The sequence below is a fragment of the Xiphophorus maculatus genome, chromosome 8 (assembly GCF_002775205.1).
Source record: "Xiphophorus maculatus strain JP 163 A chromosome 8, X_maculatus-5.0-male, whole genome shotgun sequence".
Lineage (NCBI taxonomy): Eukaryota > Metazoa > Chordata > Actinopteri > Cyprinodontiformes > Poeciliidae > Xiphophorus > Xiphophorus maculatus.
The window spans coordinates 2,378,933-2,518,510 of NC_036450.1; the positions used below are offsets into that span (position 1 = coordinate 2,378,933).

Here is a 139,578-nt window from a genome sequence, read left to right on the forward strand (position 1 = left end):
GGGTCTCGGTCTCAGGTGGAACGCAGAGGGTCTCGGTCTCGGGTGGAACGCAGAAGGTCAGGGTCTCGGGTGGAACGCAGAAGGTCAGGGTCTCGGGTGGAACGCAGAAGGTCAGGGTCTCGGGTGGAACGCTGGAGGTCAGGGTCTCGGGTGGAACGCTGGAGGTCAGGGTCTCGGGTGGAACGCTGGAGGTCAGGGTCTCAGGAGGAACGCAGAAGGTCAGGGTCTCAGGAGGAACGCAGAAGGTCAGGGTCTCAGGAGGAACGCAGAAGGTCAGGGTCTCGGTAGGAACACTGGGAGTCTCGGTAGGAACACTGGGAGTCTCGGAAGGAACACTGGGAGTCTCGGAAGGAACACAGGGAGTCTCGGAAGGAACACTGGGAGTCTCGGAAGGAACACTGGGAGTCTCGGAAGGTGCGCCGGCTGGAACGCCGGCTGATTCGGCCTCGGGTGTGCCGGCTGGAACGCCGGCTGATTCGGCCTCGGGTGCGCCGGCTGGAACGCCGGCTGATTCGGCCTCGGGTGCACCGGCTGGAACGCCGGCTGATTCGGCCTCGGGTGCGCCGGCTGGAACGCCGGCTGATTCGGCCTCGGGTGCGCCGGCTGGAGGTGAGCCGGAGCGGAGCCTCGGGGCCGGCTGTGGGGGCGAGCCGCAGCGAAGCCTTGGAACCGGCTGCGGGGGCGAGCCGCAGCGAAGCCTTGGAAACGGCTGCGGGGGCGAGCCGCAGCGAAGCCTTGGAAACGGCTGCGGGGGCGAGCCGGAGCGGAGCCTTGGAACCGGCTGCGGCTCCGGAAGGCGACGAGGGGCCGGGTGCACCGGCGGCTCACGTCGCTGTCTCCGAGCGGGCAGCGGAGGTGGTAGCTCCGGAAAGCGACGAGGGGCCGGGTCCACCGGCGGCTCACGTCGCTGTCTCCGAGCGGGCAGCGGAGGTAGCGGCTCTGGAAAGCGACGAGGGGCCGGGTCCACCGGCGGCTCACGTCGCTGTCTCCGAGCGGGCAGCGGAGGTAGCGGCTCTGGAAAGCGACGAGGGGCCGGGTGCACCGGCGGCTCACATCGCTGTCTCCGGGCAGACAGCGGAGGTGACGGATCCGGAAAGCGACGAGGGGCCGGCTCCACCGGCGGCTCACGTCGCTGGCTTCCCGGACGAAGGAATCGACGGGGGCCGTATCCGGGGGGTGCTAACACCAGCCTTGTTCCCCGGAAAAGCTCCCGCTGCAGGTCGGCGAGAACTTCAGCTAGCTCCCTGTCCTCCCTGCCGGACCTCCGCCTCCTTCCGCTCTGCTCTTTTGGGGGGAACCTCCGGAATGCAGCTGGGTCCATCATGAGCAGCCTCACCGTTCGGTCTGGTCGGGTCCTTCTGTCATGAAGTGCGGTGTAGATGGTGGTGAGGCAGACGCAGTGGACCCAGGTAAGATGAATGATGAATTTTAATTATAAATAAGTCCAGTAACAGGCAGCTCGCACAGAGACACACCGACGACGAACAGACTAGACATTGGCGAAACATTGACGAGGACCCGACGAGGAACAAGGAACACAGGTGGAGTTAAATACACGGGAGGGTAATCACAGAGACGAGACACACCTGGGAACAATCAAGGGGAGGACAGGACAACGAAGAGACGCAAGGACACAAAAAACTCTAAATGAACACAGAAAACACAGATCCTGACAATGAACAAGGAGAAAAACAGGGGAAACTCTTGGCAAATAAAACAACTGGAAGTGCAAAAAAGCATAACCTCTATTATTAATAGTAAAGGGGAAACTTTAATCAAAATAAATGAAGAGTTTAGAAAATACTATGAAAGGCTGTATGATTCTCAAGACACCTCTGATATACAGGAACACGACTTATTTCTAAATAAGTTAGTTAGTCCTCGATAGATGAAGGTTACTGGAAGCTGAAATTACAGAAGAAGAGCAGGGTAAGGCTATTGACTGCATGAAGGCAGGGAAGAAAGCTGGGCCTGATGGGTTCCCTAGAGACTTTTATAAAACATTTAAAAAACAATCAGTCCTATCTTAGAGATGTTTCAGGAGGCATATTGTAATGGTGGCCTACCAAAACCTATGACAAGTGCTTTCATCTTTGTGCTAACCAAGTCTGGGAAGCCCAGCAATAAATGTGAGAACATGAGGCCAATAAGTTTGCTTAACGCTGACCTAAAAATACTCTGGAAATTATTAGCAATACGCTTACAAGATTTACTTCCTTCAGTGATACACAGGAGTCAGAATGGCTTTGTTTTGGGATGGCAGGGTCTACACAATGTGAGGAGGCTTCTAAACATTATTCATGGCTTGGCTGTTAAATCAGGAACTGCATTTCTTTCTGTAGATGCCGAGAAGGCGTTCGACCGAGTCCAATGGCCCTATCTATTCAACATTTTAAAAATCATTTTGGTTATGGAAATAAATGTTAAAATTGGATACAACTACTATATTTAAATCCTACTGCAGAAATATTAACAAATAAAAATGCAACTAAACCAATTGTTGTTAAACGAGGATGTCATCAAGGATGTCCTCTTTGTTATTTACTTTAGCATTGGAGTCTCTTGCTATAGCTGTAAGATCCAATAAATCTATAGCAGGCATTACAATTAGACAAGTAGAACAAACTTTCATTATATGCAGATGATATAAACCTCTCCTTGGGCTGCCACCTTATCGTGGTGGAGGGGTTTCAGGGCCCCAATGATCCGAGGAGCTATGCTGTCTGGGGCTTCATGCCCCTGGTAGGGTCACCCAAGGCAGACAGGTCCTAGGTGAGGGACCAGACAATGATGAAAAAGACCTTAGGACTTTGTGTTCCCTCACCCGGACACGGGTCACCGGGGCCCCACTCTGGAGTCAGGCCTGGAGGGGGGGCATGATGGCGAGAGCCTGGTGGCCGGGCTTTTAACATGGAAGGAAACATGGGTCCCCCCTCCCATGGGCCCACCACCTATGAGAGGGGCCAAAGGGGTCGGGTGCATTGTGTGATGGGTGGCGACCGAGGGAGGGGGCCCTGGCGGTCCGATCCTTGGTTGCAGAAGCTGGCTCTTGGGATGTGGAATGTCACCTCTCTGGCGGGGAAGGAGCTGGAGCTAGTGTGTGAGGTTGAGAGGTTCAGGCTAGAAATAGTCGGTCTCACCTCGATGCATGGCTCTGGTTCTGGAACCAGTCTCCTTGAGAGGGGCTGGACATACTTCCACTCTAGCCCAAGGTGAGAGGTGTCGGGCAGGAGTGGGCATACTTGTTGCTCCCCATCTCGGCGCCTGTACGTTGGGGTTTACCCCGGTGAACTAGAGGGTAGCCTCCCTCCGCCTACGGGTGGGGGGACGGGTCCTGACTGTTTGTGCTTACGGGCCGAACGACAGTTCAGATTACCCACCCTTTTTGGAGTCCTTAGAGGGGGTACTGGAGAGTGCTCCTCCTGGGGACTCCCTTGTTCTACTGGGGGACTTCAACGTTCACGTGGGCAATGACAGTGAGACCTGGAGGGGCGTGGTTGGGAGGAACGGCCCCCCCGATCAGAACTCGAGCGGTGTTCTGTTGTTAAACTTCTGTGCTCGTCATGGAATGTCCCTAACGAACACCATGTTCAAGCATAAGGGGGTCCATATGTGCACTTGGCACCAGGACACCCTAGGCCGCAGTTCGATGATTGACTTTGTCATCGTTTCATCGGATCTGCGGCCGTATGTCTTGGACACCAGGGTGAAGAGAGGTGCGGAGCTGTCCACTGATCACTACCTGGTGGTGAGTTGGCTCCAGTGGTGGGGGAGTATGCCGGTCAGATCTGTCAGGCCCAAACGTGTTGTGAGGGGTCTCCAATCTCTGGGTACAAGGTCGCCGAGGTGGTTAAAAAGCTCCTCGGTGGCAGGGCCCCGGGGGTGAATGAGGTCTGCCCGGAGTTCCTTAAGGCTCTGGATGTTGTAGGATTGTGTTCGCTGACGCGACTCTTCAATATTGAATGGACATCGGGGGCAGTTCCTCTGGATTGGCAGACTGGGGTGGTGGTCCCCCTGTTCAAAAAGGGGGACCGGAGGGTGTGCTCCAATTATAGGGGAGTCACACTCTTAAACCTGCCTGGCAAGGTCTATTCAGGGGTCCTGGAGAGAAGGGTCCGTCGAAGGGAAGGGGAGAGAAGGGATAGTCGAACCTCGGATTCAGGAAGAGCAGTGTGGTTTTCGTCCTGGTCGTGGAACACTGGACCAGCTCTACACTCTCGGCAGGGTCCTGGAGGGTGCATGGGAGTTCGTCCAACCGGTCTACATGTGTTTTGTGGACTTGGAGAAGGTGTTCGAACGTGTCCTTCGGGGAGCCTTGTGGGGGGTCCTTCGGGAGTATGGGGTACCGGGCCCTTTGGTACAGGCTGTATGATCGGTGTCAGAGTCTGGTCCGCATTGCTGGCAGTAAGTTGAGCTCGTTTCCGGTGAGAGTTGGACTCCGTCAGGGCTGCCCTTTGTCACCGATTCTGTTCATTACTTTTATGGACGAATTTCTAGGTGCAGCCAAGGTGTTAAGGGGATCCGTTTTGGTGGACTTAGGATTGCATCTCTCCTTTTTGCAGACGATGTGGTCCTATTGGCTTTATCGTTCGTGATCTGCAGCTCTTGCTGGATCGGTTGGCAGCAGAGTGTGAAGCGGCCGGGATGAGGATCAGTGCCTCTAAATCCGAGGTCATGGTCTTGAGCCAGAAAAGGGTAGAGTGCCTTCTCCGGGTCAGGGGGGATGTCCTGCCCCAAGTGGAGAAGTTCAAGTATCTCGGGATCTTGTACACAAATGAGGAAGAAGGGAGCGGGAGATCGACAGGCGGATTGGCGTAGCGTCTGCCGTCAAGCGGGCACTGTACCGGTCCGTTGTGGTGAAGAGAGAGCTGAGCCAAAAAGCGAAGCTCTCGATTTACCAGTCAATCTACGTTCCCACCCTCATGAGCTTTGGGTCATGACTGAAAGAACGAGATCGCGGATACAAGCGGCCAAAACAGGTTTTCTCCGTAGGGTATCTGGGCTCTCCCTTAGAGATAGGGTGAGAAGCTCAGTCATCCGGGAGGGACTCAGAGTAGAGCCGCTGCTCCTTCACATCGAGAGGAGCCAGTTGAGGGGCATCTGGTCAGGATGCCTCCTGGACGCCTCCCTGGTGAAGTGTTCCGGGAATATCCCACGGGAGGAGGCCTCAGGGAAGACCCAGGACACGCTGGAGGGACTATGTCTCTCGGTCACCCTGGGAACGCCTCGGGATTCCCCCGGAAGAGCTGGAAGAAGTGGCTGGGGAGAGGGAAGTCTGGGCCTCCCTTCTGAAGCTGCTACCCCCATGACCCGACCCCGGATAAGCGGAAGAGAATGGATGGATGGATGGATGGATGGATGGATGGATGGATGGATGGATGGATGGATGGATTATATAATCCTGTTCATTTCAAATTTAGGAGTGTCTAATCCAGATTTGCTTAACTTAACTGAGGAATACGGTCATATTTCAGGGTATAATATAAATAAATCTAAATCTTCATTGTTATTATTGGATGAAAAAGAAATGTCCCCAGCAATAAGTTCAGAATTCAAGATTGTTAGAGAATTCACTTATTTAGGAATTCAAAATTTTCAAACTTAGATATGATTATCAACACAGAGAGCTCTGCCTCTGACCAGGATGATGACGAGCCAGAAGGGCCAGTTGCAGGAGATCCCACTGATCTCTTCCCAGCTGTGTCCAGCACTGCTTTTGCTCTTCCCAAAGGACCCAGTGGTAATTTCACTTTCAAAAAACCTGCTTTTTTGAAAAACCTGGTTTTTATAAGCAAAACCTGCTTATAACCTGACTAAATTGTGTTTACATGACAATTATGTTTGTATTCCAGATATTTCAAGGTCAAAAGAACAGGGACCTGATTAACCAAGTTCTACAAATTTCCCCAGAACTCAGCATGGATCATGGAAGAGATCATTTACCAGCTCCTGGTACAAAGACATTTCTGGGTTAGAATATTCTGTTATCAAAGACTCTTCCTACTGCTTCACCTATAGGGATTTTCCTGGCCTAATGCACCAGTCCGTGTCTTTACCTCAAATTCTGGCTTCTGCAAATAGGAAAAGGCATTGTCCAAGGAGTCTGGATTTAGTTTTTACTCAGAGTCAGAGCAACATATAAATGCAATGTATGCATGGACTCAATATAAAAGGGCTAATGAGGTAAATACAACCATGCTGAGTTCTGTAAAAACAATGGAAGATGTAAGAATACCAGTATAATGTTGAAATAATAGCAGATATGCTTCTTTTGACTGCATCCCAAAATATCACTCAAAGGGTCATCAAAAGTCTGAGGACTCTAAAAATAAGGGAAACATTTTTGCTGCCATATTAGATCATTTAATTGGAAAAAAGCTTAGAGCATGTGGCAATACAAAACACACAAGTCATCAAATCCAAAATGACATTCTTCAGGGCTTAGCAGAGATGATACAGACTGATTCATAAAGGAAGTAAAGAAATGTGAAGTATTCAGTGTTATTGCAGACAAAACAATAACATTCCTATTTTGTTATTCCAAACAAAATAGGAACAAATGTCCGTGGTTGTAAATATCATTACAATGGTGTCTTCCATGAAAGCTTCCTATGTTTCCAGGCAGCTGAAAGCCTTAATGCAGCAGGACTTAGTGCAATGGTCATTAACTGTCTTGAGGAACTTGGTCTGGACTACAGACGAACATGTAGTCTGGACTACAGAAATAACCTTGTGGGACGAGGTTATGATGATGTCATGAGTGGGAAGCTTTCCGGTGTTTCTCAGAATTCAAAGCAAAGCCAGACTGCCTTTTACGTTCATTGTAATGCATGTTGCTTGAATTTAGTTCTTGTTGATGCTACCAAAGCAGTCCTTGAGGTTGTTGACTTTTTTGCACAGCAGCTGCATAACTTTGTGTGGCTCTAATGTTCATCTGAGGTGGCTTGCTGTACAGAAAGAGTTGTATCCAGCAGAACAGCCCAGGGAGCTCCAGGCACTTACAGATACATGGTGGGCATGCAGGTACATGCTATACTCTGAGAGGCAGACTGAACAGAAAGTCTCTAGACCAGATTAAAATCTCCTGTTATTAACGATGGACAACATGGACTTAGATTATTATCACAGTATTTTCTGGTATTTACTGAATAATAAAAGTGATGATAGAAAGTTTAAACACAGCATTGATCAGGGAAATAGTCAAAGCAACACAAATAAAAACTTAGAAGTAACTGAAAAGGTCATTTCAGATTCATTCAGTAGTTCAGTTTTATCACTAAGCAGCTACAAATAGACAGCATTCAATTCAACATATTGACATTAATTTCTGCTAGAATGGAAACAATAGTTGGAAAGTCAGAGATGAAGAATCTCCAGATGATCAGATCATCTCCAGTTTCCTCTTTAAAACTCACAGTTTCAATCTGATCAATAAGTTTTTATTTCGACTTTGTGATCTTCATGCTGAGATCATCAGAGCTGCTGCTTGATCACTGAGATCGTCATCGGTACGATCTTTAATGTTTTATCAGTGTGGAAGAGTGGAAGCATCTTGTGAGTGAAGGTGTGTGTGAAGGTGTGTATGTGTGTGTTAGTATCCAGATGAGAGAAGGACAGCTTTCCTCTGTCCCAGTCCAGATTCACTCTGATCCTCTGGAGTTTCTTCTGGACTGAGAGACGAGTGAGAGGAGCTGATGGAGAATCTGCATAGTAATTACCTGAATAGAAATATATAACCAACAATCCAGACTTTATGCCTCCCTTCCTCTGAACAGACTCTTCTAAAACACCAAGTCTCCAGTATTTACTGTCTCCAACATCAACATCCCAGCTGTGGTTCCCTGAGTTAAAACCATCAGAACTCAGAACAGAACACCAGTTAATATCAAATCTCTCTGGATTATCAGGAAGTTGCTGTTTCTCTCCTTTCCTCCCATTGGTCAGATCTTCAGACAGATGGAGTTTTGGACCAGCCGTGTTTGGGTCCAGAACCAGAGGAGTGTAGGTCACCATGTTCTCCATGTTGCTCCAGATGTTGAAGGCCAGGTTGCCCAGATGTTTGGCCTGGTCTATCAGAGCTCCTGAGGGCAGCTGTGGATCCTCCAGCAGGGGGCAGCGCTGGACTCTTTCCACTGCAGCCTTATAGTTGTGCAGGAATGAGACGTCTTCAGCTCTCAGCTCCTCCTCTGTGGCTCTGACTGTGTCTGAAAGAGCTGCTATCTCTCTGCTCAGAGCCTCCATCTTCTCCTTCATCATCCCTCTCTTCTGCTCCTCTTCCTCCCTCAGTGCAGCCAGCCTGGCCTCCTCTTCCTCTGCTAGAAACTGATGAAGCTGCTTAAACTGCTCCATAATCTGCCTCTCTGTGTGTCGGGCCTGGACCTTCAGGTGTTCTGCTGTCTGATCAAACTCCTCCTGAACTTTCTTCCTGAGCTCCAGCTTCTTCTTTAAAGGCTCCAGAGTTTCCTGAAGGTTCTTCTTGTGTTGCTGAGCAGCTTCATCAATGGGTTTGAATTTATGGTTTTTGTGTAAATCTGAATGACTGCAGACGAGACAAACTGGCTGCTGATGGTCCAGACAGAAGAGTTTGAGTTTCTCAGAGTGCAGAGAGCAGAGATCCTCTGAAGCTCTCTGCTCTCTCTGCTGTAAGAAAGACTCACAGAGATTCTTCAGAGCCAGATTAAGAAGAGGTGGAATATCTTTAGAAGATCTCCTTTTACAAACTGGACACTCTCTTCCTGGTTTCTCTCTCCAATATTTCTGCAGACACTCCTTACAGAAGCTGTGGCTACATGACAGAAGAACCGGATCCTTAAATATTTCCAGACAGACCGGACAGCAGAGATCATCGTCTGATCTGGAAGCCATTTTGTCTCAGAGTGAAGCTGAAATCACAGCAGACAGAAAGTCAAACCAGGAAGTCAGTTTCTCTCCTGTAGAAACTTTCTGAACTTACTTTGACTTTGATTGTCTTGTTTTTCCTCCTGCAGCAGTCTGTGTTTCAGTGTCTAGTTGCTCAGTTCTCTCTCTGTTCTCCTTGTTCAGTGTTAGTTTGATTTCAGTCGGAGACGAAGGCAGGAGTCAGAGTTCATCCTCAGGGTGTTTAGTCTATGAGTTTTTCTCTCAGCTGTTTCCTTTTCATTTTTTCCAAAAGTTCCTGTTGGAATTTCAGTCTTGAGGCAGAGATGTGGCGCCCTCTAGAGGATTTACATCAAATCTTCAGTTTCAGTAAAACTACAGCACTGCAGGTGAAGGTAATGTTTGGTTTTGAGTAAAATTTTCCTTCTTTCAAAAAATTGTTTTTAGAATCTGAAATGTTTTTTCATACTGAGGCTTAAAATGTTCATTTTTAAATATTACACAAAATACTGTAAATGCAAACAATGAAATATATCTGAGAATATAAATTAAGTAAATAGAAATAAAATCTACTACAGTAGAAGAAACGCCCACTATTGATGAACTTCTGCCATTTATGCTGGCAAACAGCGACACAGACATTATTCATTATTAAAGCCGACTGAATTATTGATAGATGAAGATTTTAGTAAAAAAAATTGCTTCAGTTATTTCAAATGATCCAGGTGATTTCTATTTTGTTTCCATCGCTAAAGCTAACAGTTAGCCAACCACCAAGCCAGCCAATCATAAAACCAACCAGTCAAGTAATTACAATTAATCAAATGTATCCAATATATTACTGTTTCTTCCAGTGGCCCTATCCTTTTCCATTGGATGTGAGAAAATCCAGAAAACAGTTCAAAATCTGAATATTTCATGCAAAAATATTCATTTAATCTCCATTTTAAAGCCAGATTTGACTACATTCTTCTAATTATGAAGATGGTAATGATGGCAGCATGTCATACAAAAAACAATAAACCCTCATCATGATTTTTATTATTTGCTGCAGAAGCAGGTGATCAAAGCGGCCTCCAGAGATCAGAGGATGTCGGTTTCTCTGATGATCGATGACGTCAGCTCACGTTTTTCTTCCGTCGCCACGTTTGGATCATGTTTTATTCATTCAAACACAATCCTGCACAAACACACAGTACCAGAACCACAGCCGCCTACACGTGATCCGCTCAGCGTTTCTCCTCCGTCTGCTGCTGTCAAACTAATCGGGAAACATCAGGATTTTCAAAATAAGACGCACAGGGACGGATATTTCTGGAAGGACGAAGTAGAACCGCGATAAAACGCGCGGGATTTTATAGATTATTCATCTGAAAGTGTTACTATTTGAACATATATAAGAAAACAGTTTTCCAGCCGTTTTTCACGTGATGAAATTTTATTATGAAGACGTGAATGTTGCGCGTGAATTTGTTACATCACATCTCCTTTAACTCCAGACTCTTTGATGTTTAAATAGATTTAGGAGAGAAAATGTCTTTTTCTGACATGACGCCATATTGATTCTTCTCAACCTGATTCCGGACTTTAATTAGAAAAATCAACAATAGCAAAACATAAAAACAGAACCGAACCGGACCGGACCGTGTTGTCAAACTAAGCAGAAGAGCAGGAAAGAAAAGGGGTTTGATTTCAAAATAAAAGACCTGGACGTGTGCGTCATCTAGACTTCCAATAAAATCGGGGAAAATGTGAAAAATAATGAATTGTAGTTCCAGATTTGGTTAAGTATTTTAAAAAATCAATTGGAACATTGACAAAAATGTGGATATCATGGAAAAAATACCTCCATACACTGAAAAAAGCTGTTATAAATTGTACATTTTTAAAATCCATAACTTTGTAAGACACATTTTTTGTGTTTTAATTTTTGTACACAATTGGAAAATGCAGCAAGTATTCAGGTTAGTGTAATTATGTCATCTTATCAATAATTTACCAGTAAATAGTTTTTCAGAGCCACTTTTTTTTTAAAGTTAATGTCTGTCAAACATTTTTATTAAGTATATAAATTATGAAGGAAAACATGCTTAATTGTTTGTTTTATTCAACATTTTTGCATTATTAAAAACAAAAATCACTTTACTCTCAAATGGTGACATTAATTCTAAAATGTTGACATTTTTTCTCAGTTTTCTGATTATAACCTCAAAATTCTGCAAAGCTGCCACAGACCATCACATTACCATCATCACTAAGTTCCACTTTTATGAAGAAAAAAGTAAGAATTTTGGCATAAAAATAAAAAAGAAAAGAGAAAAAGTCAACATTCTGACTTTAATTTCAGAATTCTGTCCCTGTTCTAAGGTTGTTTTTTTTTAACTTCAATCTCAAAATTCTAACATACATCATTTTCATGAGTCTGGCTTCAGTCAGAGGCTTCTTGAAATTTGCTTTAATACAGACTGCTACAGGAGATCTTTCCTGCCAACCGCCATCTACATCTACAATAACTCTTTGAAGAAATTTAATTAATATTTAATTCCTTTTGGGTTCAACGAAGTATTTTTGAATTTGAATAACATTTAAAAAAAAAATTTAAATGTTAATTTATAAGATAAATCACAGGCTCTTATTTTTTGACGTGACCGGAAGTATTGCCATAGTTCTGCGGAACTTCACGGTGTCATTAATTGTGCGCATCACCAGTACTGCGGACGGACTGACTGACTGAGCTGGACGTCTTGTAGAGGAGAGGAGATAAACCAATAAATCTTCCAGATTCTGTTGGGGTTTATCTCATAATTAGCTCGGTTCGGCCTCTTGGGGGGCTAAAACACGAAGGAATCCTGGAAGCACCCGGAGAACCGCGGATATCCACGCGGCAAGGATGCTTCATGACCCGCGGCAGGTGTGAGGACATGGCGGCGGAGCCTCCCGCGGCCCCCGGCCGGGTGGTGCTGGTCAAGAAGATCATCATGAAGGACGGAGCGGTGGTGAGTGTCCGAGCCGCCATGTTTACCACGGGAAACCGAGCCGAACCGAGACGTTTAATGTTGTTTTTTATAGAGATTCTGGTTCTGTTTGTATGTACCTCAGTTGAACCGTTGTTTCTGTCTGGGGAAATAATTAAATAAACTGTCACGTTTATGACGTAACATGGAATTAACGGACGTTGACGTTTGAAATAAATAAAAAAAATCAAATTCATCCGTTAGAAATTTGATTTATTCGACGCCATTTTATTTATTTATAGAGCTAAATCACAGTTTAATTCAGTTATTATGAATTATGTGAAACAGACTTTAATTTTTAATTGTTGAGGCTGAAATTGAAAATAAATTAAATAAATAAAATAAGATCGTTCTGGTTCTGAACGGTCTGGTCCAAAATGGCCGTGTTCTGTTCTGGGAGGATAGTGAAGGTGGGAGGGAGGCTGTAATGGAGACACACACACACACACACACACACACACACAGGTTGGGCTTATAGCGGCGGTTCTGATGCGGTCGGGATGGATCCAGTAGGGTGTTACATAACAGCCCCCTGCCCGGGCCGGGACGATCCTGCCCGGGGCGGGCGGGCGGAGGAGCCGCTCGCTGCGGATCCAGCGCTCCGCCAGCGTCCATTTTAACACCAGAACAGACGCGTTCACCGCAGCTCACACAGAAAATGTCTGGAAAAATATATTTAAAAGACTCGATTTCATTTCATGATTTTCCCTTAACGTCACAGAAATAAAATATCTAAATATTTCACCAGAAAGGGCAAAAAAATAGCTATACCAAAATGTATTTACACACATTTTACCACTTTATACTTTGGTTTATTTTGAGAATTCTTCTAATAATTGTAAAAAATGGAAACTATCAAATGTTTTCAGAATATCCTACATAAAAAAAACATTTTCTAAATAAAAATTAAGAAGCTACATAATGATGGAGACGTCTGCAGATGTTCAAAAAGATTCACCTGCAGTGAAACATTCAGATATTTATTTGTTATATATATAACAATATAATATATATATATATATATATATATATATATATATATATATATATATATATATATATATATACATATATAATGAAATAAAAATGGACTACTATGTGCTTTTGTATCACATCAAATTATAGAAGTTGATTAAAAATATAAAACATGTAATTGTTTTGTCATTTTGAACATTTTCTGTAGATCTGAAGTGTTAGAAATGTTAATATCATTCATAAATTCATATTTTTCACGATTAAAGTACAAGATTATTAAGAGATAATAAAAATATCACATTTGCTCATGAAGGTGTGTAATAAGATTTTTTTTATTAAACATGGATGAAGCAGAATTTCCTCTATTTTTCTTTCAGGACAAAATAAATAATGAATATCTTCACACACTTCACCTAAAACTGCAGCTTTATTACAAATCCCATAATATGAATATGAATTTCTGGATTAAACTGTATGACGTTACAGAAATAACCCAGTAGAATGGAAATGGTTGGAAAATCTGAAGTTTTCTTTATTATCTCGACAAAGAAACTTCTGAGTGAATCTTTGCAGAAACCAGTTAATAATGTTGGTTTTGGTTCCGTTTCTCACTTTGTGGCTTTAATCTGCAGTTTCCTGCATTAGAGAAGGAGGCTCGCTTCAGACGACTTCCAACTGGATTTCACTCAAAAATTAATTCTTTATTTTCTCTCTTTTATTTTGAAAGTTGAGGCCAAAACAGGAAAACAACCTCAGAATAAAAACAAGAAAATGTAAGTCAATAAGCAGGAATCAATAAACCTGACCCTAAAAATAACAACAAGAAGTTACACTTAAAACAAACACATCCAGATTTAAACACATAAATAAATTAAACATATTTAAAGTACTATTTATTGATCATTTTAGCCTTTAGCAGCTCCAATCTCATTTAGATACACAATATAACTTGGTCACAATAAATCAATTAATCATATAAATGAAAACAAACTCAATAATTTCCATTTGTATAATTTATTGTTTTTCCATCAATAACTGGATGATAAAAGTTTTCAGTCTGGTGACCAGATCTTTTATTCTGAAGGACAGTTTTGTTTACAGAGACTTCATAATTCATTTCATTTATTGTTTCTGTTTATATATTTAAAATGTTTTCCAGTTCCAGTGTTTAATGTTCATTAGAATTTAAAGTTGGTTGATTTTCACAATGTATTCTTGTATTATTATTCCATTATTATTATATTACTGGAAAATGGTCTCAAAACAACAATATTATCATTTATCGTGATTACTTCTGGGACGATTTATTGTCCAGCAAAATTTATCATGATAGCTTTAAATGTAACATTTAACTAATCACTTTTTGCTTCAGTAGCTTTTAAAAATATCATTTTAATCTGCACTTTAATAAATATGTACTTACAACATAAATTTCAACATTACATTTTGACCAGAGTGTAAAGATTTGGAGAAACTGCAGATTAAACCAAAATGTGTGAAACGTTTCACACCAGCCGATCAAACAGCCGAGGATTCTGGGAAAACAGTAAAACAATGTCAGCTTGTTCTGGTCGAAGGTCATCATGTCTCCTTCGACCAGAAATGTGAAATAAGTTTTGAACGCTCAGATAGAAATGTAAGAAGTTTATCTTAAAGGAAACCAGACAGGAAACTCAATGAAGCTCCAGCTGCAGATTAATGCAGCTGATGGCTGCTAATGCTAGCTGGTTTAGTAGCATGAATGTTAGTTTTAGCGCATAAAAAGGTGAAGTTATAAAGAAAACTTTGAATCAGTTTGACTCTTGGAGCATCAGGTCTGTTACTGATGATGGTTCTGTGGTTCTGTCCAGACCTGATGTTCTTCTTCTGTCCTCCGTTTCTCTACATTCCTCCCAGTTTTAGAGGAAGTCCACATGAAGCCTAGCTCAGGATGTTTATCAATCAATCAATCAAATTTTATTTGTATAGCACATTTCAGCAGCAAGGCATTTCAAAGTGCTTTACAGGTACAGGTAAACTCTCAACCAGGACTGGATCTCTGAATGCTTCCCACTAATCTGCCTAGCAACAGTTTATTGTCTGGGTTCTTCATGGTTCCTTAGTGATTCAGGTTCTGGATCAGTTTCTGTTTCCAGACTGAGTTTAGTTTAAGAAGCTGAGGATGTGTTGGATTAAGCTGCTGGATTATCTTCACTTCCTCTGACTTTAACTGAATCTGCTGGATTATCTGGTGAAGCTCCTCCTGCTGGTTCTGACCCGGCTGGCTGCTTAGATGGGTTCTGTTTGGGTCAGAACTATTCTGGGTACTGCACTCTTTCCAGATGAAATCCACACTTTTCTCTCAAGCCCTGATTCTCCTGTATGTTTTTTCTTCCACTAAACTTTCCATCAGTATTTCCATTTCTGTGTATCTGTTTGGGATCATTGTGAAAAGCTGGACAGATTCTGTATTAAAAATCATTTTTATTGTAAATTAAATTTAAATATTCCAGTTTGAGATTCACCTGTAAAATTTCTTTTCTTGTTGGACCAATCAAATGAAAGCTTCTCGCTGTTCCCACGGTAACACAGAGTCCAGAACCTGCAGGAAGGAAGCAGCAACCAGAACCACATTAGCTAAGTTAGCTGTTAGCGGGTCGGACGGGCCCACGATACCAGCAGCTAAACATGGATCCAGATCCGGTTCTGGTTCCGGTTCTGCAGGTTCAGTCCAGCTGTGTGCCATCAGGCCGGTTCGGTTCTCTGCTCCACTTCTTCTCTCTGTCAGGAAACTCTGTGACAATAAAAGATGAAAATGAATAAATGAGAGTTTCTGTCAGCGTCAGCAGAACAGATCTTTGTGTTCTGGAACGTTTAAACCCGATATGAAGCTGGAACTGGACCTCCAGGTTCTGCTGGTGCTTGTGGACGGATCATAATGTCTCTATTTGTTCACAGGGAGGGAAGACTCGGTTCTGGTCCGGTTCTCACCTTTATCTGGGGCTTTTGTTGGTTTAATGGTGGCCTCAAGGCGCCCAGGCTCACATTATTCATGTTAACATGGCTGACAGGTAGGTGGAGAAACCACAGAAACTCTGGAGTTATTACACATTAATACAGATCAGTTCAGTCTGAAGAGCCGCCTTGTTCAGGTTTAAGAGTAGACTTTATTAAATTAAAACAAAATCAAAGTTCTTCCTGGTTGGATGGATGTACTGAGAGCTGATTGGTTCTCTGGAAGCAGGAAGTTGGGATGAAACGGAGCAGACCTGAGGAGTGTGTTTCCTGTGAAGGTTGAGTTTTGATTGTTTGTGTGTTTCAGCCGCAGCAGGGCATCGGCCGGCCCAGCGTCTACCACGCTGTGGTGGTGATCTTCCTGGAGTTCTTCGCCTGGGGTTTACTCACCACCCCGATGCTCACCGTAAGCAGAAACAACAACCTGCATGTTTCAGAAACATAAAGTCTGTTTCTGTAACGGGGTGTGTGTTTGTAGGTTCTGCATGAAACGTTTCCTCAGCACACGTTCCTGATGAACGGCCTGATCCAGGGAGTGAAGGTGAGCAGCGGCTGGTTCTGCTGAAAACCTCTCACTTTTCTTATTCATGTTAAAATAGGAGCTGGTTTTACGTTAATAATCCATTAATATTGGTGATGTTAGTTCTAGATCCATTAGCAGATTATTTAACTTGTAACATGGGAAAATGTCTTGTTTATTTATAGATTATATAATAAAATAATCTGTCACTGGAACTCAAACTTTTTATTGAGGAATTATTGACTTAAAACAAGCTGATATTTCCTGCTGGAAATAGTAACAGTTTATTTAAAGAGGAGAGCATAAGACTGTCATAAACATTCTAATGACAAGTTGACACTTTTAATTAGATGTTACTGAATCTTAGTTAGTTTAGTTTTACCTCAAGTGTCCTAAGATGTTAAGTTTATAAACTAGAGTAAAATTTCCCGGTAAGCTGCAGTGTTGCTGCTGCAGCGCCGTGCTGCAGCTGCAGCAGCAGCGGTCAGTCAGGACTGTTCCTCTAACGATGCTGCTTCCTGTCTGCAGGGTCTGCTGTCCTTCATGTCCGCCCCGCTGATCGGAGCGCTGTCAGACGTCTGGGGACGAAGGTCCTTCCTCCTCATCACCGTCTTCTTCACCTGCGCTCCCATCCCTCTGATGAGGCTCAGCCCCTGGTAGGAGCTTCATCCCACTGGTTGGATGGAAAAGTGAAACTTTGACTAGACGGCTCCTTTAGCTCAGATTAGCCACGTTTTGGTAAAATATGCCGAGTCAGGACGGTGTGTTTATGTCCAGAGTTTATAGTTGTAACAGAATCATCGACTGTTCTGTGAAACATTCTTTATAAGAACCAAGCGGTGGCCCGGCTCCAGTTCTGATCATTTTATCAGAGCGGAGGAAGTTTCTGCCAGACGATACGTCCAGACTGTTCCTGAGCCGACAGGTTGAGTTTCTGAACGTTTCTCAGGTTATTTTTAGTTCCTTCACATCTCTTACTGGTTACGTTTCCAGAAGCTTTGCTGGACCTACAGGCTGGTTTCACTACATTTTCAGGTTACTCTGTTAGTTTTACTGAACTTCAAGTTTCCAAAACTTTCACACAACTTTCAGGAAACGTTTTCAGAAGTTACTCAAGTTTGCATAAAACGTACCTGTGCTGAACTTACAGGCTGCTTCCAGAGATTCTGGTTACTTTGGTAAAGTATTTATAATTAAATTTCACCAGGTTTTTATGAAGGAAATGTGTTTATTTGTAACATTACCGTCATTTTTAAATTAGAAGCTTTCATTAAAATGTGCAGCCTGAGTTTTTCCATCTCAGGAGTCATAAATATCTCCGTCACTCCGACCGAACTGCTGACGCTGCTTTCTGACCTGCTGTGTGTCCAGGTGGTACTTCGCCATGATCTCCATGTCTGGAGCGTTCTCCGTCACCTTCTCCGTCATCTTCGCCTACGTTGCTGACGTGACGGATGAGAGGGAGAGGAGTACCGCCTACGGCCTGGTAAGAGCCGCCCATCGGGTCACCCCGGTCCAAACTCTGAGCGATGTAACATCCTGTAACGTCCTGCTGCGTTTCCTGTCCAGGTGTCGGCCACGTTCGCAGCCAGCCTGGTGACGAGCCCGGCCATCGGCGCCTACCTGTCGGCCTGGTACGGAGACAACCTGGTGGTTCTGCTCGCCACGCTCATCTCTCTGGCCGACATCTGCTTCATCCTGCTGGCCGTCCCCGAGTCGCTGCCGGACAAGATGAGGCTCAACACGTGGGGCACCCCCTTCTCCTGGGAGCAGGCCGACCCGTTTGCTGTCAGTAACCAGGAAGTGTGACCCTGTAGCGGTTAAAGAGGCGATGTGACAAACTGTCCTGGTCTCTGTCTGTCTCTGGTCCAGTCTCTGAGGAAGGTGGGTCAGGACTCCACCGTCCTGCTGATCTGCATCACCGTCTTCCTGTCTTACCTGCCGGAGGCCGGACAGTACTCCAGCTTCTTCCTCTACCTGAGACAGGTGAGTCCTCCAGCTTCCTGTCCACCAACATGGCCCAACATGGCCGACTGCTTTAGCATGAAAGGAAATTACTAATAACTGGGAGGAAATGGGAGAGGAGGAATCGTTTCTGAACTGGTTCCTCAGATTCAGCAGGATGGTAAAGGAACATTTCATCATTTTTTGGCATCAGAACAAACAAAGTTTGATTTCAAAACCTTCCAGCGCAGATAAAGATCAGATCAGAGGATCAGATCGGTTTCTCATGTATTGATCACTGATCTGCTGATTTATCGGTGCAGCCCAATAATCACTTTCCCGTCTGGATGAATTCCAGAAAGTTTGGAAACATTTGAATTTTTAACTTAAATAAACGTTGAGCTGTATGTTTCCCTCCAGGTCATCAACTTCTCCTCCACCACCATCGCTGTTTTCATCGGGGTCGTCGGGATTCTGTCCATCGTGGCTCAGGTACCGACCCGGTCCCACACGCTGCAAATCCTGAAACTGGAACCAGAACCAGAACCGCTCTGTGTCTCTCCTCAGACGCTCTTCCTCACGCTGCTGATGAGATACCTGGGCAACAAGAACACGGTTCTGCTGGGCCTGGGCTTCCAGATCCTGCAGCTGGCCTGGTACGGCTTCGGGTCAGAACCATGGTAAGACCGGCCGCCGAGTTCAGCAACCAGAACCAGACAGAGTTCAGCAACCAGAACCAGTCAGAGTTCAGCAACCAGAACCAGTCAGAGTTCAGCAACCAGAACCAGTCAGAGTTCAGCAACAGAACCAGACAGAGTTCAGCAACCAGAACCAGTCAGAGTTCAGCAACCAGAACCAGACAGAGTTCAGCAACAGAACCAGTCAGAGTTCAGCAACCAGAACCAGTCAGAATTCAGCAACCAGAACCAGACAGAGTGCTGCCTCATCATCAGCCGGTCCAGGATAAACAAACTGAACTCAAAACTCTGACATTTTCTAAAAGTTTCAGTATTTTTTCAAACTGGGGATCTGTTGGAAAGATATGAGCAGTAAATATCCTACCAGCTGCGTCTCATACAGACTGTTAGCATGACTAGCTCAGTTAGCATTTCTCCCTCTCTCCTTTGCACCACGGTTCTTTAACTGGATTTTATAATCAGAATAATTTGCTGTATTTCTGCTGTTTTTATTTCTGACTAAAGTTACGACTTAAACCTGGAAATGAAACTAAACTGAACCACGAATCAGATCAAACTGATACTGGGCCACCAAACCAACCATCATGTTCACTAGAGACACATCCTGCAGGTTTAATTATTCAACATCTTTGGATCGATTACAAACTGATTTTATTTTAGTTTCAGACATTTATCACCATTAAACCATCAAAATGTATTAATTTAGACTAAGGATGTCAAAATTAACTTGTTAAACCTGTTAATTAACATCAACTTCGTAATAAAAACATTTAGAACACATTAATTCAGTTAATTTTAAACAGTTAATTAATCTGATTAATCCACAACTACTCAGTCCTGGTTTAGAAACCCAGAACTGTCCCATCCATCCTTCAGAAACTCAGTCAGAACCGGTTCTGGAGAACCTGTAGCAGCAGAGAGCCTTAGTGTTGTTCTGCCAGCGGGGGGCGCTGTTCCTCTGACTGCCAGCGGGGGGCGCTGTTCCTCTGACTGCCAGCGGGGGGCGCTGTTCCTCTGACTGCCAGCGGGGGCGCTGTTCCTCTGACTGCCAGCGGGGGGCGCTGTTCCTCTGACTGCCAGCGGGGGCGCTGTTCCTCTGACTGCTGTGTGTGTGACAGGATGATGTGGGCGGCTGGAGCCGTGGCGGCCATGTCCTCCATCACCTTCCCTGCTGTTTCTGCTCTGGTGTCGCAGTCGGCTGACCCAGATAAACAAGGTGAGTCCGACCGGCGGTCCAGCCTCTGACCGGAACCAGAACCAGAACCAGAACCTGCTCTGACTGTCTGTCCACCTGCAGGAGTCGTCCAGGGTATGATCACGGGGATCCGGGGCCTCTGTAACGGCCTGGGCCCCGCCCTCTACGGCTTCATCTTCTTCCTGTTCAACGTGGAGCTGAGCACTCTGGACCCGATCCAGGAGGAGTACAGCATCGACCCGCTGCCCCTGCACGGACCCACAGAGGTACAGAACCCTTTAGAACCATTCAGAACCCTAAAGAACCATTCAGAACCCCACTAACTGGGCCTCATCAGGATTAGAGGGAAAACTAAAACAGAGGACGATACCGGAACGACAGCGTCTGGTTTCCAGTCTGCTGCTCGGTTCTGTACGTCTAATTTATAAATATAGCAGAACCGGACAATTAAACATAACAAGAACTGAAATGATCGTTTTTATTCTCCCGTTCATGAACAGAAAGAGATTCTAGTGAAATGTCAAAGTCAGGGTGTCCAAACTTTTTGTCTCATGGGCCAAGAAATAAAAACTGAAGAGGATTTTTCACATTTGTTGTATTAAATCAGATTCTTTTGGGCTCAACTGAACAAATTTATTCTCAGTTATAAGAAAAGGATTTCTCTGAAAACACTTTCTACGTTTAGCTAAGTTTAATAAATTAGATAAAAGCTGATTTGGTTCCTGCTTCTACTTATAAGAACTTCATATAAACTACATATAAAGTTATTTTACTTTTTTCAAGTAATTGCTGTAATTTATGTAAATTCCTTCTGATTTTATTCATCACTTCTGTTTGAGTTCTGTCATCTGATAAAAAAATTTTTAAAAGCATAAATTTTAATAATCAGTTTTATATCTTCCTGAACTGGAGTTGAGGGCCACAGTAAATGCGTTGTGGGTCCAGAAACGGCCCGTGTTCCTCAGGTTGAGCCCCTGCCTGGTTTGTCCTGTGTTGCAGCAAGCGCTCATCCCGGGGCCGCCCTTCCTGCTGGGCGCCTGCACCGTGGTCGTCGCCTTCCTCGTCGCCCTCTTCATCCCCGAGAAAACCTGCTGCTCCTCTTCCTCCTCCTCTTCCTCGGAGCTCTCCCTCAGCGACAAGCCCCTCCCAGACAGCAAGGAGGCGCTGTCCTCGCTGGCTGGCGTCCACATCAACACGCCGCTGCCGGGCAGCGACGAAGAGGCCCCGCCCTCCGCCAGCGCCGAGGACTCTGAGCCGCTGCTGCACGACAGCATCGTCTGAGGAGCCATGGGGGCGGAGCCTCTGATGCCGGTGGGCGGAGCCTCTGACGCTGTGTTTTACTGTGTTTCCGTTAGCAACGCGGCCGGACTGAGTGTACTTTTCTCGTCGGAAGTTTTTGCCTCTTTGCCGATCGGCGGGATGAACTTTTAGCTTCAGAGGCGCGCCGTCCTGACCAATCAGGATCCATCTTTGATCCATCTAATGAGCCAATCGGACGCAAGCATGGAGGTCTGCAGGGAAGAAGGGGAATCAATCAGACGGGTGGGAGGAGGCAGATCCTTAACGTTTTAATGGAGGATTTCACTTTTTTTTACTCTTTGGTCATTTTGTGTTTTAATTCAGAAGTAAACTTTAATGGCAGCCAAAACGTCCAGGTTTATTTATACGTTTGTTTTTTAAATCAGTCAGTGTGTTTCTGTGGGTGGAGATTGTATTAAATCCAGCTAAAACAAGAGAAATGAATCGTTTTTAATCTCACTGTGAGATTAAACCAAAGCAAACTACTGATTACTGACAATAATTAGAAGGAAACAGGAATGAATCCTTACATTCTGAGAAAAACAAACATTTTGGGTTTTATTGTTCCCTGTGTGTCCCTCTACCTCCACTTTTTGTTTCTCTCAGTGCTGCTGGCTGCTGCCAGAGGAAAACCCTCCTCCCGGCTCCCTGACGCCTCGGGTCGGTTTAATTCGCTCCAAACCAACTCGGTTTCACTCGAGGCTTTTTTCCTGGCAGCAGTGAAACTCCTGAAAACAAACTTTATACTTGAAGCATCCGACAGAGATTCCAAGAGCTTTAGAGAAGATTTGAAGCAGAGTTTTAACAGTATTTAACTGCCACACTGTGTACAGAGTTAGCCATGTCATGACTTTAAATGTAAATGCACTTTTGAATGAAACTCTGGTTTGTAAATACTGTGAGTGTGACGTGGGGTCGGCTAGTCTTCCATCTCCGGTCGAGTTTAGAGGACACATATCATCACATTTTCCTTTTTTACGTTTTTTCAGGTATTTCGCTCATGAAACACTCAGTAATTTTCTACATCTGAAACAGAAAAATGTTGCCAAAGAATGCCGGTGTTCAACTCAGACCTTAGCATCAACATTCAGCTGAAACATCAGTAGAAACTATAATCTGAGATCATAAACTGAATATTTATGGGATTTCTGCAGCAACCAGACCTAGCAAACCAGCACCACATTCAGGAAGTTAAAAGCACCCACTGGGGTAAATAGCTGCGTTTCCATTACAAATGTTGATATTCCACTAACATAAAAAAAACGCAATTTTGCAGTTGCTGTGTTTCCTTTAAATAAGAAATATAGTTAAAATCGCGTGAATAAGTTTTTCTATATATATAATTTGTATATTACTGTAAGTCACAGAATGAGCCAAACTATGAAAACTAAATCTGGTAATTTGAAACATAAACTGAGATGGTGTTGACGTAGATGTAGTTTCTGCTCCAGTTCTGACCAGCATTTTTACTCCTCACTGGTACATCCAACAGCAAGCCAGGCAGTAATTATTTAACTCAATTTTCTCCATATAATCTGTAATTTCTTTCTTTTACTTTGGGTCAAACAACAATAGCAATGTAGCGTATCGTTCTGTCACTTCACCCACTCTAAAAGCCTGACTCTTAAAAAGTCACTAGAAGCTAATGCTAAACATTAAGTTTCTCTCCTTCATGTGGCTCAGACAGAGAAGAAAAAGCTAATTATGACTAAACATGAAGAGTTTTGGTTCATTTTGACATCAATAACCCAAAACTTTCTTAGCTGATGAACTTTATGCTCACAAACAGCTGCAGTTAGCATCTGAACTTCCTGTCCAGATTATGAGATGAAAATCCCTGATGCAGATTCATTTCATTTTTTTAATGTTTTCTAGCCTGACTGATGATACGTATCCTGTAAATCAAAGGCTAGCTGTTTCTGCTCTTGGAATGCTTCTTCTGGCTTTTTAATTCCCACCTCCAGTCAGAACCGCAGAAGCCTTTTCAGACGGGAGGAGGAACTTCTCCAGAACCAGAACAGAACTGAAGTGCCGTTCTTACGAACCTGGGAAGGTGGGATCCGTTTTTCTCACGGATCGGTTCGGAAACATCTCCGTGTTTTCTGCTTTGTGGGCGAGTCCGGCCTCGGATGGGCAGCTAGATGTTTTTGTATCCAATCAGAGGCGAGCTCAGTATGCTAACAGTCAGACCAGCATCAGGGCTGGTTTGTTTTTAAACTGGAATTCAGCAGAGCTGGATTGAAACCACTTAAACACCTTTATTTTTTTAGCTCTTTTGCTAATCAGACGGTTTTCCGTTGGAAGTGTTCCCGCCTCTCCTCAGCGCTCCTGTAAATACTGATCCCAGCCGCGGCCCGGTGCGATCCGCTGTGAAACCGGGCCGGTTCTGTAAATACTGTACATGGATTGACTGGATGTCTGTTGATGTGAGCTGAACTGGGATGTCGTCTCGTCTGGAGCTGTATTGATATTAAAAACGTTTCCAACACGTTTCAGATCCGCTTCATGTCTCATTTCTGTTCACTGGAAAATATGATTAGTTTTGGTTTTTCTTCCAGATTTTGGTAAATATGGATAAATATTTGGTTCTACTGGAGATACAAACCAGTAAGATAAACTGGTGCGAACGACGATGAATGTTTGAACATTCATCCAATCATTGGTTCATCCATCCATCTTTTCCCAATCAATGAAATCTTGCTTATTGTCCATTTATTTACAATCCATTTTTCTATTAATACATCAGTTTAAAACATCCATTTATTCTTCTATCCATTTAAATATTGATTTGAACCTTAATTCCACCAACTCATTTATTCCATCTATTTTTCTTACAGTTCATTCATTTTCTAATTCTTCCATTAATCCTCCACGTTTCATCCATCCATCCATCGCCATTAGTTCTTCTCAAACATGATCACCGAACACCAGCGGCCTCTAGCGGGCAACTTCAGGCATAATTCAGGAACGCCAACTGCTCGGCCAATCAGCGCTTCGGTTTTCAGGTCACGTGGCCTCGCGGCCAACTGGATGACGGCCTGAACGGGCAACAACAAACATGGCAGCGGCTCCGGAGAGGAGCTGGACGGAGGAGAAGGAGAGGACGCTCATTGCGTTTTTCTCCAGTAAGTCCGACATGTTCGGTCCGGTTTTCCTCTCCATACGGACTCGGTTCCGGTTCGCTTTCCTCGGCACCGCGTTGCTAAAACAAGCAACAGTTTTGGGACGTTAGAGTGGGGGAGGAGGGGAAGGCAACCGTTGCTCGACGAAAGCAACGACTTTCAGCAACAATCGACGAGCAACCGGAATGAAGGTTACGGGTTATTTGTCCAAACTGCAACTAATTCAGACAAAGCTTTTCCTCCTGCGGTTTTATGGACGTTTCATTTGGATTTCTGTGTTTAAAAGATTTTAAACCAGATTAATTATCAAAGACGTTCATCACCGGAAGATTATGCAATTATTAAAATGATCATTTATGGTGTTTATTGCTGAAATATTCTCTTAACTGTCAAATATGAAAGGTTGGTTGATATTTAAAGTTAAAGCTTCACTAAACCAAAATGATAGTTATTTTACACGATGCCAGATTGGAAAGATATCAGCAATAATTCTCTCTAGGATCAATTAATGTCTTTTAAAGTATTGCTTGGGATTCTGGACCTTTTTAAAACTCATTTATTTTCCAGATTAATGGTTTTTAAATTTGTTTTCAAGCTGGTTTCCAGTATCAAGGTTTCAATATAATAATCTTCCATTAACACAGTTCTTCCCCAACCTGTGGTTGTGCACTGTCGGTCAGCTGGCTGATAAAAGCCAACTAAAAACAGTCATATATCAATAGTTATTGTAAATTGAAAAATCATTGCAATATTTCAAATTAACTTTATTCATTTAAACGTTTCCTGTTTAAATGAATGGAAACTAGATCATAATAAACATCTTTAGCATCTTTGGTTAATGCAATGATGACATTAAACTTAAATATTTTTGCTAACGGTTATATTACTGAGTATTAACACAGTATATTACTGTGTAATATAGAGTATTACAGTATATTACTGTGTAATATAGAGTATTACAGTATATTACTGTGTAATATAGAGTATTACATTATATTACTGTGAGTATTAAGCTCTAATTCAGTGACAGAAGAAACTAATTTTGTCAGGAATTAACAGGAAAAGATGCTTAATGATTAATCTTTCATTGTTGACGTTATCGTCCATAAAATCAGGAGTTTATTCCAGTTTGATAACTTTCTGAACATCTTTCAAATAGTTTTTGAGTAAAATGAACGTATTAAATTATTGTTAAGGCCTCGTCCACACAAAGCTGGATGTGTGGAAAATCTAATCCATGTTGTGTGTTTGGTCCTTTCATCCACATTAAAACTGTTTAACGTCATTAAAATGATTATTTAGGATCAGATTTGTGAAAACACTGCAGTTGTCTGTGTTTACATGGAAAAACAGATTTAGTCCCTCGTTTTAGAATCTCCAACAAATAATTCACCAATATATCTACATAATTTGAAATTATTCCCAAACAACATCGTCTTGTTTTAATTAATTTATATTCGAATAATCTGCTATTTAAAAGTAGCTCAAATGATTCCTAGCAGGAAGTGGTGTTTGTTTTGAAGCAATCTGATTGGCTGACAGGTTTTAGCTTAGCGCTACACTGCCCCCTATGGGTTTGGCATGTTTATAACAACACTAAGGAGTGGATTTATAGGATGAAAACTCTTCTGAAATTGATTCTGTCTGTACTTATATTAAATATATATTCTTACAATAATTTTTTAAACGATGTGGTGTCAATATTTGACTCGGCTTTGTGTGGAAAAGATAACGTCTATAAAAGAAGCTGTTTGCCCCAAACACAGGTGTATATGTGTGTGAAAGAAGCCAAACATGGTGAAGCTAATTGCTCAGACTGTGGCTAAGTGTCTCCTTGTTCTCTAGAGAACAGCTGTTTGTGGAACTACAAGTCAGAGAACTACAAGAACCGGGATCTACGATGGAAAACCCTGGAGCACCTCCGGATCCTGCTCTCCTTCCAGCCGCCTCCCGTTCCGTTCACAGGTACCGCTGTGGCTAACGCTGCACCGCTAACAGCTCTGACCAGAACCACTGCAGCTTTAAATGTTTGACCAAAGCTTTTAAATGTGAGAAGAAGTGCCGGATTGCTAGATCTGAAACCAACAGGAAGGTCTGGTGCTTGGATTTAAAAATGACGATCAGCCAGAATGATGAGATTGTTGGATTTCCAACCATCCATCCTGTTTTTCATATTTATTTCTAAACTGGCTGTAAATGAATATTTCTGGAAACGTCTGACCTTTGACCTCAGCATTCTGGTACCATCTCATCTTTTCTGTGTTCTTCTTCTTCCAGTGGAAGACATCAAGAACAAGTTTAAGAACCTGCGTACGACGTTCCAGCGCCAGTACAAGCTGGTCCGTCAGAGCGGCGAGGCCGGCCTGGTGCCGCAGTGGAAGCACTACCAGCAGCTGAGCTTCCTGCAGGGCTGCTGCGAGCCAGAGGAGGGCGCCGACGAGACGCCGCCCTCCCCGCCTGCAGAGGAGAGCTGGCTCCCGCCCACCTCCCCCGGACTCGGCATCTCCTTCCTCCACTCCTCTTCCTCAGGCGGCGCCGCTGGGAGGAGCTTATGGACGGAGGAGAGGGAGCGGGAGCTCATCGCGTTCTACGCAGGTGAATAAATGAAACCGCGGCTTCAGGGAGAGACGAGGCGTCGGTTTGCTCCTGACAGACATTTGTTTCTGCGTTGATGTGTGCAGAGCATGGCTGTCTGTGGAACAGGAAGTCTGAGAATCACAACAACCGGCAACTCAGACAGAAACTCCTGGAGTCCCTCAGGATCCGGCTCTCGGACCAGCTGGTTCTGTTTTCTGGTAAAAACGACTCAGAAACTCCTGATCCTCCTTCCTGTTCCGATCAAATTCATCACTAAACGACTTTTAAGGTTTTAAAAAGTCCAAAATGAAGAATTTTACTCTGGACTTCGGCCGCTTTTTTGTCTCTGTTTCAAATCTTTATAATTTACAGCATATTAAAAAAGCTAAGCTAAGCTTATGCTAGGCTAATGTACGTTAAGGTAGGCTGCAGAAACTTGGCTAAGATCTAATCTAAGATTAACTTTAGGTTAGTTAAGTTAAGGTTTCTTATGCTAAACAAAAATAAACTGTGCAAGACTTGAGACAGACGAAGGTAAGGTTAGCTAAGGTTAGCTAAGCTAATGGTACGTTGAGTAGACAAAATTAAATTAAGTTTAAAAGGCTAAGCTAAGGTTAAACAAGGCAGGCAAAATTCAACAATGCTAAATTAAGCTAAGCCAATTTTAAGGGCGACTAATGTAAAGTTAGCTAAGCTAAGATTAAACTACATAGGTAAAATTAAACTAAGCTAAATTTAAGGAAAATTAAACTGAACTATATTGAGCAAAGTCAAATAAATCCTTGGTAGTTTAAGCTAAGCTAAACTAAGAGAAAGCTAAGATAAAGTGAGAGGGAGCTGGATAAGTCAAACTTAGCTAAGGTTCACTATGCTAACATTAGATAAGCTAAGATAAACTTATAAGAGGCTAGCCTAAGGTGATGTTAGCTAGGTGAAGCTAAAGTAAGCTAAATAGGTTAATGAAGGCTAAGATTAATTAATTAAATTGAGGTATTATATGCTATGTTTTATTAAGCTAAACTAAAATAGGTTTCTGTAAGCTACAGTATTCTAAGCTAAGATACTGTTAGCATAAAGGAATCTACTAAACACAGGCAGCTTCCGCTAGTTTTCTGTTTTGAACTGGAAGTTTTTTAAAAATCTTTTCAGATCGTGTCAAAGCTGCGTCCAGCTCCAGTTTTTAGCTTGCAGCTGTTAGGGAAATGAAAAAGTAGCCAAAGTGCTAAAAACATAAAACATCATGACAAATCTATAGAGCTGTTGATCAGGTCCACCTTAAATCTGCAGTCAGAACCACATTCCTCCTTTTTTGGCTTCTTAACATTAAAATTTATGTCATTTTTTGCAGTGGAAGACGTAAAATCCAAGTTCAAGAACCTTCGGACGGTTTTTAACCGGGAATTCAAGGCGGTCCAGGCGAGCAGAACCTCGGACCAACCCTACGTGTCCAAGTGGAAACACTTCCACCAGATGCTCTTCCTCTGCGAGTCGTTTGAGGAAGACGAGTTTCCTGACGGCCCGCATGAAGGAAGCCGGACTTCCTGCTCCCAAAGCGGCGTCTCCGCCTCCTCCTTCGACGCCTGCAGCATAAAGACGGAGAGCAACACCATCAGCTGCTCCGCCTTCCAGGGTTTGTTCCCATCAGCTCCAGACCAGACCGAGCTAATGGATCCCAGAGCGCCGTCCGGATCGCCGCCGGACAGGAAGCCCGGTCGGGTTTTGGTTCCGGCTGACGACAGGGCGAGCGGCGAGTCGCGCTGCCTCTGGAGCGAAGCCAAAGTTCAGCAGCTGATCTCGTTTTACGCCGGTTAGTCCAAACCGGGTCCATTACACTGTAAAAACACAACTAGTGGTTTTAGTCCAGTTTCTACTGCTAATATATTAGTACACTTAAAATCAGACAAAACTAACCTAAACGTAACTTTTCAGCAACATATAGGAGCTTCATTTAAGTCAGTAATTCATATTGATGAATATTGATGATAAATATTGTATTTAGATCTGGTGCAATAAGCAATAAATCAATTAATCACATGATAAATTAAACTAAAAGTCACTAATTTCCATCTGATTAATTTATTGTTTTTGGATGATAAAAGTTTTCAGTTTGGTGTTTTGGTCTCAGCTTCTTTTCATGAAGAATGATTTTGTTTTCAGAGACTTTATGATTTATTTTATTTGTTTTGTTTATTTATTTTGGATATTTAAAATGTCTTCCAGTTCCGGTGTTAAATATTCATTAGAAATTAATTATGTCATTAATATAATATTACTTTAAAAACTAATTTTGCTTGACGAAGCTTTTCAGATAAACAATAATATTGTTGTTTTAAGTGTCTGTAAACAAAACTGTCCTTCATAAATAATTTCATCAAACTGAAACTTTTTTCATCCAGATTTTGGTAGAAAAACAATAAATCATAAAAATTATTGAGTTTATTTTAATTTATGATAATTGAAACGATAAACGATAAGATGAATGTCCAGCCGTAGTTCTACAGAGTACTGACCCGGCAGCAGGCGAACGCACATGAACACGCCGCACTTTTCAGCTTGTGTCTGTGTTTCAGAGCACAGCTGCCTGTGGAACCATCGGGTCGACAGCTTCCGGAACCGGCTGCTGCGGCAGAGCCTGCTGGAGACGCTGAGCGGCCTGCTGTCCGCCGGAGAGCCCGTCCCGTTCACAGGTAACCGGGCCGGCCCGGAACCAGAGCCGGAACCGGAACCAGAACCAGAACCCACCAGCCTCTGTTCTCCTCCCTGTTCCAGTGGAAGACATCAAGACGAAGTTCAGGAACCTGCGGACCATCTTCCAGCGGGAGCACAAGGCGGTGAGCGCCAACAGAACCTGCGGTTCCGAGGATTTCTACCTGCCCAAGTGGAGGCACTACCTGGACCTGCTGTTCCTCTGCGACTCCGACAGCGACGAGGCCTTCGCCCAGACCCGACCCGCCTCCACCCAGAACCCGGCCGTCCCGCCGGCCCCGACCCCGCCGCGCTCCTGGCTCTCCTGCTCTTCCTCCTCCTCCTCCTCATCATCGACCCGCAGCAGGAAGCGAGCGGGCCGGCCGGCGGCGGCGCCGAGGAGCGGGCGCCGCGGCGAGGCGCCGCACGCCGGCTTCCTGAAGTACGTGGAGGAATGTCTGAACGAGGCGCCGCCGCACAAAGTGAAGAGGATGAAGAAGAAAATCATCGAGACGATTCACAACCTGGAGGAGGACGGATGAAAAACACTTCAAAAAATACTGTAGAGTTTACAGCAAAGTACTGGGCCACTGAGAGAATATAGAAATAAAATATGAGAATAATGTCAAAATAATAACGACAATAAAGTCAAAAAGATTAAAAAATCAAATAAAATCATCAAATTATGATAATAAAATCTAAATAACATGAAAATAGTCATAAAATAGTCAAAATGATTCAAAATAGTCAGAAAATTACAAAAAAAGTTCTAAAATTTTAAGAATAAAGTCAAAATAATATGAAAATAAGATCCTAAAAATAAAAAAATAAAATTAAAATAGTAATAACATTGTAACAATAAAGTCCTAAAATTACAAGAAAAAAGTGAAATAATGAGGATAAAGTCATAACATTCCCACTTTATTCTCAAAATACTATTTTTTATACTATTTCAACTTTACTCAGAATTTTACAACTTTATTCTCATGTGATTGTTTTTCTTGTAGTATTTAATTTTATTGTCTAAATATTGTCTTCTCATAATTTATTTCATTTTTTTCTTATTGTGGCCCTAAAACATCATTCATGTTCATATTTAAATAGAAATATTTAATGCTGTATTTAAAGACTTTTTGTTTTTTTTTGCACTGTAATACCTCCTAATTCTGTTTTACAGTGTTTTAGTTGATACCACAGTGCCTTACCAAATTTAAACGTATCAATAAATATTTTCTTTTGGTTTAGTTTTCCTGTTATATTTCATTTTTTGTGCTTTTATTTTTATTTTTATTTATGAATGCACAAATTAATTCCTTTCTCATTGTTAATATTCTGAGTTTATTCATATTAAAGTTCTAGAGCTGAAGTTCAGACGTTAAAAATAAACAGGAATGAATCGTGAATCTGAACAGATCAGTCATTCATCCTTTTTAATAAAACATCATTCATTCTGAGGCGGCTGTGTTTTGTTTTTTGACCGCTAGGTGGCGGTGTCTGATAAACCCGCCTCTTTCTTTCTCTGCTGGTTTTTCTGCAGCCGTTTCTCTACAGTTAGAAACAATGTGCAGAATGTGAACTTTCCTGCTTCACGGGTTTCACCAGCAGGACTTTACAGACGTTTAACTTCCTTTAATCAGCTCCTGTTGTCTAAAAGACGCTCTGGATCCATTTGGTTTATAAATATAAAACATCAGTTTAAAGCATTATTTTAGCTCAGACTCCTCTCAGGGTTAGCTTAGCTTAGCATCCTGGATTCCATCTTAGTTTTCTCTGAGTTGGAGAAAAGTTCTGGTTAATACACAAGTTTACTGGTAACTAGTTTACCAGTTACCAGAACTGGTAAACCAACATGTAATAACAAACATGTAGGCTACATGTCTGTCTTAGCTAACAGCTACATTAGCTAAGCTAATTTGCTAGTTTTGCAATAAATGTTGCTGATATTTATCTTAATATCACAGCGGTGGGTAGAGTTCTCAAACGTTGTGACCGAGTAATAGATAGTTATAATGTACTGATTGATTATCCACCACATTCCTGGGAGGGTTACTATGGAAACGATTTTGTTCTCATTTCCGGTTCCCACCGGAAGTAACCGTAGTTCACCGGATAATTTATAGGTTTTTTTGCAAATCTATATTTATGGTAGACCTTACATCTCTTTTTGGTTATTGTACAATAGTTAGACAGGAACAAGGGGAGAACTAGTTGTAATCTTTTGGCTTGCTTATTGTTGTCATAGCAACTGCCTACCAACATGGCTGTCAGTAGCAAAGTTCACAGGTTCAGGGTAAACAGAGCCTCCTGCTACTCATCGCTTCTCATAGTTTAGGATGAGTTTTACGTGGTGAGGCCTCAGAGCAAAGCTAGAAGTAGCTGATGAGGCTGTAGCTCTTTGTTAGCTTGGGAAGCTAACCTCTTGCTTCCAGACTGGACAATAATGGTAAACAGAGTCAGGACTGGATGTTATCCCTCCGTCTGTCCAACGTCTCCCATTTATCGGACCTTCAGTCCCCATGTTTATCCGGTCATAGACGGAACCGCAGGTCCAGAAGGGATCTATAGTCCCACCAGTGAACTTCTGATCAAAAAAGATTTGAAACTAAAACATTTTTCAAAACTACTTCTCAGAGTCAGTGTTTATCTTCAGTTTCAAAACCTTTTCAGTTTTAAATCTTTTTGTTACAGTTTGAAACTTTTTTTCCAGTTAGATTATTTTTAGCAAACTTTATGACCCTACTTTAGCTCCGTAGCCTCTGAGAGGGGGCGTGTTTTTAAAAATTAAAACCCATTTTGTGGGCGGGGTCTAACTGAAAGCAGAAGATCCGCCTCCTGTGGTTCCAGGATCTTTTTTTGTAAAAGTTGTTTCTAATCAGATGATTTTAGTTCTGGTTGGATAATTAATCATGAAGGAAGTTTAATCTGGTTTTTAGCAGTAATCTGGTTCCAGTGTGAACGCAAACAGAGGATCAACAAACAGCCTTTCACTCCAACATCCTCCTTTTATTCTCAGCTTATCTGCATTTTTGTTCCACTTTTCTTCACTTTGTTTTTTTCTGGACCTTGTTTGGCCTTTTCTTTCTCTCCCTCTCATACCTCTCCCTCTCTCCACTTCACTCCTCCTCTTTCTGTGTCTTTTCTCTTTGCTCGGTGAGTCGCAGTAAATCCTATTGTGATGCTAAACTGATTTCGGGCAGAGAGAGAGAAAGAGAGAGAGAGAGAGAGAGAGAGAGAGAGAGAGAGAGAGAGAGAGAGAGAGAGAGAGAGAGAGAGAGAGAGAGAGAGAGAGAGAGAGAGAGAGAGAGACCTTCCGCTCTCCACAAACTTTCGGGAATCTTTCCAGGTTGAATCCGGGCGGCTTTTTTTCCCGGACTCGATCAGCCGCTCTCTGCGCTACAGGAATGCACTTTGCAGGAAAGGCGCAAAACTCCTCCTGCTGCCTTGTTTTCCCCGCAAACCGGGATTTATAAATGAGCGGCGATGCACCTGTGAGCGACCCGGAGTGTAGCAGCTCATTCTGGGCTCCAGCACCGCAGCCGGGCTGAGCGCCGTCCCCGCGGGCCGGGCATGGAGCGCCGCGGCCGGGCGGGGCTCCAGCCGGCGGGCGGAGGAGAGGGAGGCGGATGGGTGCTGGTGGAGGCCCGGCTGCAGGGAGGAGCGCCGTGGGGCTTCACCGTGCAGGGCGGCCTGGAGCACGGACAGCCGCTCATCATCTCCAAGGTCAGGAAAATCAGAGTTCAGGCTCGTTTTACACATTAAACCCGACAAGTGAAAAACTTTTCCATCAGCCGGCTCGAGTCATAAGCGAACCGAGCTGTTCCTAACAGGGTCAGCAGGGGGCATCAGGGCATATTTACAAAGTTAATTCAATGAATGAAAATATGCTAAAATAATCAGAAAAATACAAAACAAGCTAAACTAGAAATATGAACATGAATACATATGTATATATATATATATATATGTATTTATAAATACACAAATACACATCTAAAAAACATACTAACATGTAGGCCAATCACCACAAATCAATTACTTCATCATTTCCATTTACATGACTTACAGTTTTTCTCTTTTCTGTCTTTTTAATAAGTTGTTTGTCACTTAATGGCTAAGCTAACCCAGCTAATACTTTACCCAGTCTTTAGGAATGCTGCTAACTTCCTGGTCATGTTCTCACTCCATAAGGAAGGAAAGCAAATGCTAAAGACTACTGTACCCAGTTATTATAGTGAAAGGTTTAGTGGAAGGAAAAACATGGACAAGAAAGTGAACAATCAAATCTGGATAAGTTGACTTACTTCAGCTTAGCCTAGCATGATTTAGTTTAGCTTTTAGTTGGCTCACTTTAAGTTTATATTAGCTTAGCTTTGTGTAGCTTACGATTAGCCTAGCTAACCTAAACTTAGCTTAGAATAGCTTAAACTTATGTTTTCTAATGTTAGCTTATGTCATAGTAGCTTAGCATTAACCCGGGAAACTGCGACTCTTTTTCAGGATGACATAATTAATGAGCAACCAGATCTAATCATCGTTTTTAGGTTAATAAATTTTGTTTAATTTTATCAGTTCATATATGTTTGGCTAAGCTAAGCCAAGCTAACCAATAACTAGTTTTATAATGCAAACATTTTGTGTTAGCACCAGTTTGTGACTTAACCATTAGGAAGATGCTGACTTGACAGTTTGTCATTTCTTGGCTCCAAACAGTGAATAAGAAAATGATAAAGACTGATGTGTCCAACCAAGCATAATAATGGAAAGTTTAGTGGAAGGAAAAAGTGTGATAGAAGAAACTTTTCACAGCCTTAAGAGATGTGTGAAAGAAAACCCACTGAAGGGTTTGGAGAAAGTCCTTGTTTAATGACAGTTTTTGACTGGAAATATTCCCAGAACGTTTTCAGCGTCTGATTGGTTGAGCCTTAAACTGAAGCCTTAAAACTGAAGCCTTAAAACTGTTCCACCATTTTTTCCTGTTTGTTTAAAATAATGAAGTCATAGTTTAAAATCTCACCGTTAACGAAGCTCATCAGTCGCTGCTGACCTGGTTTTATTAAAATGCAAATCAGCAGCTGCTGACGGAGAAACTAAAGTGGGACAGAGATGTGAGTAATCTGTTTTCCTGATGCATTTGAACGCAGCGACGGCGTCATGTCCAACGGTTCGGAACCGGATCGGATCTGATTCTTCACATGTGGAGCGATAATCATATTATTTATTTACAGGTTTATTATTTTCTTCATTATTTTTCTTGTTTTTATTTTATTTTATATTTCAGTAAAAATTTTTATGGCTTTTGCACTTTTAGCACTTTGAAGCAGCTGCTTCACTAAATGGCTAAATTTTTATATTTTTACATATTTTAATTTTTTTTAACGTTTTTTATAAACTTTATGGATTTATCTTAATCTTTTTATTTATTTATTTTAAGTCAGTTAAAAATATGTTTTGACTTTTAATACAATTTACTGGATTTTTTCACAAGTTTTTGCTTTTTAAACCTGATATTTAAATTTCCTCCATCCATCCTGATGAATGATCATTTATTTTTATTATTTTCTGTCTCATCAATCAGATCCAGGATCAGTTTCTCTGCTGGTTTTTATTGATTATTGGAGGTTTTTAGTTTTTTATTGATTATTGTCTCAGTGCTGCTATAACAGCCTGAGAGGCTCTGCTTGGGTTTCTCCATCTGCTGGATAATGAATTTCAGCTGGAGTACCGAAGCGACATACACACACACACACACACACACATACACCCACACACATACACACACACACACACACACACACACACACACCCAGTCTCTCGGTGTTTCTGCCGTCCTTATTTGGGTTTATTTATCTCCTAACAGTCAAACACTGCAGGCGTGTGGACGGTTCTGCAGAACTCAGGACGGGTTTCTGTCCGTTTTCCTTCCACTCTGAGCTCCTTACATGTTTATATTTATCACCATTGAACATGAGTGAGGAAAAAACTCGGCATCGGTTCTGGTTCTGATGGGTTTGGGCTGCGACACACCCAGAACCCGCCCACGCTGGAAGGCTTGGCGGTGCTGCAGCAGAGGGGCGGGGCTTATTGATACCTGTCAGTCCGTCTGCAGCTGCAGGACGGACAGTCTTCAGAGAGTCTATGAGTTTGGGTTTCTCCATAAAACCGGAACATTAAGACGACGACGATCTGCCAGAACTCTGAACGATCGCAAAGATCCTGGAAGGAGAACCGGGTTTTATGGAGCCGCTTTGAAGCAACAACAGAATCTAAGAACAACTGAGACGTAGAAAAAGAACCGAGCAGCTCTCCACACGAGGGAGAAAAGAGTTCAGTCCACTTTAAACTGACTCCGGTCCACTTTAAACTGACTCCGGTCCACTTTAAACTGACTCCGGTCCACTTTAAACTGACTACGGTCCACTTTAAACTGACTCCAGTCCACTTTAAACTGACTCCGGTCCACTTTAACCTGACTTCGGTCCACTTTAAACTGACTCCGGTCCACTTTAAACTGACTCCGGTCCACTTTAACCTGACTCCGGTCCACTTTAAACTGACTCCGGTCCACTTTAACCTGACTTCGGTCCACTTTAACCCGACTCCGGTCCACTTTAAACTGACTCCGGTCCACTTTAAACTGACTCCAGTCCACTTTAACCCGACTCCGGTCCACTTTAAACTGACTCTGGTCCACTTTAAACTGACTCCGGTCCATTTTTCTAGAAAGTCTGATTTGGTTGCTCTGAACGCTAATTGAACTCCAATTACCGGTCTGGGTTCGGTTGAAGTGAATTTGGTTTTATATGTGAACGCTAAGTGGACTGGAGACCGCTTCAAAAGCAGGAAGTGGACTACAGGGCAGGGCATTCTGGGTAAATGCAACCAAAAGAAATTAGCTATTGACACGAAATATCTCCAGAAATCCTCCAACCACTAAAATCTGACGCCAGTCCATTTTAATTCCCATCTGTTGAAGAAGGAAGTTGCTCTCAGTGTCTTCAGAGGTTTTTGTGTCGTTTCCTTCAGTGGTTCTCGGTGCAGCGCCCCCACAGGCCAGGAGGGGAACAGGTTGGTTTGACTCAGAGCAGACCATCCACCAGAATTAAAAATGTCTGTTTCCATTAACTATGCTTTATTTATATCAGCTTCCTTCAGCTGGTTTTGATCTGGTGACGATGGCGGCGGCCATTTTTACTGCTTTTATTATTATTATTACTGTAAACTCCACTTCTGTTATTTCCAGTTTTACTCATTTTAAAAAACATTTCTGTTGTTTTCACAGTTTTATTGTCTCTCCTATAAAATACAGAAATAAATTCATGTTTTGTAATTTTCTTAGATGTTTCTGTTCAGTTGAGCATTTCTTTGGATCAGAATACGCTCTTTTTGGTACCTGTGATGTATTTTATGTCTTTTTAAAAATATATTTTTATATTTTTACCTACATCGTCACTTTTCTGCTGTTGCAGCAAATTGTCTCATCTGTGGGACAATAAATTATATTTTAGTTTGATTCTAGCAGTGAATTTTTGTTTCTTCTTCCAGGTGGAAGACGGGGGTAAGGCGGACAGCGTGGAGCGCCCTCTGCTGGTCGGGGACGAGATCATCATCATCAACGACGTGGAGCTGAGCGGCTACAGACAGGAAGCCATCGCTCTGATCAAAGGATCCTTCAAGACGCTGAAGCTCACCGTCCGCAGGTTTTTATTCACTTACTGTCATAATTATTTTAAAATGAAGATAAATAAATCTGGAGCCAGTTCTTCATTTTTATGAATCTGAGCGTTTGTTCCTGGAAACATGGAGCTTTAATGATTAATGGGATTTAACTGGAATCTGTGGGAATTTCCCCTCAGAAAGTTTCAGGATCTGCTGGAATAATTTTATCTCCTGGATGTGAATCCAGAAGGTCAGGAGAAGGTCAGAGGTCAGAGGTCAGGCTGGATAATATTAGAAAACATCCAGCAGACCTTTAAACAAACAAACAGGATTTTTAATAAATCAAAATGGAGGACGTCCTTATTGATCAAGATAAGATTCTGTTCCCAGTTATTAATAAAGCTACATAAATATTGGTATTTATTTCAGTATTTTTATAAAATGTAAAGATAAAATTCACAGAAGCTCTAGTCTGAGTTTTTCCATCGCGCTTTTCAGCAGGTGAAAACATAAAAACACAAATTAATGAAACTCTTCAGGTTTAGCAACAAACAGTTTGTCCTGCTGTTTCAATATATATATATATATATATATATATATATATATATATATATATATATATATATATATATATAGATAGATATTTCAATATATCTGCTCCAGACAGAGTTTAGGAATTAAAATGAGTTTATAAATCCAACAACAGATTTATTATTAGTGAGTTTTAATGAAACAAACAGCAGGAGGTCCGGAGACAAATATCCCAGTAGAAATGATTTACAAAAATGATTTATTGCGATAAACGATATTATTGTTTCTTGAGATGGTTTTCAGGTAATTTAATGCAAGAACAAATAATCAAATATCAATAATTCTCATGAACGTTTAACACTGGGAGACATTTTAAATATCCAAGATAAAAATTTTAAAAAACTGGTGAAACAAAAATCAAATTATTTATGAAGTTTGTCTGAACAAAATGATCTTTCAACAAACGTCTAGTTGAGACCAAAACACCAAACTGAAACTTTTATCTCCAGTTTTTGGTGGAAAGAGAAAAACAATAAATTATGCAAAAGGAAATTATTGAGCTAATTTTAGTTTATTATGAGATTAATTAATTTATTGCGACCAGCCTTGTTGACTTACAGTCCAGAAACCATGTGGTGCATTCTGCGCAGGAGGCTCCACTTCTGCTTTTCAAACATGTGATTTTACGTCGGTTTGCATCTGAGTTGGGGCCAGCAGCTTATTTGGATTTAAAGTGATAGTGACCCTAAAATGTCTGAGTGGAGCAGACTGGAATCTCATTACCTGAGAATAATTTTGTTCTAAAAATTTAACAAACATACTTTGAATAGGCCAAATATATCTGTTAGTGTTGAGGCTTTGGCATTAGCTCAGCCTGGTGTGTATTTGGGTTTGGGGTGTGACAAGGAGCGCTGCTGCTACTGACTGGAAGACATGCAGGACTTTAGACTTTAGACCTCAAACACACACACACACACACACACACACACACACACACACACACACACACACACACACACACACACACAGACACAGACACAGACACAGACACACCCCCACATGCAGACACACACGCCCACACCCCGACACACACACAGACACACACACACAGTAGGACAGGTGCAGCAGCACACCTGGTCACTGTGGAAGGCGTGGCGGTCGGTGAAATGGTTCTGATCCGCGTCCTGCTGGGATCTGATGGGGAACAGAGAAATGTCGGCTGGTCGCAGGTTTGTGCTGCGTTTCGTCTGATTGCTGCGCAGCAGCGGCGCGCTAACCACGCTAACCACGCTAACCTTTGAACCGCTCTGTTTGTATCGGCTCTGACAGTTTCTACAGAATATTTTTAGATATTTACTCCAGAGATTATAGATTGAGACTCAATAGATTGTACTGATGAGACTCAAAACTCACCGTCTATAAAAGTCTTAAGAGCAAAACTAACGGGGCTGTTTAATATTTTACTGGTTCTGCTGGAGGCTGCAGCGTTTTGCGTTGTTCTCATTTCTTCCTGGTTCCACACCAACCTCTGTTTTCTGATCTGTTGTTGCTTTTCATCAATTCTTCTCTGATGGTTTGATTTGCTGTTTATTTTCTCTTCAGTTTCTGCTGTTATAATATTTAAATAAATATTTATTTATTTCTTCCTTGGTTCTAATTGATAGAGTACAAAGAATATTCTTAATATAGGACAAAATTTAGGACAAATTGGTTGAAATCGGCTCATTTTGGAGCAGTGAGTTACAGACGTTTTGGTGTTTGATGCTCTGCAGCATAAAGTGTCAGATAAACTCTGTTGATCAAACACTTTATTGATCCATTATTACTTCCACAAACATTACGCTGCTGTCTGACGTTTACCTTTTTCTTCTGCGCATGCGGATCATACGGCTTTGGGGTGGTAAACCGTTCACACAGGAATCATTTTTGTAGATGAACGACAACGAAAGAGAAAATCAAATTTCAGCAAAAAAACTAAAAAATCTTTCTGAAGATCTTTAAAAGTTTTATTTTGGTATTTTGCTGCTTTTTGCATCATTTTTTCTGGAGAACCAAACTGTTTTCACAGAAGCATCTTGGTTTGCTAAACCACTTTTGCTAGCTATGCTAACGCAGTCAGGAAAACTCTTGTTGCCTCAACAGGATTTATGAGGAAACGTCGTAGCTACATGGTGCTGATCCAACGAACATAATTACTGATTATCATCAGCATAGACGCTTCTATGAAGCTGTTTTAGCCGTTTGCTAATCTGGACGTCGGAGGTGTGAGTTAGCAAAATGTCATGGCAAAATGACGTCAGCAAAATCCTTTGCAAAGCAACTATTGATCAACCTGTGAAGACCTGAGGTCAATTAAAGTTCATCCAGGATTGGAGGCAAATTCACCCCAAAATCTGTTAGCATTAGCATTAGCATGTCTGGGGCTAACTCTCATGAAATTATAGTTAGAAAAAACAGAGAATCAGGATTATCTGTAAACTTTCCTCCTTCAGGGATCATAAAAACGAGTGTGTGTCTCTGTGTGTGTCTGTGTGTGTCTCTGTGTGTGTGTGTTTATCCTCTGCTGTCAGAAAGGTGTGTGTGTGATTTCAGCAGGTGTTAGCTGCTTTTATTGTTAGCTTTGCACTCCTCCATCCTTGCTGTCAGAGAAACAAAAGGTGTTTGTGGTGACGTCGTCTCCACACACACCTTGCCTCTCCTGTTGGTGCGTCCGTCCGGCCGCTCTGATTGGTGCGTCCGTCCGGCCGCTCTGATTGGTGCGTCCGTCCGGCCGCTCTGATTGGTGCGTCCATCCGGCCGTTCTGATTGGTGCGTTTCCTGATTGGATCAAAGCGCAGCAGAGACTCTGACATCCAAACAGAGATCGCTGCGCCGGGAGCTTCCTGTCAGAGCCGTAAGTCTGATTTCCTCTGACTTTAACTATCAAACCATCACAGATTTTAGATCTTTTATAACCATCTTTCCTAAAAACCTTAAGGCGGTTAATCCTTACTCCAACTTGTTGGACTCGATGCTGTAAAGGCCTGTATGCTGATTGGAGCTGTATTTGACTCTAAGCAGCTAAAATATGTCATTTTCATTCACTACAATAATTATCTCTTTTGAAGAGTAAAGTGAGAAAAATGAGGGCTACAGCACAGTTACCTAAAACAAAATGATGAAAATTAAGAAAACAATTTTGTTAATTTGTAATTAATGGTGGAAAAAACTACAACTAACTGTAACTTTAACTTTTTTTCCATAAAACATTTTTCTAAGTAGATCTTGATCTAAAAGTTTTGCCCTGTGGTCAGTGGACCGTATAAAGTCAGTCCACGGACCACAAATGGCCCCCGCACCCTACTTTGAACACCTTTCATCTGAGGTATTCATCTAATTTTATGTAACCTCTGACCTTTGACCACTTAAATCAAGCATTTTCTCCTTAATCAAGATAAATATTGTTTTCTTTGGGTCGTTTCATTTATTTATTTGTTGTTTTATTTTCATTTTATTCTGTAATATATTCCATGTTTTTCATGTTATTGTACAAAACAGCATCAAAAACAAAAAGTTTATTTATACACGTGAAAGAAAAACAGTTGATCAAAGAGATTCATATTTACACCAACATTTGTGAAACAAAAATAAAATAAAACATAGAAGATTTAAAACATCTAAGAACTATTTAATGTCTCATAATCAGAGGTCAAAGGTTAGAGAGCAGTCTGAGCTAGAAAAATATTTTCCCCTTAAGAAATTACATTTATTTTAGATTTTTTCTTTAGTTAAATTATTTAAATCACATTGTAGCAGAAAGGATTATCCTGAAGGAGAAAGTGCAGCCAGTTTAGTTTAAACTCATTTTTACAGAAAAACAAAGATCCAAAACACCTGCAGCACCTCTAAAGGGTTAAAAGTAATAAATAAATGAAAGTTCTGGAGTGGCTTAGTCAAAGTCTGGACTTAACTCCAGCTGAGATGCCGTGGAAAGACTTTAAATATTTTGTTTATGCTGGTAATCCGTCCATTGTGACAGAATTAAAACCATTCTGAGGAGCAGAGTGGCTCCAGTTCCTCACCAGATAAACCAGTTACTGAGCTTAGAGGGTAAATATTTTACTGCTCATTAACTTTAAAAAGCTTTTAAAACTCTTTAAACAACGTTGTTAAAATTGATCTAAACCATTAAAGTGGGATGAAAATTCAAAATCAAATTAAATCTTTAAAATATGTTATTATTCTATTAAACTAAAAGTTCATCTTAAAGTTTTAATTTAACTTTTATTTAATTAGTGAAGCTGATTGAGAATAAATTCTCATTTTCAACAACGGCCTGTTAAAAAGTTGTTTGCGATACGTAAAACTCACAATTATTTGTAAAATTTTATCTATTTTATGTTTTTTTCACCTGCAGTTTATTCAAGGTAGATTATTAATGACATATTCATAGTTTAATCAGTCACAAATACCCTTAAATACGTTTATTTGTTTTTTAAGAGTTAAAAAGAAAAGGTGTAGAAAATTACTGACCACTTTTAAATGTTTTTTGTTACTGAAAAATAAGCTAGCAGCTAGCATTAGCGCTGTTAGCTCCTCCGGCTAGCAGAGTTTGCAGTTCTGCAGATTTATATCAACAGTTTTTGGCTACATAGTTTTAGAAAACTGAACAAATTTAACAATAAATTAAACTAAATATTTGTGGAAACAAGAAAAGATAGAAAATTAAAGCAGGAACTCAAATAATTTCATTTAAAAGATGACAATAAAATACAAAGGAGAGTAAATCAGAGAAATGAGCCACACAGTGATTAATGTTTTTATTTTTCCATGTTCAGTCCTACATTAAGTTGTTTACAGTGAATGTCGGACTGACATTAATCCTCCCTGCTTCACGTCTTGCAGCTGTTTTACCTCCAGCTGCGTCACCTGGTTCTGACCGCGCCGCCTTTCTCCTCCGTCCTGGAGTAAAGTTACAGCGAAGAATCGTATTTTACCCAAAGCAGGAAGACAAAAGGGAAACGTGAAACTCCAGAAATGAGAAACCTGCTGGTTGGTAGTTTTAGTTTATCGGCTGTGATGGATGAGTCAGGAAGTTTAGCCGTTTCAGAGAAACTTTATTCTACATTTAGCTGGAAGTTTTGTTTTTCTAAAGCATAGTGAAGTGGGAAATAAAATAAATAAAAGATTAAAGATTATTGTTTATTAAAGATATTTTATTAGTAGCAAACTTTACAAAAGTAGAAGAGGGGTGACTAAATTTTAGAGAAGAAATATAGAAATATCACCTGAAATGCACAAATTAAGCATAATTATAAGATTAACTACATATTATTGAGCTACAAAATGTAATTTTATGTTCTCTAGTGTTTTTTTTGTTTTATTTAAATTCCACAATTTAGCTTTTTTTTCACTTCCTGGAACGATTAATCGGATTAATTGGATTAATTGGATTAATTGGATTAATTGGGATGGATTGATTATTGAAATAACCGTTAACTAATTTAGTAATTATAAGCTGGAGTATAAATTTTAAAAATGCCTTTTGCTAATGAAACGTATTCAGAACAATAATTAAGCCAAAACTGTACAAAATACATTTTGCATCTAAGATAAAATCACTTTTGTTTATAAATTTGTTTTATTTTCTCCTGGTTCAGATTTACTAAAATCTTTATTTTCATATTTAAAATGATTTTAATTAAATTGTTTAATGTATTTCTAATGTTATATAAAATGGTTAAATGAAATATCTGCAGAATGTACCAATATTCTTTAATCAGATTAATCAAATAATCGTCAGAATAATTGATTACTAAAATAATCATCAGCTGCGGTTGTGATTGGTTCTTCATCTGAGGAAGACTCTGGTTGGAAAATGACTGGCTGATGCTGTGGTTCTTTTGAAAACCCTTTAAATTGTGACGGCAGTTTAAACTGTTTGTGAAACGTGAAATTTCTTGCCTTTTTGGCCCTTTTGGTGTTCCGTACACAAAAAGCTGGAACGTCAGAGTGTGGCGCTTTATCCATCCATTTTCTGTTCACCCTTGTCCCTAATGGGGTCGGGAGGGTTGCTGGTGCCAATCTCCAGCTACGTTCCGGGCGAGAGGCGGGGTCACCCTGGACAGGTCGCCAGTCTGTCGCAGGGCAACACAGAGACATACAGGACAAACAACCAGGCACACACACACTCACACCTAGGGAGAATTTAGAGAAACCAATTGACCTGACAGTCATGTTTTTGGACTGTGGGAGGAAGCCGGAGTACCCGGAGAGAACCCACGCATGCACAGGGAGAACATGCAAACTCCATGCAGAAAGACCCCGGCCGGGAATCGAACCCAGGACCTTCTTGCTGCAAGGCAACAGTGCTACCAACTGCGCCACTGTGCAGCCTTAGTAAATATGAAATATGTGAAATATTCAACACATTATCGTTCGCTTGCATGAATATATGCGCTCACATTAGTTTCACTGCAAACTCAGATTGATGCCTCAAAGAAAACAAAACAGATTTATTAGTTTTTTAGCAAAACTGCAAAAAGTTTTATAGTTTTACTAAAAGTGTGGATGATAAAAAAGATAAAACTAATTTCTGATACGATATCTGAGGTTTAATATCGGCTGAAATTGATCTGATACAGAAAAACAGACAAATTGACTTAAAATGTTTTTTTTTCAACACAGACATAAATGTATCGATTTCTACATTTATTTGCTAACTTTACTTCAGGGCATCACATTTAATTACACCAATAACTTCACAAGCTTTAAAAACAAATTTAATTTGACTTTAACATTCAAATTATATAACATATAAAATAAATAATAAAGGAACTAAAATTACAGGTTGACTTGTCAAACATGTAACCAATAAACTGCAGCAAATCTTTAAAATGGTTCAGAAAGAGCAATAATAATAATAATAATAATAATAATAATAATAATAAACATAAAGTACAGAGTTAGACTAAATAGACTGATTTTTTTTATTAATATCAGGGCGAATACAGATATTAATACCAGCTTGGTTTGTTTCTACCAGAACAAACTCGGGTTAAAGGTCCAGTTTGTGAAATTCAACATGTGGAACAGAGAGTTTTTCTCTGCTGGTTGGTTGTTGTGTCCGGCGGTTTACAGATGGAATCGTTTTTTCTGCCGTGTCCTCTTCATGAACCTGCCGGTTTGGATTCGGTCGAGTCGGTTTGCGTCTCTCTGGACTCGGTAGTTTGGCTTCGTTTGGAGTTTGTGTGATTTGGAGTGAATGAAAGTCGAGCCGTGAAGAAACACGTGTCTGTTTCACTCACTGAGACCTGAAGCTGAAACACGTCGTGTTTGTTTCACGTTTTGTTATGTTTAACAATCGATTATTAAAATGGAAGTAAAACAGCTGAAATTAAAAAGCTCTGAGAGCCTGGAGGAAAATCGATGAAGAGTTTTCTCCTCTCCTCTCCTCTCCTCTCCTCTCCTCTCCTCTCCTCTCCTCTCCTCTCCTCTCCTCTCCTCTCCTCTCCTCTCCTCTCCTCTCCTCTCCTCTCCTCTCCTCTCCTCTCCTCTGCTCTCCTCTCCTCTCCTCTCCTCTCCTCTCCTCTCCTCTCCTCTCCTCTCCTCTCCTCTCCTCTCCTCTCTCTGTTTCCCTCTTTCATATCCGTCTCTTTGTCTTCTTCCATTCATCTCTGGTGACTCTGCGTCTTTGTTCTCCTTTGTTGCCGGTTGACGTAATCGAGCCGAATGAATGTTTGAGTTTCTCTGCCCAAAACAGAAGAGAAAAAGTCACTGCGGGGACAAACCACGTCCATCGCCGGGGCAACCCCTCCGTCTGTGTGTGTTTAGCTCAGTTTGGTGACTTCATGGCACCAGAAGAATAACTCAGAGCCATCAGGTCCACTGGAACCGTGCTGCTCTGGCAGAATAAGACTTCAGCCCATCTGGGACGTTTTTCACGTTAATCTATTGCTAAATCCATTCTTTGTTCTTTCTGCAGCCCCAATCATCCTGCTGTCACCACCGTGCTTCACTGTAGGTACGGCATTCCTCTGGAATCAAAGTCATCAACATGTTTTTGACCTGGTTTTAGCAAAATACAACTTAAACTATCAGCTGTTTTAGCTGCTAAAACTAAACATTTCAGTTTTAGCAGCTTAAATGTTAACATTTAATTCATCTTATTTTGGACATATTAGGCAAAATTCCCTTTTTGTTTTTCTTCACTGCTTCTAAAAAACAATCTAACCACTTTAAACAAAACACCTCCTGTTTTTTCAATAAATTCATGTTTTTTAGTGTGTGGAAAATGAGCTGTTTCTAAAGCCTCCTGATTGTTGAGTCATACGTGCCGTTACCTAGCAACCCTGGCAGAGTTCCGCCACCATTACCTGGCAACCCCAGCTGAGCTCTAGCACTTTTGGTCAGCCAGTTTTCACAATGTATTCGCTGTACAATGGCTGCTGGAAAAACAAGAGTTTTTTTCTGTTGACTTACTATCCAGGAACCTTGCCTCACATCTTGTTGGCTGTGCAGGAGGCTCCATTTCTGCTTTTCAAAGCTGTATGCCTGCATTATTGCACATTTGTTTTCAGCCGTTGTCATGTGTGAGTGTAAACATTGCGTTGCGGCGTTGAGGCCAGTAGCAGCTTATTTAAAATGATGGAGCCCAAAAACAGGTCAAAATACTCAGAAGTGAAATCTCATCATCGAGTTACTTTGTGTCAAAATGTTCTCATCTGTTCAGCGAAACATAATTGGTCACTTGGAACATTAACACAACGGTGTGAATGCATATGTGAATGCTAAGTTTGCTCCAAAAGCAGGAAGGGAACTACAGCGCCGAGCATTCTGGGTAAATGCAACACTAGTGTTAGCCTAGCGCTAGCAGGAGAAATGACTCCAGAAATCCTACAACTGCTAAAATCTTCATGTTTGTTTCCATTTGATGAAAAAGGAAGTTGCTCTCAGTTTCTTCTTCAGAGGTTGTTGGTGCAGCGCCCCCTCAGGCCAGGAGGGGAACAGGAACAGGACACTCAGAGGGTTTAGTTGGGAGAACCACAGCCGCTGGAAATGTAACAAATGTTTTGATTTTGGTTCTGAACCGAGTCTACCGGACTGTCAGGTGTGAAAACATTCTTAATCTAAGGGTGTGAATACCTGTGCAACCAGATTGTGGCAACTTTTTATTTATTTTTCTACCTTTTATCTTTGTGGAGCCTAAACATCACATTAAATCTGTTCAAATTAAACATGGAACTCAAACATCAACCTCAAAATCCTGACATTTTAGCGGGGATGTGCAGACCTTTATGGAGTTAGCCGTTGAACTGGAGCGAAAGGCTCTAAAGGCAGCAGCGTGTTTGTGTGTAATGAGATGGAAAGTTTAATGCGACACTCGGCTCCTCCTGTTCTGCTGATTTCAAGGTGTTTGTGGCTGCCGCACATTCCTGCGACCAGCTCAACTGGTTTCACTGTAATGGCCTTTTATCTGAGCACCTGTCTGTGTGCTGGTGTGTATTGGGGTGTGTGTTGGTGTGTGTTGGTGTGTGTGTGGGTGGGTGTGTGTATTGGTGTGTGCTGGGACTGGGATGTCCGCCGGGTGAGCGCTGCAGCCGTGGAATGTCCTCTGTGAACAATATAAGTGCAGGTGTGTGTGTTTTCGGTGCTACTCTGTGTGGTTGTTCTGGGTGGAGAAGAGAAACTGTTCTGACTTTCATTAATGATGCAGGTGTTTTTATTCATAAACTCAACATTAAAATCTTTTTCTTCATGCTGTTTTCTGGGATTTGTCTGGAAGCATCTCAGAGGTTTTTATTGTGTTTTTCTCCCAGTTCAGTTTGGATCAGACTGGATTTGAACTGGTTTCAGTGAATAATGTGAACCTTCACGCTCTGCTAATAATAACAGTTTCCTTGGTTCTTGTCTTTGTTGATCTTATTTTAACCTTCTTATCTTTGGTTTAAAATAAATCATCGCTATCCAAGAATCAGCTGTAAACTGATTTATGTCACATCGCTCTGTTATCACTAAATAATCACTAAATTTATCTTTGCTGACTGTAATTTGGTTGCACCGCTCATAAATCATAAATCCATGTAAAATGAAAGTTCCCTGTTCAGACAGCGCATGCTGCTGGTATTGACATTCATAAAAGCACATTTTGTGAAACATGTCACTCTTTGTAAAATACATTTTTAATGATCAGCTTACTGCTCTACGCTGATGATCCTCATATTTACTTCAGTTGAATCAGAGTTTCTTCTCAGAGGTCGTTGCTGATCTTTGTTTTCCTTCCACTTGTATAAACACACAACTATTAAAACTCATTTTTTCTTGATCGTATGGAAGCAGAAAAGTTGTTACATTTTTATGGAGTTACAGTTTTAAATGATTAATGACAATGTAGAATCTGTTGTGTTTTTGTACACTTGATATAAGATGTAAATAATAATTATATATCTTACACTTTAGCCAAATTATACATTTATCTATTAAATTATTTCTACGCTGATGATATTCTGATTTGTTTCAGTTTTCAATCATGATTATGTCTCTGCAGGCATTTCAATCTGGAGAGACTCAGACGGAGATAAGAAGACAGTTAGAAGAGTTTATTGACAAACAGAATTTAAAGTCTTTGGCGCTCGGGCCCCGGCTGGGTATAACGGTTATCGCAGCGTTAGCGACAGGCTTCAGATGAGCATCCCCGATGCTGTTAGGAACGTCATCCCCCGGGGCCCGGCACTGGTGGTGGAGGTTGGGTTAGGGTGCGGGCCTCAGGACCGGGCGAATGGAGGAGAAGGGGTGGTGGTGGGTTGAGCTCGGCTGGAGAGCGAAGGACACCATGAATGAAGGTCCTTATCAGCTGGGACTTGGTCGATGATTGGACGTGACGTGGCTTGGTCCGGCGTTGATAGGTCGGTGATTGTGGGCAGGTCACTTCAATTAACTGGTCCCGGTGGGCATAAAAGAGTCTTCCAGTTTGAATTTGCGCCTAGGCTTCATTTCTGCTGTGATTTCATTTTGAAATTGTGTTAATACACAAATATGATCCAGACCAGTGAGACCAGCAGGTGGTTAGACCAGAAACAGGAATCTATGAGTTAAAGAAAGTTATTTTCACACAAATGTCACACAGCAGCTCTTTGTTTACGGCAGTAAAAATGGCCGCCGTCGTCAATGGATACATTTTTAACGTTGAGCAATGGGAAGAAGAGGAAGCCACTTTTGTGGGGCATTGATGCAACTTAAAGTTTATTGCTTTTGAATTTATCCAAATTAATTTAGGAAAAGCTGTAAGTGCTCAAAATTAGCAAAAGTGCTAAGCTAGCGCTTTAGCAGATTAGCAGAAGTTTGCCTGCCACTGGAGTCCTGTTTACAGAAGTTTGTTCGGATGCAGTCAAACTATCAGACATGAATCCGATTTAGTTCCACGTAAAAAATCTGATTTTTTTTGGAGGTGAAAAGATTTGAATTGACGGCCAGGAAAAAGTCGGAAATGGCAGAAAATCATTGGTTTGGTTTGCATTTGTCAGCTGTTGCAGTCAAAGAGGCTGAGTTGTTTATTTATCTAAACAAAAGTTATTCTAACTTCAACAATCATAAAGAAAAAAACAGTTTATTAAAAAACTAAAGAGTTGAGTTTCTCTGTCTGGCTGGTAATTTACTCACCAACTTGGTAAAACTGAGTCATTTCCTTTGTTCGAGTCACAAAAGGAACAGAAAGTTAAATCAGTTCCCAAGTCATTCTGAACATTGAACTCTGATCTCTTGTCCCTGCTGTCAACACCACAGCTGACCTTTGACCTCCACAGGTCGTCGTGAAGAACGGCGTTGAACCTGCTGAACCAGAACGAAACGCTCGTTTACTTTGGTGGTTAATGTGGTTGTAGATTAGCCAAATTCACCAGAGGACAAAAATCAGGGCAGAACATTTAAAAATGTCAAACCTGCATGAAGTCAGGAAAGAAAAGAAAAACAACTCAGGAATCCAGTTCTTCAGCTTCTGGGTTCAAAAATAGATTCAGTTTCAAACTTCCAGCAATTCTAACTTTAAATCATGTTCAGTTTATCTTAGTTAAACAGTCATAATTTTTGGTTTTAACAGCAAACAGCTCAGTTTGAACCGTTTTCTTGGGAAAAACAAAAGTTTTTTATTAGATTTATTTTATAAAGGAGAGATGGGATGGGAGCTATGAACTTAAAATACTGATGTAAGAATGAGAGTCAAACTGTTTTGGAAACAAATTTGTTACATTTTCAGCTGCTGTGGTTCATATTCACACTGCACTGAGTCAAAGAATTATATGACTCAAGACAGGAGAGGAACACAAACCTGTTCCCCTCCTGGCCTGAGGGGGCGCTGCACCAAGAACCACTGAAGTAAAAAACACAAAAACCTCTGAAGACACTGAGAGCAACTTCCTGTTTCACCAAGAATAAACAAAAATGGAGGCGTCAGATTTTAGCGGTTGGAGGATTTCTCAAGCTATTTCTCCTACTAGCGCTATGCTAACACATTTTCTACATTTCTACATTCTACATGCTAACACATTTGTTTTGGTTGTATTTACCCAGAATGCCCTGCGCTGTAGTCCACTTCCTGGCTTTGGAACGGTCTCTGGTCCAATTGGCGTTCACATATGCATGTAAACTGAACCAGAGTTCATTTAAACTGAACTGAGACCAAGATTTAAAGGTGAACCGGACTCTCTAATCTGGAGTTGGATTAAAGCGGACTAAACAGGGCTGGTGTGAATGCGCTTCCTTGCTAATCTGGTCCACAGATGCAGTTAATCTGTGGGATTGAACCTGCAGCGTAACGTTACGTTCTCATCATCCTGAGTAAAAACCGTTTCTGGTTTTTCCTCTGCAGGGAGTTCGATTGCGGATACGTCGAGGAGTTCACGTCACCGAACTCCGGGGCCGCTCTTCGTCTTCCCTCACCTCCTCCTGATCTCTGTTTCCAATCGCCTCCACCGTCACAGGAAGCCCCATCGTCCAATCACAGCCAGCGATGCTCAGCGGTCCAACTACGCATCAAGAACCGGTAAGACTCTGAACCAGCAGACGCTGCCATGTTGGATGGTTTCTAGTTATTTTCCCAACATAAACAGGAATGAAACATGACTGGTGCTGACTGGGATTTCCTCACTGGGATTCTTTGACTCCCAGTCTTGATAAATCCGTTTCTTTCTCTGTCAGAGACCCAGAAGGTTCAAACAGGAAGTGGGTCTTCACCTTCGTTGTGGGGTTTTCCTGCCAGCTCTTCCTTTTTCCGTGATATTTAACGTCCTGCTGTCTGTTTGCACCTGAAAGGTCGAACAGGAAACGGATTGTTTCCTGTAGGAATCACTTTAGAACCTCAGGGACAAACATAACAACAGATTTCTTCTGGTTTTACCTTTTTTGGGTTAGAGAAAACCTGAAACTGTTTCTTAAAGGATGATTGTAACAAAAACAGCTTCCAAACCAACCCTTTGTGAAAAGTTGAGTTTACCTCAAAGCTAGTAACTGTTAGCCTCACACAGACCAGATTTATCAGCCGTAAGTGAGAGTTTAAGATCAAACCCTCAGTATCTTTGTTGGATTTAAGTCTCTAGTTAAATTTACAAGATTTCCTTCTTCCTCTGTCGTCCATTAGCACAGAGAGGCTAGCGTAGCCTTGAATATGGTTCTATTAGCCTTGGACAGGCTAGCAATAGTTTGATGTTTCTACAAGCTAGCATTGCTAGGTTGGCCACCCATTGAATTGCTTACATCCTCTGCTGGCCAATAGCACATAGAGGCTAGCATTAGGTTTCAATATGCTAGCATTAATTTTGGTTAGGCTATCGTTAGCCTCAGATAGCTTAGCATCCAAACTTGCCAAGGCTGGATTGTGTACTTCCTCTGCTGTCCATTAGCATGGCTAGGCTAGTGGTAGATGTAGATATGCTAGCTCTTGTCTTCAATATGCATGTTTGTGCTAGTCAACCATGACTCATCTTTTTTTTCTGTAAATAAAACTTTATTAAGAAAAAATGGTTGGTATACAACATCTGTTAGCCATATTAGAGACATTGACGTGTTTCCTTTGACAATGAAGTAGCCACCGCTGGATGTGGAATTGTCTTACTTTTGGCACTACAGTAACGCCATAACAAAATTAAGACTACTGTGGCTACTTCATCTGTTTGTGTAGCTTATTTCCTTTAATAACTGAGAGAATAAATCTGTTTATCGGTAAAATCTTTACTGCATGATGCTATGCTAAGCTAACGTAAAGACAAGTTGGACTCCGATGGATCATTTTTAGGCCTCTCTGTTGTTCGTCTCTGTTGCACCAGACTGACAGTGAGTGAAAAATCATCTGAAGTCCAGAGAAAATCTCTGAAATCCCTTCAGAAACTTCAGGAATCGACTGATTGAGTCTGACGGAAACCCTTGGCGACCCAGCGCCGCCTGGTCACTCTGAACCCACAAACAGTCTATAAATACTGAACTCTTCAGTCCGGCTGGCTGCAGCCTAATATGGAGATCCTCCTCTGAGCGCAGCGCACGCCGCCGCCTCCGTGGGGCGCTGTTTCTCTGTGTGCAGGGCATGTAGTGCAGGTTTGAAGCTGGATCACCCCAAACGGCCCCCTGCTGGTCCCCCCGGACCCCTGCTGTTATCAGATACCGCTCAGTCCAGGAGCGCCGGCCTCTGATTGGCCGACTGAAACAGGAAGTGGGCCATCAGAGCCCCGAGAGGCTGGGTGTTAATCTGGACAGGACAGATAGACTGATTTATAAACACAGACTCCCTGTTTTATCCATGTTTTCCTTTCGTTTCCTTTCCTCCCTCCTTCCTGCGTCGCTCCTCATCCTCCTCTTCTCCTCCTTCAACCGCTCCTCCTACATGCCTCTTTGGCTGAATCACCACATTCCTCTACAGCAGCATCACCTCATGGCTCCAGAAAACACAAACACTCCCTCACACACACACACACACACACACACACACACACACACACACACACACACACACACACACACACACACACACACACACACACACACACACACACACACACACACACACATCTTTCTAACTTCACCAGGATTTTGCATCGACTTCCATTCATTTTTTATTCATTTATAAACCCTAAAATCAGAGCCGGCCCAAAGAATATGCAAGTTAAACAGCTGCTTAGGGCCTCCACAGCACTAGGGGCGCCCAAGTACGACTGAGTATTTGGGCTGCGCTAAGAAAATAAATAACAATTAAATTATGAGAATAAAGTCATAAAAGTTTGAGAATAAACTTGTATGAGAATTAAATCGAAATAATACAGGAATAGTAGTATTATTACAATAATAAAATAATAAAAATACAAAAATAAAATAAAATAATAAAACTACAAGAATAAAGTCAATATTAAGACTTGTGTTGAATTGTATTATTGACTTTATTCTTAAAATATTAAAACTTTATGTTGATATTATTATGACTTTATTCCAGGTTTTTAAAATAAATTTATTGTATCTTTTTTACTTTTTTAACTAAGTAATACATTTTAAGAAAGTATTGAAATGAACAAATGATGATATTTTTGTGAAAAAGTTCTCCATAAATGATCCAGAATGTAAAACATAAACTATAATAAAACATTCATACAGTTTTATTTTAGTTTTTTATTTTTATATTTAAAACACAAACATAAAATCACTTTCATGTAAAATCTGTTGGATGTTTTTGATTTTATTTACTGGAAAAATCAGATAAAAGCAGAAACTGGTTAATAAATGAGAAATAACTTTTGTTGTTCTGGTAACATTGTTAAATATTTTAATGTTTGGTTTTTTGTCTTTGTGATGATGTTTTATTATTTCACTGCGGTTCAGAACCGGTTCAGAACCGGTTCAGAACCGGTTCAGAACCGGTTCTTCTTCTCTGTAATTATCATCTCAGACTGTAATAAATTGCAGCTCATTCATAATTTGACTGTAATGATTTTTCTCCTGAATTTGTTTTGGTTTTATTTGTACGGACAGAAAATGGCGGACCGGACCGGACCGGACCGGACCGGACCGGGTCAGATTTAACCAGAACTTTAGTTTTCTGAGTCTTGCAGATCGGAGGGCAGATTATTATGGGCTGCAGCCGTTTCCCACGGCAACAGATAAGCTGATCAGGTGACACACCCTGCAGTGGTACAAACATGGCGGCTCGTCCAGTTTGTGGTTTCCAGCAGAAAAGTGAAATATTTACAGCTGGTTCTTTGAGTGACTCGGTTCTGACCCAAACAGGAAGACGATCCTGTTTGCCTTCACTGACTGTAATTATTTACTACATAATTACAGAAATGTTTGATTATTGTGGAGGAATGTTTGTTCTTATTGTTTATGAGGCAAATCCGTTAAAATGTGATTTTCTAAACGAAACTTAAATTATTTTAACTTTTAGAGATTAAAGTTTCTTCCAGAAAACATCTGAGCCTCGTTAAAACAATCAGTCTAATCAATAATCTGATATTGGGACTTTAACTGGAATCTTTCACAGATGAAGTCATTTAAAAAGGACATTTAGAAGAAATACTAAAAAAATCATGAATGACCTGATTATCGATGAGAGAAACTGTAGGAATATTGCTGAATCGATTAATAAACGTGATTGATCAATTTTAGAAACAATGATCTACTAATTAAGTGATCGATTAATCGTGAGTCATAGTTACTCCCAAATGTGACCATTTTTAATCCAATTTATCAATTAATCATCCAAGTAATAACTAAAATAATCGATAACTAAAATAATCGATAACTAAAATAATCAGTAGTTGTAGCTTTTCTCTGGAGAATAGATATTTAGTGTGAATAAATGTTTAGTTTTAAAGTTTGACGTGTTTCTCTGTGGAACCAGATTTTTGTTCTGGTTTCCAAATGAATTAAATTATTTCCGTTTTTTCCTCCTCTCTCCTCTCAGACTCTCTGTTTCTGATCATTTCCTCTGTTTTCTGAACTGACGTCGTTTCCAGATATTTGTTGAACTTTTCCGTCTCTTATCTCAGGTCCTTTTGTTTGTCTGCGTCTGTTTTTGGACTCGTCAATAATAATCAGATCATTGTTCGTCCTGCATCATGAGACCAGAACTTCCTCCGGCTTTCCAGCTAAATCCTCCCTCTGTTGGTCTCTTCCTCCTCCTCCTCCTCTTCCTCATCACCTTCTCAGTTTTATCCTTTTTTCTATCCTCTCTCTCTTATCTGCCTCAGCATTTCCTCTGTTTCTCCACCCAAACTATCTGAGCGCCATCATCTCCTCCCCTGTCTCCCATCTGTCCTCCCTGCTGCTGGTCGTCTGATGTTTACTTCACGCTTTAATCATACGGAGGCCTAATGACGCTTGATTGCTCCATTTGCTTAACAACCTGGGGTCTGGAGCGGGGTGGTCAGAGTCACTCTGGACCGGAGAGGATCAGACTGTGAGCTGGAAAAGTTTTCTGACAGGAGTTTCAGATTTCAGCAACAAAAAGCAGCTTCCTTTCGGAGACGTTGTTGGTATTTCCGAGCAGGATTTGTTGATGATGAGCTGAGTGACTCACCGGTAGAGGAGGGGAAGCGGCGCGGCGCGGCGCGGCGCGGCGCGGCGCGGCGCGGCGCGGCGCGGTGGCCGGAGCGATGGAGCTGCTGGAGGTTTTTTACCGCAGGAAGCTGAGGAAGAAGCAGAAGAAGTCGGAGCTGGGCCGCTCCGACGGCGCGCTGTGCCGGTCGCCGTCGGAAACCAGCGTCAACAAGCTGGCCACCGGCCTCATCTCCAAGGTGCTCCGCTTCACGTCCAGGTAAACGGCCGGGGCCAGGGCCGGACGGAGCCGTTCTGGGGCCCGGAGCGGATGCTCACTGGGGGCCTCCACCCAAACTAGAAACCGATACGATATTCATATCTGGTTCCTAATAACTGCTCAATAGCTGTGTTTCCTTTACTTCGTCAATATTCCTCTAATGTAGAAAAACTTAAACATAATTCTGCATTAAAGCTGCAGCATGAAACTTTAATGAAAAATATTTTTTTATATATTTGTTTGAACTGTCACAGTTTAAAAATCAATCAATCAGAGTCAGGATTGGTTGTTTCTCTGCTGCACTGCAGCTAGCAAAGCCTGTCATCAATGCTAACGCTGTTAGCATGGCAGCTAAACAGTTTTCCTGTAACGGTGAGTCGTTTCTCCATTATTAGCACATTGAGCATCGAGTACAGGAGGTTGATTGACAGCACTAATCTCACGATTCATTTCAAAAATACTTTATTTGGTAAATTAAATATTAATTCATATCATCCAAGATTCTTAAGAGTCGTTTTGAATGGTGATGCTGGAGGAGAGGAAGATCTCCAGTAGCAGTCAGTCCTACTACAAACCTTAAGAAGCTTCTGACTGAAGACTGTTGCTGTCTGACTAACAGAGACGTCATCATCACTGCTAATCCACCTCCTTTACTTTTGCCACGCCGTTTGGTTTGAGAGATGTTGGAGTAGGGGATCAGATCCGTCTGTCTCTGCGTCCATGAAGCCTCATTCATCAGCTCCTCTGGGATTATTTGGGTGCTTGAGATGCTAACCAACAGTTGGTTTTGTAAAAACCAACTGTTTTGTAAAAACAAAACTTTGTTGTCATGGCTACGCATCATAGCAACCAACCCAAAGCTAATGAAAAAAAGCACAAATTCTTCCAGAACCAGAAAGAATAATTGTTGAAACCTGAAGTGATTCTTCAGATCGAGCCAGAAAAATTACAACTTAATTCAACAAATTTGACCTTTAATGAATCATTTAAGGGAAGTTTTAAGACGTCCTAGTTAAAGCTGGTGACACAGCAGACATGTGGAGGAAGGCGCTCTGCACTGATGGGGTTAAAATGTAGCTTTTTAGCTAGCATGAAAAACAACATGTCTGTTGGAAAACTAGCAACTCTCAACACATGGTGGTGGCAGCATCATGCTGTCAAAGGCTGCAGGAGGTCAACCGGGGTCAAGGTTCACCTCCCTAAACACAAAGTCAGAGGGGTGACCAAAGTCTGGGCCGAGGGCCATTTGTGGCCCTTGAAATGATTTTGTTTGGCCTCTTTCCACAAATCAAGAATGTTAAAAAATTACCAACAAAATAAAAACAATTAATGGGAAATTGTCTGGGTTTTTTTTTTACAGTGCAATCCAAGACTAGTTTTATATTTTATATATTTAATGATCTAATTTTATTAAAGTTTTGTTTATAGTTTAGGAGACAAAAGACATATTTGGCTTTTTTAATGTAATGAATTTATTTAAAAAGTTTCAACACCACAGGTTTAGATTAAACTTTATTTGTTACAAATCAAACTGCAGCATTGACTCCTGGGCTGAATACAAAAGCATGCCACACTTTTCAGATTTTACTGAGAAAAAAGGTGAAAGGGAAATAATAATTATGTTTGTTAGTTAAAATCCCAATAAAATTAGTTAAAATGTTAATGTATCGTTCAGAATGAACTTTATAATTAGTCATAATTTGAAAACAAGCCGACAGAAAGTTGCTGTTTTGTGGTGGTTTTGTGTGAGGATGACTATCTGTGCTGATGAAGAGTTTTGAGGTTTTCCAGTCACGTCCTGTCGCCCCCATGTGGCTCACAGACATGCTAACTTTCATGCGTCTCCAGCGCACAGATAAAACCACTTCCTGTTTATCTCTGGATAAATGACCGAGCCGCAGGACAGCAGGAATGTGACGATGGTCAGGGAGAGATTAGCACCGCCGCTCTGATAACGGCGCTAAAACAGCAACGTCTCAGAGGCTGACTGTTAGCTAAACATGGCCGCCAAGGTTAGCATTCATGAGACGTGTTGAAGATCTGAGTGAAGATGTTTGTAAAGTTAGACAGTAAAAACATTAATTTGGTTTAATCAACCTGTGAGGAAAAAATGGGAGTTCATTATTTAGTTAGATTCTTACCATAAATACCAAAGTTTCAAAATAAATACTTAATTAGCAAGCTACATACTTAGCAATAAATATTTAGTTTGAGGCTAAATATTTTGCTTGCTAACTCTTTAGTTGCATGTTAGCTACTTGGCTAGCAAGCTAAAAGTTTAGTTTAAATAAATCTATATATTACCTGAATATTTAACTAAATATTTAGTTTGAAACTAAATATTTTCCTAGCAAGTTAAAAATTTAGCTAGAAACTAAATATTAATGTTACACTAAATATTAAGCTAGCAAGCTTAAATTTTTTGTTTAACTTTATTGACCTGAATATTTAGCTAAATTAAGTATTTAGCTAAATTAAATATTTAACTAACACATTAGTGAGCTGAGAGCTAAATATTTAGTTTGGAGCTAAATGTTTAAATTGTTAACTGAACATTTAGATAAAACTAAATATTTAGTTGACTAATAAATATTTAGTTTGAAACATTTACAGATGAATGAATAATGTGGTGAAAATGTGATTTTATGAATTAAACCCCTTCGTTTCCTCTGATGACTAAATAACTAAAATTCTTTCTGTTATTTCTTGACTCTCCAAGCTCTAACGGATCCGGTCGGTTTTGGTTTTCTGAGGTTGGATTTTCCTGTTTACGTTTTTTAACCTGTTTTCTTCTTGTAAATCAGCAGCTCTGCTTTTGACTCAGATCTCATCAGAGATGCTTTAGCTCAGGTTGTTTTAGAGCAGATTATCTCCGTTTCCTTCACACATGTTGATGTTTCCGTGTCCATTCTGATGTTCTTGTTTGCTGATATTTAACTGGAAACATAAATTCTCCTCTTTCAGCTCTGATAATAAATCCTTTCAGTGGCTTCGCTCCCTGCAGGGCTTTAAAACATCTGGTTGTGTGAACGTGGATCCGTTCAGGGTGCGAACAGACAAACATATTTCAGAAACAGGAAGCGTGACTCGGGTCGTGAGCGTCGGACGTTACAGAAACAACGGCTGCTTTGTGACCGGAGCGCTGGAGCGCCGCCACCATGATGTCACTGCAGCCTGCAGTTCATCAGACATGGTGTCCGGCTAACGCTGCGCAGGTTTCTGCTGCGCGTTCACATGCAGGCCTCAGGGCGCGACCCTCGTCCAGATGAACACTGCAGCCTGATTCATGCATCTGGGATCCTCACAAGATCAGTCACAGATTTCCTAACAAGGATGAAAAACAGACGAGGAAACATTTCAGCTGCTCTGATCACAGTCAGATTTATTATTTAATCTGGATTTTAACTACATTTATTTATTATTCCTGGTTTTCTATGTGCTAGCTCCACCAACAGTAAGAAAAGAAATCTTAGCTGGTATTAAAATGAATTTATATGGAGGACTAACACTGCCAAAACCTGATGGAAGGATGATAAAACCCTATTGGTCAATAACAGAATTATTAAAGCAAAATGTATAAAAATGTTCAACAGAACAATTAAAAGAATTAAGACAGAAAACTTTAAATAAATAAATACCACAGGACAAAATGATGATGAACTGGATCCATATGTTATGAAAATATATTCTCAGTGAGGAAATAAATTATTGTTCTGTATGGAGGAGTAACACTGCCAAAACCTGGAGAAAAGGAAGTGACAAAACAATATATATTTATAACTCTATTAGTAAACTAAAATGTATGAAAAATGTTTAAATGCTCAACCAAACAATGAAAAGATTTAGAAAGAAAACTTAAAATAATATTTGATTTTTCCATCTTATTTTTTATTTTGGCAGCTTTTTTACTTTTTCACTCATTTCCAGAACATTTTAAAAAATTTTATAAATTCTTCAATCATGTTGAGGAAAACCTTTTACATTTATTTTCTCTTTCGCAGGATGCCTCGCCAACCTAATACACATATTTTTATAATTTTCTGATGAATTTTTGGTAAATGTGACTCCGTATAACCCAGTGCTAACTGTTAGCCTCGCGTTGCGTTTCGCCTCCTCAGACGCAGTGAGCCGTCGTCTCGCCCTCATTCCTGGCACTCCACGAAACTCGGCGACGATCAACCGGACCTGGGGCAGATGGAGTCGATGGGCCCCGTCTGGGGCCACAGTTACCCCACCAGGTCAGAAACACCTCATCATTTACCCCACAGTTACCCCACCAGGTCACGTTCAGCTGTTTTTCATGGATATTTATTAAATGATCAGGATTCTGATCAGTTCAATCAGAGATAATTTGACGTTTTAATCAAAGTTTCACATCAATGTTCATCAGGGTGTCCAAAGTGCGGCTCTGGGGCCGTTTCTGGCCCTTCCACTGATTTCTGCGGCCCCCCAACTGCAGTTCAAAAATCATACTAGTTTGGTTTGATGGAGAGTTTTAATTTATAATCAGGTTAAAATTATTACCAACATAATTTTCTTACAAAGGTTTTATGGTTTTATAACCAAATTTGAACAAAAAGTAAAAAAGTAAGTTTAGAGAAGCTGCAGCTCATCGTGTTTCTAAAAACCAAAATAAAAACCTCCTGACGTCTGAGCCGACAGACTGCTGCTCATTCCTGCTGCTTTCTAAACACGTTCCATCCTGAATTTTCCTCGTCTTCCTGGTTTGGAAGAGAACGGAGAGCCAGAATCCAGAAGGCTGGAGGGAAACGGCCGGACCGCCGTCCTGTAATCACATTGTGTTCGGCCGAAGGAGCTGCTGGGTCAAACTGTGACGTCGACACATTTACATTCCTGCAGCTCTTTCAATCGACCTCACAGCAAGAAATACGGAGAACTGCAGCTGATTATGGGTTATTGATTCACTCAAACTGAGAAAACAACAGAGTCGAGTTTCTGCTGGAGAAACTAATCAGGTTCCAACAGTGGAATTAAACTACCAACCTTTATTTTCTGTCCCATTAAAACCCAAACCTAAAATCAACCAAATAAAGTTACCTCCTTTTTTTAGTATTCTTTTAATTTGTTCAAAATTGATATTTATTGTATGACAGTGTATTAGGGCCATTGTAAATAAAATACAATAAAAGAAAAAGTGAATTTCCACCAAAAACTTCAGAAATTTAGTGATAAAATTTCCTAGAAAAAACATGAATATTCTTTAAGAAATTCTACATTTTTGGTAGAAAATTTCTGAAATTAATTAAAAAATTTCAGAGTTTTTTGGCAGGATTTTACTCCCTTATTTCCCTACATGCTGCAGCAGATTTATTACGTTTGCTGTGTTAAAATAAAAGCATCCAGTTTCAGTTTCTGTTGCTATAGTTACATATTTAGGATCAATATTTGTATTTTTCGCCTGCAGTGCTTCCACCACCGACCTGTCGGCCGGGTTCGACCCCAGCGGCGGCTACCTGAGGAAGAGTCCGGACCAGTACAGCTCCAGGGGCAGCATGGAGAGCCTGGACCCGGCCCAGTCCTCCCACCACCACCCAGTGACGCAGCAGCAGCTCCCACTGGGCCACCGCGGCCAGACTGGGCCCAACCCGGCCTACTCGTCCTGCCAGCAGCTTTCCTCTGCCAGGTCCAGAAACACAACAAGATCCTGAGAAACTCTAGATATAAAGATCTAAACACCAGCAGAGTAACTGGGGAGAAACCAGTTACTTTTACTCAATTACAGCATTAATTAAACTGTAATATGGTTTTGAAGAGAATTATAACATATTTGACTTTAATGTTACAATAAATCATATAAATATAATCAACTAGTTACATTTACTCCAGTAAGTTTTTAAAATTTACCTTCAGTGTTTTTACTCTTGTGTAAAATTTCTGGATTTTCTTCCAACTGAATAAAAAACAAAAATGTTTTAACCAAAAACTCACCAGACAGAAACAGACCTGGAGTCTAGTTAAAGTTTTATTAGTTTTTTATTGAATGAAATTGATTTGGAAAAATGTTATTTTGCCTGATTTTGTTATTTTTTGTTACTTTTATGAATTTTTGTCATTTTGGTCCTAAAAATACCCAAATTTTAGTCAGACGGACTAAAACTTTACATTTTAGTCTGATTATGTAATTTTTCAACATTAAATGATTGATAATTTGATCAGTTACTCAGTAGTAGAGTAAAAACATTTTACCAAATTATTATTTTGTTTTTACTTGAGTAAAATATGTTGAAGTTTTGATGTTTAATCTTTGGATTCTCTGTCCATCTCAGATATTATTTATTTTGATTTGGTTGTTTTCAGTGGTGGATAAATTACATCATGTAAAAGTAAAAATACTCCTAGATGTTCATTTTGTTTCAAGAAGTTACTAAAGTAACTGTAACTGAGTAAATGTAGCTAGTTACTCCACCTCTGGTCGGTTTCTAATCGAGAAACTTGAACTTTTTAAAAATATTATCAGGATTTCCCAGATTTGATCAAATCAGCTGCTGCTGCTGCTGACATGTTTGTTTTTTACTTTAGTTTGGTAAAAGTTCTGCTTTCCTTTTACTCTAAAAGCGAGAAAAGAAACATTTTCTAGTCTGGTTGAAGTTTCTGAATCATTTAGACAATAATTAACGACTCGTTGCTCATTAATCATTAACTGGAGGAAAAATAAACAGATTTCCACAGCAGCAAACAGAAACAAGCGGCTTATTAATGTTGAGCATCAGTAAATTATTTAGCAATAATCTCAGATAAGTTTCCTTCAGATTTAATCTGCTTTTTGCGCTGCAGGTCAAACAGCATCGACCTCCTGCACAGCAAGCGGGACTCGGCCTACTCCTCCTTCTCCACCAGCTCCAGTATTCCCGAGTACCTGGCCTCCACGCCCTCCTTCGGCCCGGAGCGCTCCTGCTCCCTGGACGCCGTCCCGCAGAGAGGCGCCGGCAGCGCCGAGATGCTGCAGGCCGACATCCGATACGTCCGCGCCGTCTACGACGCCCAGCAGGGCCTGACTCAGGAGCAGGAGCTGAACTCGTCCAGAACCGGGCCCAGGTCCGGGCCAAGAGACCTCCAGGGTGCGCTCTGATCCCAGAAACACTTTCTGAAATGAACCTTCTGCTTTTACTTGTGGTGGGAATCAGAGGTCGCAGTGTTTGTGTTATTAATTAATTGGCAGCAATTCCAATATCTATAGAATCGTCAATCGATCGAGAAAACCACCAGGAAATTAATTTATCTCAAGAAAATGTAAAATTATCTCGTCATTTAGAGGAATTTAACTTGAAAAATGCATTTCTCAAGTTCTACATATGTGAATTAGACCAGAAGGGGGCAGCATTGCACTAAGTCAGCCTAGAGTCTGTCAGAAATTATTCGCAGAAGAAGAAGCGACTGAATGTTTGTATCTGGAAGACAGAAAATAATAGCTGGAATTTAAAACCATTTATTTCCAGTCAGAACTTATTTTCTCATATAAACTTTCTGTGTTTCTATGACGTTCTGCTATGAATGCTGGGAGATGCAGTCCGTAGAGTCCAACAGTTTTCTCATGTTTCTGTTGGTGCTGCAGGCTCAGTGGGCGGGGTCTGTTACCGCGGCGCTAACGGCAGCAGAGGCGGCGTCCCGGCGTCCAACAGGCACAGTGTGGGACCCATATGGGGCCAGGCGGCCAGCCGCAGCTCCTACGAGAGCCTGAAGGGGGCGCCCGCTCCGCCGAGGCGCAGCGACAGCTACGCCGCCATCAGGAACCACGAGAGACCAAACTCCTGGTCCAGTCTGGACCACGCCCGGTCGCTGCGGTGAGTACGGTCCGCTAAGCGTCGCATTTTGTTGTGAGGTCACATAATTTTATCGATGATCTTTTCATGCAGGTCTCTGCAGAGGAGCTCCTGGCATCACTCCAGCGGCCCAGTGGCCTCAGGTAACCCATCCATACTCAGAGCAGTTCTTGTGGTTCTGTGTCGTTCCACTGAGCGGAACGGGTCAGCGCTCAGATTGGTTTACTTTGAGTAGGCACAAACTGTAGCACAGGAAAATTACTATTTCATCTAAATGAGGTCTTACAACGAACAGCGAACCAAAACTAAACATCTGGATCCGTTTAACATGTAAAACTAACTGTTTCCCCCCTTGTATAATAAGCCTGGAGGGCTGCCAGGCTTTACTTGCCCCTCTACCAGACTAAGAGTCGCTTGTTTTTATTTTAAATTGTTTTTTTATACTCCAGTAAACCTGGACAACATGCGTCTCTACTGCACTCCGCTCCGCTGCGCACTTCACTGGCAGAGAGCAGTCGTTCCTGGAAGTAGAGAAAACTCTGTTGCTGACTTTGCTAATTGATGACAGAACAGCTAACAGCGTGAAAACTTCAACACAAATGTCAAACTTTTCAAAACTGCCAAGTAGATTAGAGCTTTAAAATTTATTTGGAAACTTAATTTAGCAGAAGCTAGGTGCGCTAAATGTTTTTAAAGTTAGCGGAAATGTTAACATGCTAACCAAAAACCTAGCTCCGCACGTTTAGCAGACGTTTACCGACGTTCCTCCTCAAACGGTCAGCTGCCAAAGTTCAGATCAGATCTTTGACGGATCGTCAGCCAGAAGTGACCGACCGTCCGTCTCCGTTTGGTTTCAGCGAAAGCTTCGTTTGGCGCCGAGGGTCAGCTCCACACCGTGATAGAGAAGAGTCCGGAGAGCAGCCCCACCACCAAGCCCAGGCAGGGCGCCGGGTTCTCCCAGCCCCCGTCCCCTACCGGGCCCTGCTCCCCGCCCAGCCGCCTCATTCTTCCTGCCAGCGTTTACCCGGTTCCCCAGCCAGAACCTCAGTACGCGCAGACGCCCAGCTCCGGTCCCGGTCCCGGTCCGTCTGGAGTCTACACGGCCCTGACCAAGGAGAGCAGCCGGCAGCAGGCGACAGAAAACGGCCACCAAACCGTCGGATCCTCACCGTATTCCCGCTCCTCGTACTCCGGACCTGGATCCGGACAGCTCAGGTCCAGGCTGCCCGAGGCGGACAGGTGACCTTTGACCTTATGTACCGACTCGTTTCCTGGTTTTGGATGTTTCTGCTCGTATTAACGAAGCCTTGTGTTTGTAGTTGGCACCAGCACCCAGAGTCGAACGCTGAAACCCACAAGCAGCACCTGAAAACCTCTGGAGGCGGTTCTGAGGGTCCGACTGGAGACCAGAGACCTTCCAGGAACCTCAGCCAGAACTTCGATGATTCTCTTCTGAAAGGACGGCAGGAAGAGCAGAACCACGAATTCAGGATTACCCCGGTCCACTCGGTCCCAGACCTCAGAACCGCGTCCACACAGGGGAGGAGCGAACCCAGAGACAACAGCCGGTACAGCTGCTCTGGTTCTGTAACCACAGGGGCCCAAACACTGGTCCGGGGGCCGTTGGTGGCCCTCTAAATGATTTTATCTGGCCCTCAACTGCAGTTAAAACATTATGCAAATTTGTTCCATAAATGCAGGAGACTTTTAATTTGTAATCAGGGTAGAAATTATTATCAATGTAATTTTCTCACACAGGAAAATATAAAATACAAAACAAAGTATTTTGTATTTTTAACAAAGTTTTAACAAAAGTAAAACCAAGTTTATCCAGAAACTTTTCCTTTGCTGCACCTAAATCAGCTTTTATTCTTTCCAAACTTGGCTAAATATACCAAGAGTTTGAAACAAAGTGACCAGAATCTGTTCTTACTGCTGACAATAAATTTATTCAATCGAGTCCAAAGAAAACTAGAAACTTTTCTTTGAATGCAGCAAACGTGCAAAATCTGCTAGAAAAGAAGTAAATTTCTGTCACAAAACTTTGACATTTTGAGTAATCTCAGAAAAAAAATCTAATTTTTTAGGTTAGAAATGTTTTACTAAAAATAATTTTCTAGAAAATTTCCAAGCTTTTTGAAAATTTCTGACATTAATCACAAAATTTCAGTTTTTGGCAGAAATGTGTTCCTTTTCTTCCATCGTTAAAGCTCCAATCATAAAAATCCATTTCTACTTATTTTGGATTTACTTATTGATTTTGGATCGGGGTTTTTTCCTTCCTGCAAGCCGTTCATTCTGATGCTGTACGTCTCTTTAGACCCAGAGACCCGCCCATCGTTCAGTCAGAACCGGCCGGATGGACCCGGGTCGCCCAGGGTCAGGTACCGCCCAGCTCAGCGCCGCATCCATCCGCCCAGTGGAGCCACAGAGACCCGGACAGCGATCACCCTCTGACCCGGCTGGAGATCGCCCTGGCCGAGGTCCAGCGCTGCTCCGTTCCCGACGGCCCAGACGGCGGCCAGAGTCCGGCCCGCAGCCTCTCGGTTCTGGAGAAAGTCAGTCACTTTGAGCGGCGGAGAGACGGAGGGAAGCTGCGCAGCTTCAGCACCAACTCCTACTGCAAATCCTCCCATCTGGGGGTAAAACCCAAACTCTCCCCACCGCTGCCTTTCTGCCCCCAAACTCTGATTCTAAGCTTTTCATTTTCTGGTTCTGGCCCAGATGAGCGATAAAGGTGGCAGTTCCCCCTGTGGAGCGGAGGACCTCAGAAACATGCTGGAAAGAAGCACCAAGGGAACCAAAGCCCACAGGACGATGAGCTACAGAGGAGGCGGCAATGAGTACATGAAACACAGGTACGGAAGCCTGGATGGACACAAAGCAGCAGCACTGCTGTTGGGTTCAGCCAATCAGCAACAAGGAAAATAACTGGTGCTTCTTGATTGGCTGCTTTCAAATAGCATTGCTAGCATTAGCTTCCCAAACCTTCTAATGTTTTACACATCAGTTATGAACATTTAGCAAATAAATGAAGATGGACGTTGAGAAGTTTCCCACTTTTTTATTTCTTTATTTCTTCTATTGATCTCAAATTATATTGACCTAATTTTTACAACAATTTTTACTCTGTCAAGTCTTCCAACCGTTTCTATGGACGATGAGCAACATCTGGAGGGCAAAAAGCTGTTAGCTAACGATGACTAGCATTGGTATTAGCTGTTAAGCTAACAATGTAACACATTAAATCTTAAATGTACGTTTGATATATAAAAGAAAAATGGACGCAGTGCTTTGCTACTAATTGTCAACAATAACTTAACTACAGATAACAAGGTCAGGAAAAAGTTTTAATTAAGAAAAAATAGCGAGGGAGAAAGAAGTAGCTCAGTTATGCTAGCTTGACTATGATAACTGTAGCATGTAGATGTGCTGCGGGATTCGTTGAGTTTTGATTCAGTTAAAAAATGTAAATAAAGGCGACCAAAACACCAACTCTGACAGATCATCAGTAGAGCAGGTCTTTAAATTAGCTAATCTGTCACCGCTGTGTTAGCTTAGCTAATAGCAGCTTTAGCTAACCTACCTCAGAAAAATAAACATCAAGCCTAAAAACTGTAAAATACTGTAATGGATTGAATGATCTGTTATTTGTGTGGAAAATACTTGAATGTTTTTCAGTGTTGAATTCTGATACATAAAGTGGCGTTGTTGTCAGTTGCCATGGCAACGGATCTGCGTGTAGCTTAGCCGACACAAAGAGTGGAAAGAAGTGCTTTTGATTTATTCTTTAAGGGTTTTTCTGCGTTATTTTTCCCTCTGCTGTGGCTCAGTGCACTGAATTAATAATCCCAACGTCTCCAGGTTTCATTCAGTAACAGACGGCGAGTTAAACAATCGTCTTTCTGTCCTGCTGTGTTGTGGGTTTGCATTAAATTCCCGGATGTAAATTTAACGACACCCAGCGAGTCACGTCTCTAACAAAAGGCTGTTAAATCATTTCTGTTTGGGCTTCAGGCTTCCAGCCGATCCCGTCTCAGCGCTCCAGAGAAGCCGCAGCAGCTTCCAGCTGGACGGATCAAAGGACGGAGACGTCAACAGGAACTGTCCTTATCGACCCGAACCCCAGGAGACGGTCGACCCCCTGCTGGACAGGTCAGATCCCTCCCAGAGGTCAGCCCTCCAACATGTCTGCTCCTGTCCTGATGTTTGGTACTTCTCCTATCAGATCTTACAGGGAGTCAGTGAAAGACGTCCAGCCCACCGTCCTTCGCTCCACTTCCTTCAGACAGAGAGACCTCAGCTCTCCGCCTCCCGTCGTCTCCGGCCCTCAGCCGTTCCCCAACCCTGCTAAGTACAACTCACTGGAGAAAAGAGGCCCAAAGACGAAGCCCAAACCTCAGGGCATCGTCATGCCACCAGTCACTTCCCCTCACACCCCGAAGGAGAGGCATGCGGTCAGCCCCGATGACGGAGGCCGGAGCCCGCCGCCGCTGCCCAGCGTGCCTCCGGTCGGGCCGCCGGCTCTGACCAGGATCTGCGGCCGCAAGCGTCTGACGGCCGACCAGAAGAAACGTTCGTACTCCGAACCAGAGAACATGAACGAAGTGGGAGTTTCTGATCCAGAAACAGCTTCCCTCTTCCGACGAGGAGGAGGTAAAAACATCTGGGTCGAACCGTAACGCCTCGCTTCCTCAGTGGGGAGCAACGCTACCTGGAAAGCTAAGCTTGCTAATGCTAAAGCGCTAATCATAAACATGAATCCAGCTAAGACTAAAGTGCTACACCAACATGGTATTTAGCAGAAGCTAAAGCGCTAATTATAACCATGCTGATGCCCACCATGTGTCTATGACACCGTAGTATTTATTCAGTTGAAATTTTACCAAACAGCCAATTAGCACTTTAGAATTTATTGGTAAAATTAATTTAGGGGGATTTTTACAAACTTAGCAAAAACACTAGTAGCGGATCAACATATTAGCGGAAGTCTGGCTACATCTGGTTTTACTGTTCATTGTCTAATCCCTACTGTTCTTCCAGAAACTAGCGTAGCAGACCGTCGGAAGATGTTTGAGCTTGCAGCGAGCCACGTTGGCGCCGGACTCAGTCAGGCCGCCGTGTCGAGGTCGGACCTGCGGCAGCTCCGCCAAGACGCTCTGGTTGAGTACGTGGAGAGGAAGCGAGGGATCAGGAGGGACGAGGCAGGGCTGAGGACTGGATCCAGACCTCGCAGCGCTTACTTCCACCCTGAACAGGGCTACCACACAGGTCAGAGCCGCTCAGGGTCGTCCAGTTTGGTTCTGAATGACATGACAGAGACCTGATGACATTTTTGGCTTCTTCTGTTGGACAGACACCTACAGCCTCTCGTCCACCTCCAGCATGCTTTCCCTTCAGGACCCTGGTCCGGATCAGGGCGTCCCTGCTCTGGGATCTGACCGTTGGAGCCTCCAGTCCAACCTCTTCTACCCGGGCAGGGTGACCACACCCAGACCTCCAGCTCAGCCGATCCCTGGGTAACCGATCTCTGACGTAACCAATCTCTTTTCTTAAATGAACGTTTTTAACCCATTTCTTGGTTTTTCTTCTTCTCTCCAGTCTTGATCTCCAAATCAGTCCAGATCTGAACCCTGAAGCCCGAATCAACAGACACAGTCAGTCCGGTACCAGAGACTCGAACATAAGTGAAGACCGGCAGATTGCTGAGCCTCAGTACAAACCCGGATTCTCCACGAAGGTCAACGAGGCGTTGCAGAGGGTCGGCTCGGTCCACCGGACCGGGAGGTCGGCCTCTGCTGAGGATCTGCTGGAGCGTTTAGAAAGCAAATACTCACCTCAACACATTCGCTCTCGCTCGTCCCCGACCGCAGACAAGCTCAACCAGGTAATCCTGAACCGATTGGACCGAGGCGGTTCCTGGAGTCAGAAAACTGACCGACCTTTGTGTGTTTCAGAACTTAATTTCAGGGGAAATCAAGAGTTTTGACGTTTCCTTCTCTGAATCGGGACGATGTGCTCTGGCTGCAGACCGGTACGGCTAATCTGCTTTCACACGACACAAACCGCAGTTCTAGTCATTTATACTCTATACGCAGTGTCTGCAGACAGTCGAGATTTCATAGTCAAGCATTCTGACTGTCTTTATTTTCACTGTCTGAGTGGATCCTGGTTAGCTTGGTGAGCTAGTTGGGCTGGTAGGTTTACAAAAAATGTTTTAAAATCTAACTAGATGTTTACTAATCAGATTCCTGTTGGACTGATTTTATATTTAAAGATGTAAAATAATTAACATTAAAATTTTATGTTAAATTTTAATTTTTTACTTATTTGTCTTTTTGTGTCTCTCAGACCTGCAGACATTCACAGATCAACAGAGTTCAGTTCTACTCAGTCAAACCGGTTCAATGAGAACTCTGACCGACCGACAACGCCTGCACAAGGTGAGACATCCAACCATTCATCCATCCAACCAATCATCCGTCCATATTGAAGTTTATATCCAGCTGGATTAACTTTCTCCATCTTTAATTATAAAAAGCCTTTTAGAAATCTTCAGTCCGAACATTATTTAGTGTCAAAGTTTTTTTTTTAATCTTCTTTGTTTTCATTTGTATATTTTTCTTTCTTTCTCTAAATTCTGACTCTTTTCTTTCCTCTAGACGTCTCTCAAACCCCCGTCAGTCGTAGAGAGCGCCAGAGGAACGGCGAACGTCTCCGGGCCTACAGCACCTCCACCTTGGCGGCCTCCGTCGGCCTTCCCTCGCCCTTCTCCTCTCCTGGGAACCAGCAGGACGGCGGCGGCGCCGCGGAGTGGACCTCCAGCGAGAGGCTGAGCCGGGCCAACCTGGACGCCATCACCTTCCCGGGAATCGCGCAGAGCGGCGACAGACAGACGAGATGCAGCCTGAGCGACGGAACCGCAGAGGACGGACACCGAGGCAGAACCTTAAGCTTGGAGTTGACTGGAGAGATTTCTGAAAATACCAAACCAGTTTCACCAGTCACACCAGCACCGCCACCATACAGGAAGACCAGTGGGAGCTCCACTTCCTCCCATCAGTCCGTCCATCCTCACCTGTCCTCTCTGAGGATCTCTGAATCCAGCCTCAGCGGCTCCTTCGAGCAGCAGCCGCTGCAGACGTCGACAGGAAACCTTCAGGAGTTTGACGACGTCTTCCTCACCAGTCCTCCTCCTCTTCCTCCTCCTCCTCCTCCTCCTCCTCTCACTCCACCGATTAAAGAGACGAACATCATGGAGGACGTCCCTCCTCTCCCTCCTCCACCACCTCCAGCTGAGATGGAAGCAGATCTTCAGTCGTTACAAAGGTTCGTTTCCAGTCTTTCCTGAATCCAGATTTATTATTAAAACCTCAAAGTTCCTGATTGTTTCTCTGTTTTTTAGCTCTAATCCAGAAACGTTAAAAAACTCGGTTTCCATCCGGACGCATTCGGCTCAGTCCGCTCCGCCATTAAAGCCACAGCCGTCCAACTCCACCGAGGACGTCTTCGTCTTCCAGTACCAGCCGCTTCCCAGGAGGGAGAAGTCACCCGAAGAGCTGAGGGTGGAGGCGCTGATTCAACAACTGGTTCGTAGTTCAACTCCAAGCCACAGGCCAAACAAACTGGATCAGAAAAGATAAAACCAACAAAGATAGTTCGTCTCTGCACAGACGATGAGTTTCCATGTCCAGAGTTCAGAATTAAGACCCAAAACCAGTTTAGACGTTTGATTGGGAACCGATTCCAACTTAAACCTCTAACTGTCGCTGTTGGTTTGAGGAGGAGAAGAACTTGAAATCGATTTTTCTTCTTCTTTCTTCCACCACCAGCTTTGACAGCTGGACAGTTTCTTGGATTTAAATCTTATCTTGACTCCAAACATTTGATCCTTTGACCTTTGACTCGTCCATGTTTGACTCAAGACCTTCATTTTTGGTCTTCACTCTGGACAGATAAGCACCGTTATCATTAGCATTAGCATCGTCCTGGAGGTTTCTGGGTTGTTCCTGTTTAAATGGTTTTCGTTCCTTTAAGAGTCACAGTTTGACTCAGTTTATTAAATTTCATCACAAATGAAAGATCCAACAGAACTTTAACTTTGTGTTGGTCTTTCCAAGCACCAGCGTGTTTTACAGTCAAAAATTGCATTTGCTAGCTTAGTAGCGCCTAGCAAACATCATCTACCAGGATCCATTATACAAGAAACAACAGAGCTAAGCATTTTTAAAATGATAAAACTAAACAGCCTACAGTATTTTTACAGTGTTGTTTTTATAAATGAATGTTTCTCATATAAAGTCTGTTGTTACAACGAATAATGGATCCCTATGAACTTCAAAAAGTGCATAAAAGTTGAGTCAATGCCAGAAAAATAAGAAATTCTGCCTGTTGATGTAAATAAAACTGTTGTTTTTAGATAAACTAAACAATTTGAATGTTTTCTTCCTGATTAATAATGTCATTTCTTAAAACTTTATAATTTTTTGGTTAACTATATCAGAGTGTCATCAGCGTAACATCGAACTCCACATTGTGTTTTTCTGGTATAACCCAAAATAATCATAAGATTCAAAATGTTGTTAGCCACATTAATAATAAAATAAAACTTCAAGCTAACCTACACTATAAAAAATATTCCTCCCCTTGGATGTTTTACCCCTTTTGTTGCTTTTACAAATCAGTCATGATCAACAAAATCTGACAAAAAAATTTTACAGAAAAACCCTTTAATGCCAAAATAAAAACTGATTTCTACAAAATAATGACTATTAAATTAAAATATGTAAGAAGAAATAAGTGATTGCATAAATATTCACCCCTTTAAAGTGAATTAATTCAACAAAGGTCCAGCTAATTGGCGCTAGTAGCTTCAGAATGAGTGGAAGAGTGATTGTAGTTTAAAGTAAAAGTCAGGGGATGGATTTAAAAAATCTCTATGGCCCTGAATATGTGACAGAGGTAACGAGTCACTGAATGTAAATCATCTACTTCTGGTGTTCAGGTGTTGCAGGATCCCTCTCTGGCGCCCCTGCTGGACACCTGGGGAGGCGAATGCACTATGAAGCTGATGGAGGAAATCTTTTCTAACGGCAGCCTGACTGGTGGAGCACAGGGCAGTTCACTGCCGGGTCAAAGGTGACCTACACTCTGAACATTATCTGAACTAGTTCTCCTCCTTTAATCCTCATTAACGAATCATTAACTGAGTAATAAGAAATAAATATATATTATATAACTCTCTAAATCGGTTTATTATTAATACAATTAGCTATTAACTGCAATATTTTCACCTGTAGGAGATAAAATGGTTTTGGTCAAAGGTGTAACGTTTTAAACAGAGGGTTTAAATTTGACTTTCAAAATAAAGCTAATGTATGTACCTCACATAAGAGTTTAAATATTTAAAATAAAAAGTTTTAGATTCAAAATAAAGTTAATGTAAATTATTTTTTTAAATTAACTTAAAGATTTGAAACTGAAGTTTTAAACCAGAATTTCAAAATAAAGTTAATATTGTGTTTCAAAATAAGAGTGTAAATATTTTAAAGAGAGGTTTTAATTTGGATTTTTAAAATAAAGCTAATGTGCGCTCCTCAAATATAAACTTAAATATTTACAAGACAAGTTTTAAGTTGAACTTTCAAAATAAAGTTAACAAATTATGTTTAAAAAATTAACTTAAATATTTGGATCTGAAGTTTAAAAATAAGCTAATATTACACTTTAAACTCAAACTTAAAATGCTTTGAGAATCTTCAAAATAAAAGATGAAACAGTAAAATAGACGTTTCAACTTGAACTTTCAAAATAAAACTAATAGATGCACTTTAAACTAAGAGTTAAAATATGTAAAACTGAAGTTTTACTTCAAAATAAAGATAAAATAGTTTTAAACAACTTAAAGAAATGGTTTACCTCAGACTTTCAAAATAAAAGTAGCAGTTACTGAGAGTTTAGTTCTGGTCTAATTTTAGTCAGGTTTTGGAAAAAGGAAACATTTATCTCCCAACCTGCTGACAGTTTCTGGTCTTATCAGCTGGTGAAGAAGCAGAAGGAGAACAATATGGACGCCTGAAGAGTCGGAGACGTGAAGTTTGTTTTTAATGAACTCGGTGTTCAGAGGAGGAATGTCGTCTCATCGGAAACAACAACAATCAGGACGCAGAGGCTCACAGTTTCATTTGCTGCGTCCAAGTCACAGATTACAGGAGATGAAACCTTCTTCTCTGGAGGGGATACCGTGACGACGCTCCGCGGGCGGCGAGGTGACCTGGAGGTCACCGTCTGTTTATGAGGTGGATCAGCAGGAAAGACCAGAATAACCAGATTATCGTTTCCCAGCAGCTGAATATCCACCTTTAACCAAACTCCGAGTTTCCTTCAACACTTTCATGCTCAGTGATGCAGTTTGACCTAGAAATGACCCCAAATCAGCACTAAAAAAACTCACTTTGTCTCTTTGAACAGCGAGTTCAAACAGAGGCCTGGTCAACACTGACACCTAGCGGCCACACGGGAGAACTGCATACATTTGATCCATATTAACATTATATTGTAAATAAACAAATAAATGCCTCCATCATTATGTCATCAACAATTAAATATAAAAAAAATATTAAAATGTGCATTTATAAAATAAATTACAGCAGTGAGAACATTTTTTATGATTTCTTTCTTTGGTTTTGAATGTTTGTAAATGTTTCAAACTATCTTAAATTATAAGACAAAGAAACAAAATGAAATGTTTAAATGAAGGCGTTTATTATCAGAAGGAAACAAATCCTAATATTAATATGTTTTGCACATAATAAGTTAAAGTTTTACTCTTAATTGTGATTTCTAATTTTTAAAATCTGTATTTTAAAAAATATTGAAACATTTTTGGGACTATTTATTAATTGTTTGTATTTTAAAAAATTAAATAAATTATTTATGAGATAGATTTTTAATTACTTTCTTTAATTTCAAGTTATAGTTCATTTGTTTTCTGTCTTCAGGGGTAAAAGTCTTGAATAAAATATATATAACTAAATATTATGTAGCAGAAAATAACCTGCAGTTGTGTGGAAACAAAAAATCAAAATTATTTTCTATGTTATGCATATCTTCAGGTTATTTTCTGGATTATTGATGTGTTTATTTCCCGTCTCCAGGATGCAGGCCGGCGACTGTGGTCAGAGTTCGGACCAAACGAAGGAAACGGACGTTGATGAAGACGAGAACGACGTCAACACCAGGAAGGTGAACATCTGACTGTCCAGCATCAGCAGCTAAAACACCAAATCATCCTCTGGAGAAGTTTCTCCTAAAACTTATTTTAATTAATTAACAAAAACCAACAGGAAAACTCACCTGCAGTAACCTCGGTTCAACCCACAGGGGGCAGCACTGAGGTGGTTTTAGGCCAAAAATGGGAGAATTAACATGAATATTTATACAAAAATATCAAAAATTGCTCAGAAATATAAAGATATAATCCTCAACACACAATTAATACAGTTTATCTGCAAAAAACTAGATTTAGTGATTAGTTACTCTTAAAAAAATCAGGACAGGACGATCAGAAAAAACCAAACATTCATGACTGATGCAGATATAATGACATGGTTATTAAAAATTTATTATATATATTATATGATAATAAAAGTATTGATTAAAATCACAAATAAATAAAATAAACCTATAAATTATGAAACATTTAGAATTAAAGGTAAAGAAAGATGTGAAAGTATAAAAAAATAGTTTAAAATAATCTAAAAAATCTTGTTAACTGATAGTTTCTGTTCTGATTATTAATATTTATTGAAGGGAAATTTTGTTTGCAGTAAATTTTATTTAAGGTTTCGGTTTTCTGGGGGTTTTATTTCAATTTTAATTTAGATATTTAAATATCTTCCAATTCCAGAGTTAAGAGTTATTTTAAAAAATCAGAGCTTATTAATCTTTGAAGGAATAAACTTCAATTATTACATTATTATCATTAAATTAGTTGAAAATGGTCTCAACAACAACAATATTGACATTTTGTGCAGTAATTACTTTGGTCATTTATCATGTAAAACTTTGTTATCATGACAAGTTTAACAGCCACCAGCCTGAGGAATCTGGAGAGTTCAAAGGTCAAAAGCAAATCAGATAATCAGCATGAAGCTTTAAAAACAGTAAAACAGTCTGAAGATAAATTATTTAAACACCAAGAGCTGAACAAACCACGGGGTGCACTTACTTTCCCTTCCAATTCAGAAACTCGTGTTTCTCTACGTCTCAGACTGATGGGTGGAGTTATTTCCTCCACATCATTTAAAACGAGGTGATGTTTGTCCTCCTGTCCACCAGGGGGAGCTGTGTGAGGCCCTGCGGCGCTGCGTGGCGGCGATGCAGCGGGAGAAGGCGGCTCTGGCGGAGGAGCATCGGCGCCACCAGGCTGCGGGCGCCGGCATGGAGGCGCTGATCCAGCAGCTGCTGAAAGCCAACGAGAAGGAGAAGTACAGCATGTTCATAGGTAGGCAACCCACAGGGAGAGGTCAAAGGTCAGAGCAGGGTCTGATCATCGCTGTTGTCTGCAGGAGACCTGGAGAGGATCGTCAACCTGCTGCTGTCTCTGTGCAGCCGCCTGTCCAGGGTGGACAAGTCTCTGCTTTCTCTGGACAGAGACGGAGGTTTGACTGAAGACGCTGCTGAGGAGAGGGTGAGACATACGGCAAGCTGTCCACGCATTTAATGATTGACCGGCCGGTCCACAACTCAAATACTCAGCTAACAGATATTTCTCTGCTCCTCTTCCTCAGGACTCCCTTCATCACAAGCGTTCGCTGCTCCTTCGTCAGACTGAAGACGCGCGGGAGCTGAAGGAGAACCTGGACCGGCGGCAGCGCGCGGTCACCGCCATCCTGACCGGCTACCTCACCGAAGCACAACTCCACGACTACCGCCGCTTCGTCAGCGCCAAACCCTCGCTCCTGATTCGCCAGCGCCAGCTCGATGACCTCATCCGGCAGCGGGAGGAGCAGCTGGCGCGACTCGCCGAGAGCCTGCCGCCAAGCCCCGCCCACTCCGTCAGGTCCACCGCTGTGACATCACTGTGATGTAACGAGATAGATCCACACTTCGATATCTATTTTTTTATCCGACTGTCCTTAAACAACTCAAACGGTGCTTTCAGGGACCCGAACAGGTCCGTTTGTTCAGGACCGGACAAAACGAGCAGAACAGAGTCATCTGCAAAGAATCGAACTTTCAGCCACGTCTGAAAGTTCGTGGCTCGTGACGCCGTCCATGAAACGGCGTCCATGAAACGGCGTCCATGAAACGGCGTCCATGAAACGGCGCTCTGCCCCCGCACATGTACAGCCAGCCTGCAGGGAAACGGATCGCTCCCAAACCCAAAGGACTGAGATGTTTCCCACAAACCTTCCAGCACATTCTCCCCAGGAGGAGCGTCTAACGCCAGCACCGTAACGCCGCCACCGCTCTCTTGAACGCAGCTCGTCGCACTTTGTAGCAGTCTGACCACTGTTTCCACCCGACCACTTCATGGCTGAACGCTCGCAAACCGGCAGGAAAACCGGGAAGAAACGAAACCTGCCAGCTTTTTAACATTCACCGTCACACACTGGCATGTTTTAGATGTTTTATAGCCGTTATCATCACCTCTAGCAGCAAATTCTGGTCCCTTCTGAAGAGGAATTATAAAACGGTTCCCAAAGATATTTAATTTTGTACAACGGGAAACCCTGAGCACAGAAGGATCTTCACCTCCAAGAGGGATTTTCCCACAATCTGGAAAATCTCAGAGAAAACCAGCAGAGCAGCGACTGACTTGTTGAAACTCCTCCGTTTTCATCCGGCTGTGAAACGACTTTCAGAAACACGACTCCGTATTTAATCTCCGCCTGAAGTTTTTGTTCAATAAAAGCACTTTTTCAGCTCAGCCTGTTCCTGTTTCTTTTATTTTTTGTTAAAACTTGGTTATAAAAACACAAAAACTTTGCAAGAAAATTCTGTTGGTACCAGTTTTTACCCTGATTACAAATTAAAACTTTATCTGCATCTACGGGACAAATTTGGATCATTTCTGATCGGTAGTCGGTGGCCGCAGAAAAAAATCAGTCCAAGGGCCACAAATGGCCCCTGGGCCACAGTTTGGACACCCCTGGTTTAAATTAGGATGAGTAAAGTAATTAGCTGAACATAATCTGATCTTCATTTAAATGTTGTTTGAAGTCAGTTTGGTGAGTTTGGATCCAGCAAAATCTAAATTTAAGCTCCAAACAGAAAATTAAAGGTTGTATCATAAAATCTCCTGAACTTTGACTTTTAGCAGCTTGTGACGGATTAATGTGTCCATTTTTATGTTTCTACTGTTTTATGTTGGAGATCTGACAAGTTAGAGAGCCTTTGGTTCCAGTTTAAAGGAAAACTGAATGTCTGAATATTTCAGAACATGGAAAAACATCAGAGCATCATTAATGTCAACATTTTGTGAAAAATTCAAACTTTCAGCAGAGTTTCTATTGTAAAGTGTGACTGAAATATGGGGCACAAATGATGATTTTCCTTCTTCTTTTATTATAAAAAGGAACATATTATTTCACAATATAAATCAAATATTTATGGTGCTGCAGCACAACACAAATTAATATTTTATGACTAAAAACTGATGTGTGTAGCTAGTAGATTAGTGATATCAATAGTGTTATATGTGTTTATTTCTTGTTTTGACAAGAAATCACATGCTGATGATGAAGTTAGTGTGTAAATATTCACCTTATGGCACTTTCAGCACTCCATAGATGTCCAGGGACCGGATAGAAGTAGATCAACCAGAACAGAAACAAACTTTAAAGTGGCAGAAAGAAAATTTGAGACCTGAATTGATACAATTTCTGAGAAATTTAGTTTTGTTGCAGAAATTTTAATTAATATTTCACAGTTTTTCAGAAAATGTTTCTTACTTGATAATAATACTGTGAAAGAAGAATTTGATGAACCAGGTGAACATATTGGACATCCGGGTCACCTGCTGGAACGCAGCAGGTGAGTTTGGGGTTAAATACCTGCGGTGGGCGGGGCTTAGTTGGGCTGACAGAAACTACTGCCCGACCTTTGAGACGGAGCAGAACCTGAACGGACCCAGCATGGCCACAGACTTCACTCAGGACGCGGTTCTGGTTTTCCTGCAGCGCTGCGGCGGCTCGGCGAGAAACACCGAACTGCTGGCCCACTTCGTGTCCTACCTGCGGGAAAATCCGGACAACGTCGGGAACCGAGATCTCTTCAAGAGTTTCGTCAACTCCGTGGCAACGGTGTCGAAGATCGACGGGGTGTCTACCGTGATCCTCAGGAAGAAGTACAGAGGATATGTTTCTGGTGACGGTTCGGGCAGAGACTCCGCCGAACCGGGTCCGGTCGGAGCCAGCTTGTCGCCGGCGGTAAGCCTCGCCCCTCCGGGAGACACCGAGAGGAATCCCGCCCTGCCTGCGGCTGGGATCGTGGTGGAGAGCGGCGCCAGGCTGAAATACGGAGAAAACCCGAGTCCAGAACCCGTCCAGGTACGAAACCGGGTCCCAGAACTTTCAGAGATTCCTTATCAGAGCAAAACAGAGGAACAGAACAGGCTGGTTTCTGCTGCTGGTGCTCCAGCTGTGAGACATCAGGACTACATCCCTGAGCCAATCAGATGGCAGGAAATGCCTCAAGAAAGTTTTATTCCAGCCCCCACCAGGAGACAGGAAGCCCCCCATCAGGACCGCTTTCCAGAACCGATCAGAGGACAGGACTATGGACCTAATGGAGGACATGTTGTCAACCACCAGGGCTACACACCTAGACCTACTGGAAGGCATGAAGTCCCTCAACAGGACTTCCCTCACATGCCCTCCAGAAGAGTGGACAAACTACATCAGGGAACCGTTCCTGAACCCGTCAGAGGACACATCGTCGGCCGTCAGGACCATGCCCCAGACCCCGGTGAAAGGTGGGATCCCCCGAATCAGGAAACCGTCTCGGAACCCAATAAAGGACGTATCGTCAGCCGTCAGGACCATGCTCCAGAACCCATCAGAGGACAGAAGACCTCTCATCAGAAACGCATTGCTGAACCCTTCAGAGGACATGTTGGTAACCGTCAGGACCTCTTTCCAGGACCCGTTAGAGGACAGCAGGTCCTTCATCAAAGTCCATTCCCAGCCCCCAACAGAAGATGGGATGCCCCACATCAGGATCCAAGAGGATATGTGATTAGCCGTGTCCCAGAACCCAACAGAGGACAGAATGTTTTTTATCAGGACCCCAGCAGAGATCCTCTGAGAGGTTCTCAACCTCCCACATCTCAACCACCAAGAGGACAGCAGAGCTTTTATCAGGTCCCTCAAAATCCAGAACACCTCAGGGGATGGGAGGTTCCTTATCAGGATCCCATTCCTGAATACCTCAGTGGACAGCAGGTCCCCCAGAATCTAGAACCTCTCAGGGGACAGCAGGTCCCCCAGAATCTAGAACCTCTCAGGGGACAACGGATTCCTTATCAGGTCCCACAGATACCAGAACGCTTCAGGGGACAGGAGATTTCTTATGAAGACCCTGTCCCAGAAGCCTTCAGAGGTCAGAATGTCTATTATCAAGATCCCATTCCAGAATACCTCAGTGGACATCAGGTCCCCCAGAATCTAGAACCTCTTAGGGGACAGCAGGTCCCCCAGAATCTAGAACCTCTTAGGGGACAGCAGGTCCCCCAGAATCTAGAACCTCTTAGGGGACAGCAGATGTCTTATGACCCTGTTCCAGAACACATCAGAGGACAGGAAATCTATTTTCCAGACTCCATTCCAGATTTACACAGAGAACAGAAGATTCCTTATCAGGATCCAATACCTGAATACTTCAGTGGTCAGCAAATCCCCCAGAATCCAGAACGTCTTTTGACAGCAGGTCCCCCTGAACCTGAGAGGAATATACAACCTCTCAGAAGACAGCAAGTCCACCAGAATCTAGAACCTCCTAATGGACAGGAGGTACCCCAGAATCCAGAACTACATAGGGTACATCAGAAGAATCCAGAACCTCTTAAGGGACAGTGGAACCCAAAGAGTCCAGAACTACATAGGGTACACGAGAAGAGCCCAGAACCTCTCCAGAGACAGCAGGTCCCCCAGAGTCAAGAACCTCTTAAGGGACAGCAGGTCCTCCAGAGTCAAGAACCTCTTACGGGACAGTGGAACCCAAAGAGTCCAGAGCTACATAGGGTACACGAAAAGAACCCAGAACCTCTCCAGGGACAGCAGGTCCCCCAGAATCTAGAACCTCACAAGGGACAGCATATCTCCCAGAGTCCAGAACTATGTAAAGTACATCAGAAAAACCTAGAACCTCCTAAGGAACAGCAGGTTCCCAAGAGTCCAGAGCTACATAGGGAACAGAAAATCTCCTTCCTGGATCTGGTTCCTGAATCAGATCCTGGACAGCAGAGTCCTCCTCAGGACCCAGAACCCGTTGGAGGACCTGAACACGCTCCTCAGCTCCATCAGGCTCCGGCTCGCCGCTTCAGACACAGGCAGAGCTACAGATCAGCTGTTTCTCAGGATGACGACAAAGAGGAGGAGGATGTCCAGATCAGACGTGGCTCGGCAGGAGGTCCGTGGCCCCTGAACGTCCCTCTCAGTGACGTGGCGAGGGCCATGTCTGCCTCCTCACCGTGCGTCATAGAGTCCCCGGCTCCTCCCTCCTCTTCCTCAGGGAATAAGGTTCCTCAGATCTACATCCAGAACTCGGACGTTGAAGTTCCGGCATCTCGATCCCACTCAGAGTCCGGGTCCAGACCAAAACCTGGACCTGTCCCTGTGGAGTCCATGAGACGCAGTCTGCCTCTAGAAGCAGAGTTCAACACCGAACGCCTCCACGACAAACGTGCTGCTCGGACCTCTGAACCAATCAGGCCCAATCAGAACCAGAGGCTGTCGTCCAGTCAGAGCGACCTCTTCGACCCGCCGTCGGACGTGAGATCCTCCGTCAGCGACTGGCCTCCGTCTGGGTCCTCCAGAACCCAGACTGGTTCTGGAGCAGGTATAACAGATTCTTTCTTCTTTCTGTTATCCAGACTTTCCTGGAATCTTCCGGACCAAAAGTTCTGCAGGTGTTCTGGTTGTTTTTTTAAAATTTATTTCACTTATTTTAGTGCTGCATGTTACTGTAAAAAATATTTAATACAAACATAAAAATTCTATTCTGTCCATTTTCCCCATTAGCCACTTTAATTCCAGGATAACAGCCATTTTTCAAGATGGCCGCTGTTATTGCCATGTAATGTTGCATATTTTTATGACTTGTAAAATTAAGAGATTTTAGTTCTAAAATTAATTTTCTTTGGCAACCATCTTTAAAAATCTAATTATAAATATGATTTGTATAATATTGTCTATTAATGGATGATTTGACACCAGAAATATTAATTCATGATAAATTTGGGAAAATTTAGTTCAAAAACAAACCGTCTTTGACAACATGGCGGCCATTTTGAATTTCTCACTGGCTGATGTTTCTCTTCAAACAAGCAAAACCCTGGAAACGTCTGTACCGATGGTGATCTGTTGAACTCTTTGTTCATCTTCCAGATGAACCCGCGGTTTCGTCGACGTCGCTGGAGGTTCTGCAGGAGTCCAACAGAACCATGCTGGAACCTCCGGCCCGTCGCTCCATCCTGAAAATGTCGTTCCACCAGTCGATGGGGAATCTCTGCGACGACGATTCGCCTCCCAGCAGAAAGTTGTACCTGTCCAGCGACCATCTGAATGACCACCAGCAGTACGCGTCCAGAGGATCGTCCCTGAACCAGTCCACAGGTTGAGGAGGCAGAATGCCTGTTATTGTTGTCTTCCATTTTTAATGTGTTTGGCAGTTTAGCATTAGCTTCTGCTACTTCTGTTTGAGTGTTTAGCATTAGCAACTAATACTTTTAAAAATGTGTTTGGTGATTCAGATTTATTTTGTGGTAGATTTTTTATGTCTAGCATTAGTTTCTGCTATATTTTTATGTATTTAACCGTTTAGCGTTAGCTTCTGCTAGTTTTTAATGTGAGCATTAGCTTGCATATTTTTAATGTGTTTAGACAGGTTCTATTCAGGTTTGGTGCAGCACCAAACCTGAATAGAATAATTAGGTCATTAAGTCTCTGGAGAACTGATCTACACAAGGAGGCCATGAAGCCGTTTCATTCCAGCGTTTTGTACCTGTGGCTCATCTAAAACCTGCAGGACAGCGACTGGAGTTTAACACCTGTGGTTTACTATTGAAGCTAAAGTTTCCTCTATGTTGTAGATGAACTCTATGATGATATGAAGTCGAGCAAAACCTCCATCGACTCGCCTCATGTGAAGCTTCGCTCGGCGGCGGCTCGGCGGATGAGCAGCCGACTGAGGAACCGGATTTGCCGCAGCTTGGGAACCGACCTGGACCAGGAGGAACCCGGTGGAGGACCGGAGGACGCCAGACTGGAACGGCTGCACCGGATCTCGTCCTCGCTGAGTCTTCCTCACCACCTGTCGTCCTCGTCGCTGTCGTCCTCCACCACGCCGCCGCGATGCCCCAGCCCCATCGCCTCAGAGGGCGGGAGGAAGGAATCCAGGAAGAGCCTTCACTCTCACAACGCCAGACAGGTTTGACTGACACACTGAACATCGATCCGCTTTAATCCAACTACACTTTGGTCCAGTTCACACCCAAAACACTGACCTCAGTCTGGGTCCAGCTGAAATGAACTCTGGTTCAGTCTGAATGCATATGTGAACGCCAAGTGGATCATAGACTGCTCCAAAAGCAGGAAGTGGCCTGCAGAGCAGGGAATTCTGGGTAAATACAACCCAGAATGCCCTGGGTTGTAAACAAACCATTAGCCTAGCACTAGTTGGAAAAGTTTTGAGAATTCCTCCAACCACAAAAATCTGATGCCTCTCCATTTTTATTTCCATTTGGGGAAGAAGGAAGTTCTGCTCTGCATCCAGAACCAGAACCAAACGTGGATTAGCAGCATTCAGCTTCTATGCATCACAAATCTGGAACAAACTGCTGAAACACTGAGTTCCTTTAAGTCGAGGCTAAAACCAACCTGTGTAGAGTTACTTTCATTAATGAACAACGATTGATTCGACTCTGAATTACAACATTTCATTATTTTTCCACTGAAATATATTTTCTTGTTTATCGTTGTGTATTTATGGTGTAACTTTGAACTGCCTTGTTGATGCTAACAAACTGGATGTGATTGTCGCCAACAGTCTGCGATTCCTCTGGAGGCCCAGGAGCACGACTGGATGGTGAAGGCAGCGGCGGGTGCCTGGCCGGACATCTACGCTCTGTTCAGGTCCGACTCCTCGCTTCTCAACCGGCAGGACTTCATCTCCGGCTTCACGGTTCTGCACTGGATGGCAAAACATGGCGACCACCGAGTCATCAACACCCTGAGGTGAGCCGACAGGCCGGCAGCGCCGCATTCTGGAGCCGGTTTCAGTTTGATTCTCTCAACGTCAACATGTTGGTTTGACATTTCAATAAAAATGTTTCCTCAGCCCTAAAGCTGCAGCTAGATATTAGCTTAAGAATCAATTATTCTATAGATTATTCAGATGATTAATAGGATTTTTAAAAAATCATTCTGAACGTTTTTCATTCAATCGCCTTTTTTTCTAGAAAATTTCAGTTTCATCACAATTTCAGATATTTTTTTTTCTAGCTAATTTTTGATTTTTCTCAAAAGAAATTTTTTTCAGAATTTCAGAGATTGCGCTCAAAATTTCTGCCAAATTTCTATCAAAAATTTCAAGTAAATTTCCAACTTTGCAAACTGAAAAATTTCAATTTTTTTCTAGAAAATTTCAGAAATTTTTCCTGGCAAATATTTGACTTTTCACACTCAGAAATTTCTTACATTTTTCTAGAAAATTTTGGAGATAAATTTTAAAATTAAATTTTTTTTCTAGCAAAATGTCATTTTTTTTCAAAGTCAGACATTTTCTTGTTTTTCCTCTAAAATTTCTCAGCAAAATCTCAAAATGTCTGTTCCAGCTACGGGGTGGAGCAGAAAGGCCTGAGCTTCGATGTGAACGCCAAGTCGACGGCGGGTCAGACGCCGCTCCACATCGCCGCCATGCACGGCCACAAAAACGTCATCCGGCTGCTGGTGAAGAAGCTGGAAGCCGACGTGAAGCTGAGGGATGTGGCGGGGAAGAAGGCCTGGCAGTACCTGAGCGACCGATCCCCGGACATCCTGGAGCTGCTGGCGGCGCCGCCCAAGGCCACGCTGACCCGCGGCGCCGAGAACGCCGATCCGGGCTTGAAGCCGCCCAAGCAGCAGCGGAACCGCCTGCGCCACCACTTCTCCTCGGCCTCCTCCGGCCAGAGGCCGCAGACGCTGGCCGGCATGGTGAAGGTCAACAGGTCGACGTCCATCGCCGCGCTGCTGAAGCCCAAACCTCTGCAGCGGTTTTAGCAGAACCAGAACCGGTTTGCTGAACCGCCCTGCTGTTACAGACGTGTTCCTGCCTGCATCCCTTCACTCTGAACAGGCAGAACTTTTAGTTTGACTGTTTTTAATCTGGATTAGCAGTTTATACATCAAGCCTCTAAAAACATCTGTTGATGTTTGGGTTTTATTCAAGTTGTCCTCTAATCACTGGAAACATGACAATAAACGACTAAAATCCAATTAAACATTTGATTCCAGAAAACTGACGATGAAACGCAGGAAAAGTCATGAAAGAGTTTCTGCTATAAAATTATGAATAATATACATTAAAGAAACAGATAAAATTTATTATTAGCATATTAACATGATATTGATAGCATTTATGCTAACATTAGCTTCTTAGCTTGTGTTTACTAAAAACTAAAGTTAGTTAATGTTTTCCAACATGCTAGCTTTAGCAAACATGGCTAAGTCATGAAATTATGTACAAAATAGAAAAAACTAAATGACTAACAATTAAATTTTAATTACAATGAAATAAAAATCCCAACAAATAAACATTTTAAATCATAAAATTTAATGTAAAAACCTGATGGTGGCAGTTTTCTGGGGCCTTTTATTGGATTTCATAAGTTATACATTTTTTCCTTCCACTTAATTTCCCATGCATTCTTAACCCATCAATGATTTTATCACAAATGATTTTATGCTTTTGTATATTTTATTCTATTTTCCCAGGAACTAACTAAGTTTTCATTAAATGAATCCAGAATAACCTGGAATATGTTTCGTTTTGCGTTGATTTCATCTCTGTTGGCTTCGTTTGTTTATTTCTGTCTCGGTCTTTGTGGCGCCGCCCGTCCAGAACTGTAACATTCAGTTTCTGCAGCAGCTGAACACAGGAAGGATTTTTCCTCGTGTTTCAGGCTGATGTGGGAGGAGAAACGGGGAAAAGTTCGCCGGTCGTCATGATCTCAGGTTTCACTCTGAAGACTCAACAACCAGACGAGGCTTTTTCTGATTTTAACTGATTTTTATACCAAAAATAATAAAAACATATTTACTAACATATTTAATGTCCCTTTTAATTTAGAAAGAGAAATTAATACCTGCTGGGTTTTAACATGGTTACTTTTATTTTTGGAAAAATACAAATGTGGCAAAACTTTCATTTTTGTGCTTTTATTTTGAAGGAATGCTTGTCTATAGTATTAATATAAAGAATAAGAAAAAAACTGAAAATGAATATAAATGTAATTAAACTACTTTTGTCACAAATCAGAAGTAATTGATTGGTCAGTGGGCGGGGCTAACTGACCAACCAATCAGAGGTTAGGGTTTAATCTTCGGCTGGTTCTGGTTCTGTTCTGCAGACGACTCTGAGCATCTTCATCATCAATCTGCTGCTGCGCAGCAAAGTGTCTTCAGTCAGAGGCCTTATAGAAACGCTGCGCACAGACTGCTACAGGAGATGCTTGCTGCATCTGTAACAAACTCAGTGAGTTAAAGTTTCATTTATTTTATTTCAATAAAGTATTTTTAAATTTGAGCCGTAAAGAGTTTATTTAAAAAAATTAACAATAAAATTAAATATTTTAGCATTTTATTATTCAGTTTAAAAAATAAATATTTTTATTAAATCTATATGCTGTAAGTTATTGAAATTATCTCTCCACATCAAAAAAATCTGATTTAGAAATATTATTTTAAAATATGTATTTTATCTAATTGGGTGTTTATTCTTTATTTAACAAGTTAATTATTGATTGAAATTTAGTATTTTTGTGGAAACAAATCTGTGTTGTTCTGTTGGCATTTCTGCAAAAATTAGAACAAAACTTTTATTTTTATGGTGTTAAAAATGAAAATGTGAGAACTTCCTGATCTGGTTGGCTCAGAGGTTGGAGGTTCAATTCCTGGTCTTGGCCTGCAAATAAAATGATTATTTATGTTTAATTTGGTATTTAATGGGAGTTTTAAATTAAAACACACAAAGTTCATCATAATCAGTAACAATTCGCTGTTTATGTTGAGAAAAACATGATTTCTGCTTTAATATGATGTTTTTTGATTAATCTAGTTTTACTCCAGGAACAATTTGAGAATTTCAGCCGATATTCATGTAGAAAATCAATATTTTTATCTTTGTCACATGACCAAACAAACACCAGATGACCGACCCGCCAGACTCCGACTAAATAATTTATAATAATTAATAAACTTTGATAAAAAAAAAAAAATAGGCCCAGTACCACCTATATACCCGATAAAAATGTAAATTAAGTCACAATTTTACTTATTTTTTCCACTAATGTACCATATTATTTAACAACTAGATCAGATATGATTTCCAATAAATACTTTTTGTGTCTGTTTTGATAGAAACACTGAAGTGAAGCTGGATCTCCAGCTCGGTTCTCCGCCCTGCTGTGATCCTGGCATGTTGGGTCAGGCTGTTTGCTCAGCGCCGCGTTGACGTTAGAAACCTGTTTTACACCAACGTGTCAAAAACAAATGAGTGAGAAAAGTTTCTGGTTTCAGTTTTGGCCTGAAGAATCGTGATGTAATTCTGCTGAAATAACCGGTTAACTGTGGATTCTGTCAAAATAAAACCCAGTTTTTAATGAAACACTGAGATAAAAAACAACAAACAATTAGAAAATATGAAATTCTTCCTACAGGACAAACAGACTTCAGATGAGATTTAGACTGGAATGCATGACGAACTGCAGCTTTTCTGATAATCGCATCACTTTCCTGGAATCGATTCAAACATGAAACAGAGAAACGAGAAGGACAGAAACCAACCGGAGGAAAAACAACTCCCAGGTTTTCCTTTTCTGGTCTCTGCAAGTCATGGAAAAGCAAAAACAAACTGAAAAGCTGCTGAAACATTGAAACATTTGTGAAATTCAAACAATGAGAGGAATGTCGAGGTGTCATAAAAATCTCACTGAGACTTTTATGAAAATGTGATCAGAGGAACAAACGCAGCAACCAGGAAGTTATCAGTTCCTCCTCCGACTTTAATAACGTTTTAAAACCAGAATGAGTCACTGGGGGAGGGAGGCTGAAAACAAACCTTCAGAAACAGTTTTTATTTCCTGAACCCTGTTGTTCAGTCATTTGTTTCATATCTTTATTTTCCTCTGCGCTGCTCTGAGATTCTCTGACTGATAAACCTGTTAAAAAAACTGCAGGCTGAAAGTATCTAACAAACACCTGGAACAAAAATGCTTAACGAGATCCGAGTGATTTCATTTCAGAGGAAAACAATCATAACATAACATGAGCAAAACACAGTGGGAGGCACGGCTAGCTAACAGGCTATAGCACAGAAATGCTACACCAACATATATTTAAAAGAAGCTAAAGCGCTACACCACCATGGTATTTAGCAGAAGCTAATGCTAACCATTTGCCAAACTTAGCAGAAACTAACCCTAAAGCATTACAATAATGTTAGTTTTTAGTAAATGGAAATGCTAAAGTGCTAACTTTAACTATGTTGTTGATATGCCCACCGATAGCATAGCACATAGCATAGCACATAGCATAGCACATAGCATTTTACCTTTATTGCAGCCAAATTTATCCAGATTTGTTATTCTGTAGCTACTGAACAGAATTTATCCTGAAAAATTAATTCAGGGGGAAGCTAGCTGCGCTAAATCTTTTTAAAGTTATCAAAAAATGCTAAAGCGCTAATAAAAAAAAAGATCTCTGCTATTAGAACAGTGGCAGAAATGTGGCCTCCACTGTATTTTCATAACATTTATTTCATTCTGTAAAGTTTTATATCTGCTGCTGTAATGAAACGTGTTTCCCTCTTTGGAGACGAAGCTGCAGTTGTAAAAAAATACACCTATTTAAAAATTCTGTCTTTTTTATACATTTGATAAAGTTATTTACAAATAAACATCTAAGATTTATTCATTAAACAAAATAAGTGCTTTCTGGAGGTGGGGAAAGTTAGCACACCCTCCCGCAGTAGCCAATTTTACTCTATTTAGCTGAAAGAACTTCAGTAAGAAGGTTCAAGACTTAGAAGATCTGGGCTTTGACTAGGACATTGGTGAACCTACTGGTGTGTTTTGGGTAATTTTTCTGCTTCAGATTAGAGCCGCTCTGGTTCTGCAGCCCCAAACCATGACACTTCCACCTCCATGCTTCACAGTTAGTGTTTGGTTCTTTTACTGGAAGCTGAAACTACATTGATCCAAACGCGACCACATGCGCCCTCTGGTGGCCGTTTTAGGTATGACAGCGTCTTAAATTTTAAATGGACCAAAATGAAGCTCAAGCTGGACTCTTCCTTTGTGTTTCTACCAAAGGTTTTTGCTCTAAAACTACTTTTAATGTTAGTTTCTGTCCTATTTAAATCAGAAGAAGTTGCTGAACTGGAGTTGTGACGTAAAGAAGAGCAGGACTCTCGTTGTAAGGTCTTTATTTAGTGTTCAGGGTCCTGAAGCAGCCAGCAGCAGCTCCTCCAGCAGGAGCAACAGAGCTTTTTACACTGAGGAAAAATAATTTAAACAGAAAGTTAAAACATTTTAAACAGGAGGGAATATCGTCTCCGTGAACCTCGACACCTTCAGAGGGAAAACCAACGTTTTGGTCCTGATGGGTCAGAGAACCGGAGAGTCGTTGGTTGGGTTGGTTCTGAAAAACCAAACAGCCTCAAAGCTCCAAATCATTTCTCATGCATTCACTTCAAGGTAACAAACTTTAAAAAAAAAACACGTTCTGGCAGCTGAAAGTTGAGTTTTTTAAATGTAACATTAATAAATGGCACCAAGTTTCAACAAAAAAAAAGAGGAAAACATGCAGAGAGAAAAAACAACAAAAACGTGAAACTGTCACCATTAGAAACACGTTCAGGTTGGTTTTAAGGAAATTTTATGTTTAAATATTTTTTGTGTTAAACAAACAGATTAATTACATCAGAAGCAGATTTTTTTTTAAACATTTTGGATGTTTAGTTTTTTTTTTTGCTCTGTTTTCCAGCTGCAGGGGCTGATGGGAGTTGCGGTCAGTTCCAGCTGAACGGCTCCAGGTTCCCGCCGCGCCTCGTTTCCACGGGAACGCCCGGCGGCCGATCGGACACCAGAACCCGGTCGGTCCGACGGGCTGCCGAGGCGGTTCCCGTTTCTACAAGGCGCCGACCGGCTGCAGAGGAGGGCAGGGGGAGGAGTCACCGCCGTAAGCCCCGCCCCCGGGTGCGGGCGGCGCCCCCTCATGGACGGCGGCGGTGACGTCTTCGTTGTAGAGGCGCTTGATGCCGTCGTAGAAGTCGTCCACGTCCATCTGCTCCACCTAGAGGCAGACGGAGGTAATGCAAACATTAGAGTTTCGTTCATGTTAGTGAGGCTCTGAGTCTGATTGGATTTATTTATTAATCTAAACTTAATAAAACGTTTTTTAACCAGAGTAAAGTTGCTCAGTTGGAGGTTTTGACCTCCACAGCTCACCTTGCGCTTGGTGGAGGCTTTGCAGCGCAGCGGGACTTTCTGCAGGTGGTTCAGGTGTTTCGGGGAAGGGGGCGGAGCTTTGCTCTCCTCTCCAGCTGCTGCCGCCGTGTGAGGCAGGGCGGCTTGGTCCCTGGACGTCTCCATGGTCCCTGGACCCAAACACACGAAGAAGAACCACACTCACACCCTCTGTACTGTCCAAGCCCGACTTTTACCAAATCATGTCATAAATCATAGTGACATAGAAAAGCAGCACATTTCTGCAAAAACCCTCAATTTTTCTCATTAATCTCATAAAAATTGCAGGTTTTTTGGAATATTTCTGAATTACAAAATGTGAAAATTTTCAGTTTTTAAAACTTTAAAATTTCACAAAGGATTTTTGTTATTGCATTATATCACACATAATAAAGTTATTAGTTTATTTTAATGTCTTTCTAACATTGTATAAAAAGAGGCTTAAATAATTAAATATGTAGAATCTGAAAATCTGCAAAATATTTGTTTCTGATTAATCGATTAATGGCAAAACAACCAATTAGTCATCAAATAATCAATTAATCTGCAGAATAATCAAATAATAAATTGAATAATAGATTAATAATCTATTCATCATCCAAATACTTGGTTAATCGTCTGAATAAATATTTATATTTTATTGTGTTATTTGTGGCTCTAAACAGTTTTATTGGCTGGCCTGAGGGTAGAAGAGGTTCTGGATGGTTGTTCTGGACCCGGCCGGTTCTGGAGGGAACCTACCGGGCGGGCGGCGGCCCAGGGCGGCGAGCTGCAGGGGTTGGTAGATGTAAACGGTGTTGGGAGGCAGGGAAGCTCTGGGCGTGGACAGGCTGCGTGAGACCAGCTCTCTGCTGCGGATCAGCGCCGAGCTGTCCGCCTGAGAGGAAGAGGAGGGGGAGAGGAAGAGTTACACCTGGTCGCCATGGTGATGCAGTCGAGATCTAAGGACTTCTGCTCTGATTGGAGGATTCAGACTGAGATGGAGATGAAGAATGATTTTAGTCAGGCACATTCTGAGGCACCTAAAGAGAAATTAAATTGATGAAGAGGAAGGAAGGAGGGATGGAGGGAAAGAGAGAGAGAGAGAGAGAGAGAGAGAGAGAGAGAATAGTAAATGACAAGTGAGGAAGGAGATTTATTAACATATATTTAATATTTTAGGGAATAAAATCTGGAAACATAATTTTTTTTCTTATTTTCTCCAAATTTATCCAAACCTGAAAAATCTGAAATGAATCTCCATCTTTTCTGGTTCTGGTTCAGAACCCTGGTACCAGGTTCTGGTTCTGGTTCGATACAGCAGCGACAGTCTCCCAGTCTGACCAGTGAGGTTTAACCTTTGACCTTTACTCCTCTCCTGCCTGGTTTCACTGTTTCATGAACCTTTTTGAGACTCACCTGAGCCTTCCTCAGCAGGTTGATGGTGAGCGCCAGCCAATCAGGACAGCAGGTCTCCAGCTCCAGGCTGATGAGGGCCAGGGCCAGCATGGATCCCCTGAGCTGCAGATCAAACCAAACCCAGCGTCAGAAACCAGCCGCACACAAACAGGAAGTGGCGGCGGTGGCGGGCGGCGGCGTCCCACCTGCATGAGGGCGTGGTCGGCCAGGCAGGTGTAGAGGCGGCGGGTGAGGAGGCCGAGGTGCTGGGAGCGGTTCAACCCGACGGAGTCCAGGAAGCCGGAGCGAGACGTCGTCGCCATCGCGTGGAACTGAGGCACAAATCAGAGCTGTTCACGTTTCCTGCCACCGGGTGGCACTGCTGAGCCGATCAGAAACGACTCATCAATCGACCAAAATGAAGATCAATAGATTCAGTGTTATCTACTTTAATCTATGGAATATAAACCGAATAATTTGAGTTACAACAACATTTAATTTCTCTTCAATTAAATATTTTTGAGTTTTAATCAGAGACTGAAACAACTTTTACTCTAAAGAAACCAGAGAAAGAGTTTAAATTTATTTTACTAATCAATTATTCAGATGATTAATCGGTTATTCAGACTTAAATGATTTTTTTTCATTTATCTGCTCGAGTATTTTATATGAAAAAAATGCGAATAAACAAATTCAATTCCTTTTTGAAATGTTGCTGCCTGAACTGCAACAAGACTGATTTAGTGAACACCTGCTGTTTGTAGATTCATTTCTTGGATTAACTGATTAGTATTTAGATAACAAGAGATTAATAAAAACAACTAAATTATAATTTAACAAAAATCCCTGAATCGTTACTGAAATTATATTTCAAAGATTTCTCTGTTTTTAATGTTAGTCAGGTTTATTCTTCCTCTACATCAACAACATTAGTTGACGATTATTACAATAATCGATTAATCATGATGAATACGATTAATCGTGTGTGAAACGTACGATGTGCAGGAAGTCCAGAGCGGTGGCGGTGTGCAGATCCCAGTCCAGTTTGTCCAGGACGAGTCTCTCCATCCTCAGGATCTCCGACGGAGAGCAGCCGCAGCGACTGGAGGCAGCCAGCTCCTTCAGAGAGGGAACACACTGACACCCACACACACACACACACACACACACACACACACACACACACACACACACACACACACACACACACACACACGGTGAACCTGACGTTCCTCCCAGCGGCGCTGACTCCCAGCGCTGAACGTTTACCTCGTCCTCCTCGCAGGTCTTGGCAGCCAGGAAGAAGCAGGCGACGGCGATGCAGCGCAGGTACTTTGGACGGGCCTGAGAACAAATAATCAATCAATCGATCGATCGAGGAAACGAGCTCTGATAAAATCTACGATCAGAATTCATTTTATTATCATTGTCAATTGTTATATATATTCTGGGGTTTAATGCTTCATAACATGGAAAAGTTTCAAAACATCCAGAGTTTATTTTCTTTCACTGATTCAACGGAAAAGTTGAGTGGAAGGAAAAAATGTGAGTTTTTGAGCTGAATTACTATAATAAATCTATTTATTGCTGATATTGCTTTGATTAAACGGAGATGCGTGTCTCTGGTTGTGTTTTTCGGTACCTTGATGGGAGCCAGGAAGCGGTCCAGGATGCTAACGGCTAACACCAGGGTCTCTGGGTAGAGCTGCAGCCGGCCGTGGAGCTCCGTCAGCCAGCGCACCGCCTCGTCCCGCTGCGCCGGGGAGACGTCTGTATCCTGCAACCAGCGCCGCAAAACAGGTTACCATGACGACGGCCACTTTCAAGGTCAGGCGTCAAACTTTTCCGCTTTGGAGATTTTAAACAATTTACAGTTTAAATGTACTATTACATGATTTGAGTTATTAAATTATTAATAAAGTATTTTTATGGTATTTTACATTATACAGCAGGGAAAGAGTAAAATAAAATATTATTTAATTCATGTTTTGAAATGTTTCCCAATTCATACAAAGACTGGTCTGAAAAAACAAAATAAAACAAAAAAAATTAAATTTGGCTTAACATATAAAATTTAAGCAAATCAAAAGTTAATAATAAATATTCAAAATTAAAATAAATCTTCTCATCAAGCTTTCTGATATTTTGCAAATGGAAATAATTTAACTAATTCTACTGAACCGAAAACAAGAAAAGTTTAGATTTAAAATAAAAATAATAATAAAGTTTTATTTTTTTACCAGGTGGATGAAAATATAGTTTCAACTTTAAATAATGTTTTTTAAATTTAGCTTTTTAATCAAACATAAAATTATGTAGTTTAACTAAGAAGCTCGTTCCAAATCTTAAAAACAAATCAATTCAAGGATTTTCAAAAACTTGTCAGGATTTCAAGCACCAGTATGAAGCCTTCCTGTGGGGTCATAAGGTCAAATGACCTGGATGGAAACTTTCACTTCACTTTCTTTACTAATGGATGTAAACGAAGAGTTAAAACACGGGTGTTCAAAGTGTGGCTCGGGGGCCATTTGTGGTACGTTGAAATGATTTTGTTCGGCCGTTGGTCACAAATCAAAAATGGTGAAAATTTGGACAAGAAAACAGAAAACAGTTTAGAATCCCAAAACTTAGAACATTTTCTTGGATCTTTAGAGTATTTACAGATTTTATACAGATCTTATTTTTTTTTTGAGCAGATAAAACTAAACTAATTATAGTGAACTAAGTTTGCATTTTGAATTTAACGACTTCTTTGGGCACCAGTAGCTGAGTTAAGGCGTGTCCAGGATCTGACAACACGTCTGAAACAAACAGGTGACGCCACAAACGCAGACAGGGTGAGACCAGCTGATCGTGCTGCAACACACGCACGCACACACACACACACACACACACACACACACACACACACACACACACACACACACACACACACACACACACCCTGTCAGCTGGTTTGTTCTGTGACTCAGTCTTTCTGCTGCTTCCTGAATGTGTGTCACGTCTGAGAACAGCAGGTTTTATTTCTGTCTTTTGTGAAACGCTGAGTCGAAACGCCGCCCAGACTCACGCGATCATGGCAACCCAACAATTCGTCAACAGTTCAACAATCGTTTCGCAACTTTAGCCTCACGGTTTGGAAACACGTCACACTTCGATGAGGCGAGAGAAAACAAAACAAAACATTTTTAAGGATATAATTCTCTGTGGTTGGTTGGTTTTTATAAACCGGTGAATGAATAAACGGTATTTATGGTATTTATGGTATTTAATAATTAGAAAGTGGGCTGGAATGTTGGTTGTGTTTTGCTTTCGATTCCTAAACCAACTCTATTTAAAAAGCATTAAAAGAAACAGCAGCCACTGACTAAAAGAGCTGCAGAAACAGAATAACTAAAACTGATCAATTAAACACAAGTAGAAATAAAATACAAGAAAGTAAAACACAGAGAGAAGAAACTCAGAATAAAATGATTCCCTCCAGTCTGTTCCTTCAATTCTGGATTAAAATAAATCTAACAATTTAATTATGTCTGTTAATTATTAAACTCAAGAGAAACATTTTAAGACATTAATTTTAATCAATTAACACATTAAAAATTTAACACAATTAATTTAATTTTTCTTTTGTACTTTAGTAAAAGTTTCGGGCGGAACCTTTGTATTTGTGCGTTTCTGGTACGCCCGTAAATCTGACGCACGAGCGACATCAGCTAACAACAGCGATGGGAAAAGTTTCTCTCAGGCCCTCTGGGTTTTAATTTTTTCCATTTACATAAACTGTTTCTAATGTGATATTTAAAAAATCGCCTGCTGCTCCAACATGGCCGCCGCTGCCTGCATGTCCTGCATTTGGTCTAAAACAACAAACAGAAACTTTGATCAAAGTTGACTTTGACCTGCGTATGGATGCATCTGCATGTATATGACAGAGAGCGTCAATGATTCCCAGTTGTGTTGTTTTACGGTTTCATAACTGAAAGGGAAGAAAAAGCAGAAATGAGTTTGATTTTGACGTCGTTCAGGTTTTTCCCCTGAAATCCGACTGAACGTAAAAATCCCAACATGAAGCCAAAAACATCAGAAGTTCATCCGGTTTCCACAGTGGGAATCTCTCTGAGGTCAGTTTGTGACCCGGTAACCACATTTAAATAAAATTTACCTTTTGAAAAAGAAAGTACTGTTAGGAGTATTTTTACTACACTGTACTTGGAGTATTTTTATTATGAAGTATTTCTTCTTTTCTTCCCACTGAATGAAAAACAAACATGTTTTAACCAAAAACTCTCCAGGTACAGAGAAACACCTGCAGTTTGTGTTGAAGTTATTTAGTGAAATAAACTGATGTGGAAAATTTTATTTTGCCTTATTTTGTTATTTTTTTGTTACTTAAAATACCTGAATTTCTGCTTAACTTTATATTTTGGTCCATCTGATGATGTAATTTTTAAATATTAGATGATTGATCATTTAATCAGTTACTCAGTACCTCAGAAGACTTTTTACCAAATACTTTTTCCCTCCTGAGTAATTTCTTGGACGGATACTTTTTTACTTTTACTTAAGTAAAAATATACTGAAGTACTGCTACTGTTACTTTAGTACAGTTTCCAGGTGTTGGTACACCTGGAAAAAAGAAAACTAACTTAAAAGTAACTTTTCAGCATGAAATAGAAATCAATAATTCCTAAATATTGATGAAATAGTTTAACTGGCACATTGTTTCACTTGTAATATGGTAAAAATATTAAAATTATTTTACGTGACTAGAAGTTTTTCATCAGATTTAAGGAGTTTTTAAATAAAACGAGCTCAGATTTCCTGATAAAAGTTACTGGTAAGTTAGTTTTGTCTTATTTCTGGAGATATTTACTCTATAAACATGTTAATATTTGTGGTTTCTGCAGCGCAGCGCCGTCCTGACCTGGGAGGTGGACTTCTTGGCCACGTAGCCTCTCCACGTCTGGGCTTCCCTAGAGGCGGCCTTCTCCAGGAGAAAAGACAGCCTCTGGCGTCCCCAGGGTTGGACGGACTTCATTCTGGCCTCCCCGGGTCGAGCCGACCTCCCCACTGGATACAGCTACCTGCACACACACAAACACACACACACACACACACACACACCATGACGACACACAACTCAGCTTCACGTAAACACAATGTGTGTTTTTATGCTAAGCTAAAGCTTTCAAAGTGTCTGTTTTATCATTTAATTTAAGGTTTTTATTTTAAAATCCAACAAGTTTAAACTTTTCGTTGGTTTATTTAACAACAAAACATTAAGTTCTGTTGGTTTAAAGCAGCAGTATTATTTTAAATAAATTTTTTAGCTTTTCATCATGTTATAATGTTTTTTCCTCATCGTAAACAAACCTGTAGTGTTGCTTTGATTTTTTCAACCTTCAATCTCCATGGCAACCATTCAGCTGTGCAAAATGCCTGGGTGAACCTAGCCCCGCCTTCTAAGCCCAGCTCCTCCCCCACTCAGCTCCTTCAGACTAGCCAGCAGCAATTAGCAAACACCTGCTGAGCTCATTATAGGAGCTGCTTCTCAGTAAAACACCGATGAAAACGATTTAATAGAGGAGCCATGTTGGGATGACTTTCTGAAGGCAGAGCTTCAGAAAGAGCAGGAGCTTCTTAAAGAGACAGAGGCCCAATTTCAAGGCGTTAAATGACTAAGTTAAATAACTTTGTTACATTTTTAAAACAATCGAAGGTAACAGTTGATTGTGCTATAAATTAATTGCCATTAATGCCCCATTAATTTTCGGAAATCATCAATCTGCTGATATTTACATGTGAAGCCAATTTTATTTTCCTCCATAAAGGTCTGAAAATCAGCCACTGTCCCCATTTACTCTTAATGATTTAAGACATAAAAAATAATAATAAAAAAATTTGTTCAAAATCGGAATTGCCGGGTCAGGATCTTTAAAGATCAGTGATCGGACAGAAAATTGTAATCGGTGCACCTTTAAATCAAACTGATTTAAAATGTAAGGCCATAATGGCAAACACATCAAATTTCATGATAATCTGGACCTAAATATCTAATAAAAGTAAGAAATTAACCAGCAAAACAGGTAGAACATTAATTATGAAACATTGCTGATGTTGAAGGGCAAAATCTAAAATGTTTAAATATGGAATTTCTGAGATTTTTATATTTTTTCTTTCAGAGGTTTCAAGAAATTCAGTGTTTGAATATCAAACACGTCGCTGCGCTAAAGTTTAATTAGTTTTAACATCTGGCACTTTCGCAGTTAAACAAAAATATGGTAATTTGTAAAATTATTCTTCAAATTTTGCTCCACAAACTTCAATTTACTTTGCTGCTGTTTTACCTGATACTTGAATAAAGACGCAGATCAATAATTTAAATCAGTTTTTGCTGACATACAGCTGCAAGATGTTCATTATTGCAAAAACATCTAAAGCTCAGTCAGACTGGATAGAAAGCGTGTGTGAAGATCAATTTTCAGGATTTAGGTCTGGACTTTGACTAGGTCATTCTAAGACTTGATCTAAATCATCCTATAATATCTCTGGATGGATAATTGGTCAAAAGTGTTAGATTCTGTCAACAAAAACGTCATAATTTTAGTTGCTAATTTTCCACAGAGCTTTAGAAACAGCCAGGGCTTGTTGACAGGTTGGAAAACACCTGGAAGGTCCGACAGAAATTAGGGAAATTTCCAGAACTCGGTAGGCAGGTGCAATTTGAAAATGAAACAAACTACTTTCTGGAATGCAGCTAATTTCACAGCGCAGCTAGCAGCTTCAGCGCTAACATCACGGACAATAAAAAGCAGGTTTATTGTTTAAATATTCTAGAAACAAAACCCAGAGCTTCCCCTTTGGGGTAAAATAAAAGCGATTGGTTGCTTTATTGCAGTAATAAACACCAACAACACCACAGGGACATTTAAATGCCCGAGTCAGCGCCAGGACGTAGACGGAGCCCGTCTTACCTCCCCTGCGAAGCGGAGAAAACCACAGTTGGGTTTCATCCGGTCCTCTCGATCCAAGCAGGAAGAAAGACGGGCGGAATCGAGGACCCGTGCTCCGGTTTAGTCGTCCATTGTGAGTTTTGAGGGTGGAGGGGTTGATATATAAATATATAAAAAAAAATAAGAACGGAATATAGACGGGATACGTCTACTTCCGAGGAGGGGACTGGGAGGAGAGAGAGGGAGCGGATGAAACCCCGCCCACCTCCGGCCAGAGCTAACGCGAGAAACAATCCCACCTTCAGTTTGTAGTTCATTGTTATGCAACGATTCCACTGTAAATAAGGCGTTACATTTGTACACACAAGGATTTTACCTTCTGTTTCACACGCTCACAAAATACACTAAATATAGACATAGATAAAAAGAACAAATATGTTCACATATATACGCAGGTTAGGAAGGTGGAAAAGTCCTTGTGTTTGTTCCATAACAGAGTATTTGTGGAACAAAAACAGTCAAAAGTACTTCGTGATTCAAGAAAATAATAATAAAAACAATTAAATCAAAATCAACAGTTCAGTTTCTTTGTTAGTTTTTCATTTGTTAGTTTATTTTTTATATATATATAGGAAACAGATGCTATTCACCGAAACTTTAAAAAGATTTTGCATGTTTGCTGTATCAAAACCGACATTTGGTTTTTAAATTCATTTGGACTCAAATGCAAAAATTTATTCTCAGTTATAAGAACATGATTTCTTTCAAAATGCTTAACCAAGTTCTATAAATGAACTAAAAGCTGATTTGGTTGCAGCAAAATCGGCTTTTCAGTAAAACCTCCAGATACTGCAGATGTGGATCTACTAATTATAAAGTATTTGTTATAAATAAATAAATACTTTGTGTTGTATTTAACGTTTTCTACTGTAAGAATATTTTGGTAATAAATTGACAGGCTTCTTCAGAATCGCTGTAACAATCATCTACAGAAGATCACAGCCATCATCTTCTAATTTATTGATCCCGTTGGGAAATTAAATGTCGTTGTGACTCAAAAACTCAATTTCTATCTGAGATTATTAAAGTATTTTAAAATGAACTGAATTAAATAGGGTGTTTCACTTTAATTAACTTGTAAGACTCTAACATCTTAACCGTAAACTAATTACCTATTTTTACATAAGTCAGTTTTATCAGAGTCCCAAAGAAGTCAATAAGTGTTTCAGCTGATTACAGACATTGTTTATGAGATTTAATACCAAGTTTGGTTGATAACAGTTGTTAAAAGACTGTCAAATACAACTACGTAATGTCCAAATTACGTCAGGAGCATTGATTTCCCTGGACCAATCAGAATGTAGAATTTTGGGCGGACTATTTGAACGCAACAAGTTGCCGGTTGCTGATTGGCTAATGGAAAGGTCAGTCACAGGGGGGTGCGTCTCGCCGAAGAGCTTTTAGATTTCAGTCACTCTTAATATTTCTCAACATATGATACACCTAGAGGATATATATGGATATATTAGATCGAAGTAAAGTGAAAAATGTTGGTAACATGTTCGTTGCAACCGTTGATTTATGCGATCAGCCCTTAAAAGGAGGCGGTTTCTAACGTCAACCAACGCTGTGATTGGTTGTTGCGGTTTTGCTAGGATATGTGGGCGGGGCTTGTCTGAACATCAACAAAAGAGAGGAAAGAGAAAGGAGGAGTAGAAAAGAGGAGAGACGACTGGAAGGAATAAACGACAACAAACGACAGATATGTGGCTTTAACCAACAATAACAGGTAGGAAAAAAATTTTAAAAGTGTTTTCCAGCTTTTAACTCGTCCTGACACCGAGTTGTTAGGGGAAATATTCCGCTTACATTCGGTTTCAGCAAAGAAACCCTCCAGGAAAAATAGATAGCCAATAATAATCTTTTAGCTACAGATATTTTACTGATAATATAAATATATTAATGATGTTCAACCGTTACCAAGCTGTAGTTATGCTGTTATTTCTGTAACAGAAAATAACTCCGGAAAGAAGAAGATGGTGTCCGATTCGGAGCCTCTGTAAAGGGCTATTCCGAAGGTTTTTTTCAAATCTGGAGCCTTTTATTATTTATATCAGCTCTAGTTTAAAATCTAAAACTGATCGATTACCTTATGATGAACAGAAGACAAAATTAAAAACAAAACAATTTAAAACAGCATCTCTGACCCGTTAGATCTTCGTTGTTGTTCGTGAACAAACAAAAACAGCTTCAGTTTGATTTTCTCTGTAATCCCAAAGCTAGTCCTCATCCAGCCTCAGTTTAACACTTTTAATCTGCTTTAAATTCAAGTTATGTTCCTTAAAATACAATTCATAACATGTGAAACCTTTGTTCTGCATGTAAAATACAAATTAATAAATTAATTTTAAACACTAAATTCCTCTAAATCTGACCTATTTTATTTCACAGTTAAATAAATGCACAAAAACACAAACGTGCAACTTGTGAAACATTAAATTATGATGCAATTTTTCTACTTTTTGTGGTTTTGGTAGCAGAAAATTAAAAAATGAAGTTTTCCTGAACCGTCACAGAATAAATTGATCTGTTATTAGTCATGAATATAATTGAAAAGGTCTCATTATATCACATTTTTCTGAATTTTAAGCCAGTAAATCTGAAATCTTTTTGAAAAGAGTGAAATCTCCTTTTTACTTTGTATGTTTACGTGACCGAGCCGGAAGCCAACTTCAGCGTCGTTCATCCGGAATCTTGACATAAATTCTCCAGTTTCCAAATATTAAAGGATATTTTTCCACATTTTCTTCCAGATTTCTGTTAAACGTGATGATAACGAACTAAACTGTGTGACTGTGGCTGTTTCTGAAGTGAGGGAATGTGGTTATATGTGTTAGAAGCGGTTCCCCTCCCCCCGCTCCGAGCTGAGGATTTAAAGACGCAAACAAACGGTTCGAGCTCAGTTCGACGGTAACGGTCCACTTTAACGACCCAAACCCGGCAGGTTCTGGTTTAAATGCGGTGTTTACTGGTTAAATTGGAGGGAGAAACGTCTAAAATATGCAGATTTCTGTTTGTGGGTCAGCCTGAGAAGGCGTCTACCGGAGGAAACCTGACACCGGAGCCCGGCTCCAGCTGGGGGAAGTGGGCCGGGTTCGGGCTCCCTGCAGGGGTTACATCACAGCACAGCCCCGGAACACAAACCGGGTTCTACCCGAACCTAAAGCCTTACTAGGAGGTCAGAAATAGTTTACGATTGGAGATCTGAAAAGTGCGGAGTGCTTTTTGTTTTAAGGAATCCAGTTTTACAAAATGAATGCAGGGGAAATCACAAATTATGAAACACGGTGTGGCGATATGGACTTATGTTTTAAACAACATACTTTGTGGTACTATTGTAATAACAATAAAAGTGACAATAAAAACCAATTATTACTCATTTTTAGCTAATGCTATGGCTGTGACTGTGTGTTACAGCAATTACAGCCCCACAAACACAAATACTGTCGTAGAAAAACATTCCTATTTGTAAAACACAGTCACACAAAGAAGTGTGATTAGTACCAATAAACCACAAACAGTAACAGGATTTAATCATATTTTCAAATTTATTGACATTTCCTTAGAACAAAAAAAAATACAGATAGTTTTGACGGCTTTTAAACATCACTATTTAGGATTTATCATGACTGATTAATTAAAATTGTCATGATAAACGATAAGCGTTTTTTCCAGTAGCTACATAGAAGCTACTAGGCTAGGCTAGGCTAAGGGCTAAATTATCTTCTTTTTTCCTTGCAGTGTCTGAACTGTGGTGGCAAAACAAAGCGTGAACATGGATGCCGTGCGGCTGATGAAGGAGCTGAGGGTGAATTATGAGCAGGAGGTGGATTTCCTGCCCAGAGAGGCGGGCCTGGACCTCATCGTTTCTGCCCAGCAGGTGAGAAACGCGTCCGTCCGGTAAAGTCCAGAGAAACTCTGCTGTGAGATTCTCTAAACTGTCTTTGCTCCCCAGAGCGGCGGCCAGATCACAGCCAGGAGCCGGGATGTGACCGTCGAGGATCTGTGGAGCCTGACCAGCTTCTTCGGCTACAGCACCCAGAGCTTCGTCCAGGCCGTCAGCCTGCTGGACAGATTCCTGGCCATGATGAGGGTACGACCGACCGCCTCCAGTCCACAACATTACTGGGAAAATATTTAAACTAGCATTAGCATTAGCATGCTCACTCCTCTGGTCGCGTGTTTTGGCTAGCTGCACCCATCACTCACAATAACTCCTGCTGATTTTAGTTCAAACATATTTTTCTCTACAACCACGGCGGCCATCTTGAATTATTAAGTGGTAAATGTTTCCCTGGTGAAATCTGTGTGAAGTTTTTGCGTCGGTGTGTGAAAGATTTTTCTGAAATGTTCTTCAGGTCCAGCCCAAACACCTGTCCTGCGTCAGCCTCAGCTGCCTCCACCTGGCGGCCAGAGTGACGGAGGAGGAGTGCGACCTGACGCCGGCCGACGAGCTCATCCGCATCGGCCAGTGCCGCTTCACCGCGTCCGACCTCGGCCGCATGGAGAAGATCGTCACCGAGAAGCTGCGCTTCAAATCCAAAGCCGTGACCGCCTTAACCTTCCTGCAGCTGTACCACCAGATCACGCTCACGCACGCCACCTACAGGTGAGGCGCAGACCGCAATCACAACCGTTTTAGTCATCAGCTATTCTGATGATTAATTGATTATTGTGACGATTAATCGATTATTCTGACGATTAATCAAATGGGAAAATGGTCACATCCTGCAGAATTTTTATTTAATCACTTCAGCCTTTTTCTGCAATATTAGAAACACATTAAAAGATGCAAATAAAGAAATAAATAAGTCAGAATTAGGATCCAATCAGCTGCAGCCTCTATAAAAGCCTCATCGGTGCGTCTGTGCCGGGTTCGGGTCAGAGCTGCGCCCCGTTTGCTGCAGAGGGTAAAGTAGGGCAGCCGGCGCTGATAAGGCCGACCGGCCGGCCGTCTGCAGCCGCTTACGCAACGCGGCTGCTTCCAGTCTGCAGAGGCTGAACTCAAAGTTCAGCTCCAGCTGGATTAAACTGTCAGCTTGTTCACTGATTACCTGAGAAGAGCCATAAAAATGTCCAGATTTCTTCTGGAGTCGTTTTGTTGCATGAATTTTACCTCCAAAAGTCGGATCAGCTGCGAGGAAAATCACCAGATTTAGATCTGATGGTAACAAATGTTACTGGACGATAAACTGTTTTCAGAATTAAATGACAATATTGTTGTTTTGACACCATTTTTGAATGATATAATGGAAGAACACATTCAGGAAGATCAAACTTTAAATCTACTGAATATTTTAACCTGAACTTGGGCTGAAAAATGTTGAAGGTTCTTTAGAACAACACAAGTTAAAAAAAGAAAAGTAATGCTGAATTGATTTGACTTTTTGGGAAATTCATCCCGGGGCTGAAAAACTGCAGCGTTGTGCTCATCTGGCTGAACTTTTCTGCATCTTTAGATGCTGGATGTGCAGGAATTTCGTCTTTAGCAGCAGAAAATGTGATTTGGTTGTTTTCGTGTGAACAGGAAGGAGACGCTGAGCCTGGAGAAGCTGGAAGCTCAGCTGAAAGCCTGTCTGTGCCGCATCGCCTTCTCCAAAGCAAAGGTAGGACGAGCCGTCGGTCCCGCCGAGCCCCTCTGGGTCCGACCGCACAGGTTCTGATCCAGCCCGTCTGTCCCTGCAGCCGTCCGTCCTGGCCCTGGCTCTCCTCAGGCAGGAGATGAAGAGCCTCCAGTCGGAGGACATGCTGGAGATCTCCTTCCACATCCAGAGACACCTGAAGGTACGTCCAGGAAACGAGCCGACCGGACACAAGCTGGACCCAACCGGGACGTTTGTCCTGATGAATCATCAGTTCTTCTGTTCTCATGTCACTAAATCCTGGGTTTTATTATTCCTAATGGATCAGTGACTTATTGATCGTCTTATATTTATATGTTAGTTATTTAAATTGGGGGATTTAATTTTTATTAAATGTGTGTTTTGTTGTCGGATCAGTCAGAAATCATCACCAAACATAATGTGATCGTGTTCTACAGCAGGTACAGAGCAAACTAAAACATAAAGACATTAATTACAGTCAGAAATGATGTTTATGTAACGTTAAAGTGAAAAAGTCTGGCAGCAGATGAAGACGGTTCAGTTTTCTGGAACAAAGAGAAACTTTCTGTCTCTGAAATTCCCAGAATCCTCTGCAGCAGCAGCAGCAGGTCCGCCTGCAGGCTCTGAGCTGCAGGTCGGGTTTTAAGCTGCCGACCCGAACAAAACGGCCCGTTTCTGTTTACATCTCTTCAGGAAAGCCTCGGCTTTAACCCGCCGTTTGTCTCGGTTTCAGATTCCCGACGCGGAGCTGCAGCTGTGGAGCGAGTGGGTGGCCCGCCGCCTGTCGGACTACGCCTCGCCCAAATGCAGCAAGCCCAACCACCGGAAGCTGCAGTGGATCGTGTCCCGGCGGACCGCGCAGAACCTGCACAGCCACCGCAGCGTGCCGGAGCTGCCCACCATCCCAGAGGGCTGCTGGGACGAGAGCGAGAGGTGAGAGAAACCAAGCAGAATCACCAGCTTCTTTAAACCGGCCCACCGTTGGCGCTGCGCTGGTTCAGCCCGGATGGTTACACAGCCGCTCTCACTGCCACCAGTGAGCCGCTGGCGGATGCTAAGCGCCGTTAGCAGCTAGGGAGACGGCTCGGTGCGTAACCCGCAAAACGGAGTCTGTGTTTCACGAATAGCTTTGTCCTCGATGCTGAAACACATCAGCAGGAAATATTAAAGTTTAAATCGGTTCTTTAGAGAAGAAGCAAAAGTCCGTAAACGTGTCGGAACCGATTGAAGCCCAGTTAATCAGCCCAAAGGAAACTACATGTTATTGTTCTCTCTGCTGGTTTTTAGTGTAATTTCCTCCATTTTTAACTTTTAATATCTTCCTTCTCCATTTTGTCGCCTGTTGTTTGAGATTAATACGTGAAAAATTAAATCAGAAATACCAAATTTATGAGAAAAAAATCTTCAAACTTCAGACTTAAGTTGAAGGGAATTTAAAAATAAATGTATTTTAAGCAGTAAATCTATTCTTGTGAAAAAGGAACTGATTTGTTTATTAACTTTCATACATTTCTGGTTTACTTTTTTAAATGTGATTAATCGATGAGTAATCGATTAATCGTCAGAATAATTGATAGATTACTTGATGAATAAAATAATAATCTGCAAACAGACCTGAAACAAACACGCCCTGAAACTGGAGTCAAAATAAAAGCTGTGAGTTAAATGTTCCAGCAACACGTTGCAACAACAAAACACGCCTCAGCTATGAACTTCACAGGTATTTCACCTGAAAGGGAGGCGGCCGCGTCTCCAAGGCAACGCCGTATTTACCATCAGCATTACTGAGTAAAAGTTGTTCCTCATATCAAACCGCGTCACATTTACAGGAATAATCATCTCTGAGGCAACAACATCGTGCAGCAACGCTCGACTTTCTGAGGTGTCACAACGCGGCGCCGTATCTGGTCACGTCCTCACCGACGGTTTTATTACATCACAATCAGCAGAGGGCGGGGGCGGGGGGGGGGGGGGGGGGGGGGGGGGGGCTCACGGTTTATGTAACTGAGTCAAGATAAGAGGAAGAAACCTAAAGGAGCTCAGAGTGTTGATGTTTAACCAAGAACATTCGATCAGCTGATCTGTTGTTCCCCTGCAGAACCGGTTCCAGCTGTTTCTGTTTCTAAATGGAAAACATGTTGGTCCACATTCTTCTCCACTTCCTAGTTCTCAGAAATCTGAGTTTTTATTGAAGCAGAGGAAGAATAAACCTGACCTCTCTTTAGATTATTAGCAGAGAACCTCAATATTTTGTTTCAGGTGAAAAATGAAGCAATTTAAGGTTCTGTGTTGATCTCATGTCACCAAGTCCTGGCTGCAATTTTAAAATAATTAAAGGGCTTAAACGATTAATTGTGATTAATCGTTAACTGGATTATACAGACACAAAAAGAAGCAATTTTACTGAAAGAACGACACACCAAAACTGTCCAGACGTGTATTTTGCATTAATATAAAAAATGTAAATATGTTCTGCATATAATTCCTTCAGAAGAAGTTTCAACTTCACCTGGTTGAAATTCTGCAACAACAAAAACGTTTCATTAAGCACCTTCTGCATCCAATTAACCAGTTAATCCAAAAATAATCACTAAATCAGCTGAACTGTATTAATGTTAGTCGAGCAGAAAAGGTTCAGCTTTCCACATTTTACTGGGATTTATTTATAAAAAAAGTTTATTCTGCAGATTTTTTCATTCAACCGCTTCATCCATTCTTACACAATATTACAAATACATTAAAAAATACACAAAAAAACAATTAAAATGATTTTTTAAAATAAGAAAATAAACATTTTATTGTCTAAAATGCAACAAAACATCCTTCCTTTAGTGAATGTTTGATCATTTGTAACAGGATGCATCGGCAGCATAAAATATACTGTCTACTGGTTTGTTATTTTTTTGATTAATAACTGAATTTGAACCAGATGAATTCTGGGTAGAAATACTGACAAAGACTTTTTAAAATTTTTTGTATCGTTTGGCTTAATTGGTGCTTTGAGTGTGTTGTTCTTTCAGCAAGTTGCCTTTTTTAAACAACTGATAAGTAAACTAATTAATGATATTTAAATAAACGATTAATCGTGATTAATCGTTTCAGCCCTAAATCAAATGTTGAGAGAAGTTAGGTTGCGGTTGCGTCTGGAGATGTTAAAATTTTTCCCGCCTTCTGGTCCACAGTGAGGACTCTGGTGAAGACGTGATGAGCTCAGGAGACGAGTCTCTCTGCAGCTCTCTGGGCAGCGACGCCGAAGGCCCCTTCTTCCCGCTGCACCTCCGCCGCCAGTACCTCGCCGCCTGAAGGCTCCGCCCCCTGGCCGTGTCTCCGTCCCCTTCACTTCCTGCCGTCTTCATTTCACGTTCTGCCGCCGGCGGAGCGGCGCACAACCTCTGGCAGCTGCTAGCTTTAGCTTGTCGCGGCGTCACATTCCAGGACGCAGCGACTTCCTGGTCAGTTTTGGAGAAACTCTCGGTGCCGAGTCAGCAGACCAGGCTGCAACAAAGACTATTTGCCAAAACGTTTCCCGTTTGTCCCACAGAATGTCTGGTTTTCTTTTGACTGTTATTAACATGCGACTGTTTTTCTGGAGCGCAGAAGGTTGAAGCAGCAGACGGAGTCGTTTTGCTGCTGCTTTTTCTTTCTCTTTCCAACTTTAATTTGCACAGTTTTTGTTTTGAAATGTGTTAGAAGGTGAAAGTGTGTTTAGCGTACATGTGGACGTGTGAACCTGCTATGATGTAGCTTAGCTCAGTTTGAAAGTGAGGATGTTGTTTCAAACTAAATAATGCAGAATGTGTCAAAAAAAAGTGAAAAAATGTTTATAGAAAAACCTGTAAAACTGTAAATGGTGTACAAAAAAATTCTGTTAATAGTTCTGTAGATAGTGAGTTATTTATTCTGTTTTTGTCACATGTCCTGAACAAGAAAAACTTATAAAAAACAGGCTATTTTTAACCCACTGCCTGCTGTTTGTTCATTTTTAGCTGAATAAGATCCGCCACCAGGAAATAATTCACATCAAGGTCAGATTTCTAAAAATCCCACTTAAAGTTTCTTAATTCTTCAAATTTCAAATCTGGAGGGAAAAAATCTGCCCTTACTGCAGTTTGGGAAAAACATTTTTATTTTCTTATTTAAACGGAGCTGAATTATTTAAATAGCATATTTTTAAATATGTTAAATATGTAAAAATTAAATAAAAAAAATTAGAAAGTACAATTTTTTAATTCAATTAATCAGAATAATTGATTAATCAATTTCATATCTGATTAATCAATCACTAAGGCATTTATTAGTTTGGTGTCGTTTCTTCAGGATCAGTTTGATGATGATGATTTATTTTATTTTGAAATAAACTCAGTTTCATCATCTTAAGATCCCAGTTTGTTTGTTGTGTTTGAACTTTTATCATAGTCAATAGTTTTATTTTGTGTAAAATCTGATTGAGAATATTGGTTTTATTTAGGGCTGAAATTATTTTAGTAATAAATTATTCTGTTGATTAATCAATTAATCGTATAAAAATAATTGCCACCTGCAAATTTTTCATTTTACATAATATTAGAAATACACAATGGAAGTCATTTAGTTCTTTAATATGAACAAATATTGCTAAAAACATAATACAGCATTCCTTCAGTGAATAATTAACCATTTGGATTTATAACTACATGGCAAAAGGGGCTTAATATGAGGATTATTTTCATCTTAAAGGCAAAATATTTGTTTTTTATATAATTTTGTTTTAATTCCTGCTTTAAATCTGTTGCTCTCTCTGCAAATACTCCAGTTGGAGATTAAATTGGTTGATTGAACAGTTGATTAATCACGATTAATCATTTCAGCTCTAGTTTGATTAACAAATAATGCTGAGTAATGTTTTCCAATCAGATCTCAAAGTGGAGATGAAGATGCTCTCAATTTCAATAATCTCAAAATAACGAGATCGTCGTGTGAAACGGATTTATTTGAAAATAATTTTAAAATAAGATTTTAATCTAAGATTGGTTTTACACTAAAGATTATTTCTTTATGTTGACGTTTCACAGCCAGGCTCAGGTTAGTTTAAGAAAAGAAATCATCACAATGATGCAGATATTTACATCTAGAAGAACTGATGCATTTATGTTGTCATAGCAACCAGTAAGAACAACTAATTCTGCCACCCAAGTTGGGATTTAAATGTTTTCTAGTTTTAATTAATGACTCAGCGGTTTTCCATCTTCGGCCTCATTTCTATCGAAGGTTAAAAACCGTTTCTGCTCAGAAAAGTTTTTTCTGAGTTTTAGGATCTGGAGAGACGAACTCGGAGTCCGGAGGCCATGGTTCTGCACGCTCAATTTTATTTAAACAAAAAAACGCTGGAGAAAACCAGCCAGGTTATAAAACGTCTTTCACTTTCTGCTTCTCTGTGCAAATATTTGTTTGTTGTTTCAAATTAAAATGACATTTTAATCAACGTTTGCAGTTTTTAGCACAAAACAACCAGAGTCCTACCAGACGGGCCGCTCCGTCTTCGGTTCCCTCCTCCGCCGGGTCGCTTCCTGTTCCAGAGTCACAACAATCCAATCCCGGGATCAGAATCCCATCCGGGATTTCTTCTTCTTGGGTTGGGACGCCTGCAGCGCCCCCCGCTGGTTCTGCGACGCCTTGGAGGGCATCAGAGATGTGAAGCTGGGCAGCTGAGAGGAAGAGGAGGAGGGGGCGGGATGAAGAGGAGGATCCTCCTGAGGAGACAAGACACAGGAAGTGATGTCACAGTGTGGTCCAATCAGTAATTCTCCCGATTGGTTTAATCCGCCCCCTGCTGACAAAAACGCGTCCCTGCAGGATTTCAATCAATCACAGAAACAAACTGCTAGGTAAAAGGTAACAAAGAAAAGTGAGGCTTCATCCACTCTGGTGGAAACTCATGAATGGATTATTTTAGTCATTTATTCTATTGATTAGTTGGATGTTTAATCGATTAATTGAATAAAATAAATGATCATATTCTGCATTTCTTTCAGACAATATTCGAAAATCAATAAAGGTGCAAATAAACAAATAATTAAATTCATTTTTAAATAAAAAAAAAAAACAAATTTATTCTCCAAAATGCGAAAACAGCGTTCCTTTAGTGAACGCTGCATCATCTGTCGACTGATAATATTTTACAGTTTAACTTTAAGTTCTTCCAGGAAACAGCCTTTCTGTCAGTCTAAATACTCCAGATAACTATTAATCAATTACTAAATTAGTTGAAGGTTGTTTGAATAATTGATTAATCACGATTAATCGTTTCTAGATTGTGGTATGAAGATGCTTATAAAAGCAGTTTTTGTGTTTATCTGTTGTGTTGAAATTTAAATTTAGACGCCATGAAGAACCGATTGATTAATTATTGGTGATAATTAGATGAGAAACTGATCATATATATGGATGAACAGATGTTTCTCCCTACCCGCCTGAAACCTGGTGGTGGCAGCATCATTCCCACCTGTGTTTCCCACAGAGAGCTCAGTGATTGGTCGGCCAGATTGCAGCTCCTCTGATTGGCTGTTTGTGGTTCTGGAGTTCTGCTGGGCGGATCCAAACGGTCCGGCGGCGGCGAGTCGTCCTGACCCTCCAGGAAGGCGGCCAGCCGGCCCAGAGGCCTGCTCCGCTGGCTGTCGGACAGCGGGCCGCTGGTTCCCGAGGACCAGCCGGAGAAGTCGTCCACATCCGTCTGGTAGCTGATGGAGGAGGTGAAGCTGCCGCTGAGCCGCAGGTGGCGCCCCGCCGCGCGCTGCGCCTCCTTCTCCCTCCTCCTCCTCCTCCTCAGCGCCTCCTTCTTCATGGCCCGGTTCTCCCCTCGCTCCTCCTGCCACCACTCCAGCCATGCCTCCGTGCCGCCGCGCCACGCTGCCGTCAGCCGGTCGCTCAGCGGGTCGCACCACGCCTCGGTGTCCACCACCGGCGGCACCGGAACCGGGTCCAGGTCTCTATTCAGCAGCAGCGACCGCGTCCGCATGCAGCGCTGCAGATCCTGCTGCAGCGCCCCCTGCATGTGGCGTCCGGCGGCGCCAGGCTCCGCCACGCTCAGCAGACCAGCGGTTCGGACCGCGAGGTGCGGCGGAGCGCCGGGTTTTCCCTCCCGTCTCCTCAGCTTCTGCAGCCAGCGCCTCCAGGCGTGACGCGTGGCGCTGCTCAGCACCGAGGGAGCCGACCAATCCGCTTCGTTACCAACGGCGACGAATGCCGGGACCTGATCCGGAAGCCTGGCGGGAAAACAAACGCTGCTGGTTATCAGGATAAACGATGATGTCGTTGTTTTGAGATCAGGAACAGATTCAAAGATCAATAAAGTTTAAATTGTAACAGTTCAATCTGGAACTGGAAGAGATTTTAAACAAAACAAATAAAATGAATCATAAAGTTTCTGAAAACCTTCAAAATAAGAAGCTAGTTGAGACCAAAACACCAAACTGATACATTTTATCATCCAGTTTTTGGTAGAAAGAGAAAAACAATAAATCATGGAAAATTTTAATTATTGTTTGTTTTAATCTTTCATTTATCAGGCGTACCGATCTGAACTCTGGTTCCTGTCGGGCGTTTCTGGGACAAACGTGTGAGCGTTGGGATCCTGCGTTGGCATGACGACGTCCTCGTCGCTGGACGTTTCAGCGACCAGCAGCGGGGAGCGAGCTCCGGTCTCCGGCGCTCCGGTCTCCGGCGCTCCGGTCTCTGGCGGTCCGGTCTCCGGCGCTCCGGGTTTTCTGTCGTCCCGCTCCAGGATCTGGTAGAAGACGTCCCCCGCCGCCGTCAGCTGGAGGACAATCATGGTCGCCGTGGAGACGGACGTTTTCTGGAGACACGTCAGGCCTGGAATCACAAAGGAAATCTGTTAAAGGTGGGCGACGCGGCGCTGGCGCCCTCTACTGGGGGCGGTGGTGACCTGCAGCCGGTGAAGCCAGTCTGTGGGCGGCGGTCTGCTGACGGTGGGGGATCTGGACCGGGAGCAGAGCCAGACTGTCTCTGGGCCGGAGCAGAACCTGAGGAGAACCGTGGCTGCAGCACGCCTCCACTCTGCCTCCTGGAGGAGAAGAAGAAAGTAAAACCAGTAAAAAATAAAACCAGTAAAACGTCTGTTACTGGTTCTAAACATGGTGATCGCTCCACAGATCCGATATGTGGGACGATTTTAGCACAAAATAAAATCTTTTTCTGATCTTTTCGCAGAGACACAGATTCATAAATAATCCAAACAGAGAGGAAAAAATAAACAAACCAAAAAATTATAAAAACATTTAAAAAAATAGCAAGAAAAAAACAAAAAATTTAATTAAATACAAAGGAGAAAATAATAAACACCAAGGACGAAACAAAATAATTATTTAAAAATGTAAAAAAAATTAAATAAAGTTTAAAAAAACAAAACAGACAATTATTACAAAACAAAAAAGCCAGAAAATTAAAGAAAACCATAACTTAATAATTTAATAAATAACAAAACATAAAAGAGAATACTAAAGTTTTTTTAGTTAAAAATAAAATAAAATAAAAATTCAGAACATACTAAACAAAACAAAAATCCTAAGACAAAACAAACATATTTAAAATAAATAAATGAAACTTAAAATAAAAAATATATTAAGAGGACATAACAATTGTTTTCTTAAAAGATAATTAAAAAACAAGAAATACAAAATAAAAATTATAATACATAAAAAAGCAAGAAAACACCAAACTGGGAGGACGAAGCAAAAGAACTAAATGTTTGAAAATAAAGATCCTTAACATAAATGAAACTAAACAAGCAGAATGAAAGAAAAGAGATTTTAACATTTTATGTCAAATTAAGGTTTGGAAACAAGCCTGGTCGTCCAATCAGATTCTCCAGAAAACAAAAAGTTTCCAAAACCTTTAAATTCACCAGAGCCTGCTGCTGCCCCCTGCTGGCTCACCTGAGTACTGCAGCAGAGTGATCTCCTGAGACGACTGCGACCCGAGCAGAACCTTCGTGGTTCCTGACGCGGAGCCCGGAGCCACGTGGCAGAAAAGGGGCGGAGCCTCCATCATGTGGTCCCACTTCAGCATGGGGACGCCGGGGAAGCGCTCGTCCATGATGTAGGCCGAGTGCTGCGCAGAGACAGACAGGAAGTTCAGATTCATCTGGAGCGCCGAGGCAAAACGGACAGAACCGAGACTCACCTGCGTGGTGAGGAGGTGGTGAAAGGGGTGAACGTCTCCCAGGAATCTGACCAGGAGGAGGCGCTCTCCGCTCTGGCAGTCTGAGGTGCTGCTGATCCGGAACAGAGTGTGACTCGGGTTCGACTCCAACTGGAGGAGAGAGAGCAGTGATTAAAGTCCGGAAGAATGTGACCAAAACTGTGTCGATGTTCTGCTGAGAATCACAGTTTCATAACTGCTGTGTTTCAGTTGAATAAGAAACACAATTAAACTGGAACGTTGATACGTTTGTTAATAAGTGGTTAAAAATCAGGCAGCATCATCATCCTCCAACCACTTCCTGTCGTCTTCTTCATCGTTTCCGCCAGTAGCAACATCCAGCGTTTTACCACTGCAGTGTTAATTAAACTAATTTCAATACAGCTGAAAAACCTCCTCCGAAATCAAAACATGTTTTGAAAATCAGCGTGTTTCGATTAAGAAAAGTTATTTTCATAATTCAAATTTCTGCAATTTTATTTACAACAGAAACAGATGGAGTCAAAATGTTTGTGCTTAAATACGAAGCTGGTTGAATCTTTCTCATTTTTGCCATTTCCTCTTCGTTGTGTTTTTTTCCAGACACACATACCGTCTCCATGGCAACAACACAGCATCCCACGTCGTTACAAAATGGAGGCCGACAGACGGCTGATTGGTTTTATTTTTTAAAGTCGATGTTTTAAATTGTTTTAAATTGTGAATCTTTTTGTGAATCCAGCTCTAATATTCTCCCACCTTCACCCTGAAGTCTGTGAGCTCCACCCCCGTCCGGTCGGCGTACAGCATCACTCGTGGGTGGGCGGAGAATTCGCACCATCGCCATGACGACTTGGCGTTGAAGTACAAGTTGCTCTCCTCCGTCCGGACCTCCTGCATCCTGACGGAGGGAAAGCAGGAGACACTGAGACTCCTGCAGGCGTTTGGACCCAACCTGCAGGTCGGCGTTTTCCTCACCCTCTGCCGACCGTCCACAGGTTCGCCGCTCCGCTCTCACTCGCCACCAGAACTTCACCCAGAATGTGCGGACTGAGGAAACAGAGAGGAGGAGGTCAGCCTCCGGGCCGGACGATACGGCTGAAAACGTATCACCATACCAGCATTTCACATCAGTTAATATCAATAATTATTGATTAGTGATTTTATCTTGAATATCTGAAATGCTGGTGATGTGACCTTCAATTGTTTTTTTGTTTTTTTTTTAAACAGCTATCAGGCAAAGTGGGGAAACTGCTGCTGCGCAAGCTAGCAGGTTGTTGCTAGGCAACCAAAGACTGAGTGAGTTGCCAGGCAACCAAAGAGTGAGTTAGTTGATGCTTAGCAGGCTGTTAGAAGTTCAGCAGCTAAACTCTGTCCTCTGCCTACGTCTCCCAGAATGCAGTGCGGTTCTGAATCAAAGTCCAGTGAATATTCTATATGACCCGACCTGACGCTGACGCAGCTGGCAGCAGCTCTGGTGCCGACCACCTGCAGCAGGCGCGGCTCCTCCTGTTCCCTCATGCCCCAGACTCCACAGACGTGGTCGGTGCGCACGGCGACGCAGCCTGCGGGGCGACAGGAAACGGTCAGCTGAACCTCCGGGAGCATCGCCGATCCTTCCGCAAAACGCCGTACTGTCGCCGAAGCGCGAGCCGCAGCTGATCTGTCGGACCGGAGCCTTCAGCTGGAAGCCGACCGGCTTCCGGCCGCCGGCGTCCACGCAGGCGTCGCCGTCGCGCTCCAGCGCCACCCTGTGGAAGTCTGAGGTACTGCGTTAAGAACAATGCTTCTGGTTTCAGTTTGTTTCTGAATGTTTCACCATCATTCCCTCTGGTTTTGCTCAACTGGATTGATTTTTTTTATCTTCCTTTTGGATGTGTAACCATGGTAACAACGTGTCTTTTTTTGTCATCTCAAAGCTCAAATAAAGCCTGAACTTTGACCTAAAGGAGCAGAGCAGGATACTGAGGCGGTCCATTCCCGGGCCCCCGGGGTACAGCAGGCAGCCCTCGCCCTGCGAGAACGGGACGAAGGCCAGAGCGCCCCCGGTGGCCGCCTCTGAGAACTGCATGCGGTCCCTCTGCTCGGCCAGCTCCTCGTGCAGCAGCGAGCCCAGCAGCTCCGGGGGAACGTCGTGGACCACGTCCCACAGCAGGCTGCAGTACCGGTTCAGAGACCTGGACCGGTACGCCATGGAACACCTGGAGAACGAAACAAAACAACAAATAATGATGGAAAAATGATATATACGCATCAACATCAGACGATATTTGTAATATATTTATTATTAAATTTAAATTTTTTTAAAGTCTGGTTATTAAAAGATTAATATTTTGTATTGTGCCTGACTTTTTTCTCCTAATAAAATAATTTTCTACTCTAACATTCTTTAATTGCAGTTGGGGAAAAATGTATAATCAGTAAATATGAGACATTGGGCCACAACAGGTATGAAAATATCAGAACAGATATTGACCCACATTTCCAAATCAGTGCATTTATATTGAAAAGACATCAGATGGTAAATAAACAACAACCTCAGGCAAAGATCACAGCAGAAAGCTAAAGTTTTAAGTTTTAAACTAAAAAATATATCAAAACACCAGAAACATCATGAATATTTCTGATTCTTACTGTCCAAGTACATAAAATAACTTAATTTGAAATTTCCCTATTTATGATCTTTTCCAAAATAAATAAATACAAATACGTCCATAATAATTTAAGTTATTTTAAATCTAAATAAAAATAAATGATTGGCTAAAGACTGCTGGAAGTCTGTACAAGCTCCGCCCCTTTTTCACTCGGAGTGCAAGTAGGGACACACAATATACTGGCACTAAAACAACTGACTAATTTTTAACAAAAATATCGGCAAACATTGGATAAAATAACAATATCAGCCTAAATTTTCAGATCAGTTCATTAAAAATCATTTGGTCTCATCAGGATTTTATTCTAACAGATCAAAGTTCTTCTGATCTTTAGTGTAAACAGTTTTTCAGATTCTCTCTGTAGTTTGTTTGGTTCTGTTTTGAGTCGATCCAGTTGGTTTTCTGCTCACATGTTGAACTTCAGCTGGTCGACGAAGCACTTCGTCCTCCACATGTTGACCGAACCTTTACGATATTTCTGCAAAACAGCAGCAGATTAAAGATGTTAATCTTCAAACCGCCTCAGATTGAAGCTTTAATCTGAAGCTTTAATCTGCGGCGTCGGCAGCAGGTTGGGCTGGGACTCACCTCCTTCACCTTGGCTTTCTTGAAGTAGAAGTTTTCGCCCAGGATCTCACTCATGCAGCCGAAGGCGTCTGGGCCGTGATCCATGTAGAAGTTCTGCATCTGGACGAAGGAGCAGAAACGTTTCTTTACTCTCCGAGTCGATTTATTTCAGAAATGAGGAATTGGGAAGAAAACTGAGAATTTTCCACTTAATCCACTCGGATCTTTTCCTGGTCATTGAAAGCACCAATTCTACTCTCAGTCAAATAATTTGATTTTTATAGATTAATCAAATTTTTGGTTTTTGAAAAATTCCTTCAACTTCAGAGTGAAGTCAGTCAGGGCGGCCATCTTGTTTGTCATCTTCTATTTATTTGGACTTTAAATTAAGATCAACTGTTTGACAAACTATTAGCACCGAGCTGAGATTCATTATGACAATAAAGACAAAATAATAATAGAGTAAAGTTGTTTTATTAGGAGAATAAAGTAGGAATTTTATAAGAACTCCAACATGAAAAATAAAAAATGAAAATGAGGAAAGTTGGAAATCTTTGGAATAAGTTTTACAAATAAGTCAATATTTATCTTTTAACACATCAGCATTAAATATTATCAGCAGCAGGAATTTTTTATGTTTCTCATTAAAAATGAGTTGGTTTTATTTTGCATTTTTTAGACATTGTTCTGGTGATTTGTGTCTTTCCTTTGCTAATATTAAGATGATGTTTTCATAATTAAACAATTAAAAACATTTTGCAGCCTGATGTTAAAACTCTGTTATACAACAAGCAGGAGTGATAATACAGTTTGTGAAAATAGTTTCTGTCATTTTATCTTTTGGTTTTTTAAACTATAATTGCTCAGAGTTAGTTAAATAATTGTCAGCGTAAATTGGCCACTAATATCTGATCGGTTTATTAAAATGTTCCTCACGAGGGATGTGCTGTGGTAGCGCAGGGGTTAAGCACAACCCACATAAGGAGGCCTTAGTCCTCGTTGCGGCTGTCGCAGGTTCGATTCCCGGCCTGGCAACCTTTGCCGCATGTCTTCCCCCTTCTCTCATTACCCACTTTCCTGTCAAGTAACTATCAAATAAAGGCCACTAGAGCCAATAAAACCTTTAAAAAAAAAAAAAAAAATGTTCCTCACGTGTTTTAAGAAGTCCAGCGGATCAGGAGGCGTCAGGAATTCCTGGAACGCTGCAGGAAAAACATCAGACGGGAAAACTAGAAACTACAACAAGTTCTACGGCTCTCCGCCTTTATTAGAGATCAATAAACATAAATGCTTCACGCAGAGACGATGGGAAATAAAACCAACAGAGCGCTCACTCTGGATGCTTTCTGGATCAGAACCGGCTCACCTTTCCTGGGGGACAGCAGGGGAACCGGAACCGGCTCCGTCTGGCGCCAGACCTCCCCTCCAAGCTGCTGTTTGGAAGTGAACGCCCAGCTGGAGAGAGAGCCGGTGCCGCCCTGGAACCAGAGCCGCATCAGGTCATCATCATCATCATCAGGTCATCATCATCATCAGGTCATCATCATCATCACACTGAGGCCCAAAAACTCAACTTCCTCACCATCATTCAGGATGAAACACCTGGAGGAAAACTAATACTGCAAATCACCCAGAATGCACTGCACCACCGGTGTAAATTTAATTAAATTAGGAGTGAAACGATTAATCGTGACTAATTGATTATTGACATAGTTGTCAGCTAATTTGGTAAGTGATTAATCGTTAACAGACCCAAAGAAAGACCACTTGCTTAAAACAACATATTCAGAGCAGCAATTAGGTCAAAAATCAATACTAGATAAAATCATGTGTGTCTGTGAAGAGGTTGTATCCAAAACTAGCTTCACCCGGTTCAGAGGCTCTAAAGAATTTCTAGTAAACAAATAATAAAAGATTTATTTTCATATTTAAAGAAAGGAATTGAATTATTTGTTTATTTGCGTTTGTAATGCATTTCTAAATTGTATAAAAAAAGATTAAGAGGTTATATTAAAAATCTATAGAATGTGGCACTTTATAATTGTCAGAATAATCGATTACTAAAATAAATGATTGTGTCAAATTTGTAATATGTAAGAACTATTGATTAAGTGTTTATTAAACCTTAAATAAGCACTTTTAAAGACTCTAAGTGCGCTTTCCAGACGTCAGTGAACGCAGCATCGTATTTAACTCGGATTTGTTTACATATTGAACATTATTCAATATATTATTGTGACCAAACTTCGACAGGTGAGCTCAGAAAATCCCCACCTGCGCTAAGACTCCGTGGTAGCAGCCCCATCCTCCTGCGCTGTGTCTCTGGACCCGGTTCGGCGGGTCGCAGCTGTAAAACGAGGGGAAAAGTTGCCGAGGAAACTGATAATCCATTATCGCTGTCCTGAATTATCTGCGTCCCTGTCCGTGTGCCTGAGAGTCGGAACAAGTCCAGACATGTTGCGCTGTCCCGACCGCAGCTGGCTCCGATGAGACATCCGGTTTATCCGCCTACAAACAGCCGGACATTCATTTACCTGCTGAGTTTTATAGTTCAGAAAGTGAAAAACACTAAATGGAGGCAAAAATATACAGAAATTAAGTTAAACAATCTGAAACTTTCACTGTGAGTCGCTAAACACGTGTTGCTGCTCCGGTAGGTTGAGCGGAAGTAAAAGAAGACAACAGCAGCAACCACTTCCGGTTTCTTGGAGGAAACTACAAAACAAAACAGCAAAAAATCCCATTTATGCCAAACAAACACAAAATAAAAAACTAAATCAAAGTTATCAGATGCAATGGCATTAATTAATATTTGATGAAAGTATGTAGAACTGTATCATACCGGAGAAAATATGGAAGAACATTAGGGCCAATCAAAAAATGAATTCTGTTTTTTTATTCTGACTTTAAATAATAATAATAATAATAATAATAATAATAATAATAATAATAATAATAATAATAATAATAATAATAATAATAATAATAATAATAATAATAATAATAATAAATACTTATCCGATATGTTCCTCCAAAAAGTTCTGATCCTGCAACTCACAACTCTGTCACTGAAGCTGGTTGATCCCAATTCCGTCATAATTTTGAGATTTTGCACTTTAATTGTGACTCAATATTTCAAAATCACGACTTAAGTTTCTTACGGTATTACGTTTTGTAATTTGCTATTTCAGAATTTGTTTTTAGTGTGTGACAATTATGTCTTTTAATAAGGAAGTTTATTTTTCACACATTACAAAGTTACAGTAATATTCTTAAGAGGGAACTATTATGCAAAATGAATTTTTGCTCAGTTTTGTTCTTCCATTTGAGTCTGTACTAATTTTTAGTCTGTTTTTTTTTTTTTTTTTGCTTAAACGTGTATTTATATCATTGGTTGATTGACGATTAGTTGCTCATGTTTTGGTAAATGGACTTTCTGGTGCAATGGGTAGATTATATAAAATATTTTTATTTTATTTTATTTTATTTTATTTTATTTTATTTTATTTTATTTTATTTTATTTTATTTTATTTTATTTTATTTTATTTTATTTTATTTTATTTTTGTGAGTGACCGGATGTAGCGGATCAGCTGACCTGTAAGGTCTGTTTGTCGGTAGGACCAGCTAGCAGAAGCGGCGCAGAATAACGGCGTCTTATTTGTCTGAACTGGCTGCAGGAGGAACCGTATTCGTGAAAGCCGTCGGTCTGTCGGACATGTCCCAGTAGGACGTCAGCGTCTGGTGCGTCTCAGCCGCTTTTTATCGGAATGTTTTGCTAGCCGCTAGCCGTTAGCCGCTAGCTGGTAGCGTTGCTGAAGCGGAAGTATGAGAGCTAACCCTGTCCTCTAACGTCCGATGATCAGGGACAGTTAGCTGCTGGGTTAATTATCTGTTACATGTGATATATATATGATATATATGTCTGTTGTTTTATTTCAGGCTGTAAAATGTTTGGTTTTAAATTGAATCGTTTTGTATTTGGCTGTAAACAGAACCAGCTGGCGCGTTCATCTGATGCTGATTTCTGTCCTGCTGTTCCTTCATGGCTGCAGATATAAAATCCTCTTTAACGTCTTACTAAAGCAGTGAAGCACTACACTGTTTTTAGAGTTTTATTTCTGCATAATGTCATGTTTTGGACACATTTTAAATGAGTCTGACGCTGATTATCTGCAACATTTCAATACAATTCACTTCAAAAATAATTTATTTATCCTAAAATGAAATGAAATGTCTTAACTCATAAAATCAAAGTGTCTTCAGAGGATCTGTGTGGATCCATAACGGCTCTCCAGTAGCAGTCAGTCTCTCAACAAACCTGAATAAGCCTCTGACAGAAGGCTGTTGGTGTAAACAGTGTCATGTGTTGGGTAACATCATCAGTTGTTGTTTTTGCTCCTCCTCTTTAAAAGGATGTTGGAGTAGGGGAGTCGCCTCCTTTTCAACTCCTCTGGGGTTAGGGGTCAAAGTTCAGGTTTTCCTTGAGCTTTTCAGAAGCTAATCTGCTACGTCCAGGTAGTTGTTGCTATGGTTACGTGTCGTAAAAAAAAAGATTAAGAGCGTCCAGAACCAGAGGTAATAATTGTCCAACCAGCATCAGTTCAACCTAAATGATGAATGAAAGTGTGGAGACGGAGCGGTTCTGTCTGTGTTCGGGTCGGTCCGGTTCCGGTAGCAGCAGGTTGGTGATGAATCGGCCTCTCCTCCATGTTTGTTTGTCAGCAGCATCATGTCGGGGAACAACCTGGTCCTGCCCATCGTGCTGTGGGGCCGCACGGCGCCCACCCACTGCATCAGCAGCTTACTGGTGATGGACGACTTCAGCACCATCATCACCGGCTGCCATGACGGTCAGATCTGCCTGTGGGACATGACACCTGAGCTGCAGGTGGGAGCGGCCGCCTGCTTCCTGTTGCTTTCAGCTTCATTCTATTTTTATTTTATTTATTTAAATTTTTTGATCTTTTTTTAAACATTTTCTCTTGTTGAAACATTTTGTTACTTGTTCTTTCTCTCTTTTTTTGTGTTTTTTAAAATCTTTTCTATTTTAGTTATTTTTATTTCTTGTCCTTTTTTTCTTTTTTTAAATTAGTTATTGACCTTTTTGTGTTTGATTATTTATTTTTTCCTTTTTTGTACTTTAATATTCAAATCTATTCTTTTTTGAATGTTTTTTTATTTTTTGCCATTTTTTTCTGAAGTTTCTTGCTACCCTTTTTATCTTTGGTTATTTATTATTTATGTCCTTTCTCTTTTTTGTGTTCTTTAATATTAATATCTTTATTATTTATTTTTTTTAAATTATAATATTTTTTGCTAATGTGCTTTTTCTGTTTTTTAAAATTATTTTTAAAATTTTTATTTCAGTCACAAAACACAAGTGTTCAATCATCAACTTATTATCTTTAATATTTAAAAATGTAAAACAGAAAAAAGAGAGCAATTTTGACCTTTTATACAAATATATATATTTATTCAGTTATTTAAAATATTGAATCTATGTTTACAGTAATTTATGATTTATTTTAAATACATTGTTTTAAGAAAGAAACGCTGAATTACATGTTTTCTGTTCACATTATTCCACAACTGAGCTCCAACATTTTAACACTTTATAAACTTACATTCATCTTTTAAATTGTATTTAATTTTCTGCAGTACTAAATATTTCTGAACAAGGTCTTTGATTTTGCTTAAAACATTAATTGGATTATTTTACAATAATAATTCATTTAAACTAAGTAATTCTGTAGTTTTATATAAAATACAAATTGTTTCAGAGATTTTAACCTTTATGTGGTTAATATGCTGCATCCATGTCAGCCTGTTATCAGTAACGACCTGTTGACCCTTAGCATCAAGTTTTAACACTTTTTAAGGTTTTTTTCTTTAAATATGTTTTTTTTGTTTCCAACGCTATAAATGTAGTTTTTATGTTGAGAGACATTTTCCTAACATCTCATCCTGATTTAAGTGGCTTTAGTTCCTCTTCAGTCTCTAGCAGAAGCGTATTTTCTGTCCTTTCCTCTGATTGGTTGGTTTCTGCCTCCAGATCTGTCCCAGAGCGATGCTGTTCGGCCACACGGCCTCCATCACCTGCCTGTCTAAAGCCAGCGCCAGCAGCGACAAGCAGTACATCGTCAGCGCCTCAGAGAGCGGGTCCGTTTCCACCGCATGCTCAATGTAGTCTGTTCTGTCCTGAAACCCCAGCTGGACCTGATGTTTCTGATGTTTCTGTGTTTCCAGGGAGATGTGTCTGTGGGACGTAAACGACGGGCGCTGTATCGAGTTCACCAAGCTGGCCTGCGCTCACACCGGGATTCAGGTGAGACACAGACTCACCTGGTGGGATCAGGGTGCAGACAGGAAGTTCACTCATGAGCTAAACACTCACGTCAGATTTTAATATAACATTTAGTAGGAAGAAATGAGTATGTTTTATTTTGCTGAAATAGATATAGTTCAGTCATTTCTGTAGAATAGTTTAGTTTTCACTCTTCTTATATTTTTAAGGATCAAAGGAGGAGTAGCGAGCGCCGCTCACTAAACATTTATGCAGGAGTTTAGCAGAAGCTAATGCTAAAGTGTTACATCAACAAGGAGTTTAGCAGAAGCTAATGCTAAAGTGTTACATCAACACTTGATGTAACTATTTTGTGTTGATGAATTTAGCTTCTGTTATCGTGTTGATGTTGCATTAACTAAGCTAATACTAAAGTGCTACATTGATGTGCAATATAGCGGAAGCTAATGCTACATTGCTAACTTTAGTTCAAATTCTGTCATTGAAACACTACAACCCTCGAGCATCAATTTACTTTTAATATGATAATTTTCATGTTCCAGAACGACCTTAGGTTTGTAGTTATGTTTAACTTTTGTTCTTTTTCCTTCTCTTCCTTTCTCTCCCTCTCTCTCCTCCCTCAGTTCTACCAGTTCACCATCGGTACGCAGAAGGAGGGCCGCCTGCTGTGTAACGGACATTACCCAGAGATCCTTGTGGTTGACGCCACCAGCCTGGAGGTTCTCTACTCTCTGGTCTCTAAGATCTCTCCTGATTGGATCAGCTCCATGAGCATCATCCGCTCCCATCGGACCCAAGGTGTGTTTACCTGGCGGTGACCGCTTTATGCTAGCAGCTCAAACACGCCGTCCTGATAAAACCTGAATTTGCTCCTCAGAGGACACGGTGGTGGCAGTATCAGTGACGGGGATTTTGAAGGTGTGGATGATAACAGCTGAGGTCAGCAAGATGCAGGTTTGTTGCTGCAGGCGAACACACACACACACACACGCACACACACACACACACACACTGATCTGAGCCTCTGGTCCGTTTCCTGGTTCAGGATCTGGACCCGGTCTTTGAGGAAGAGTCCAAGCCCATCTACTGCCAGGGCTGCCAGAGCATCTCCTTCTGCAGCTTCACCCAGAGCAGCTTGCTGGTGGTCTGCTCCAAGTACTGGAGGGTACGACCCTGTGTGTGTCTGTCTGTCTGTCTGTCTGTCTGTCTGTCTGTCTGTCTGTCTGTCTGTCTGTCCGTCTGTCTCTCTGCCTGTCTTTTTGTTTTTCTGTCTTGTTGTTTCTCTTGTATGTCTGTAATTCTCTCTTTTCCTTTTTGTCTTTTCCTTTTTGTCTTTTTCTTTCTCTCTTTTCCTCTTTCTGTCTCTTTCACTCATCCTGTCAGTTTAATAACTTTTCCTTCTGCCTCCCAGGTGTTCGATGCAGGAGATTACTCTCTGCTCTGCTCCGTGCCCAGCGACAGCGACCAGTCCTGGACCGGCGGTGAGTTCATCTCAGCGGATAAAGTCATCATCTGGACCGAAGACGGCTGCAGCTACATCTACAAGCTGCCGGCCAGGTAAGGCCCAACGCCTCCGGCTGGAGAAACGTCTCTGGGCGGGTTGGGGTAACGCTCTGTCTGGTTTCAGCTGCCAGTCCGCCAGCGAACATTTCCGCACCGACGTTGGGCGAACCAAAGAAGGATCGATCCCCCCGCTGATCTACAGCATCGCTGAGCGCTCAGACAAACAGGTCAGAGTTCACCTCCGAGGTCGTCCAGAGAAACACGAGTCCTTTCACAGCCACAGGTTTTCTGTCGGATTCATGTCTGTGGACTGAGACGGCCATTTTGTTTCTTGTTTCTGTAAAACACCTGGTGATGACTAAGGGTCACAGTTTGGTGTGTTTTCAGTTTGCTTCATATGTTTTTGTTTGTCAGCAGTAAACAATATTTTTCATTATGTTCCAAACCTTAAAAAAGTGGAAAGTATGGAACTGACTTAATAGCCTTGCAGCTAACTGCTGGTAGCTATAAACGGTTTTAAGTCAGTTTGATTTTGAGTTGAAGGAATAATAATGATTTATTTCCTCCGGTGGGTTTGGACTCTTATAATCCTGCCTGACATCCCAGCTGACGCGCTGCTTGCTGCTGAGCCCGCCGCCGCTGCCTCCATGTTGTTTTTGTCGTATTTCTGTGCTGTTCTGGCCTCGTTTCAGATTAAACCAGCTGATGTTCACATGTTAGACCCCAGTCTGGTGAACTCAAGCATCATGGGAACAGGAATGAAGTGAACTGTTCACCGCTTTAGTCTGTGTGCATGAAGCTGAATGTTTTAGGGTTTATGTTAGACTTCCTGTTTGTCCTGAATGTTATGATTTACTTTTATTTACGTTTTGTCTGTTGTTTAGTTTTGTTTTTATGTTTCTTTTATTTCCTGTTCTCTGATTGCTGCCCCGCCCCTCCCATATAAACCGACCCTCACCTCCTCCCAGACGGATGGAGGTGAGCAGGAGGAGCAGGAGGAGCAGGAGGTGGAGGTCATATGCCTCCGTCCCAGTGGCTTCGCCCCAGAGCTCTACACCCCACTGCAGCTTTACCAACACCGGCCTCTAGAGGCGCCTGTAAGCCCACAACACGCTTAGCATCAGCAGCAGGCAACAAGAAGAAGAGTTGAATCAACTGAGCTGCAGAAATCAGCTAAAGGAATTATCTTACATAAATTGAGGAACTAGAACTAGCAGATATTCTAGAATAATTAGAACCAAAAGACCTGGAACTAGAAGCTCCAGGAGATGAACTAGAACTGGATGAACTAGAACTAGAGGAAGTAGGCCCCTGTATTAAGACATTTAAAAAGTTGAGTTCTTCTAGTTAAAATCCATCTAAAATGGCGTCTCTCCCAGTAAACATGACCTGCGCCGGGTTTCCTGTGGCCCCATGCCGGATTCAGACAATCAGCTGCAGCTGTTTTTATTTTGAATCAGTTTCTTCTCGGCTGCCTGCTGCTGATCGGCCTCCATGTTTCTTCCCTCCTGTCCTGGTGAGCAGAACTTTTTCCCCTCTGACGTCTGGAGTTGCTGTGCCTTTAAAAGTTTTCACACCCTGTGAACTCATCCGCGTTTCCTCAGGTCAAACTGACATTTCTGCTCATCAAACATCTCAAACTGTTAAACTGGACAGAAAACATCTGTGAGCATCAAGTTTTGGGTTTGGACTTTGACTAGGCCATCTCCTTTTATCTCTAGCTGTAGGTTTAGGTTGGTTTTTCTGCTGTAAGGTGAATCTCTAGCAGAAGAAAAGCATCCCCACAGCATGATTCTGCCACCACCGTGCTTCATGTGAGGACGGTGTTTCTGGCAGGACATGCTTCCCTTTAGCTCAGATTCTGCAGTTTTAAAATGTCTTAATTTAAATTTTAAATCTCATTTTGATTATGAACATCAGTTTTTACATTTTATTTTCAGTAAATGTTGATTATTCATCATTATTTTTCCACTTTGGTTCATAAAATCCCAGTAAAGTGTCGAAGTTTGTGGTGAAGCTGCCGGGGTGTGAATACTTTACTGTGACGGTGGTTTGACACCTGTTGGCTCTCAGCGTCCTGATCTTCTCTCCTCCGTTGCCGTGGTGACGGCGGCATCTCTCCTGTTTTGTCCGTTCAGTGGGTGTGGGACGGGTCAGAACCGGGTTTCAGGTTAGCGGTCCAGTTCAAGCTGCCGATGGATCCATCAGAAATGATTTAGTTTTTTCTGGCGTTTCTGGGATTTGGATTCCGACCTGTCCAGCTGTGATCTTGGTTGTTGATTGATGCTTCTGTTTCCCACCTTCCCCGCTCACGCGAAGGAAGAACGACGCGCCGCAGCGGCCGCGCTCTCTGCTTCCTGTCTGAGTCACGCCTCTGACCCGTTCCCCCCCCAGCTCCTCATCTGTCCCCCGGTGACCCGGTTCTTCTTCGGCCGCCGGGAGCCGTTCCACAAGCTGCTGATCCAGGGAGACTCGGCCGGCCGGCTGTCGCTGTGGAGCGTCCCGGACGCCACGCCGCCGCGGCCCGCCGCCACGCCAGCAGGTGACCAGCAGTCTGACGCTGCGCTGCAGCTAATAGTTATTTTACCCATCGATTAATCAATCATTCTGACGATTTATCAGTTATTAATATTTTAAAAATGCCACATAGAAATACATAAAACATGCAAATAAATAATTCTGTTCCTTTTTAAATAAGAAAATAAACATTTAATTGGTTAAATAACATAAATCTGAACAGGATGAAGATAAAAATTTATAATTTAATTTAATTTCAACAGGTGGAAATTATCCATTTAAAGGTTAATTCAATAAAAACAATAAACAAAATACAATATGAATTAAGATGAATATAAATGTCTCTTTGGTATAATTTACTTTATTTTCTTATAAGCTGCTTTTATATAAAAGCTGCTGTACATCAGTGACATCTGGTGGACAGATGATGTCACTACTACTGAACTTAGGTTTTTATAAACTGTATTTATTTGGTTAAGTGTTTAATTTTCTCACTCAGATGATGGTTCTGTTGCAGAGCTGCAGATGTCGTCCACCATCAGCCTGCAGGAGGCGTTCGATAAGCTGACGCCCGTCTCCTCTGGGATCATCGACCAGCTGAGCGTCCTGCCCAGCAAGCAGCAGCCCATCAAGGTTGGCAGGAATTAACAGAAACAAAATGAAAACCTGCTTCTTTCTGTTTGGTTGAGTCATTTTTTGTCATTCTGTCGCCCAGGTTACGGCCAGCGTCTACATCCCGTCTCAGGGCCGGCTGGTGTGCGGCCGGGAGGACGGCAGCATCGTCCTGGTCCCCGCCACGCAGACGGCCATCGTGCAGCTGCTGCAGGGGGAGCACATGCTGCGGCGGGGTGAGGATGATGATGGTTTAACATGCACATGTTCCTGTACGCTCAGTTTTAATGTGGTCTGAATAAACTTCATACCTTTAGCTAAAAATGATTAAAATGCTTTTAAATGTAAAACCAAATGCAGCTTTTAGCAGGTATTCAGATTTTTTTAAAAATAACAAAATACTTGTTGATATTTATCCAAGTTTAATAACTTACATAAAAGCTGATTTTGGTGCATTAAAGTCGACTTTTCAGTAAAAGTTTCAGTGATTTTGGTTATTACAAAACCTTGGATATTAAAACACAAATTCTTTGTGTCAAACTTTATATTTTCTATTGAAAGAAAATGATGGTGGGAATAAATTTACAAATTAAAAGTCTCCATCAACTTCAACTCATCTTGGGGCCGCACAAAATCAGCCCAAGGACCAGAAATGGCCCCCACGCCGCATTTGAACATCCCTTGATTTAAAGCGTTCCACACCAAATCAATGCAGAAACAGTCATTTAATTGAATCTAATTAAAGTTTTATGTTTTTGTTTCCTCTCCCTCTGTTGTATCTCTGCTGGTTTCGTCCTGCAGGCTGGCCGCCCCACCGGACCCTGCGGGGTCACCGGAACAAGGTGACCTGCGTCCTCTACCCGTACCAGGTGTCGCCCCGCTACGACCAGCGCTCCCTGGTGTCCGGAGGAGTGGACTTCTCCGTCATCGTCTGGGACATTTTCACCGGAGAGATGAAGCACATCTTCTGCGTTCATGGAGGGGAAATCAGCCAGCTGATCGTCCCGCCGGAAAACTGCAGCGTAAGACCGGAGACGTCTTCATGTCCACCGTCCCCGTCTGTCTCTGTCTGTCTGTGTGTCTCTTTCTGTCTGTCTGTCTGTCTGTCTCTTTCTGTCTGTCTGTCTGTCTGTCTCTTTCTGTCTGTCTGTCTTTCTGTCTGTCTGTCTGTCTGTCTGTACGGCTCCATGGTTTATCTGTTACCACCGACTACGGCTGCAACTAACGACTAGTTTAGCCATCGATTAATCTATCGATTATTCTGATGATTAACTGATTAATCGGACTGGCACATTATGCAAATTCTCCATTTAACTTTTTTAATACAATATTAGAAATCAATATTAGATGCAATTGAGCAAACAAATCAATTCAGTTTCACGAACCAGTCGGGCTGCAGCTGACGATTATCTTAGTAATCGATTATTCTGATGATTAATCGATTAATCGTCTAAAAAAAGTTGACACATTCCACAGGTTCTTCATTTAAACACTTGAGCCTTTTTTGTACATTAGAAATGCATTAAAAAATCCAAATAACCAAATCAAGTCCGTTTCATGAGCCAGTCATTGATTATTTTAGTAATCGATTACTCTGTCGATTAATTCTCTATGCTGACGACCCGTGAATTCTTTCCAGACATGTTATTTTTGGCCCACATGACCACACCTCTACCTCTGTGCTTTGGTTTTCTTCAGACATATTGTTGTGAACTTTGACCTCTCACCTCTGCTCTGCTCTCTGCCTATAAATCATTTATTATCACAGTTTGCTAACTGAAGTGATTCCTCCCTGACTCTGTTCAGTCGGGTTTGAGTTCAGATCGGTGCGTTTGCTCCCTGCAGACCCGCGTGCAGCACTGCGTTTGCTCCGTGGCCAGCGACCACTCCGTCGGCCTGCTCAGCCTGCGGGAGAGGAAGTGCATCATGCTGGCGTCCCGACACCTCTTCCCCATCCAGGTCATCAAGTGGCGGCCGGCCGACGACTACCTGGTGGTGGGATGCTCCGACGGCTCCGTCTACGTCTGGCAGATGGATACAGGTGAGACCCGACCGTTTCCCCGGGAGAAACTGGGCCGTCAGGGCGACAGTGTCTGGAAGGTTCAGTAAAAATGAAGGCAGGTTAAAAAAAACTCCAAGAATAAAACGTCTGTCAGGATCATCAGCTTGAGATTCACTGGTTAATTAGAAAACTGAGCATAAAAACTCAAGAATAAACAGAGAATGAAGTTGTAACTATTTGAGAATAAAGTCATAAAGTTATGGGAATAAAGTCGTAATATGAGAATAAATTATTTGTAACATTACACATAGTATTCGTAAAGTTATGAGAATGTCATAATACTGAGATATAGTCATAATAATGCCAGAATATCACTTATTTTAAATATTTTTGCCAGTATTTTGTATCAGTTTTCACTTCAAGATTAAAGTCTCTTTTTGTTGTTGTTGTCAAAAAGCCAAATGTTGTTCAGTGTTGCTGATTTCTTTTTGTTAAAACGTTCATGTTGTGAATACTTTCCTGTAACTATTGAACCAAATCGGCCCCCAGATCTGGTTCTGGTGGCCCGCTGAGCCACTGGCCCGTTCTCTGCTCAGTGTTGTGTTTAGATGTTTTCCTAATATATAATGAGTGGTCAGTGTGGTCAGTGTGGTCATTCCCGCCTCACTGGTTCAGCTGGGATTGGATGCCGTCTGAGGAAACATCAGCCTGATGAGCCGCTGCTCTGCTGGGCGACTGCAGGGTAGCTAAGTGTGAAATTAAAGGAGGTGTGGAAGAGCTCAGGCGTTGGACAGGTAATGGAGCCGCGGCTGACGGCTCCTTCATCACATAAACACTCGTTCAATACCTGAACCCTCTGCTGTGATGATGTCTCCATAAACATCTCTGCATGCAGCCAGAGCTGGAAAACGCTGAACTACACCGAGGCGTGTAGAGCCGTAAGGACCTGCTGTCTTCACTGTTTGACCTGCAGAACATTATTCATTATTAGAATTATTCATAGTAAAAAATAGAATGGACTGATAAAACAATATTTTAGTGAACTCAATGTGTTGCGCTAGATAATTATGTGTTTAACCTAAAATTATATGTATCCTACCATAAACTGGTAGTGAAAGACTTTACTCTCTCAATTTCACTGTTTCTATTTTATTAACAGTTTTACGTGGTAGATCCAGTTTTCCTGATTATGTCAGATAGAAAAAATGCCAAACTAGTAATTAAACAGTTTATTCTTTTTATTCAATTTTGAAGAAAAAAAGTCATCAGTCTCTGTTGAATGTTAGAATATATTACAGAAGAAACTTATTTCCTTCCAATCTTCTCACTACATACAGAAGAGATTCAAAAACTGTCACATCAGAGGAAGAATACAGAAGATAAATAACTACATTTTTAAAAGAATTAAAGGTGAAACGAAAAACCAAAAACGAAGTAAACAAATAAATGTGAAATTGTGCAAAATAATTCAAGAACATATTCTTAAAAATCAATAAATTATGAACACTGGAAGTAAAATATATTTTAAATATCCAAAGTACATAAAGAAAACAACAAATAACATGAATTATTAAGTCTGAGTAAATAAAATAGTTATTTAAAGCGACCAAATCACCAGACTGAAGACTTTTATCATCCAGTCTTTGGTAGAAAGAGAGAAATCTGGTTTTCTCAGCAGCTCTTCCTGTGTTTGTGTCTCCAGGAGCTCTGGATCGCTGCGTGATGGGAATCACGGCGGTGGAGATCCTGAACGCCTGCGACGAGCTCGCCCCCGCCACCGTTGACGCCCTGAGCCACTCGGCGGTCAACCTGAAGCAGGCCATGACGCGCCGCAGCCTGGCGGCGCTCAAGAACATGGCGCAGCACAAACTGCAGACGCTGGCAACCAACCTGCTGGCTGCTGACAACGCCGACAAGGTAACGCCTGGTGATGTCACCAACCGGACCGGGGGGGCAAGAGGGGGCCGGGGCCCCCAGGGGGACTCACAGAGACACCTGGCAACGACCAGGTTCACTAGACGACTGGCAACGACCAGGTTTACAGGTCAACTAGTCAACTAGTTTGTCCATGTACTAGTCCATTCATGTCAGAGATTATGTTGCCATGGTAACAGAGGACACTCCGGCGTTGTGTCTCTCTGGTCTGTCTTGATGCATCACCAGTGATCAGATTCATTCTAGACGGAACCAACAATCTAAAAACGGGTTTGGAGGTTCTGGTCTCTGTAAAACATCCACAGTAATGATTCCCTATCAGAATCTCTGGTTCTGGATCAGAACCAGAGATTCTGTCTGAGCTGGATACAGAAGATGTTGGTCGTCTTTCTCTCTCTCCTCTTCGGTGTTTCCAGCTGTTTTTAGATCTGAAGTTTTTCCGTCAAACTCGGCCGTCTGACCCGTCCTGACAGAGACGACTCCGCCCACACGGGGGATCCCAGAGCGGAAAACAAGCGCCCTGAATTATTTAGTGTTGTGAAGAGCGTTTAGTTCAGCTGCTGTTTGACTTTCACTGGTTCCCTCAGGAAGTGGATCAGCCCCAGACGTTTCTCCGCCTAACCTTCGTGTTGTTGTTCCACCGTAATCACAGAAACCTGCAATCCTTCCTCCATTTGATGCTCATCGCACTTTTCCTGCTTTCTTCCTCATATCAACCCAGAACCAGCCATTATCCCCGGTGTGTGTGTGTGTGTGTGTGTGTGTGTGTGTGTGTGTGTGTGTGTGTGTGTGTGTGTTTTATCCCCCGCTGCGGGTAATGAAGGATAATGACCGTAAAATATCAGGCAGTGAAGCCAAAGCGATTCCAGCCGGCTGGTGTTTGATTTCTGCTCACATCTCGCTTTGAGGAGCTCTGGCTGTGACTTTCACTTTGTCCCCAACGGGTTCATGGCACCGAAACAGGAACACAGACGCTTTATTTTTATTTCGTATTTGACACAAATCACTGAAACGGCTCCAATAAAAATCACAGATGATCTCCTGCTTACAGCTGATTAGTAACGTTGAACTGCTGGACGTTCATCTGTCCAGCTGTCCTCAGTAAATCCTACTCTTCCCAACACTCTGGTGTTCCCCAAGGCTCAGGACTCGGCCCCCTCCTTTTTATTACTCTAACGTTTTTCCATTACTTTACTAGTGAATCTGTCCATATTAATCATAACACAAACATTTAGGTCTTCAAATAAGTGTTGCCTTTAAATCCAGTCGTATTCTGTTTACAGATTTTGTGAATTGACCAATCAGAAGCTCACAAAATGTTCACAAACTGTTTAAAGGTCTGGCAACCTTAGTGTACGGAAACCTCTAACTTTAAATTAAGGAAAAAGACAATATAAATAATTAAGGTAATCATAAATGCCCTAAAGATTAACAATTTAGTCTGATTTAAAGTCAGTAAATTATTTGTTCAACTACCTTGAAATCAATAGAAATTCTGGTGAATTTTAAAATTTATGCTTTTAAGAAAAGGATCAGAAATAAATGGGCCAGAAACCGGAATAATGTCTGAATTCAAGGTTCAGGAAACCCAAACACCGTTTAACATCTACATGTTAGTGTTTCTGGTTCTGGTGCTCTGATGAACAACAACAATTAGATTGAATAAATCAAATTTCCCACCATTGGAACGGTTCCTGAACGCATGGAGGCTGCAGCCCGTCAGTCAGCTGATCACTGGGACTTTTATTTTCCTCATTTAAGTTTAAACGGGAGAGAAAACCGGGCAGGTCAGCAGTTTACAGCAGGACCTTCCTTTGTGAGGTCTGTACTGAGCGTGAGTGTGTGTGTGTGTGTATGTGTGTGTATGTGTGTGTATGTGTGCGTGCCGTTTGCCTGAAGGGCCCTGCAGGACGATGACCTTTAGATCGACTACCCGGGAGCTAGAATAAGTCAGCCTCGCCTGAGAGCAGCGGCCCAGCTGCTTCAACCTTTTCCATTTGATTTAAACTCTCCTCAGACGTGGTGTTGCAAATAAAAATAAGTTTTAAAAGAACTAAGCTGTTAGTGTTTACAGATTTAATCCCTCTAATTTGCCTTGATGTCTTTCTTAATTTGGAAATTCCTTTACATCCTTCTACTTTCCAAAAATGTCTCAAAACATGTTTATTTCAGAGGTAGAAATGTTGTAAATGTTTTTGTGATCTGCAGAACATGCTCATCTTTCTCTGGGTGAAGTTGTAATGTGGTCTTCTGCCTGTAGATGGCACTGTTTCTCCACCAGAGTACGTCACAGAAAATGAGGCTGAGGCACAAACATGTTTGTAAAAGAAGGAAAATGTTCCTAATGTGAGTGAATCTGAGGGCACATCCACAGTAAACACTCAGACTTTAATCTGGAAACAACCTGCAGCTGAAATTCAAGGTAACAGCTTACAGTGCTGTTAAAATAACTCAAATATAATTGAACAAACCCAACATCCAACCTGTGTTGTTACTCTGGGAGAATCCTTGCTGTCTCGTTATCACTGTGTGTATTTAATCACGGTTAGAATCTGTTGCTAAGTAGCTAAAAACTGTGGTGCAGATATGAAAGAGGAACCGAAGCGCTGAGGCAAACTGAAGGCTCACAGCAGCAAAGGTTCGTTACTAACCAGAATATTCTGCAGACCTTCAGTCTTTAGTCAGCATGTTGGCCTACAGTGATGTACTCCATCCGATTTACAAACAGCAGCTTATAAACTGAAATAAGCAGAAATGCTAATGTTAGCTTAAATGCTCCCATTAAAATGTTGCTATCATTAGCATATGTATCGTATGGAGCCGACTTCTGATGGCTGCGAATATGCAGATGTCAGAGTTTACTACAGTACAAGAAATACAGATGTAGTTAGTTCGTATCTAATCAAATGAGTTCTGACTGAAACGCTCCAGTTTGGTAAATTTGAATCTTTCTTCCTTCCTCCTTCAGGGTAATTTGCCCAAATACTCCCACAATGCCCTGGTGGTCCAGGCGATGAAGACCAACCTGACGGACCCCGACATGCACGTTCTGTTCTTTGACGTTGAGGCGCTGATCATCCAGCTTCTGACGGAGGAGGCTCAGCGGCCGAACCCGACGCTGGTTTCCCCCGAGACGCTGCAGAAGAGCCAGGCGGGCGCCGACAAGGGCGGCTCCTTCCTGGCCAACAAAATCTTCAAACAGGTGCGTAGACGACCCGCGGGGGTCCGAGGTTCCCTCCGTCCGCCTGCCGACGAACCTCTGCTGTTACCAGGTGAAAGAGACGATGAAGGAGACGATCAAGGAGCACCTGCTGGACGAAGACGAGGAGGAGGAAGAGGAGATGAGGAGGCGCGAGGAGAAGTCCAAGTCTCTGAGTCTGCTGGAGTACAACCTGACCATGGACACGGCCAAGCTGTTCATGTCCTGCCTGCACGCCTGGGGCCTCAACGAGCAGCTGGACGGCATCTGCCTGGAGCGACTGGGCATGCTCAGACCGCACTGCCCCATCTCCTTCGGCCTGATCTCCAGGGGCGGACACATGTCCCTCATGCTGCCCACCTTCAAGGTAGGAACTCTGGACCAGCCGTCCAACCGTGTTAGCCAACCGCCTGTCCATCCAACTGTCTGTCTGTCCAACCGTCTGTCTGTCCAACCATCTGTCCATCCATCCAACTGTTCAATCATCCAACCGTCTGTCTGTCCGTCCAACCGTCTGTCTGTCCGTCCAACCGTCTGTCTGTCCGTCCAACCATCTGTCTGTCCAACCGTCTGTCTGTCCATCCAACCGTCTGTCTGTCTGTCCATCCAACCGTCTGTCTGTCCAACCATCTGTCAGTCCATCCAACGTCTGTCTGTCATCCAACCGTTCAATCATCCAACCGTCTGTCTGTCCAAGCATTTAACCATCCAACCGTCCATCCATCAATCCTTCAGTGTTGTTGTGAATATATTTATGGTTTAGGATTCCTTTCTGACATTCCCTGTTCGTTCTAAATAAGATAAATGTTTCTCCATATTTCCCAGGAGTCTTTGCTGCGCCAGCTGTCCCTGGCTGCCGGCCTGAAGCTGACTCTGTCCGACATCGTGGGGAAGGGGACGTACGGCGTGTCCAGGGCCGTCACCACGCAGCACCTGCTGTCGGCCATTTCTCTGTCCAACACGCTGATGGGCATGACCAACGCCACCTTCGTAGGCGAGCACATGAAGAAAGCCCCGGCCAGGTAATCAGCCTTCCACTAAACTTTACCCAGAGAACACGTTCATGTTCAAAACAAACAAACAAACAAACAAACTCCTGATCCAGGAGTCCAAATGAGCTGAACTCAGAGAACATCGTCACATTTTTCACACAGACAATAAACCGTCAGGCCTGCAGGTGTGTGTGTGGGTGTGTGTGTGTGTGTGTGAGCTGATTGTACAGTCTGTGTGAGCTCCCATTGAGCTGTGAAAGATTTAGCAGGAAGGTCACAGTCTTGCTTCTCCAACAGCAACACAACATTTCATCAACCAGCGAGTGAGACCTGAAACTCAGAGAGCAGAGAACGGATCAGGTCAGTAGATCTGTGATCTACTGGGATCTACTGCTCAGTCTGGGATCTACTAGGATCTACTGGGATCTACTGCTCAGTCTGGGATCTACTAGGATCTACTGGGATCTACTGCTCAGTCTGGGATCTACTGGGATCTACTGCTCAGTCTGGGATCTATTGTCCAGTTTAGGATCTAACTTCCCAGTCTTCTTCTTTTTCTTCTTCATCAACTTAATTCTTCAACTTTTCTATCAAAGACTTTGACAAATAATTCGACTTCTTCTTCTGTGACGATTTCGACTTCGTTGACTTCAACTTTTTTCTTCTTCATCTTTCGCTGGTTCCTTGAATCATGGCTGACAGCTTGTTTCTCCTTCAGGTCGTTAGCAAAGTGTTGATGATGTTGGAGTCTGTAGTAGCTCCTGACGACGCTCTTCACTGAAATGAAAACTTAACGTTTCAACTTGTGCACCCTGTTGACTGGGCAAACTTTGACTTTATTATCATTACCGACTGCTGGTGAAACATTTCAGACTTTCCGGTAGCAGTAGGCGCTCAGCGGCTCAGAGCTGCTGTTGATCATTATCTGGAGAAGAAAGAGGCGGCAAGTTGTAGCAAAACAAAGCTGCAGGTGATGATGAAATACTAGAACCCTGTCGGACACACAGACAGGAACCTCATCAATCTGAAATGGGGAACATGAAAAAGCCAAAAAGCCAAACACGGTCAAATATTCACTAGTGCCGGTTTGGAAGTGAAGATTCCTCTTTGACTTTAATAAGGCGGGAGCCGCTGCAGAGGGATGAGACTTCACAGGAAGTTGGAAACTTTCAGCTTATTTCCACGGATCGTCTGCAGAAACCTAAACGCATCCGAAGTCTGGAGCCTCCTGAAGGAAGTATTCATATTGCTTAAACTTTTCTCATTTCAACCAAATTCTGCTTTTTATTGGGATTTTATTTGACTCAAAGTGGTAAATTTTGCCTTCAGTCCAGCTAAATAAGACTCACTTAAAGCCGCTAATGTTACATTTCCCTTTAACAAAACGCAATGTTTGGAAAATATCCACTAAAATAAAAGTTATTTTCAAATACCCAGCGTTTTTTTAAGGTTCTTATATGAATAAAAACATTAAACCTTTGTTAAAAACAGGATACGTACATTTTAGTCTTTAGGTGTTTGATAATTTTGCCACGTTTTCCAACTAATGAGAAATTAAGAAAGTTAAAATAAATGTCACTTTGACTTTATCCAGTGGAAAACTGTTAAAACTTGCGTTTGTTATTTTCCCAGCTGTATTTAAAAACGTTAACTGACCCAGTGTGGAAGGTCCAAAGAGCCACTTGCAGCCCGGGAGCCGCAGGTTGGACACCAATGGTTTAGATCAACGCAGATTCATCATGGGTTAGAACGGCCTAGTCAAAGTTGAGGACCTGTAGATTATAACCAGATGTCTGGAACTTTAATCTTTGGGGTTCGTCCCAGACCGTTGTTTCTGTCCCGTCTCTGAAGTTTGTGCTTTTCTTCTTCTTCTTCTTCTTCCTCCTCGTCCTCTCGCTGGGAGTGATCTGTCGCCTAGCAACCGGCATCGACGGTGCCATCGATCGTTGTATTGGAAGTGTTTGTGTGTCTCTCTGTGAAAGTTCGGCGCCTCCAGTCTGTTCAGGGAGGACTGCACCCAAAATTCAATAGGCTGGAGCCCAACACACACACACACACACACACACACACACACACACACACACACACACACACACACACACACACACACACACACACACACACACCTGAACACACAGTGCTAGCTTGAGGAGAGCAGAATGAGTCAGAGTGAGACCTCCCTCCTGCTGTTTGCTGTGGATGGTCTTGTTTTCCTGTCTCTGCCCCCCCGCCTCGTTAATATTTGATGACTCCTCTTTGTTGCCCCCCCAGGCCCCCCAGACCAGGAGGAACCCCGGAGTCTCCTCGGAGGACGCCCGCCGCCCCCCCCCAGCCCTCCAACCCGGCGCTACAGGCCCAGATCAAACAAGGTAACTACAAAAGGAGGGTGCGCTCGCTGCGGACGCCCCTGAGGCCCTGCCTGGTGAGGGGGCGGGTGGGGTTTATAATGCAGCCCACCGGCGGTTAACCCCGCAGAGACGTGTCAGGTTCAAGGTTCGAGGGCCAAATCCGGCCCGCCGTGGCGTCTTAAGCGGCCCTCTAGGCCAGAGGTGTCAAACGTTTCGCCACGTTGCTCAAAATCATCCAATAAAAGTTCTAGCGGGTCAATTGCTCTAACGGTTTTATGAGCTATCACTACAAAATAAGTTGTTAATGTATTTTATCTGCCTGTCTGGAGTAAAAATCTGGAACTAAAACGTTTTGATAGCGTTTAAACTTTTTCATTTGGTTCCATTTCAACTGAAACCTGCAGTTCAGTCCAGCTAAATTAGACTCGGTGCAGCTAATTTTACACGACACTTTTTTAAATTAAATATCTACTAAAGGAAATGTTATTTTTAAACAACCAATTTGTTTTTGTTTTCCAACCAAGAAAAACATTAAACCTTTGAGGAAAAAGGCATAAATACATTTTATCCTGGCAAATTTTCCAACTAAACCAACTAAATCAAACCAACCAACTGAGGTATTTTAACTGTGGCCACCTGGTCCGACTGGATCTGGATCAGAACCCAACTAAAGTGAGACGAGGTGGAATAGTGATGAGTCTGTCTGTTCATGGTGGTGAAATGAAAGTGAACCAGGTTGGACACTAACTGCTAACATCTAACCCACACAGCCTTGCTCTGAAAACATTCTTCGCTCCCCTGACCTGGGCTTTGTTTAGGCCGTTTATTCAGACAAATGAAACGTTTTTAATTCATTTCGGCCGATTAAACAAAACGTTGTGGCTGCAGATGAAGCAGGAAGGTGAAGCTGCTGCGCCTCACTGTAGGGGAGGTTTTAACCAGCTGCCACCATCTGCCCCCTCCACACACACACCCTCACACACACACACACACCCTCACACACACACACACCCTCACACAGTGGCACCCCCTGGACGCTGTGGAGGCGGGGCTTCCTTGCTATTGTCCCGCCTTAATTGAGGCCAAGCATGACAAGCGTGTGGACTTATTCAAACCACACGCCTATTGAGGCCCGGCCCGGTCCGACCCGGTCCCCCTGGTGCCCCTCGTGCCCCCGCGCTGCGGCTCCTTTCACATGGAAATCGAGCCAGGAGGCCC

The 139,578-nt window shown here is 41.9% G+C and overlaps 9 protein-coding genes across 17 annotated transcripts in view; 6 read left to right on the top strand and 3 right to left on the bottom strand.

Annotated features, from left to right (window-relative positions):
* Positions 1-6,411: 6,411 nt before the first annotated feature.
* On the bottom strand, positions 6,412-9,112 carry LOC106700447 (nuclear factor 7, ovary-like). The gene is made up of 2 exons (XM_023338281.1): positions 8,954-9,112; positions 6,412-8,882 (listed from the first exon to the last, which is right to left on the bottom strand). Exon 2 carries the CDS (start codon positions 8,863-8,865, stop codon positions 7,474-7,476), a length of 1,392 nt encoding a protein of 463 aa, XP_023194049.1. The 5' UTR covers positions 8,866-8,882; positions 8,954-9,112; the 3' UTR covers positions 6,412-7,473.
* Positions 9,113-11,550: 2,438 nt separating this feature from the next.
* LOC102219177 (hippocampus abundant transcript 1 protein-like) lies at positions 11,551-23,990 on the top strand. Its single transcript, XM_023338572.1, has 12 exons — positions 11,551-11,852; positions 16,147-16,245; positions 16,318-16,380; positions 16,888-17,015; positions 17,731-17,845; positions 17,929-18,147; positions 18,232-18,345; positions 18,724-18,795; positions 18,871-18,983; positions 20,120-20,217; positions 20,299-20,462; positions 21,196-23,990. Exons 1-12 carry the CDS (start codon positions 11,754-11,756, stop codon positions 21,475-21,477), a joined length of 1,566 nt encoding a protein of 521 aa, XP_023194340.1. The 5' UTR covers positions 11,551-11,753; the 3' UTR covers positions 21,478-23,990.
* Positions 23,991-24,522: 532 nt separating this feature from the next.
* Positions 24,523-30,550, top strand: LOC111609420. The gene is made up of 7 exons (XM_023337859.1): positions 24,523-24,620; positions 26,463-26,582; positions 26,895-27,212; positions 27,299-27,412; positions 28,543-29,001; positions 29,765-29,881; positions 29,964-30,550. The coding sequence occupies exons 1-7, from the start codon at positions 24,554-24,556 to the stop codon at positions 30,419-30,421; spliced, it is 1,653 nt and encodes a 550-aa protein (XP_023193627.1). The 5' UTR covers positions 24,523-24,553; the 3' UTR covers positions 30,422-30,550.
* Positions 30,551-33,154: 2,604 nt separating this feature from the next.
* Positions 33,155-77,544, top strand: LOC102219437 (protein Shroom3-like). 3 transcript variants are annotated; one of them, XM_023338403.1, is made up of 26 exons: positions 33,155-33,599; positions 37,422-37,576; positions 50,908-51,081; positions 59,949-60,068; positions 61,256-61,474; positions 62,626-62,909; positions 63,404-63,632; positions 63,705-63,754; positions 64,469-64,850; positions 64,931-65,179; positions 65,932-66,253; positions 66,336-66,469; positions 67,629-67,766; positions 67,840-68,267; positions 68,655-68,882; positions 68,968-69,130; positions 69,213-69,498; positions 69,569-69,645; positions 69,963-70,054; positions 70,274-70,940; positions 71,017-71,200; positions 72,616-72,749; positions 74,768-74,855; positions 75,951-76,116; positions 76,181-76,302; positions 76,403-77,544. In XM_023338403.1, the coding sequence occupies exons 1-26, from the start codon at positions 33,447-33,449 to the stop codon at positions 76,697-76,699; spliced, it is 5,541 nt and encodes a 1,846-aa protein (XP_023194171.1). In that variant the 5' UTR covers positions 33,155-33,446; the 3' UTR covers positions 76,700-77,544. The 3 variants fall into 3 exon arrangements, with proteins under 3 accessions (XP_023194171.1, XP_023194172.1, XP_023194173.1); XM_023338404.1 differs by lacking the exons at positions 33,155-33,599; positions 37,422-37,576 and adding an exon at positions 39,155-39,295; XM_023338405.1 differs by lacking the exons at positions 33,155-33,599; positions 37,422-37,576; positions 50,908-51,081 and adding an exon at positions 55,671-55,830.
* A 906-nt stretch (positions 77,545-78,450) lies between these two features.
* On the top strand, positions 78,451-85,314 carry LOC102219687. Of its 2 annotated transcripts, XM_023338796.1 has the most exons (6): positions 78,451-80,341; positions 80,378-81,674; positions 82,223-82,450; positions 82,927-83,264; positions 83,883-84,070; positions 84,670-85,314. In XM_023338796.1, the coding sequence occupies exons 1-6, from the start codon at positions 78,599-78,601 to the stop codon at positions 85,091-85,093; spliced, it is 4,218 nt and encodes a 1,405-aa protein (XP_023194564.1). In that variant the 5' UTR covers positions 78,451-78,598; the 3' UTR covers positions 85,094-85,314. The 2 variants fall into 2 exon arrangements, with proteins under 2 accessions (XP_023194564.1, XP_023194563.1); XM_023338795.1 differs by having other exon boundaries at positions 78,451-81,674.
* Positions 85,315-89,499: 4,185 nt separating this feature from the next.
* On the bottom strand, positions 89,500-99,145 carry ccni (cyclin I). The gene is made up of 10 exons (XM_023337747.1): positions 98,910-99,145; positions 96,860-97,019; positions 93,578-93,712; positions 93,205-93,279; positions 92,932-93,072; positions 92,142-92,267; positions 91,957-92,058; positions 91,300-91,435; positions 90,541-90,689; positions 89,500-90,385 (listed from the first exon to the last, which is right to left on the bottom strand). The coding sequence occupies exons 2-10, from the start codon at positions 96,971-96,973 to the stop codon at positions 90,221-90,223; spliced, it is 1,143 nt and encodes a 380-aa protein (XP_023193515.1). The 5' UTR covers positions 96,974-97,019; positions 98,910-99,145; the 3' UTR covers positions 89,500-90,220.
* Positions 99,146-100,462: 1,317 nt separating this feature from the next.
* On the top strand, positions 100,463-108,512 carry LOC102234578 (cyclin-G2-like). Its single transcript, XM_005815305.2, has 8 exons — positions 100,463-100,677; positions 102,690-102,828; positions 102,904-103,041; positions 103,307-103,557; positions 104,476-104,554; positions 104,634-104,732; positions 105,285-105,484; positions 107,734-108,512. Exons 2-8 carry the CDS (start codon positions 102,724-102,726, stop codon positions 107,852-107,854), a joined length of 993 nt encoding a protein of 330 aa, XP_005815362.1. The 5' UTR covers positions 100,463-100,677; positions 102,690-102,723; the 3' UTR covers positions 107,855-108,512.
* On the bottom strand, positions 102,985-119,610 carry taf1c (TATA-box binding protein associated factor, RNA polymerase I subunit C). Of its 3 annotated transcripts, XR_002753116.1 has the most exons (17): positions 119,221-119,610; positions 118,313-118,424; positions 118,099-118,148; positions 116,968-117,066; positions 116,790-116,857; positions 115,691-115,926; positions 115,361-115,486; positions 115,173-115,290; positions 114,704-114,775; positions 114,485-114,626; positions 113,729-113,857; positions 113,482-113,656; positions 112,473-112,610; positions 112,102-112,399; positions 110,997-111,792; positions 110,051-110,280; positions 102,985-103,073 (listed from the first exon to the last, which is right to left on the bottom strand). XR_002753116.1 is itself a non-coding variant. In XM_023337746.1 (16 exons), exons 1-16 carry the CDS (start codon positions 119,335-119,337, stop codon positions 110,131-110,133), a joined length of 2,790 nt encoding a protein of 929 aa, XP_023193514.1. In that variant the 5' UTR covers positions 119,338-119,610; the 3' UTR covers positions 109,875-110,130. The 3 variants fall into 3 exon arrangements, 2 of the variants coding, with proteins under 2 accessions (XP_023193514.1, XP_023193513.1); XM_023337746.1 differs by lacking the exon at positions 102,985-103,073 and having other exon boundaries at positions 109,875-110,280; positions 111,033-111,792; XM_023337745.1 differs by lacking the exon at positions 102,985-103,073 and having other exon boundaries at positions 109,875-110,280.
* A 916-nt stretch (positions 119,611-120,526) lies between these two features.
* wdr7 (WD repeat domain 7) overlaps positions 120,527-139,578 on the top strand; it is a 59,288-nt gene continuing 40,236 nt past the window's right edge. For 2 of the 4 annotated variants that reach the window (XM_023338057.1, XM_023338060.1), the window contains exons 1-19: positions 120,527-120,689; positions 121,674-121,836; positions 123,001-123,107; positions 123,195-123,273; positions 123,876-124,050; positions 124,130-124,206; positions 124,298-124,417; positions 124,664-124,809; positions 124,880-124,982; positions 127,150-127,297; positions 127,772-127,905; positions 127,988-128,120; positions 128,686-128,906; positions 129,730-129,925; positions 131,589-131,803; positions 134,790-135,023; positions 135,094-135,387; positions 135,846-136,042; positions 138,284-138,381. In XM_023338057.1, the coding sequence (XP_023193825.1) occupies positions 121,678-121,836; positions 123,001-123,107; positions 123,195-123,273; positions 123,876-124,050; positions 124,130-124,206; positions 124,298-124,417; positions 124,664-124,809; positions 124,880-124,982; positions 127,150-127,297; positions 127,772-127,905; positions 127,988-128,120; positions 128,686-128,906; positions 129,730-129,925; positions 131,589-131,803; positions 134,790-135,023; positions 135,094-135,387; positions 135,846-136,042; positions 138,284-138,381 (2,836 nt within the window). In that variant the 5' untranslated portion in view covers positions 120,527-120,689; positions 121,674-121,677. Of the gene's footprint in view, positions 120,690-121,670; positions 121,837-123,000; positions 123,108-123,194; positions 123,274-123,875; positions 124,051-124,129; positions 124,207-124,297; positions 124,418-124,663; positions 124,810-124,879; positions 124,983-127,149; positions 127,298-127,771; positions 127,906-127,987; positions 128,121-128,685; positions 128,907-129,729; positions 129,926-131,588; positions 131,804-134,789; positions 135,024-135,093; positions 135,388-135,845; positions 136,043-138,283; positions 138,382-139,578 lie in introns of all 4 variants that reach the window. The other 2 variants (XM_023338058.1, XM_023338059.1) reach the window with 2 other exon arrangements.

Excerpts from the sequence above, each read along its gene's own strand:
- LOC106700447 (XM_023338281.1), bottom strand. The coding sequence starts at position 8,865 with ATGGCTTCCAGATCAGACGATGATCTCTGCTGTCCGGTCTGTCTGGAA.
- LOC102219177 (XM_023338572.1), top strand. The coding sequence starts at position 11,754 with ATGACCCGCGGCAGGTGTGAGGACATGGCGGCGGAGCCTCCCGCGGCC. Across the intron at positions 17,016-17,730 it reads CTGATGAGGCTCAGCCCCTG|GTGGTACTTCGCCATGATCT; the intron begins GTAGGAGCTTCA and ends CTGTGTGTCCAG. Across the intron at positions 17,846-17,928 it reads GGAGTACCGCCTACGGCCTG|GTGTCGGCCACGTTCGCAGC; the intron begins GTAAGAGCCGCC and ends TTTCCTGTCCAG.
- LOC111609420 (XM_023337859.1), top strand. The coding sequence starts at position 24,554 with ATGGCAGCGGCTCCGGAGAGGAGCTGGACGGAGGAGAAGGAGAGGACG. Across the intron at positions 24,621-26,462 it reads GCTCATTGCGTTTTTCTCCA|AGAACAGCTGTTTGTGGAAC; the intron begins GTAAGTCCGACA and ends CTTGTTCTCTAG. Across the intron at positions 27,413-28,542 it reads CCAGCTGGTTCTGTTTTCTG|TGGAAGACGTAAAATCCAAG; the intron begins GTAAAAACGACT and ends CATTTTTTGCAG.
- LOC102219437 (XM_023338403.1), top strand. The coding sequence starts at position 33,447 with ATGGAGCGCCGCGGCCGGGCGGGGCTCCAGCCGGCGGGCGGAGGAGAG. Across the intron at positions 60,069-61,255 it reads GGCCACAGTTACCCCACCAG|TGCTTCCACCACCGACCTGT; the intron begins GTCAGAAACACC and ends TTTCGCCTGCAG. Across the intron at positions 74,856-75,950 it reads ACGACGTCAACACCAGGAAG|GGGGAGCTGTGTGAGGCCCT; the intron begins GTGAACATCTGA and ends CCTGTCCACCAG.
- LOC102219687 (XM_023338795.1), top strand. The coding sequence starts at position 78,599 with ATGAACCAGGTGAACATATTGGACATCCGGGTCACCTGCTGGAACGCA. Across the intron at positions 82,451-82,926 it reads GTCCCTGAACCAGTCCACAG|ATGAACTCTATGATGATATG; the intron begins GTTGAGGAGGCA and ends TCTATGTTGTAG. Across the intron at positions 83,265-83,882 it reads ACTCTCACAACGCCAGACAG|TCTGCGATTCCTCTGGAGGC; the intron begins GTTTGACTGACA and ends TGTCGCCAACAG.
- ccni (XM_023337747.1), bottom strand. The coding sequence starts at position 96,973 with ATGAAGTCCGTCCAACCCTGGGGACGCCAGAGGCTGTCTTTTCTCCTG. Across the intron at positions 93,073-93,204 it reads AGACCTGCGAGGAGGACGAG|TGTGTTCCCTCTCTGAAGGA; the intron begins GTAAACGTTCAG and ends TGTGGGTGTCAG. Across the intron at positions 90,386-90,540 it reads AAGCCTCCACCAAGCGCAAG|GTGGAGCAGATGGACGTGGA; the intron begins GTGAGCTGTGGA and ends GTCTGCCTCTAG.
- LOC102234578 (XM_005815305.2), top strand. The coding sequence starts at position 102,724 with ATGGATGCCGTGCGGCTGATGAAGGAGCTGAGGGTGAATTATGAGCAG. Across the intron at positions 102,829-102,903 it reads TCATCGTTTCTGCCCAGCAG|AGCGGCGGCCAGATCACAGC; the intron begins GTGAGAAACGCG and ends TTTGCTCCCCAG. Across the intron at positions 104,555-104,633 it reads TCGCCTTCTCCAAAGCAAAG|CCGTCCGTCCTGGCCCTGGC; the intron begins GTAGGACGAGCC and ends CTGTCCCTGCAG.
- taf1c (XM_023337745.1), bottom strand. The coding sequence starts at position 119,337 with ATGGATTATCAGTTTCCTCGGCAACTTTTCCCCTCGTTTTACAGCTGC. Across the intron at positions 118,425-119,220 it reads ACCACGGAGTCTTAGCGCAG|GGCGGCACCGGCTCTCTCTC; the intron begins GTGGGGATTTTC and ends CTCTGGTTCCAG. Across the intron at positions 118,149-118,312 it reads CCTGCTGTCCCCCAGGAAAG|CGTTCCAGGAATTCCTGACG; the intron begins GTGAGCCGGTTC and ends TTTTTCCTGCAG.